General features: G+C 37.2%; 1 protein-coding gene across 2 annotated transcripts; it reads right to left on the minus strand.

Annotated features, from left to right (window-relative positions):
• Positions 1–43,458: 43,458 nt before the first annotated feature.
• Positions 43,459–112,190, minus strand: LOC118848515 (desmocollin-3-like). 2 transcript variants are annotated; one of them, XM_036757438.1, is made up of 17 exons: positions 111,313–112,190; positions 98,142–98,226; positions 96,675–96,874; positions 94,399–94,518; positions 93,836–93,991; positions 89,379–89,523; positions 84,556–84,722; positions 78,118–78,252; positions 77,461–77,646; positions 72,213–72,460; positions 68,468–68,610; positions 62,422–62,646; positions 59,809–60,033; positions 58,275–58,399; positions 45,553–45,834; positions 44,093–44,138; positions 43,924–44,014 (listed from the first exon to the last, which is right to left on the minus strand). In XM_036757438.1, exons 1-16 carry the CDS (start codon positions 111,379–111,381, stop codon positions 44,103–44,105), a joined length of 2,547 nt encoding a protein of 848 aa, XP_036613333.1. In that variant the 5' UTR covers positions 111,382–112,190; the 3' UTR covers positions 43,924–44,014; positions 44,093–44,102. The 2 variants fall into 2 exon arrangements, with proteins under 2 accessions (XP_036613325.1, XP_036613333.1); XM_036757430.1 differs by lacking the exon at positions 44,093–44,138 and having other exon boundaries at positions 43,459–44,014.
• Between the last annotated feature and the right edge of the window lie 30,310 nt (positions 112,191–142,500).

Below are 142,500 nucleotides of genomic sequence, written 5' to 3' on the forward strand. Positions count from 1 at the left end.
CAGCTTCATGACCTCTATCGATTGCCACAACTAAGTATATGTGGCGATTATTAATTACTATAATTGCTAAAATGAATGAACCTGAACTAAGTAATTTAAAAGTCAGTGTGAAGCAAAGAAATAAAAAATAAGAAATTTCTCAGTGTCTAATTTGGTATTATTTAAAATTCATGAACTCAAGTTTCTCATTTATTCCAAGGTTCAAAATCCATTTATTCTGGTTAAAGGGTAACATTTTTGCTTCCAATTCTATAAATAAAAGATTACATAAATGAGATTTTCATTTAAATAAGCTGATCATATATTTATCTGGTGCCTGAAGGCATCCTCTTACTTTTAGAGTAGATTCCTCCAGAAAATTCTTATGTCAGATTCAATATTCTCTGAGGATCTGGATTCCCTAATACCATAGCTCACAAGCTCCCATCTATGTGTTCATCTCTAGTGATCAATGGAAGGAGGCAATTAGTTCAAAGTAAATGTATTTCATGAATTGCTATAGTAGACGAGATAGCAACAAAACAACTTCCTCATAACTCTGAGGTATAGTCTCCTACAAACACATAAAACAAGTGAGAAAGGGGACATCTATAGGGAAATCAATGTGTACAGATGCACAAGAAAGGAGCACACATAGCCAAAAGGCAAGTGTCTTAATATGTATTAACACATGTAGCTAGAGCACAAGCATGGAGGGGTATATAAGTAAGGAATTCTGAATTAACATATTTTCTGTTTCAGTCCACTTCCTGCATAGCAATATTTGGTTCTTTGAAACAAAACAGACATCTTCCAACTGAATTTTTTTTTCTCATATAAAGCCACATTTTTCCATTTCTTTAAAAATCTTGATGAAGCAGCAGATAAATTCATCTGAAATCCTTCTTTCTAAAGTTTGTGAAAAGAACATCATATTTACCTCGAGAAATATACTAGAAAAAGTCAAATTTTTCAATGTCTACTGCCATCCAGGGACCAACTGCGAAAGTACAAATTGTGCTCTAAAATCATCAGCAATATGCGGTGTGTGAATGTAACCATATATTATGCTATAATTTTAAAAGGAAGTATAATTCTATAATAAATCATCATTGAACTCAATAAAATCATCATCATTATAACAGAGTAAATAATCGGCAAATATTATTCTTAGAGTATTTTAATTTTCATTCACCAAAATTTATGTTAAAAATACATACAATGAATTGCTTATTATTGTTATTATTATTATTGCAAAAGCATAAGCTGATGAGACATACATACATGTATTTACACATATAACACTTGCAATATAGTTAATGCCTTTTTCCATTCTTATCAAGTCAATGAAGTTTAAATTGCTTTTAAGAGAGATAATGGTTATAAAACACTGTCCCCATCAAATGCAGTTTTATAAAATCTATGTTCAGACTTTTGAACAATTACTTCTGGTTACTAGTCTGGCTTTCTTCATTGGTCTAAGCTACTTGACATCTGGCCCTAATCTGAACCCCTAAAAATTACTAACCACTTTTTAAAGTGGACACCAAAAGGGGGAAATGGAAGAAAAAATAACATGGGCTTAGTGGTAGCTGTTTATTTAATTAAGTATTCAAATGCAGTGTCACCAACTGCAGTCCTTCAAGTGATAAAGATTACAACCCATCCTTAATTGTCCATACTGTCCAATTCTTTTCCACATCTCAATGTGCTGACATGCTCTTTGCTTTCTTTGTTTTCTCGTGACAGTGTACTTAGACCAGTGGAGCATAAAAACTATCTATCGTTTAGACCTGACTCTCAATACATGACTAGCCTATCTTCTTCTCCAATCATACATTTCTTTGCTAACATTCTTTTTTTCAATTCTTCTTTGTAATTATTTATTTGTTGCAGACTGTTCACATCCATCATGCATTTTTCCATTCTCCAGGTGATACTCATTTTTACTTCAGATTTATACTATTCCATGACTTCTAGGCATATAAATATGGTATTTGATATGAGTATTTGTTTCAGGAAGAATATGTGATCATTAAAGGGATTTTGCAATCTAGTCTGGTTCCTTTCCTATTCAATTTGATTCCCAATTCAATCTTCGTTTGTAATATCTGTCAATGGAAAAGCTCTAGCGTTTGTCCATCTAATTGCATGTCACTTTAGAAAACAGGGATTCTTCAGATGGTTTTTCCATGGGTAGGCCAAATTCATTCAAATTGTTATATATTTTATCCAAAGTTTGTTCTATGTTCTGAGGCTTAATACAATCTACATAATGTTCTTCACAAACAGGAACATTTGAAGAACCTCACCATCTATGGGGGGTTCCTCTTCAACTTGAACTTGAGGCCATATCTCCTCCAAAAGAGTAGGAAATACTTTTAACAAGTATGTGCTTCCTTGTTTTATGCTACACCTGATATCAATAATCAAAGAATTGAAAATGTATTTCATCTATTAATTTTTTCAAGGAAACTTCAAAGAGTTTGATGCATTCATGGGATACTCCTTTTTGGAGGTGGTATGTTGTTTAACTAAATCAAACTCTTATAATCAGCAAAATCTCCATCAGGATCTTATTATTTATGTTTTTCAGTGAATTGTATGATAGAAAAAAAATTTAATCTATTGTGGAATATAATTTGCAAAAGTCTGACTAGTCCCTAAAAATAACCCTCATCAGGGATGATCTTGAGTTATATGTAGGTAATTTTCATAAAAATCTACATAGATGGAAACGTTATACATATACAATTTTATATAGATGTGAAAGTTGCAATATTAGTCTTTAAGTGTTGGTGCTCTCTGTTATCTCCTCTTTTCCCCCCAATTTATTAATTAATTAATTTTTAGTTTTCAACATTCACTTCCATAAGTTTTAAATTTTCTCCCCCTTCCTCCGCCCTCCCTTCCCAAGATGGCATGCAATCTAATATGGGCTCTACACATACATTTCTATTAAACACAGAGAAACCATGAGAAAGAAAAACAAAACAAAAGAGAAAATAGTCTGCTTCACTCTGCACTCTGACTCCTTAGTTCTTTCTCTGGATGTGGATGGATGGCATTTTCCATCATGACTCCTTTGGAATTGTTTTAGGTCTTTGCATTGCTGAGAAGGGTTAAGCCTATCAAAATCAGTCATCATACACTGTAGCTGTTACTGTGTGTAATATTCTCCTGGTTCTTTTCACTTCACTCAGTATCAGTTCATGTAAGTCTTTCCAGGTTTTTCTGAAGTCTACCTGTTTATCATTTCTTATATCACAGTAGTATTCCATTACATTCATATACCACAACTTGTTCAGCCATTACCCAATTGATAGGCATCCCCTCAATTTCCAGTCTTGGCCACCACAAAGAGAGCTGCTATAAATATTTTTGTAGATGTGGGTCCTTTTCCCATGTTTATGCTCTCTTTGGGATACGGCTCTAGAAGTGATATTGCTGGGTCAAAGGTATGTACATTTTTATAGCTCTTTGGGCATAATTCCAAATTGCTCTCCAGAATGGGTAGATCAGCTCACAGCTCCACCAACAACGAATTAGTGTTCCAACTTTCCCACATTTTCTCCAACACTTATCATTTTCCTGTTTTGCATTGTTAGCCACTCTGATAGGTGTGATATGGTACCTCACAGTTGTTTTGATTTGCATCTCTCTAATCAGTAGTGATTTAGAGATTTTTTTTCATATGACTATAGATAGCTTTAATTTCTTCCTCTAAAAACTTCCTTTTCATATCCTTTGACCATTTACCAATTGGGAAATGACTTGTATTCTTGTAAATTTGACTCAGTTTACATATTTTAGAAATGAGGCCTTTATCAGAGAGACTAGTTGTAAAAATTCTTTCCCAGTTTTCTGCTTCCCTCTTAATCTTGGTTGCACTGGCTTTGTTTGTACAAAACCTTTTCAATTTAATGTAATCAAAATCGTCCATTTTGCATTTCACAATGTTCTCTATCTCGTTTGGTCATAAATTCCTCCATTCTCCATACGTCTGACAGATAACTGTCAGATAAACTCCAAATTTGTTTATAGTATCAGCCTTTATACCTAGATTGTGCACCCATTTGGACTTTATTCAGGTATATAGTATCAAATGTTGGTCTATGCCCAGTTTCTGCCATACTGTTTTCCAGTTTTCCCAGAAGTTTTTGTTCTTATCCCAGAAGCTGAGGTCTTTGGGTTTATCAAACCTCAGGTTGCCATAATCATTAACTAGTGTGTCTTGTGTACCTACCATATTCCACTGATCTACCCCTTTATTTTTTAGCCAGTACCAAGTAGTTTTGATGATTGCTGTTTTGTAACACAATTTAAGATCTGGTGGGGCTAGGTCACCTTCCCTAGCATTTCTTTTCATTAATTCCCTTGATATTCTGGAAATTTTGTTCTTCCAGATGAATTTTGATATTATTTTTCTAGCTCTATAAAACAATTTTTTGGTATTTTGATTAGTATGTCACTGAATAAGTAAATTAGTTTAGGTAGAATTGTCATTTTTATTATATTAGCTCAGCCTACCCACAAGCAACTGATGTTTTTCCAATTATTTAGATCTACTTTATTTGCATGATGTTACCTCCTCTTGTTAGAAATAAGGTCCAATAATATTTTAACAGCTATCATTTTCCATGTAAGATTACAATAATCTGTCAATTAATGTATTTTTTACTCTTTAGAGCTATGCTATTTCCATTTTAATTTTAAAAAAATATAACTTTCCACACTAGTGTAGCAACAATCTAGCTAGCAGCTACTGTGGCTGTGTAAAACCAACAACAATCAGCACACAGAAGGCCGCTAACACAGGTTCTTTTGATCTGCTTTACTAAGGAAAGCAACATTAATGGATTAACAATCTTACTTTAATCCAACAAACAAATATCATTCACTTAGTTCAGGAGGAAAAGCCAGCACCCTGAACTTCAGAGCAAATACAAACCAATTACAAACATACACAATATAAACAGACCAAATCACAATTCATAGTTACCAGGAAAGCATCAACATCTGGGTTTACAAGCCAGGGGCTCTTAAAATGGCTGCCCAGAGTCCCATGCCACTCTTCCAGTGACTGAGAGCCCCCAAACAAAACATCTGGGTTTTTTCAAAGCTGGGGGGCTCTCAACAATGGTTGCCCAGAGTCTCCACATCAACACTCCTCCATGAGTGAGCCCCAGACAAAATGCTAACTTCTGAGTTTTTATACTCTGTTCAAGGCTCAAGGGTTTCACACCTAATCAGCAAAAAGGTGTGAGCCTGGGGCTTTACACCTAGTTAGCAAAAGGGTGTGTGCCTGGAGCTTTGCACTTTGTAAGACTTAATCAAAGGCACTTAATTAATTTAGCATTCTAAAACAGTAAAAAAAAAAAGTCCCACCTCAATTACCAATACAACTACTTTCTGTTATCTTAATTCTTGGTATTATGTTAATAATGCTTTGAGCATCTTCATATGTTGCTTTCTTGGGAAAAAAAAGAAGAAAAAGAGTAATGCAGGGAAATATCTGAAAGAGTCAATTGAGGAGAACATTTGAGACACATTCAGCAGAAAGATAAAGTATTCATGTTGTGCTTATGACCTTTTTAGCCTCCTGGATTTGTCTGCTGATCTTTTTCATAGATGCACGATGCCCCAATATATGAAACTAATATATAATATATAATGAGCCCTGGGCTATTGGCTCTGGATAGCAATTAACTTCTAATGCCTGAAAAGGGGTTGAAGCCTATATTCAAGACTGGAAGATTAAACTCTGAAGTAGAAAGTAAAATCTCCCAGTTTATCTGCTTTTATTTAATCTGTAAATTTTTAGATCTTCTTCCAAAATAATCACCTTTAAAATCCCCAACCTAAATGGCTTAGTCAACTGTAACTCTTTCCATTCTTAAAAGCAGCAGTGAAAGCTTATGTTGTGATTTTTTTTTCCTCTTTCATACTGAATTTTCATTAGCTTTCATCTAGGGGATGTTGTCAAGAATTGTTCTCCTCTCCATGATAATAATTTGAGGTACAGAGTGCTTAAACTCTATCCTCACAATAGATAACTGAATATCTTATTAATTGGAAATTTAGTTAGTCAGTACATTAGTCAATAAGCATTTATTAATTTCCTATTACGTGCCAGGAACTGTGCTGAGTGTTGAGGCTACAAAGAAGGCAGAAGATAGTCCCTGCTTTCAAGGAGTTTCTGGTTTAATGAGGGAGATAACATACAAACAACAATATACAAATAAGCTATACACAGGAGATATTGGAGATAATAAAGTGAAAGCACTAGAGGGGAATTGGGAAAGGGTTTTTTGGGAGAAGTTGGGCATTTAGCCTAGGAAACCAGGAGGTAGGAATGAAGAGAGAGAGAATTCCAGTCATAGGGGATAACCAATAAAAATTTCCATAATCAGAAGACAGGATGTTTTGTCTGAGGAACAGCAAGAAAGCCAGTGACACTATATAGCAGAGTACATGGTGGGGTGGAAATGAGGTGTAAGAAGACTAGAAAGATAGGAGGAAGCCAGATCATAAAAGGCTTTGAATGCAAAACAGGGTTTTATATTTTATTCTGGAGATGACAGCAAACTCCTGAAATTTATTGAATAAGGAGCTGTCATAGTCAGATCTGTGCTTTACGTTAACTTGACAGATGAATAGAGGATGCACTGGAGAAAGGAAAGATTTGAGACAGGGAGACCAAACAACAGGCTATTGTAATAATGCAGGCATGAGGTGATGAGAGCTACCAACAGCAAGCTGGCTTTCCTCCTCTCAGAGGAGAGAAAAGGATGTATGTGAGAGCCACACTCAAAAAAAGTAAAATCAACAAGCCATGAAAACAGATTGGATATTGAGATAGGAGAGATAGAGTAAGGAGTAGAAGGTAACTTAGATTCGGAACCTGTATGGGCAGGAAGATGGTGGTACACTTGGCAGTAAAAGGGAAGTGGAAAAGTAAGGATAATGAGTTCAGTTTCGGATATGCTGACTTTAAGATTTCTACAAGCCATCCAGTTTGTGATGTTTTAAAAGGCAGTAGGTGATGCAAGTCTGGAGATTAGGAGTGAGGTTAAGGTTGAATAAGTAGATCTGAGAATCATCAATATAGAGATGACAATTGATATCATTGGAGCTAATAAGAATACCAAGTGAAATGTAGAGGGAGAAGAGAAAAGGAATCAGGAGAGCTTTGGGGAAATCATCTTAGGCAGACTTGGGAAATAAGGAGTACTAAAGACCTCCCTTCTCTGAAAATGCAGATCACACTTTTTTCAGAAATCTCTTCTAAAATGTACCCTTTAAGGCAACAGAAACACACAACCTCAAAAGATGGAATCACGGTTGCATGGGCAATTGCTAAAATAGAGTGTGCTTTCTTTTTGACTTTTTCCTTTGGAGCCTTTCATCCTTTTCCCTATCCTCATAGACATGCTTTCCAATGGCTTTCAGCTCATTCATGCTCTTTTCTTGCTATCCTGAACAAGTCTTGTGAAAATAATTATTATTAATATCTTGTTGTGACTGATTAACAAAAGCAGAATTAACTATTCCAGCTTCCCTAGGGTTAAGTGATCTAACCCTGTATGTTTCTTTCCACTTTTACATAGTCTGTCATAAAAGCAGTAGGGAGTTTCATTTTCCTCTTGGACAGTTTCCTGAAACTTACTCCAGTTCTCTGGATGTGCTATGCAATTTTCTATTCCTCTAATCAAAGCATCCCTAGCTTGTGTCAACCTAGCAAAATCATGTGGGTCATTAGGATTCCAGAGATGATCTTCTAAGAGAAGCATAAGCTCTTTGGAGTCTATTGGCTGCTTCTATAACAACTGCCCTCTCTCCAGGTGAAAGCAAAGTGTCCATTAAATTCATAAAATCCCTCCCCCAAAAAGTGAGATTATAGCATCTAAAAATGGCCTGGAATTGGTTGATAACAGCTTCAGGTTCCTCATCAAATTTGGCGATGTCCTTTCTCCAGGTGGCAAAATCAGAGGTCTGAAAGCATGATGATTTCTAATAATAGTTTAATCTCCATTAGTGAAATCCTGAATAAGTATGTCTTAAAGGGGAAAAATTCAGTAGGCTGCTCCCTAAGAGAGTCATAAGAAACTGGATTGCCCATAGCAGTGTTATTATTTAGGTTTCCTTGAATAGGAGCTGAACCAGTAGGCCTTTCTCCATCACTGAGGGAGTGAGATTCTTTGAAATAGAAGAATAAGTCGAAGAGGCAGATGGAAAAATAGGAAAAGAATAGAAGAAAGCTGAATGAAAGGAGTATAAGATTAAACAGGAGAACTGCAGACAAGATTTATCACTTAGAGCTGCTCAATCTAACCAATAATTCATTTAATGTGGATGAGAGTTTTCAACAGACAATCTCAACTTTTCCAAAATACAATAATCCAAAGAGCCATACTTAGGCCAAAACACCTCATTGGCTGAGTCTCTAGAAATCTTAGACCAACTTTTAGTTAGGTTAACAGCATGTGCTTTTGTCATGCCCAGCTGAACCAGCAGGCTACCTTGACTCCAGGATTTCAGTAAGTTTTCCAGGGAGATCGCTGGAGGAATATGGATTTCTGCTCCTGCTATCACTCTTTAAAGGGATATTAAATGGGAAAACAACTGCAGACAATCACAAGTGGCCCTGGGGAGGATTAATTAGCGAAGACTGCCACCAGTTCCCCCACAGCAGTGCTCTCATAGAAGAGAACCATTGACTCATGGGGCCTCCTAGTCAGACTTGTGAGACTTGTTACCTTTAGCCATTGTTACCTTTAGGAATGCAGTCCTCAGGGTCAGCAAACAATCCCTCTAAGGTATGATTCCTCAGAAGTTACCTTCCAAGGGGCCACATGGTTCAACTGTATCCCTCAGGCTTGCTCTCTACAGTGATTCAGTTTATCTGGACACATAGGTGCAACTGCCTTAGAAGCCTGGTTACAGACCTGGTCCTCAGCTCATAAATCTAATTTTCAGTATGAAAATTTACATCTCAGATATCGTGAACGTCTCCAAATCAGGGTTTGATTGAATTATAGGTAAGGAAGTGACAGAAAAATGCTAATAGTGTACATTAAACATAAAATTCTGTCAAACTTTTTTTTAATCGGGTTGTTTAAAATTTAGCAGCATATTTCTCCAACAGCCATCTCCCTCACTAACTCATCTGGAGCCTATAATATGAATCTCCAGTAAAAACCCATTTTCAGGACCACCCCTTCATCCTTGAATGAAGAATCCAATAAAGAAGACCTCAGCTATTTAGAGGAATGATTCTCCTCCTGGTACACAGAGAAACCAACCCTACTTCCTGGTTAGCCCTCAACATGAATAATATCATTGATATGTTATCTGCTATAAAACCAGGAGATCTACACAGATATAGCTGTCAGCTTAGGGAACCTGACCTAAATGGCCTCCATTTTTTAAGGTCTGAAAGGACTGCTCAAGGAGTACAGGAAGAGGGAGGAATACCAGTGAAAACTCAAGTCAGCTCAAATAAAAGTCTAGAATTGGCTACACACTCTTTTCAGCATGAGACTCACCCAGAGCTCAGATCCCCACCCCAGTAGCTTCTGTTTCTCTGACCTTGACATCTTCTTATCTATTAAGCCTCAGTATGTCTAACTGCTTTAATCTTGATCCTTTGGTGAATATGCCTGTGATTCTGACTGAGGCAGTCATGAACCCCTTTCTATGAATAAGCCCTCAGCTGCAGCCTGACCAGTGATTTTGCCCAGTCTCAATCCTTGTCTGCCTTATCACTCATCATGCCCTACACATGAATATTTAATGTCTTGGCAATGATTTCCCGGGTCTGGAGTCTTTCCCATCTGATCATACCTATCTTTTAAGCTTGGCAGGCACCAATATTCCCTTCCCCCTCCCCCCCAAAGTCAGGCTCCCCCAAGCTAAATCTTCTTGAGTTCTCATTGACAGTTATTTGCTGTGGCAAAACTAGGTAGTGTACTCCAGCTTCTTCTGCCTCAGGAATTTCGATTCCCTCTATTTTCACTTCCCTGCCTCTGATATAAGGATTACTTCTTCACCCCATTCCACCCCCATCTCACTAATGAAGACCAGCAGAGAGTAAAAAAGATGCTGCTCAGCTAAGATGCCTTGCAGAAAGCAGCACGATCATATCACTAGAGGACATCCTAAGTCTACAATATAGATGATGTGAGTAGTCCTGGTTATAGGTGCTCCCTATATGTCTACCTCCCCTTGCATTTGTCCTAGGAATGTGCCCTCTTAACATACATTCCCTGGTCATATGTTTCCTGTACATGTGCTTTCCTCAAAATGTGAAATAACAATCTATAGGGGAAACTTCCTTTCTTGTGATTTATTTCAACTTTCTTGGCATTTATTTCACTATGGTGTTTAATTGCATTTATTTTGCCTTGACCTAATAATCTCTTTGCTTTCTTCAGTTTACCTTTCATTTCCCAGATTCCAACTTTTTCTTCTCCTTAACAAGAATCATCTAGCAATTTACATATCTAGCCCTCCTTGGTCCAATTGAGGATAAGTTCCTCCATCACTGTTCATAGCTTGAATATCATCTTTTATAACATTTATTTAAATATTTACAATACACATCTACAAATAAAAGGCAAATCCTGACTTATGTCTTGGGAGTCAATTCGGTCAGTCAATAAACATTTATTAAGTGCCTACTTTGTTCCAGATGCCACTAAGCACTGGGAATACAAAAAAAGGCAAATGGAAGGCCCTGACCTCAAGAAACTTACAGTTTAATGGAGAAGAGAGTGTGTAATTAGCTATGTACACAATATATACAGGATAAATTGAAAATAATCAAGAGAAGGAAGGTACTAGAATTAAAGGGGATCTGGAAAGGCTTTCTGTAGAAGGTAGGATTTCAGCTGGTAAACTTAAAGGAAGCCAGGGAATCCAGGAGGCAAAGATGAGGAGGAAGAGCATTTCATGCATGAGGGACCAGTAAAACTGCCTGAAGTTGGGAGATGGAGTGTTTTATTCAAGGAACAACAGGGATGGATTGAAGACTAAGTAGAGGGGTATAAGATGTAAGAACCCTGGAAAGGTAGTGGAGGGGAGGGCTAGGTTTTGAAGGGCTTTGAATACTCAATAGAAGATTTGGTATTTGATCTTAGAGGTGATAGGGAACCAATGGAGTTTACTGAGTAGGTGGAAAGAGGTAACATGGTCAGACCTATGCTTTAAGACAATCACATTGGTCATATAGAGGAGAGACTTAAGTGAGGAGAAACTTATGACGGGAAGTTCAACCAGCAAGTTATTGCAATAGTCCTGGTATGAAGAGAAAAGAGTCTGAACCATTGTGGTGGCGGTGTTAGAGGATAAAAGAGGGCATATGTGAAAGATGTTTAAAAAAGTTAAATTGAGAGGATGTGGTAACATAATGGATATGGGGGAAGGGTGATGAAATGTCTACAGGGGAAAAATACATAATCTGTAGTTACATTTCAATGAAGATGCTCCTGGAACCTCATCTTGGAGAATAGGGGAAAGGCAACTCTAAAATCACATTCACTTTGTGAGGAATGGATATTTTTGTCAAGGTCATAAAAGGATCAGTTCAGAGATGAAGAAGAGAGTCAAAGAACTGAAGTCAAAGAAGAAACTGGTACATGAAAGTGCCATATGAAATGAATTGGTCAAGGAAAATTGGGGAGGGGAGGGCAGGAAAGCATTGGATTTGGTGATTAGGAGGTTGCTATTGACCACGGAAAGATTTGGAAAATAGAAATATTTCACAAAGTAGAAGATAAATTTCAAAAGACTGAGGAATTAGTGGGCAGTGAAGAAATGGAACTCACTACCTTTTTAGAAGTTTGATAGTAGAAAGGAAGAAGGAAAAAAGAAAACAGTTGGACAGTTGCCAAAGTCAAGAAACAAGTGTTCTGGAATGAGGGGGACTGAGTATATTTGTAAACTGAAAGGATAGAGCTGGTAGAGAGGAAGGGTGAAGATACATATGAGAAAAGGGATTACTGACAAAGTCCTGGAAACATTTATTAATCAGCAAGCATTTACTAAGTGCCATTATTTGCCAGGCGCTGTACTATATGTGCTGGAGACACATATACAAAGAATGAAATAATACCTCCTTCCAAAGGAGTTTACATTCTAATGGGGAAGACAGTAACATCTATCTATCTATCTATCTATCTATCTATCTATCTATCTAACTACCTATCTATCTATCTATCTATCTATCCACCTATATATATCTACATCTATCTATCTGTATATATGTATGTATGTATAAAAAGTAAAGCGAATAAATACAAATAAATTCAAAGTAGTTAAATATAAGGCAGATTAACAATTTTGAGAAACTTAAGAATGCTGATAAATACAATGGCCTATCAAAATATCAGAGGACCCAAGATGAATATGCCACCCACCTCCTGACAGAAGCAAAATACTCAGGGTTCAGATTAATATAGATTTTGGACATTATATAATATAAGAATTAGTTTTGCTTGACTATGATTATTTGTTACAAAGGTTTTACTTTGTTTTTTTCCTCCTTGTTTTGGGGATGGAGAGTGGGAGAGAAGGTGAAAGATTTTTGTTAATTAAAAAAAATTAAATTAAGCTAATACATATAAGGTAGTTTGGATGAGATGGTTCCTTTAGTTGAAGGAGGCACCAGGGAAAGCTTTATGTAAAATGTGGTGCTTGAACTGTATTGGAGAAAGGATTCTGTGATTCAAAGGTGAGAAAGGAGTACATTTCAGGTATGGAAGATGGCCAGTGAGTGCAAAGGGGGAGGGTGGAGGGGAAGGAAAAGGAACAAATATTTATTAAGTGCCTACTTTGTGCCAGGAACTATGCTAAACACTTTACAAATATTATCACATTTGATCTTCACAATAACTTTGTTAAGTAGGCATTATTATGATCCCCATTTTATAGTTGAGGAAACTGATATAAATAGAGGTTAAGTGACTTGCCTAGGGTCACATAGTAAGTGTCTGAGACTGGATTTGAACTCAAGCCTATATGGCTCCAGGATTACCCCTCTAACCTTTGTGCTGCCTAGCTTCCTAAGGCACAGAGATAAGAAATGTGGGATACTGAGAGAAGTCCAGTTTGACCTGATCCCAGAATGTGGGAGGGAGTAACATACAATGAGGCTGGAAATATGGGTGGGGTCAAGGCTGTCAGGCTTTGGGAGCTAAATAGAGGAGTTTTTATTTTGTCCTAGAGACAATAGACACTGGAGATGATTGTGTAAGATGCTGTAGTTGACATAGTCCATCTGTACTCAAAGAAAATCACTTTGGCAACAGTATGTAGGAGGGATAGAATGAGGCAAGGAGACCAATAAAAAACTGTTGCAATAATATAGGTAAGAGATGATAAGGGACTCAACTAAAGTGAGGGCTATGTAAGTAGACAGGATGTGTTCAATACCAGAGATGTAAAGGTAGAAATGGCAAGATTCGGCTACTGATTGAAGTAAATAGACCAAGATAATACCAAGGTTACAAACAGGACAGTGGAAGTATGATGGTGCCTTCAATAGAAATAGGGAAGTATGGGAGAGGGGAAGATTTATGGGAAAAGATAATGAGGTCAGTTTGGGACAAGTTAAGTTTTATGTGTCCCAGGACACCTAATTTGAAATTTTCAATAAGTGAAGCTGCTATGGGAGTGAAGCTCAGAAGAGAGACTGAAACAAGATATATACATTTTGAGTTACTGCATAAAATTAATTAAAGCATGGCAATTGATGTGGTTACCAAGCCAGAGAGTCCAGAAAGAGAAGAAAAGAGGACCTAGGACAGAGCTGAGGAACACCCACAATGAGTAAGTGTTATATGTATGATAAACCAGCAAAGGAGACTGAAAAGTAACCATCCAGGTAGGAACAGAAACAGAAGAGATTAGTGCCTTGAAAACCCAGAAAATACAGTAACCAAGGAAAGAGTGAGGTCAACAGTATCGACTGTAGCTAATAGGTCACAAAAGAAAAGGAATCAAAAAGGAGCAAAGATTTGGCAATTAAGAGATCACTTTTAACTTTGGAGAGAGCATTTTCAGTTCAGTGACAAGGTCAAAAGTTAAATTGCATTGAGTTTAGGAGTGAGTAAAATAAAGGAAGTAAAGTCAGAAAGTATAGACAGATTTTTCAAGATGTTTTCCTGGGAAAGGGACAAAAGATATAGAACAACAGCTCAAGGGGACAGAAGAGTGTAGTAAAAATTGCATAAAGATGAGGAAGGTGGTACATAAAGATGAGGAAGGCCATAAGAAAAGAATGAGATGAGGAGAGAATGAAGATTTGAGAGAGGGAATGATGGTTGGGACAATTTGCTCAAAGTGGACAATTCGCTCAGTGATATAGAATTGGAAACTTGAGAAAAGAAGAGGAAATCTGGATGAATAGAATATGGTGGTGAAGAACCACGTAAAGTTAGATAGCATTTGCTTACAGTAGACCCTCTCTGCAAAGTAACATAATTTCCTTCAGTGGTGTTCAGCATGAACACAGAGTAACCATAATTAAATAACAAATGTAGGTTCCAGGCTTTCTAGATAAATTTTATAGTCTAGATTAATATCTGCTATAGGAAAAAACATACAATAATTGCTATGGGATTTCAACCAAACGCTGACTCATTAGACTCATATATCTTCATAAGATTCCCATGATCTAATAGTTCCCTGTTTTATTTTAAGGGCCTTGAGGACTAGGCTCATGCGTCTTTAATTATCTTTATATCTCTCCCAGCACCTTCAAATACTTTATTGCACTTAATAAGGCCTTAATGCATATTTGATGAATGAATATATGAATACATACTTAGAAACATCTGGATGTTTTTCGTTACATAGACAAAATAATCTGAATTTGTGACTGATTTTGCACAAAAAGATCTTCACCCTGATCTTTTGGCCAAAAGTAGGCAGAGCCAGATTGTTTCTAAATGAATTATGGATCCAGGCAAAAATCAGAATTGTTTACTAGCTCAGACCTAGCTCCACATGAATGTCAACGTAGAAAAAACAGAGGAAGTCTATCTGATGGTGGTACTATATTAGTTTTTTAATTCACCTAGAATCTTGATTCTATTTATGGAGGCAACATTGTCTCCTCAAAACCATGTAAAGAAGAAAAGTCTCCACCTGCTACCTCTGGTTATACATGTGAATGAGTGCATGGATTCTTCTTTGGTCACATTCACATTTAAAGGCGCCCTGGATTCTGCCATAGTCTCCAGCCCACAGGTTTTTTACTGTCTACATGACATGAAATCAAGCTGTGAGACAGCAAAAGAGAGGTGATTTTATTCATGCCATGGCAGCATAGAGACGATCAGTGTTGCAGAGCTTCTGAGAGAGGCTCCAGACTCATACACACACACACACACACACACACACACACACACACACACACACAAATCCATCTACCATCCATTCAGAAAACATCAAGTGGATGAAGACTGCTCATTGTTGAAACTATGATATGCAGTTAAAGGGAACTTAGAACTAGACTATTAATAAAATGTCTGGCTCATAATAGATGCTCAATGCATGTGTGTTGCTTGATATTTCTTGGTCAGAAAGTGCATATGGACAATGAACTGGACCCAGAACTGTATGAGCAAGAAGGGGTGATTGGTTGGCAAAATTGTGCAGCATTTTCAATGACCCCGAACTTCTCCCAGCAAAAAATAACCTATATTTACATTTCTGAGGAATCAACATTGTTAGACATACAAAGAAAGAGTAATGAAGAGAAATGTAATGGACATACACAGGTTGTCACATTTAACGATACTAATTATAAAGGAAAAATCTATATAAAATTTAGCAACAATAATATTCATGACCAAAAAGAAGGTGGACTGCTCATTTAATGAGTGAGGGATGGCAAATTGACTATCAGTGTACTTCAGTGGTATCCACTGAGATAATAGACCTAAAAAAGGCCCCTAAATATATTTTATGGACCCCTTACAGACAATTTGAAAGAAAATGTACAATGTGGCGAGCTTGGGTTCAAATCATAGGATAGATATATAGGATAGATAGCAAGGAGTATGACATAGTAGCAAAAAGAACTTTTATTGAATGCGGATAAACTCACATTTTCAGAAACAGAGGGAATGCAAAGTAAAACCCCTTCAAAATGGTTGCCCAGGGGAGAACTTTCCAGAATTACAGGCTTAATCCAGACGAAGTTTTTAAAGAATCTAATGAGGGTAAATGTAGTCCCTTTTACTCATACCACATCTAGGTATTGAGTCACATGGATCTCTAGGTAGTTACAGAATAGGGAGTTCACATTACTACCAGGCTGAGCAAGTATTGTATATAATTCTACTGCTGGAATCAAACATTAGTCACTGCATGAATAAAACAAAGAAAGACTCTTCATTTTCTATATAAAGTCTAAGGTAAATTCCCTGTCTCCTGCATAGAATATGGACAAGTCACAAGGGATGAAAAGGTTGTATATTGATAGGTTATGAGCTGTATCTTTGAAGGGAGTACCCACATCAATGAAACTATAGCTCTTTTGAAGTAAGGCATTATTTAATTTATCAATAAACGAGCATTTATTAAATGCCTACCATACCCCAGGCATTGTGCTAGACAAAGGCAACAGTCCCTGCTCTCAAGAAGCTTACATTCTAAGGGAAGGGACAAGAAGTACATGAACAACGTTTGCACCTCCACTTTGCATCTGCTGCCTTGCCTGGTTTCAACTCCACTGATCAAGATGCTTTTCCTAGGATAAGCTCATCATTTCTAAACCCACCACCGTGCTGCTAACTCAAGCCTTGACTGACACCCCTCCCTCAGCCCCCTCACTCCTTTAATTGGAGGTCTGGAGGGAAGAATACCAAACTCCTTTCAATGCCTCCCATTATAGAGTGCAGAAACTAGGCTCTGCTCACTCTGCTTTGCATCTGCTATTCTACCTGGTTTCAACTGCAAGGAAGGAGATCAGGTAACCTTTGGTGTCCCATCCCCTCCCTGCTTTCCTTCTACTTTTATATTGTAAGCTCCCTCTTTATATTGTAAGCTCTTTGAGGGTAGGGACTGTCTTTAGCCTGGCATATAGTAAGTGCTTAATAAATATTTATTGGATTGGACTAGATTGGATAAGTATATACTGAGAAAATATAAACATAATAAAGACAAAGTAGTTAAATGCAAGGTAGTTTGGCAGGAAGGGTTCTAGCTATTGGGGGGACCAGGAAATTGATCATATACAAGGATGTAATTGAACTGTATCCTGAAGAGAGGGATTCTGTAAGGGAGAAATGAGAAAGGAGTGCATTTTAGTCATGGAGAATGGCCAATACAAAGGCACAGAGATAGAGATAAAGTGTTACGAATGAGGGACAGAGTGCAGAAGAGGGAATGATGTACAATGAAACTGAAAACTCTGATTATTTTCCTAATTTCATGCCACTACTACCTTCCTCATACAAATCTTAATCAAAATGAAGGATGAGGGTAGAAGTATGTATTGCTTTATTTATATTTGCCTGTATTTTAATATTTTTATATTAAAATTCTTAAATGATAGTGTCCATTTTTTTTCTTTTTCTGTATTAGTCTTTTTATCTATTTTGGAAAACTGATTGTGCAGTATAGGGATTGTTTATTCTTTAAGTATTTGTATATCCTGCCTTCTTATATGGTGCCTCATTAATGTTTTTTTTTAATTTCTTCATTAAAAAAATATTTATTTTTGTTATTTCCTATTTTGCCATTCCTGTGAGGAAACAGAGGACAGAACTCAAAGACTGCTCCTTAATCCTTGCTCTTCAAGGCCTAAAAAGCTTGGCTAGCTGGCTGCAAACACCAATAGAAACTCCTCCCTCAAACTTCTTTGTGAATTACTATCCTGACCTTTCAAAATTCACAAGTTTGTAGTCTCCAATCTCCTTTACCAAAAATGAATGAACAAATACTGAGGCTAAGAACAAAGGCTCATAGTCACAGCTATATGTCATTCTCAGATCAGAGGGGCCATAAGGCTCTAGCCTTAGAGTTCTATCTCTCTTCTTCCACCAGAACACTGAAGAGAATGGGCAAGGCTCTGGTGCCTATTGAAAGCACCCTCAGTTCCAGTTTTACAGCCAGTTAGAGCTCCTCCTCCCCACCTGGTAAGCAGACCAGACTCACTTACAGACCATCTGCTCCAAATCTCTCCAAGGTACTTCTATTCCATGTCATCATGACTCCCCTGAAAGGCTGGCTCCCATGAGGAAAGACATCAGCCAAGCATGCTAACACCTGCTCATAAGGGCTGGGCTCATTGGCCAGTTTCCTGTTTATAAATATTTGCTGAATTACTGAATGAATTGAGACTTGCCTAATGTCATACAGAAATTTGGTAGCAGAATCAGTACTAAAATCTAGTTCTTCAAACACCCAACCCTACTGACTTTCCACTTTATCATCCATGATTCAGTCAAGTAAGTCAGGAAAAGAGGCATCATGCTATAAGAAAAAGAACACTGAACTTGCAACTGAGTTCTGAGTTCCAATTTTACCACTTTTAAGCTGCATGATATTACATGAGGTTCTTCATTTCTCTGAGCTTCAACGTCCTTGTCTGCAAAGTGAAAATTGCATTTGAACTAGAGCTCAAATGAGGTAATGCATATAAAATGCTTTGTATACATATATATATATATATATATATATATATATATATATATATATATATATATGGAGAGAGAGAGAGAGAGAGAGAGAGAGAGAGAGAGAGAGAGAGAGAGAGAGAGAGAGGATTCAGTTATGGGGTATCCAGCCCATTGAAGGAGATAAGGAGGCTTTTTCCTCTCTCTTTCTCTGCTCTCTCTTAGCCTCGCCCAGGAATTTTGGGAGAAAAGTTCTTAAATAAAGCTTATGTCTATTGTCATCCATAAAAGAAATTAATAAAGTCCCTTATAGAAAGGTACTTAATGTACCTTTGATATCAAGTTGATATCAAGTATAAGATAGCTATTTACTTCCTCCATCACTAAAGAAATACTTAAAATATTAATAAGATTAATAAGCACACATTAACAAATATTTAAATCATAAAACAATAACCCATCATGGCTACTGCACTCTCTTGTAAAGCCAACTTTATAGGACTGACAAACATATATTTTACATTCACTTTAGATGTGGGCTGTCCAAGCCACTTACAAGTACAGTTCTACTGACCAACCAGGCATACATTGTTAGGCCCTTTTGGATTTTGGAAAATTATGTCAATAGTAATCTTCTACTCCAAGAAGTAATGGAAATACCTCCCATTGGATAGACAGCATCAACTTAGGAATTCTCAACCTCTCAAATTCATGTGGCTACCTTGTGGAGTAGAAATATCATTTTCTCAGGATCACTGTTTGGTGACATGGCTCAGAGAAAGAAACACAGAAGATACGGCCAGGGACTTGAGGTCCAGTATTACATTCACCTAGGCAAGCATGTGTTCCTGCTGCCATATGATCTAATTGTAGATGCCATATTACAAGATGGGAAAGAGAATTTGCCCCCATCCTTGCTGGAAGTCCAAAGGAAAAGTAGCCTGAGACCCAAATGATTCACTTTTAGAGACTACTGAGAAAGCAGATCCTCCTGACTCAATTACAAGTCAACTTTTACACAATCCCAGTCACAGGGACGTATCAGAAATTGCTGAATCACCTCAACAGAATGAAGTACTTGTCATTCAGCTGGAGTCGAGAGGATGTCCTTCCTCAAGGAGTCAGACCTAATCCTCCATGGTACAACTCCTGCTATATCAGGAGACATAGTGAGAGAAATTATTATAAATTCATTTGCTGGGATATTGACATTTTGCCATACACCTAATGGTATTGTAGCCAACACTACACAGGTCTTCACTCCTTGATTGTCTTTGGTTATTAGGCAAAAAACATTTATTAAATGCTTCCTATTTGCCAGGTATTGTGCCAAGCAGTAAGTATACAAATGCAAACGAAAAAAATAGCCTGTCCCCTACAAGGCCTTACGTTCTAATGTTGAAAGACAACACACAAAAAGGAGCTGAAAAGCAGGGCATGAAAGGTATCCATTCGCAGAGGAGCATGGTGAAGAATGGCCAGCCTAGGACTTCCTCACAATGCAGGCCCTGAGAGGAACTCAACAATGGAAGAAGAGGGCTAAGGCGCGGTGGAGGAATGTTCCATTGCGAGAAAGCCACAGGGAAAGTTTAACGTTCCAGAGTGAGGCGGTTCCAGGTACTAAGGAAGGTTACAGGGTAAGACTGAAGGTGAGGCCTGAGGCTCTGTCATCCAGAAAGTATATGAAGGTTACAAAAGTGAAGGTGCTTTTGAAAGTGATAGCATTATACATTGACTGATACCCTCACAAAATTTTTATTTCTTCATTCAAAAGATATTATTTAACTAAACTATTTTCTATGAATCTTTTCTGAGTTGATTGATATGCAACCTTTGAAGCAAAAATCAACTTCAAAGCCTATTTGTAAGGATGGCTTGCAACACTTTATTATATGAAATCAGCATTATGATGAAATTTACCCTACAAAGATTGTTTCCATATATGAATATTATAGTCTCTCACTGCTGAAAAGCTCTTGCTTTGTAGAAAAAGAAATAATGTAAGAAATTGACTGAGACAGAAAACATTTAAACAGGCAAAAAAAAATGCAAGTAGATAGAAACTACTGGCAATTGCCCCGTAAGATATAGGACTATCTATTCCTTACTGCAAATTGAATGCAAACAATTTTATTCCTTGAAGGAAAATGTTAGTGATACCTGAAGGACATATTACAGTAACTGAAATCCAAATGTATATTAGTCTCTCTTTAAGGAGATGCAGATAATATTCATAATAACTTATATAGAAATGGGGGCAGGATTAGAAATAACTTTCTAAATAGTTTCCACTAAGCCAGGACTACCACTCACATTTTCTTTTGAGGGAACTTGAAATAGAAATATGCAATCTAGTTGCACATGAGGTATAGCTGAATTGGGAATGGATATTAAAGCTACACTTAATAAACAAAGCATCTTCATCTGTCCATAGCTGAAAAGACAAAAGAATGGGGAGTAAAGTAGGAATAGTCCACATTATTTGGATAATTACACCTGTGTAGTCTTAAGACTGAGTGGATCTGGTACTGGCTAGGAAATAGAAAGGTAGATCAATGGAATAGAGTAGACATACAATTTACAGGATCAAATAAACAATAATCTTGTATTTGACAAGTGAAAAGACTCAAGATTATTTGGGTGGGAAAACTGGAAAGCAGTATGACAGAAACTGAGCATAGAACAATATCTCACTCCGTTTACCAAGATAACATCAAAATGGCTGCATGACCTAGATATAAAGAGAAAATTTCCAAGAAGAGTAGAAGAACATGGAACATACTGCTTATCAGACTTGTGGATAGGTGAATAATTTATGAATAAACAAGAGACAGAGAATGAAGTTTGGCATAAAATGGATAATTTTGATTATATTAAATTAAAGAGTTTTTGTATAAATAAAACAAATATAGCCAAGATCAGAAGGAAAGCAGAAAATTGGGGAAATTTTTTTATAGGCAGTTTATCAGGTAAAGGTCTCATATTTAAAAGGAACTTTGCCAAATCTATAAAAATTTCAGTCATTTCCCAATTGATAAATAGTCAAAGGATATGAACAGGTAGTTTTCTGATCAAGAAATCAAAACAATTTATAGTCATATAAAATGCTCTAAATTGTTACTGATTAGAAAAAATCAAATGAAAACAACCGTGAAATATCATTTTATATCTATCAGATTAGGTAAAACGATAAAAGGAGAAAGTGACAAATGTTGGAAAGGACGTGAAAAATTGGGAGATTCATTCATTGTTGATAGGATTGTGAACTGATCCAACCATTTTGGAGAGCAATCTGGGATTATGCCCAAACAGTTATTAAACTACCCATAGTTTAGGTTGGTTGGTTGGTTGCTGTCCTTTGTTCTCAGAGAGGACCAAAACGACATCACTATGCTAGAGTCAAGTTTTAATGTGTCTGACTGTGGCTGATCAGACCAATAGGAGCTTGGAATGCTCTACCACAGGTCGGGCACAAATAGTCCTTGTGAACATTTGGGGTGGATTCTCTAAATTTGCACAACCTGCATTTCCTTTGAGCAGTTTCAATTCTGCTTTGCCCATAGAGCACAACATCTTCTCTGATGTGGGAATGCCATGCTGAAGAGTCCTGTGTCAGTGTCTCCCATGTCGCATAATCAATTCCAAAGTTCTTGAGAGAGACCTTGAGAGTGTCCTTGTATTGCTTCTTCTGTCCACCATGTGAATGCTTGCCCTGTGTGAGGCATAAAATAGTCTTTTTGGCAATCGTATGTTTTGCATTCGAACAACATGACCAGACCATGGGAGTTGTGCCCTCTGAAGCAGAGTTTGAATGCTTGGCAATTTAGTTCGGGTAAGGACCTCAGTATATGGTATCTTATCCTGCCAGGTGATCTTTAGAATCTTTCTAAGATAATTCAAATGGAAGCAATTCAGTTTCCTGGCATGGCGCTGGTAGACTGTACAGGTTTCTATAGTGGTAATCAAGGGAGGGTTTTTTCTTGTTCTCTTAAGTACCTTTAATGAGTCTGGCCTTTGTTTGAATGGGGCAGGTAAAATGGGATCTTTTTTGTCTTGGAATGTTTCTCAGCACTAAGATGATTGAGAATCATTGACTGGAAACCTTGTATGTGGTAGTACTAGGGATTAACTAACTTTCCCACACCCTAAATGGGACTTTTCACTCTTCTTTGTTTGAGTGCTTCTCAGCACAGAAGTAATCAAGTACCCCAGGGCCCTGTGACTGGTATATAAGATCTGAGGTTGGTATTTTGTTTTGGGGGTACACTCACTAAAAGAATGTGGGTGCCCAGACTCTGGGCAAGCCGCTGAAACAACCCCCCTTCCTAGCTTTGTAATCAAGACAGATAGCTGTTGGTGCTTCTCTGGTAACTATGTATTGCTATGGATAGCCTGGTTTATGTTAGTTGATCTGTTTATAATGTATGTTTGTAATTTCTGTTTGTATCTGTCCTGAAGTTCAGGGGGCTGATCTTTTCTCCCAGAACTAAGTGAATGATAGATGCATGTTTAATTAAACTGAAATTGTTAACCCCTAAAAGTTGCTTTCCTTAGAAAAGCAGATCAAGGAACCTGTGCTGGCAGCTCTTGTTGCTGGTCTTGTTGGATCTTACCCTCCGGGGGTAAGCAGCTACTAGCAACAGTGCTGTTACAATTCCACAGGCATACAACAATGAGGTCAGCACCACAGCTCTATAGACCTTCAGTCTGGTAATCAGACTAATACCTCTTCTCCCCCACACTTTCCTTCAGAGCCTCCCAAACACTGAGCTAGCTCTGGCAATGTGTGTGTCAACCTCATTATCAATGCGTACATCCCTGGAAAGTATACTACCAAGGTAAGGGAACTTATCCACAGCATTCAAAACTTTTCCATTTGCTGTAACTGATGGTTTCATGGATGGATGGTATGGTAGCGGCTGATGGAGCACCTGTGTTTTCTTGGTGTTAATTGTTAGGCCAAAATTAGCACCAGCAGCAGAGAAGTGATCCATACTGTGATGACTGTGGAGGACAGAGTGAGGCCACCGACTTCATGCAACGCTGCTTCTCTGGTTGTCTCTCTCTATTGGTTCCCTTCAAGTCCCTGGTAAAACTCCACCTTCAACAGGCAGTCTTTCCCAATACCTCTTAATTCTACTACTGCCTTGCCTCTGTTAATTATTTCATATTTATCTTGCATGTAGATTGTACATATTTATTTACACACTGTCTCCCCAATTAGATTGTAAGCTTCTAGGGGGCAGGGACCCTGTTTTGCCTGTCTTTGTTTCCCTAGCATTTAGTACATTACATGGCACATAGTAGGCACTTCATAACTGTTCATTGACTGAATCCCTGCAAAGAAGGGGGAACACAACAGCTACAATTCAATGGAGACTCAGCAGTGGAGAAAACCTCCCAACAAATGGTTTAAGCAACTCTGTTGAAAAGCAACGCATAGATGTTTTGAGGGCAGAGTTGTTTTAAAAGCACCATAGAGGGGCAGCTAGGAGGCACAGTGAGTAGAGCACCGGCCTGGAGTCAGGAGGACCTGAGTTCAAATCTGGCCTCAGACACCTGACACACTTACTAGTTATGTGACCTTGGGCAAGTCACTTAACCCCAATTGCCCTGCCTTCCCCCCTGCAAAAAATAACACAAAAAAGCACCACAGACCTAGAACTAGAAGATACTTCTAGTTCAATTTCCTCATTTTACAGGTGAAATAGATGGGGTAGAAACAGATCAGAGGCAGGATTTGAACCCAGGTTCCATAATTCTTAAATCAATGTCTTTTCTACCATGTTATCACGACTTTCCAGCTTAATTCGACAATATTTTAAAAATTAGTACTATATGCCAAGCATTGTGTTAGATGCTAAGGATATAAAGATGAAAATGGAAAGAAAAAAAGAGTCACTGTCCTCAAGAAGTTTGTAGTCTACCAGCAGAAAGCAAATGTGCAAAAGTCAATATTTTTCTTTGAGGGGAAGTAGGCAGAAGGCTTTCTAGACCTGTGATTTAATCATTGTGAGGAACTCATGGTGAGGAAATTCACTCTACTAATACAATTTGCCAACTACTCAGGATCCTATAGCCTTAGAGAGTCACATGGTGGCAAGTGAGAAATTAAGTGACTTAACCCAGGGTCACACAGTAGATCTGTGTCAGAGGTGAACCTTGTACTCAGTTGTACCTGGCTGAGGCCAGTTCTCTAACCACTATACCAAACAACTTCTCAAAGAAAATGCAAAGTATTTGGGAGGACAGGGATGGGAAGGCCTAACAACTGGAGGATCTGGAAAGGTCCTGGGTAGTAGGTGGCATGAGCTGAGTTTTGAGCTAGGGAATCCAATGGGCAGAGATGAGAAAGATGACATTGCAGCTATGGGAGATAACCTATGCAAAAGGATGAAGGTAAGAGATGGAATGTCCTGTGCACAGAGAGAGCAGCAAGTAGGTTTCTGACCGTAGTGAGAAATCAGTCTCCTAGAGAAATAATGTCACTAAAGTTCCTGGACCAGAGGACTGAAATGGTCTGACCTTACTTTAGAAATACCAATTCCAGCTGATGCAGCCCCAGTAACATGAGTTGTCTGGCATCTGTGCATTCCACTTATCAGAAGCACGGAAATTTATGAGAAAGTACTCTCCTTTACTTATGAGGGAGGGATGCATATTTCCTTTGTGACTATCTTGCTGTTGAATTTGGTCTGCAAATAAAAAAGCATGCTTAAGATATGGATTCCTGAGCTAGGGTTTTGAATAGATGTTGACCTAAAGGCATGAATTGAAGCTGGATGTAGCTTTCAGCAGCCCACATTATTAAGATGAGGTTGGGAACAGACTGAGCTACACGTCCACAATACATTTAGCTCTTGCTACATACAATGACTCCTATTTTTGATTAGTACAATTTTAAAATATAATTTTAAGCTTAATGCCCCATACCTTTTTAGTGCTGAATATTATACAGGGGACTTTTCCTTAGCACAGAAAATTCTGTCTTCCCTAGTATCATGTGAAAATGAGTTAATCTGGTTAATAAAATTATACTAAGCTTAGATCGCCAATTTAAAAAAAGTTTTAAAGAATGTCAGAAATTAATGGCTATTAGAAGTCATTTGCAAGGGAATGTAGCTAGGATGCTAACCTTGGAGTCAGGAAACCTGCTTTTGATGCATTCCCATAAGACTTAGCTGGGAAATCATGGGAAGATTATTTGACTTTTCTAAGATTCAGTTTCCTCATTTGTAAAATGGGTGTGTAACATTTGCAGTACCTCCCTCACAGAGTTTTTATGAAAATCAAATGAGATAATGCATGTACAGAGCTTTGAAATCCACTACAGAAATGACTGCCATTATGATTACTATCATCTAAGCTCAAACTCATTCTCAATGCACAAGACCTATCTATGATACCCTTACAAGTGATTCTCCAGTCTATGCTTAACACCTCCAATGGAATGGAAGGCATTCTCACAAGCCAACCTCTTCTTTTGCAGGTTTGTCCCAAAACTGCCTCCCTATCTCTTCTGCCCATTGGTCCTAAGTTCTCTCTTCTTGAAGAGAGGTGAATAAGAGTTGGATGTCAAAGGCAAGATTCAAATTCACATATTTCTGGCTCTACATTCAACACCATAACACATGCCATCTATCTCTGTGTAGAATACTAAAAAAAAAAGCCAATTAATTCAGTTTATTTCCAGAATCACAAAGGTCCATCTAGTCCAATTCATGCACAATCAGATATCACCAAGTAGTCATCCACAGCACTCCTCTTGAAGATCTCCAGTGAATTTGAATCACCCCTATCACCTAGCCAAGAGAGTTCATTTCAACTCTAGACGGTATCCATTTTTATGAAAATTTTCCTCAAATGTGCCTCTGAAACCTCTATACACTGCTCTTCCATTTGTCAGTGAAGGATGGAGAAGGGGAAGACAGGTAAGTTGTCTGACTTAATGAACGAGTTGTTTGAACTGACTAGCCAAAATAATTATCAAAGAGTCTTATGCAGAAAGAACCTAAAACTCAATGAACAAATGTATTTTTCTTTGTTCATTTTTGGTTATCTTGGTTTTACTCCATTAAATGCTAGAGTTTTTTCTTCTACATTTTATTTCCTATCTTTGTATTTATTCACCTGGAGAGGACAACAATTTTTTGACAAACATAAAAGTAGAACAAAAAGTCACAAGCTCCACTCTGCCCCAGGCCTGATAATTAATGAACTTCTTAGTTGATTTGCATATACCTGGGTAGCATCAGGGGCATAAGATGTAAATTTAAAGGAACTTTCACATCCTAACTTAGAGCAGGATAAATTTAAAGTGACAGAAGAAAAGAGATCAAAAGATAGAAGACTTCTGCTGACTTTTGCCTGCTGATTGGGTATGGGAACAGGTCTAAATCACAGAAGAGGTAAAATACCTTAGCCTGAGCTCTGAAAGATTTGAGAATCTGCCCTGTAGGGGAGAGGAAACAGAGCAGTCACAATTCAGCAGACAAGCTACATTTGGTCATTTGTCTTTGATGGTTGGAAAGTTTGTAATAATTTAGAAATTTAAGAAAGATTATTAATCTCTTTGTCAATAACTGCTAACCACATTCATTTAAACTGAATTTTGTAGGTTTAAAATAGCAAGGGAAAAGATACTAAATGCATCTCTCCTTCTTTTGACCCCTGGCAATGAAGAACGCATTTTCTTCTACCTTATCCCCAGACCTCACACATTTTTATACAACCCAAAATTTTTGAGTGGGAAGGAATTTTAAAAACAATTTCATTATTGTATTTGCATCTCAACCCCTATCCCAATGTCCTACACATAGCAAGCACTTAAAAATGTTTGTTGCTTTTTTGTTGAATGCTAGGTGCTGGAGGAGATATTGAGATAAATGAGGTAGTCTTAGAATAAGAAGGGACCCCCAAAGGCCATTTAGTCCAACCCGTACCTAAATAGGGGCAGCTAGGTGGTACAGTGAATAGAACATCGTTCCTGAAGTTGTACTCATCTTCCTGAGTTCAAATCCGGCCTCAGATACTTCCTAGATGTGTGATCCTGGGCAAGTCACTTAACCCTGTTTACCTCAGTTTCCTTATCTGTAAAATGAGCTTGAGAAGGAAACAGCAAGCTATATGTTATCTTTGACAAGAAAAGCCCAAACGGGATCATGAAAAGTCAGATGCAGCTGCAATAAAGATACCTTCAACATCTTTAACAAGTGGCTGCCCAGCATCTTCTTGAGTACCTCCCTGAGTGGGGAGCTCATTACATATAGAAGGACCTGATTCCAATCAGGGTGAACCTCCCTTATAAAAATGGGTCAATGAAAAAAAGTGGGAATCTCTGACTCTTGAGTACAGCCTGCTGATGTATTCCAGAGTTGTTGTCGTTTGTGTTTTTCATTTTTTTAAAAGGACTTAAGATTCTGGTAGGCCCCATTCTCATGCAGTTGGAGAAACTAGACATCATAGCTTTGCCAGTTTTGACTTTTAGCTCATCTTAATTGCCATGACCTTATCTTAACTGCCTAAAATGCCACTGACTCCTTCCTAAAAGCACTTTCTTTTACAATTCTGTATGACATGATAATGTGCTAGCAAAATTTTGCAATTCAGGTGTAGTTTTTAGATTTTACCATTGAGAAATTATTTTGGATGCCTGAGATGGACTGGTTAATGACTAACATAAAAAAAAGCAGTAAGCTATTGTTATCATGTTAAAATTGGCAATATATAATGACTAGATATAGTTAAATTGAAGATAGGTTCAATTAAAATTGTCTAAGTTTTACTTTTCATTGTTATTTAGTATTTACGGGAGTAACCTCAAAGGTCACCTAGTCCAACCTGTACTTCAGCCAGAATCCCTTCTCCAAAATGCCTGACAAGTAATGATCTAGAATTTGTTCAAAGAATTTCCAGTGACAGGGAAATGACCACCTTCCAAGGCTGTTCTGTTGAACTCAGATTTGCTTCTCTATCTAGAGCTCCTAGTTCTGCCCTCTTAGGTCGAGAAAAATAAATCTAATCCATGTTCCATATTCATCTTTCTGATACTTGAAGCCAGTTATCATGCTCTACTATTATACTTTTGACCTCATTCCATTCAGTGGCACTCTCTATTGCCTCTAGAATTAAAAAAAAAAATGAACTCTGCTCTTTGGCATCTAGGTAGCCTCACAATATAGCTCCCTTCTTTCTTCGAGAATGTTTAAATGCTTCTTCCTTTCATCAACCCTATGCTCCAACCTAATTGTCTTACTTGCTGACCCCTATATATAATATTCCATCTCCCACATGCCTTACATGAGTTTATAGGAGGCTTTACAACAAAACAAAAACAAAGCTGCCATTAAACTTCTTAATATCCCGAATTTCTGTTTTAACTCAACTCTGTTAAGAAACAGGTTAACAACATTCCCTTGGGACTTTCTGTACATTACTTTACCTATGTGGATTCTGGCTGTCTCCTCTGATTTATCAGATGTGCCTGAAGGCAATTACTGTGTGTGTGTGTGTGTGTGTTTGTATGTGTGTGTGTGTGCTTGTATGCGCGCACATGTGTGCTCGAGTGTTAACCTGGGCCTGTCTAAACATGCCTAATATAAAGGCACTATGAGGGGCTTTTGGAGTATATCCATTTTGCCTAACATGGAGGCTTCTGCATCCTCTACTGATGGAATCCCAATAAAGCTGCCCCCGGCCCCAATATTCTAACTTCCTTATGGGCCTCGCTGAACAGGCATATCCAGATTTAACCACACAATCTGGCTTTAAACACAGCACAGGCCCTGAGACTTAATCATAGGCTTTACTGAACAATATAGCCACTGCCCCTACCTAGCCACTGCCCCCAGGCCCCTTCCTCATATTTCCCACAGAAACAACAGGTATGTCCGTACACTCAACCACAACCATATCCATCTAATCTCAGAAAGGACCACAATAGTCAGCCAATCAGAAAGCACCACCAGGATGCCTGAGCAGGATGTGGATCCCAAAACAATAGAAGGGACTTTCCCTAAATTGGCACCTGCGCAGTAATAGTAAAAGCTGTCTTTAAGATGAACTTATGACATAGAGAGGCTTATTATAATATCATTATCATACATACGAGACCCCCAAATGGGTTTTTCAGTATGTATTAAGGGAAACTGCATGTGCAGTTTCACCAAAGCTGTGACCCCTCCCCTATTACCTAATGCCCTAACAAACCCCTCCTGTCTTTTTAATATTCATGATTTCTGCTGTGTAATCAGCATCATCACACTATAAAGTTGCCTGTCTTGTCTTACTAAGTTGCTGGTTCCTCTTAGAACTCAGCCTATTAGAGGCATCATTCCCAATAAATGCCTATACTTGGATTAGAGGTGGTCTGAGTCTGGATTCATTCGAGATGACCCCCACAACAAACCATGAAACCACAACACCTACCACATGGATCAATGTAACCTCCTTTGATTCACTGTAATTAAAATAGCCTACATCTGTAAAATTGGAAAGACTGAGATGGTTGCTCTGGCTTTCTGCCTCTCCTTCCTTCTCTATCCAGAGGGTAAAGATTACAGTTCACTTCATCGTATAGGCACTGTGAACTGAACCAACGAAAAGGGAAGAACTTTCTTCTTCCCCTATATACCCTCTGTTTTTACCCTAGCTATGAGAAATGGACCTGAGATCTCTGTACTGCTGTTTGTCCTTCTCAGTTTCTAGGTGTTGTTGGTGATCCCTACCAGATCTAAGAATTTGAATGCGACCTTGGTGTCAGGATTCCATCTAGGACGGAACAGGCAGCCAGCTTGGAAGGGAAGCCTCGCTCAGAGAAGCCAGGGTGCCTGAGACTCAAACTGAAAAGAGAGGTTTGTGCTTGGAACTAGAACTGTGCTTTATAGAAAGTGAGCTCCTTACCCTCCTAAGGCTGAAGTGTAAAGGGAAAGAGGGATTATGCCTGTCTCGTGTTGGGAGAATAAGTTTGTATGCTTGTGATTATATCTTTAAGAGTAAATATTCCTTTGTAAAAGCTAATCTGAATGTTAATGGTTAAATGGAACTGGAGTGCAGGGGACACACATTCTATGCTTGGGAGAATAGCACTGGTGAGGACTGGAGCCATTGACAAGGAGCTTAGACATGCTTCAAACATTCCTAAGGTTACAGGAGAATTCTGGGGTGGTGGGGGATGAAATCTAAGATACCTGGCCTTCAGACAGAGGGAGCCAGAGTCATCATTTATACATGAATTTGCTAGCAAGGAATGTCAGTTGGTTTAAATGGACAAAGAATACAACACTAATAAGCAAATGTATCCTTACAGACATTATCCTTGTATGCATACTCTGTAAGATAATACAGTTCATCAGTCCACCTGCACAGGGTCATGGCAGTCACATGATATCCACATGGGGCAACAAGGAAGTCACAAACTCTGTTCCTCTCCCTACCTAGAGGCTCACAGCAGTCTTTTCTCATTCAAACGCTAGAGGGAAGAAAAGGAACACAAAGAGGGCTAAAGGAGAGTTCTATCTATCCTTTTATATTTGAACACAATTATAACTCCACCATCAATCCTTCTGGATCCAAAGGCAACCAGAAAATTCCAGAAAAATCACCACACAGAGCAAGCCTCAAAGTCACTCATGACTGGATGAAACTCACCAAGCTTCCACGTGTCCGGCAGGCAGAAAATACTGCACGTACTCTAAGGCCAGGATCTTCACTAGCCAGTCCCCAGCTAGAACTGCTATTTTCAATCTGCTTTCATGTCCATTTTATTCAGTCACTTACTGCCTACTTGTAGTGCCAATGTGATATTCACAGCGCCAATAGCCGCACAGTTCTGAATCACAAAATATAACAGACTTTCCATATGAAAGACAACCAAAACATTTATTCAAACACCAGAAAGCCAAATCCATCCTAGCAACAAAGAAATCTATACACATTATCAATGCAGGGGGCACCGCCATCCCCAAGCCTTCCCTCTGTGAGGGTCTTCCCACAACACAAGCTCCCCTCTCTCACTCAGGTTAGCTGGGCCTATGCCCGCCTCTCTCTCTTTCTCTCTCTCTCTCTCTCTCTCTCTCTCTCTCTCTCTCTCTCTCTCTCTCTCTCTCTCTCTCTCTTTCTGTCCAAGCTGCAACTCCCACCATCTCTCTCAGCTCTCATTCTCTCTGCTTCACTTCCCCTCAGCTCTGTTCCACCCCTTCTAATCCTTCCTGCTCCACCCCTTCCTGCTCCACTCATTCAGCAACCTCCTCCCACCACAGACTCCTGTGACTCAGGCTTCCCTGCGACCCAGGCAGGTCACACGGACCTATTAATGTATGGGAAAGAAGTTATCTTGAATAACTCATTTGTCTACAAATTTAATATCTTGTCTTCATAAAATAATGGTTAGAACATTAATAAAAATACCATTTACATAGCCCTTTAAAGTTTGCAAAGCTCTTTACCTATATTACGTTATCTGATCTTCATAACAACCCTGAAAAGTAAGTACTATTTTTAATTCCCATTTTACCAATGAGGAGATTGAGGTGAAGAGAAATCAAATGACTCGTCCAGTGTTACTTGGCTGGTGCCTGAAGCAGAATTTGAACTAAGATCTTCGTGACCTAACATTTTCATGTTAGCTTCCACACTTGTAAAGAAGGAAGTTAATAACAACACCTATCTGAGGTTCAAGTGAAATTATACCTCAAGTGCTTTGCCAACCTGAAGTAAAAGAAAAATGCTGGCTACTATTGTTGTAAAGTGATAGTTGATAAAATTTTCTAGGCTAGCGTACCAGGGGAAAGCCATAGATAGAATAGGCTTTGATTTCAATGAGTCATTTAACAAAGCCTCTTATGGTCTTCTTGTGGACAAGACAGAAAAAATATCGGCTAAATGGTAGTTCAATTAGGTAAGTTCAGAACTGATTGAGTGTTGGGACCTAAGGCGCGACTACCGAATGAATGTCAGCCTAGACGGAGCTTTCTAGTACCATGCCACTGGGCTTAGCATTTGTCCTTTCTCTGCTCAAATTTTGTCAGCAATGAATCAATGGCAGAGATAACATTCTTATAAAACATGATGTAGATGACACAAATGTGTGAGGGTAGTTGACACACTGAGTGATAGAATCTGTTTAGAAAATGATCTCAACAGGATACACAGATGGTTTGGATCCAGTAACATGAAATGTAATAAATAGGGTTAATGAATGAATGAATGCATGAATGAATGGTTTATTAAGCGCTTACTATGTGCAAATCAGTGTACTAAGCATTGTGGATACAAATAGAAAAGTAAGAGAGTCTGTGCTGTCACAGTTCTAACGTTCTAATTCGCAGAGATAACACACATAATATAAAAGGTTTCATTTTAAAAAGGTCCCATGATCCTTAGGGTGCACAGCAAAGCAAATAGTAATATGTCTTTTTAAGTGAAATTTCCACTGACAAAAATTTTTCAGTTTCTGAGGTTAAATCATTTGACAATGCCAAGAAATGTTGTTTGATGGGGTTGCTTCCCAGGATGATGGCTGTGGGCCCCGAAATTATTGCTATTTCAAAGGTCCTTAGGTTGAGGGTCCTGGGCTGTCACCATTAGGGTCTGAAGAGAGACAGCAGTCAAAGTGGTTGTAGGGGTGTCATGACTGGGACATGCTGCCTTCTGTCTCTCCCTCAGTATGCTGTGCTTGCCCGCCCAATGAGTGGCAGTTGGTCAATAGTTGATGGGGATGGCTGGTCCCTTCTCCACATGAGTTTCTTCTCTTGTTCTAAGGGCTGGGCTTATAAGGTAAGCTGGATGAGTGGTCTGGAGGATGCTACCAGAGTTCTTGTTGTCTGACTGTTGTTGGCAGTTGTTTAACAGTTACTACTGGTGGTAGGGTGGCCCCTTTTCCATAATGAGTAAAATTTAACTGTATAAGCATAGGATTATGGAGTTGTCACATGTGACATACCACCGATTCTTTGAATCAACATCTGGACTGCATTAATAGAAGTATAATGTCCCTGAGTAACGGAGGTAGTAGACCTTTTGTAGTATGCACTGGTCAAATGTTAGGATCATGCATGACATATGTATGTATATGTATATATGTGTATGTGACTCCATTTTGAACAAGCCTCTGTCTATAACATTCCTTGGGTAAAGCTAATTACAAAGAAAGGATTTTTCTTTTTAATCTCTCAAATCCAGTTACAGATTAGTAGATTTCCATCCCACTGTCCCACTTTACAAATGTAGAACCCTTGTCCCATTACTTCTGCTCCCCACATGATGTATTTGTTACTGTTCGATAGTTTCAGTTGTGTCCAATTCTTTGTGACCCCATTTGATGTTTTCTTGGCAAAGATACTGAAGTGTTTTGCCATTCCTTCTCAAACTCATTTTGACAGATGAGGAAAATAAGCCAAACAGGGTTAAGTGACCTGTTCAGGGTCACACATGTAGTAAGTGCCTGAGACCAAATTCAAACTCAGGTCTTCCTGACTCCAGGCCCTGTGCTCTATCCGCTGCACACCTAGCTGACCCACATTATGCACATTGCTAGGAAATTGCATTCAGTGGTTCCTTTACTGATGGACTTAGTTCTGTGTATCAAAAAAAACCCCTTGCCATGGCTTTTAGTAATAATTTGAATAAAACCTTTTGTTTTTACTGACTTGTACTCAAACTTTGAGTAAGGTCCTTTTCACATGACAACATATGTTTGAAAGAAGTATTAATAGAAATTCAATGGGGGAGAAAAGACTTTCTGCTAGAGTAATCAGGGAAGACTTCATGGAGGAGGTGAGAACCGAGACATGAATTAGTTGTCTCTAAGATTTGAAATGTCCTTCCTCTTTGCTTTGGCCTCTGAGTTTTTCCGTGAAAAGGCCTTAGCCTAAAAGGTCCAAGGTCTCCCAATGCATTCTGGGCCATCTCCAGTAGTCCTCGTGAATATCAGGCCACTGGACCCAGATGGCTCCAGAGGAGAAAGTGAGGCTGATGACCTTGCACAACCCTCCCTCAATCAAATCAAAGTCAACTGCAAGTCATGTCATCATTTCTCTGATGCCATGGTCCTCTTTGAAAACAAAGGACAAACACAACCTGAGTTTTTTTTTTTTTTAACTTCCTTCAATACTCAACTCAAATTATGTGTATGGCAAGAGGTGGTTCCCACACAATCAATTTTAGACATGTTGGGTTCAAGATCTTGGCAGAACATATGGTGGATTGCCCAAAGGGCATTTGGAAATGAGAGAAAAGATCCTTATCTGAATATGTAGATTTAGAACTTATCTGAATAGAGGTGATGGGTTGAGGTGAATGAATCAGCAAAAGACTGGGTGTAGAGAGGGAAGGACAGAAGGCAGAGGATATCAAAATGGAGAGCAGGAGGAGGAAGTTGAAGTAGCAGAGGAGATGGAAAAGTGATGGGAGAGGTAAAAAAAATAGGAAAGAACATTGTAGAAGCACGTGGTGAAATATTATCAAAAATGGAGTAATCGAGTGTCAAAGACGGCACAGAAATCAAGGCGAGTGGTGAGAAGATTGATTGGACAACTAAGGGACAGTTTTAGACTAACTGCAGTAGAGTTACAGGGAAAAAAGTCACACCATACAAGCTTGAGTCTGCTTCAGATGTCCTCTTCAACCTCTTCCCACCAGAGCCTGAATTTTGATAGGTAAGCTTTCACCTTAGCTTAGCAAGGACCAGATCTCTACTTCGTTTATAAGCTATTTCCAAATGACATGGCCACATGTGTTATATTCCCTACCACACCCTTATATCTATTCTTCCCCCATGATTTGTATTTGTTTAGAATTGACTATCACACAATAAGAACTTAATAACTGTTTTATTATTATCATCACAAACAAGGATGTGGGAGTAGAATGAACTATGTGTGCTCAGTGATAGCAAACTCAAATAGAAATAAATCCCAGGGGCCATATTGATTTTAAAAAAACACAAATTAATGTTCCTATGCTGTATTGTAATTTTATTTTTTTTAACATTTCCCCAATTGCATTTAATCTGATTCAACCTAGGGAAGCAGTGGGGAGTTTTGTTGCTGCTTGGCAGGGTGGGGCAGTAGAAGTGTAGTTTTATATCTGGAATTAGTAATGTACATCTTGGAAAAAAAGTTGGAAGAGGACCAGATAGCTATCTTCAAGAATTTAAGTGGCTATCTGATAGAAGAGGGAGTAGGCTTGGTTTCCTTAGCTTCACAAGGCAGGTCTTCGGAAGGCAGAATGGGGAATAGGTGCAAAAAAGCAAATTTTGACTCAGTAGAATGGAAAATTTCATAACAATTAAATATTCAAGTTCCCTATCACTAGAAGACAACCATTTGCCTGAGAATTTTGGTTCAGGTACAGGTACTAGATGGTTTTTCCAGCTCAAGTGAAACTATTACATTTCTGCTCTAACTTGTGAATGATGATTCATTTTTAGGCAAGAAAAAAAAATGGCAATTGTAATTAATTAGGAATTTCTGTAAAAGAGTCTGCTGGTTCAAACTCATTTCTTCATGTCACAGCAGCCTGCCCAGTTCAAGAGACATGATTTCATTATTTCAACACAGTCTTTCTACGAGTCATGATGGTTTATAAGATCAAACAACTTCTGGTAAAAGATGTGAATAAAATGACTGATGGGTGAATCCCAAATCTGCTTTTCTGTTCGTTTGTTTTATAGGTCCACTTATTGGGTTCACTCATTTTAAGAAAGCAGGATACAAAAGACCAACGGAACTTGAGGTTTTTTTTTTTTTAATGGGTAGCAAATTGAATGTACATTTCTTAAAGGCTAAGTTAAAAAAATATTCTGGTCACCTCTTGGAGCTCTTTCTGTGTCATTCTAAGTATGTGCTCCATTATGTCATCTGGAGTACTTTGCTTCCCCCCAAACACAGCTGCACTTTGTAAAAAGATGGGATAAAGCCACAGCTGAAGGAAGCTTTAAGGTCAGGTCTCTCTGCCTGACCTGAGGCTAGCACAGTGCCTCACACAGTGGGCGTTAATAAGTGCTTGTTGAATAGATCATGTTAGGTCATTTTCCATCCTCCCTTTAAAGGACTTTCCTTTTCAGTCTTCCCTTGTATAACAAAAGGAAATATTTCACTTTATCAGCTCAGGGTCACTCATCTAATTATATTTCCAGATAATAACAATAATAATAATAATTTAAAATTTATATAGCACTATGTGCCAGGCACTGTGCTAAGCATTTTACAGATATCTTATTTGATCCTTACAACAATCATGAGAAGTAGGCGCTATTATCTCCATTTTACAGATGAGGAAACTGAAGCAAATAGAGGTTAAGTGACATAGCTAATGTCTAAGGGCAGATTTGAACTCAGGTCTTCCTGCCTCTAGTAGACCTTGCATCCCATCCATATGCCACCTGGCTACCCATCCTAAGTGTTTAAGAGATCCTAAGAGATAAACTGAAGAAAAAATGACCAAATAGGATCATAGGAACTTTGCTTTATGTAAGCAAAAATTACTCGAGCAGTGTTTTCAGGGTGGCCCTAGGTCAGGTAAGGAGATGGAGAGAGTTGTCCTCCTGGCAGTACAAGGGAAGGTGGTCCCCAACTCTGGGGCCTCATACATTCCACTTAAGAAAAAAAAAAACTGTGGTAACAGAGTTGTTATCCGAGAGTGAAATGGGCTACCCAGAGAAGTGGTTCCCCTTCACTAGATGTCTTAAGGCAAAGGGGCAAGGCTATATTCAAGAAGGAATACTTTTTCAGGAACTAGTTACATTATGTGGTCTCTGAGGTCCCTTTGAGTTTTGAAATTCTTTGATTCTGTGATTATTTAATGAGGGATTCTGAGTTATCTACTATTAATCAGGAAAAGGATCAAGGAATAATTTTGAATTTACAGGTTATTCCTTGGCATCATCTCTCTACCCAAAGTGCTGTGGTAGACAAAAAAAAAAGTGGCACAAAAGTGATAGACTTTGTCATGAATAGTAGGAAACAGCCTTTTTCCTTTGCAGTTTAGGACTGATAATCTGAGCCCACAATGAGGGATTTACAGTTTAAACAATTCATTACCATTCCTTTAGTACCTCTAAATCAAGGTTAATGCTACAATACTTGGGGCAGCTAGTGGCATAGTGAGTAGAGCACCGGCCCTGGAGTCAGGAGGACCTACGTTCAAATCCAGCCTCAGACACTTGACACACTTACTAGCTGTGCAACCTCTGGCAAGTCACTGAACCCCAGTTGGTGTCTCCCCCCTCCAAAAAAAGAAATGCTACAATAGTACATTGTTAAAATAACACCTTATCAACTCTTTGATTTTCTGGATGGTGTTGAGAAGTCCCTCGAAAACAAAATGAAATCTATTCTTTTTGACAGAAATATATTAATTTCTCTTTGTTGATAAAAATTCTATAAAATTCTAGATCAGTCAAAAGAGTATTAATTCAAAAGTACTAGCATTTTAACTATCGAAGCTGCATATGAAAAATAGGGTAGCTTTTTAAAAATCCATATTAGGTAATAGAAATACTTTTTTAAAAAGATACAAAGGTGTTATTTAAGCCATAGTTAATTAGGTGAGTCACACCCACATGTTTTGGGTTACACGTGGAATAAGGAAAAGCTGACTGCACAAAGTAAAGGTTCAGTCATCAATAGCAAGCGTCTATCTGGAAAGGAACCTGGAAAAGAGGGCAGAGATTGAACAAGAAACAAGAGCTCCTTGAGGGTAGAGACTGTGTCTTTGTTTCTCTTAGCACCAGGCAGGCTATCTTGAATATTCAATAAATCTCGGTTAATGAAATGATGATAACGGTGATGAAAACTTCAGAAGCTGGAAGGCTGTACAAGGCTCACAGGCATGGATAAGTTGGAAGTACTTGATTTGATTTGGCAAAATTCATCAATACTTATTAAGCTGTGCCAAACCCAGACCACTCCAACTCAATCCCCACCCTCTATGAGGTATCCATACCTGGAGGATGCTCACTGATGCACCTATCTGAGCAATGTAACAAAAACCTTCTGTTCTTAGGTTCTACTTTGTTTTATTTGGAGAAGGGAGGGAGAAATGCAATGTGAAAGAGGAAAAGACAGACAATTACAACAGCTGACTCAGACTGCCCAAAGGTAGTGAAAGCTAACAGTATATGTTACATGGGAAAGAGCACCAGCTTTGGAGTCAAGGACCTAGAGTTGACTCTAGCTCACCCTCTTATGATCCATGACCTTGAGGCCTAAGTCTCTTCAGCTAAAAAACAATGAGATTGGACTAGATAACTTTTAAGGTTTCTTCCATCTGTAAATACATGATCCTTTATATTGATACCAGTTTTCATTTTTTGTTTAAAGAAAATACCACTGAGAAAGTTATTCATGTTCAGTTTGAGAGAAAAGGAACACAATTCCCTGCATCTTCTTGGTATAGTAATATGGGAAATTGGCATGTAGAATCAATTGATTCTAGAAGTCTCTGCTATTAGTGGTTAATATCTGTCTTTGAAATAAATTCGAATTTGAAATCTTTCCTACAAAATTGAAAAACACTTACTGAAAAGATCTCAGAATTTCCCTTGTAAAGGGTCTGAATAGTTCTCTTTTAATTTGAAAAAAAGAATTCAATTCACCTTGAGTTATTAAGTCAAGTTGCAAAATACTGTTTATGCTAAATTTATTTGAATTTGAAAAACTATTTTTTAAACTTTGGTTATCATAAAAGATACAGAAATGGAAATGCTATAACTTCATGAGGGTATAAATATTGCTTTTTCTCCAAAAAAGAATAGCCACTGACAAACATATCCAAATCTGTGTAAGCTTTATAGAACAGGTCATGAGTCCATTTTAAAAATTCTAACATTAAATTTAAGTTTATTTAAATTTTTAGAGATCAATATCATTTCCAATTTAAACCAGTTGATTAAAATTTGAATTCAATTTATTATTTAACTATGAGATTCAAGACACTATAATCGGTTTTGATGCCTTGACAAAAATGAATGACCTTTAATAATCACTAAAATCTTTTTACAATCCAATGATATGTCCATTGCATAATATTAAAACCTGGTATGAAAAGATATGAAAACCATAACATGAAATCAGGAAAGCTAATCTCTTCTTATAGTCCCTCCAAACATCTCAACACCTTGTAGACCATGAAAAAAATCATTTTTCCCTCTTCAATTGTTTATACATTATGAATTTCCTAGAATCCTTAAGAGAACTCCTAGATCTTTTCTGACAATATAGTCTTTCCCTTTTGAAAAGCTGTTCTTTGCTAGCAAAGGATTAATTACTCAATTTATTTTTATAGTGGAAAACAGTAATTAGCACCAGAGTATATGGGTTCCAAGCCCAGGCTTTCCATTAACCAGCTGTTAGACCTCATGCATTACACTTGGACCTTAGTTTCTCATCCTTTTCTAGTTTCAAATGGAAAAAAAAATTGGTATTACTTACCTCATGGTTTCTGTGAGGAAAATATTTGCAAACTTAAAAAAAATAGAAATGCTAATTATTCTATTTTATCTGTAAAGGAGTTGGAATAGATGATGCTAAGGCTCCCTCCTCCTTTGAATGTTCAGTCTTTTGCAGGGTACTGAATAATGTGCCTAAGAGATAGGAAGGATGTATAAGAAATGCTTCCTGACTTGACATAGCTTATATATCTGGTGGGGAGCAGAAGACTTAGCCATGGGAAAATAAGTAGAAAATGATGAAAAATTAATGTGTAAATACCATCTGGTTCTAGGTGATTATAAGATGACATGACTTTTAACAGAACTGGAATAGTAAATCACATAGTGAGTGGCAACAAAACAAAGCAAAGTGATTAAGAAAAATCCATTGGGACAACTGGAAACATTATATTTGGTGGCTCTGAAGTCACCGTCAGCATGACAATGGCTCAATATCCTGTGCCACTCCTGTCAGACTTAACAAGAAGCTTCCAGTGAGGAAACCTTACAGAGGGCTTTTCCTTCCCCCAAGTTCCCACATTCTCACCCTCCTAAAGTCTGTACACTATATACCTTAACTTTTCTTTCCCTCCTGGCCATTATATCATATATTTCTCATCTAGAAAGTCCATTGAGATCAAATCAATCCATTTTCCAACCTTTTAGAACCACTTTGGCCATACTCTTTCATCCTCAATACACATTTGTCATCATAAATTAGCCTGTCTTGTTTGCCTATTTGATGGTAAGCTCCTTAAGGGAAAGACTATCTGCAGTGCAATTGTCTAAACATAAAGGCATGAAATTAGTTAAAGGTCTGTTTATTAGTAAATAATAAATGTTTTATTTTCCCATTCCGTTTACAATCCTCTAAAGTTGTAGCTAATATAACAATGAATAACTTTAATCTTAGTAATGAAAGGCTCTTCTCTAACACAGACTTCTCAAAAACAAAACCCAAGAGCACTAGATGTACAATTTACATTCTAAGTATATACATTTCAATAAAACCAAGAAAATTTTCCTGTACATTAGCATAAAAAGCAGAGTCATTCTTTTAAAAAAAGGTTTTTGAGGTTTTCCCGTTAAATATCCATACTCTGGTTAAAGTAGCACACAATTTGGGATTGTACAGTGTAAAGATAATGCCAAATGACAGAAAGGGTGTTAACTTTTTTAAAATATAAAAAGATATACTTTCAAAAGGTTGAATTTTAAATGGATATTTCAATAGCAAATTAATTCAAAGTATAAAATACATATCCAAGGCAAAATACTGTAACTACCTGTAACTACATATATATTTCCTACAAAAGCTCCCACTAAGCTATATATATATATATATATATATATATATGAAATACCCACACCTTTGGGATACATATAGCTAATTGCAGATTCATCTTAATTCACCAACCTTACTTAAGCTACCCCACCAAGCTTACATAAACCCTTTTCCCCTTGAATTTATATGTTCCAGAGCAAAGTAAGGGATATCGGGGGAAAAGGGAGAGACTGGGTAGTAAAAAAGAGACCTAATAAGAGTTTTGGTTGTTTAGTTGCTTTGTGTCCAATTCTTCAACCCATTTAAGGTTTTCTTGGCAAAGACACTGGAGAGGTGTGCCATTATCTTCTCCAGCTTATTTACAATGAGGAAACTGAGGGAAACAGGGTTGACTTGCCCAGGGTCACACAGCTAGTGTCTGAGGCCAGAATTGAACTCAGGAAGATGAATCTGCCTGATTTCCGGTCTGATATTCTATTCACTGTGCCACCAAGTTAAGCTATCCTTGGCAAGGAAGAGGAAGAGTGGAGGATAAGTCCTACATAATACATAGGGAGGCAGAAAGTCTTTGACATCCTATTCTCTCCTTTTCCTTTCCCCTACTTTTCTCTTACCTCTTGAAACCTATCCTGCTCCAAAAGCTCAGGTTCCCTATCGCAGTTTTCCCATGCTCAAAAATTCTGTCTGGATTCTTACACTATCTACTTCAAAATCCTTATTCCCTTACTTTGCAATCCACAAAGGAAATAATCTGGTCACATCAGGTGAGAACAAACTTAAGGTGTGACAATTTAATCTTCCAATGTCATTTCCTTGTTATTCTAATTAAATCTCAAATTGATGGTGTTTGGGTGGTCGTCCTAGGAAATAATGAAGTGTCAGGAAACAGTGACTTCTCTTAAATTATAATGATTCTTATTATTCTTGAAGCAGAAGATAAAGGAGCATTTAGAAGTCCAGCTTGTATAGAAAGGAGGTAGAATTGGAGAGGGCAAGCAGTGTAGAAAGGAAGAAATGATACATAGGCCAAGAAGGAAGGTGTCCTGAGGTCTATTTATGTACCTCATAATTCATAAACTCAGGGGAACACAGGGAGCTAGACCTTCACACTTCTTTGTTTAGAGAATGTTCATAGCCCAACTATTCTTCAAACTACCAAAAGCTTTGGTTGGCCACAAAAAAACAATCATTATCCTTTCTTTACTCATTATGACTAATTGTCATGAAAGTAATGATTATATCATGAAATATTGACTTATTTTGATCTGAGTATGATGCAAAATATTCCATATGTATTCAGCGTTTGCTATTTGTGGCTAAGTTCAGTTGTAGAATCACAACTCTTTTAAAAATGTATTAGCCACTCTGTGCAAGTTTTAAGGGAGTTGTGGAAAACTAAACTATTAAAATTTACTGCCCCCATCATTGTTCATAAGTAGTAAAAGGTTAGCGTGTTGTAATGCTGTATATTACTAGAAGTAAGTTTCATGTTGAAAAGAGAATGTCGAATCAGAAGCAAGTAATTCTTCTTGCCTCTTCAAAAAGAAAATCATGTTGTCCGTCCTGCAGTTTTAGTAGTGAAAAGTCATTCTGATTTCTGCCAATAAATGGAAGGGAACAACCAAGTCAGAGAAACTAGTAAGGGCTTCTAACTCAGAGAGAATAAAGAAAAATAAAGTAGTTCCATATATTTAATGTAAGATTATGGATAAGGTGCTCGGTTCCTGATCTTACAGATGAGGAAACTGAGGCAGAGGAAGGTTAAGAGACTTAACAAAGGTCACAAAAATAGCAAGCATCAAAGGCAGAATTTGAGTCCAGGTCCTCTGACTCAAGAGTTAGTATTATGTTCAGTTTGTTTAATACAGAGCTACTCTTTTTTTATTGCTGTTTTAAGGTAATGGGCATAAAAGTCTTTCCCCCTATACCTCCCTCCCTCTTCTTTCCCTCCTTCTTTCTCTTTTCTCTCTCTCCCTCTCCTCTCTCCCTTCCTTCCACTCCACTCTCTCTCATCCCTCTACATGATCAAGGCACATCATCTGGCAAAAGTTCCAAGTATTGTCTTATTATATTTAAATGGTTTGAAATTCTTAGAGTCTACAAGACTGTTGGCAAGGAAATCACTTGGTATGCTGTCAAAGAACCATCAAAAAAGTTTTAATGGAAAAATATTTTTGCTTTTTAGGATGAGGGAAGGAGGGAAGTAAAAGTATACAAATGAATACAGAACTTTTAATCTTTATAATGGAGCCTTAGAAATAGTCATTTGTCTACCCCCAAAATAAAAAAAAGAAAATTTCATTTTGCCATGTGTTGGCCCCTTGGAAGAGGTAAATAGACTTGCAGGAAAAAAATGTGAGGGTGAGTAAGTAAATCCTCCCTTTAAAATGAAGAAAAGATCACCCTCATCATAGGCATCAAATTTAATTTTTTTGTTCTTTTTGGAGCCCTCCAAACTGTCTGGAAAAAGGTGCAGAACTATCAGCAACACATTTATCTCTTCATGCATGTTTGTGCTAATGTAGCAAATTTGGGTTCCAGATGATCTAAAAATTCAAGCCCTTCTTCTTCATGGCGCTCGCTGCAACACCCTACAGAACCAGCCGCGGAGCCTCTTCCTTCATAGTTATATGTAAGAACATAGTCTTGAGCATTGGTGTTGTCTTCATTCTGGTTGCAGAGATTCAACTTCTACAAAGTAAGAAAACACATTTTATTATTTTTAAAGAGGCACCTAAATAGATGAATATAAAAATTATTTTTATTTACCTTTGATTGCTTAATTTTTAAGCAGAGTGTGTCCTCTAATGGATTCCTACACACAAAAAATGTACATGGTTGGCCTGTATCATAAGCATACTATAAAATCAACATTTAGCAGATCTATAGCAATCATGCAGTTAGAAGGCTGTGCACAAATGTGTTCTTCATAATCATGTTTCCATCAGGAAATTACAACTAAAAGCAGTTATTTGCTCATGAAATGGAGGTAGAACCAGGACTCAGATCTTTGCAGTTTTGGTTCAATACATTTGTAAACAATCTAGAGCTACATCTTAGGACATCAAAATCAAGTTCCCCCAAACAATAGCAACAATGGAAAGTTTCCACATAGTTCAAATAAAATTTCATGAGAAACACAAAATGAAGTTCATTTGAAGGTTAGACATTTCAAAAAGAAGTCTCCATCTAGATCCTCCTGTTCTTTGTCTTCCAAATTTCCTTGTCCCTAATTGGTACTGATCTGTACAACTTTTGTTGCAAAGTGCTGTTCTTCCCACCCAGCCCCCAGAAGCTTTCTCAAAGAGTAAGCTTCCATGTACATTGTATTGAACCAAAGAACCACAGAAAAATGGTTCCACTATCCTACCTTCCTTCCAATTTGAGTGTAGAGTTACCTTATGACATGAAAACCAGAATCACAAAAAAAAAAACAGGCCTAGACACAATGATAAGTCATAAGTCCTTCCTATCTGAGGTAAAGATCCAAAAAGATTAAAGACTTTGAAATATATATATGAATAAAGATGCTAAAAGCATTGGAAATCTTGGAGAGAGAAAAAAGTGGTTAGAATATCTGTTCTTTTTTCATTCTTTGTTCAACCTGCAAAGCCCTATACTGGTGTCATGAACTTATTGGGAGGGAATACAGACAGTAAGACATGCAGATTTAAGGAGTTTCTGAATTTTAAACATGTGGGTTTTTTCCTAAGTTCTACTAGATTAAGTAAATTTGTACAGTGAAACCCTTAAATGATAGAAAAGAGTTTTAATGGGTGGCATCAGACATGCTAATGGTACTGAAGGGTTACATATTAAGTAAAATGTAATGGATAAAATAAAATCTGTTTCTGAGTAAACATAAATTAAGAATACACTGAAAATATGGAATAACTGTTCCTAAAAAATATAAATTTAGTTTTGCCTATTATTATGAATCTCCTGTTCAGTACCTATATGTATATGTACATGCATATGCATGTGTGTATATGCATATATTATACATATATGTGTATATGTGTGTATAGAGTGTCTATATATAGTGTGTCACTATATATATATATATATACACACTATATATAGTGTGTCTATATATAGATCTAGAGATACATACATACACATAGATATATAGATATAGACATCTATATATCTATATATACACAGTCATATACATTCTCAAAAACTGTATATACAAACATTACAGCCTGGAGACTACTCAGAAAACTTACTTCACCAAGACGTGGTTGAGTATAATTATGCCACTCAGAGTATGTATATCTGCAGGTATCAACTTCAACTTGTCCTCCACATCTGCCTGAATCCAGGGTATTGGGTCCTCCTCGACAGGATTCCAGAGTCTGATGGCCTCCTCGACAGGATTCCAAGGTCTGATGTCCTTTCATCATTTCAAAGCATTCCTGGCCCCCATTTTTAATTCCTGATCCCAATGTGCCACAATACCCTTGGCCATTACCATTCAGCATCTGTGTAGCAAATCCATTTGTGGAACACTGAAAGAAAATAAAACCATTTATGTCATGTGATCAAGGAATGCAAAGTATGATGATAGATAAAAAGGAATTATATTCATTTGCAATAATATTTAGGTAATTAAACTTTGCTATTTGTATACTAGTATGTGTTATGGAATGAAATTTGTTGCACAGCAGGTCTGTCCTTAGCATCATTTCAATAAACATTAATCATATATTATAGTAAGAATTAGGGATACAGTGATAAAAAATGACAGTCTGTACTTCCAAGAAGTTTGCATTCTGCTGTAGGGAGTGGTGGGAGTATATATTATGCAACATGTATGCAGATAAATAGAATACAAGCTAGCACATGACAGGGTCAAAGGAACAGTCTAGTCAAAGTACTTCACAAAAATTGGAAAAGGAAGAGAACTTTTTCATATGGGAAGAATGGAAGGGTAGGAGTAAGAAGTGGCACCTAAACTGAGAAATAAGAAGAGCTAAGCATCCTAAAGGGGGGGGGCAGCTAGGTGGTACAGTGGATAGAGTGCTAAGCCTAGAGTCAGGAAGACCCCTCTTCATGAGTGCAGATCTGGCTTCAGACTCTTACTAGTTGTTGTGAGCCTGGGTAAGTCATTCAACCTTGTTTGCTTCAGTTTCCTCACCTGTAAAATGAGCTAGAGAAAATAGTAAACCACACCAATATCTTTGCCAAGAAAGCCCTGAACAGGGCCATAAAGAGTCAGATACAACTGAAACAACCAAAGAACAATCTCCTTAAATGATCTCACTCTGTCCTATCTCAGATTGTGCTCTCCATCATCCTCATTCTATCACTTATTTTCTATCTCTTCTTGTCAATGGGCTCATTCCCTATGGCCTATTAACAGGTCCATATATTCCCTATCCTGAAAAAGCCCTCACTTGATCTTTCTATCCCCACTATCATTCCAAATCACTTGTGCCCTTTGTGGCTAAACTAAAAGATCTTAGAAAGAAGAAAATTTAACGAGTTTAAAAATAGAGATGAACCAACAGGAAAAACAGGTGCAACAGAAGGAAACATGGCCCCCCAGATCTAGTAAATAAGTGCAGGCATCTATGAAGAAATACTTCAAAATAAAGGAAAATGATCCAACACTTGATGAGACAAACTTGTGGAATTTGAGAATATAGAACCACAACATGCTATTCCTGGGTCTCCCAGAAGAACAAGACAAAAAAAAAAAAAACCCAAAACTTAACGCTATGATGAAGGAAATAATAGAAGAGCACTTCCCAGAATTTCTAAACAGAAGAAAATGAAATTCCAATTGAAAGAATCCATAGGTCACCTGTAGAAAAAAATCCCAAGGCTGCAAAATCCATCAATATAATTGTTAAATTTGAAAATTCGATTCAGAATCAAGTTTTGTAAGGCATCAAGGTGTGGTAGCAATTTAGATTTGAAGATCCTTCCCACCCATTAATAGGCCATGTGACCTGCTTACATCACAGGAAGCCTAAGTCACGTGTGATGGGAGGAGCTTCCTGACAGGAAAAGGAAGTTCTGTCACAGGAAATGCAGAGAGACAGAGAGAGAGCAGTTGTGGCTGCTAATGGCCGTCATGACAGAGCTGAACAGGCTGACTTAGCTGTACTGTGTGGCTGCTAATGGCCGTCATGACAGAGCTGAACAGGCTGACTTAGCTGTACTGTGAATTTGATTATTTTGTGGGAAGGCCCCAGCAGGGGGTGGAAGAGGTTTTGGGATGGCAAAGCTCCATTTTGTGATATTGTGTAATGAATGTTTTACTGCTCTAATAGATTGGATAAATAGCTTGTGGGATATGGTCCTCTGGTGTCTGAATCAATGGTTTACTTCTTCTACCTTCAATGTGGAGAGTCTCATATACTTTGCAATACAAAACTACATAGGCATTTTGACAATTATCATTTACATTGTTATTAGTGCCTTACTGGTACACAAGGATAAAACTTTTAAATAAAAAGGAAAGGACATTTAAATAACACAAGACTACTCTGCACACACTAGAAAAAGGAGAAGGTAATGGAATAATGTGTTCCAAAGAGCAATGGAGCTCAGGATAAATACAATTATTTCAGTTGTATCTGACTCTCTGTGGCCCCATTTAGGAGTCAGTGCAAATCAGAGCTTAACCTTACAAGACAAAAGATGGTCATTCAATAAGAAGCATTTGAAACACTTTTAGAAAGAACGACAACTAAAGATATCATATGTTTCTCACATACCCCAAACAATAGAAATGTAAAAGTGAATAAATGTAACAAGCAAGGATAGCAACAGAGTGACAATGGAAAGACAAGTAAAAGATTTCTTTCCAAATGTACACAAAGAGACAGGGATATAGGTGGAAATCTGGTAGAGGAGGTAGAAAGTGAATATTATGGGTAGAACCTGAAGACACCCTGCCTACAGGAGAATGTTTCTTTTGAGGGACTATAACATGAGAGGTACATAAAAGGAAGGGAGAAAAGCTGGTGGGTAGAAGGAGTGAATGATGTGCCCATGTCAAATCACGTGCTAGCAATGAGGGGAAAGTGAACTCTGTGGTTTCAGAAAGAGAAGAGTCTACAGGGCAGTGGGTGAAGAGGAGGGAGGAAAGATTAAAAAGGGGTGAGAAATGAAGGAGGGCTTACGTTAAAGGTAGGAAGGCGTTCCACTGATGAATGCTTCCATGAATGAAAACAAATGATTGGTGAAGAAAAATGAAGACTTTACACAGGATAAGGCCTGGGGGATTTGATGTTTGAAATGTCAACTTATCCTAGAAGGGGGAGACAGAACCCCAAAGGCCAATTGGCACCTGGAGGAGTCAACACCAGGAGGATGTTTCCAGGCAAATGTAGAAAAAAAGAAGTTTAACAATAGAAGATACAGATCAGTGTTGTAATGCATAGTCAGAGATGTGGTAGGGAAGCGACTCTATCATGAGGCAGTGTCCTCTCTGACATCTACAATACAATTATTGCACCATGGGGCAAGCCCTACCAGGCAGTAGCAGACAGCACCTAGAAAGGAGCCTAGAATGGATACCTTAGAAGCTTCGATTGCATGAAGAATATAGACAAAATAGGAAGACCAGAGTGGTCATAAATCAGAGAATGAGGGTCTAGGGCAGGCCTGTACAACCTGCAGCCTCCTGACAAAGGATTTCCAGCAGCCTGCAAAAAATATGGAGGATGTTTTCCTCTACATTTTCTACTGGCCACCCAAAGTCCTTTGGTGGGCCACAGGTTGTGCAGAACTGCTCTAGAGTAAACAGAAAGAGAAAAGAAGGAGCAATCCTTTTTGGAAAGGGGATCAAAAAATGAAATTTCAAAACTAAGAAACAGGACCAGCTGAATGGTTGGAGAAAGGTAAATCTATTTGACTGAAAGGAAAAAAGAGGAAGAAGAAATATTTATCACAGAAAAGCAGGAGGTAACTAACAAACCATACCTTAAAGAGGAGTATCAAATAAGAAGAAAGGGAGGGAAAGAGAATCAATGGGAACAGGACCACCTTAAAAAAAATTGAAATAAAGTAACTGAAGGAAAATAATACTCTGTCTACAACAGAAGAGGAAATTGAAAATGAAAAGCTTGTGCACAGACAACATTAATGCATCTGGGATAAGAGGGAAGTGGTTGGAGGTGAGAAATATTTGTATCAAATGTTTCTGATAAAGATTTGGTATCCAAGATATAGGAACAATTAAGAAATATGTATAAGGCTGATAGCCATTCCCTGATAAATGGTCAAAAGATATGAACAATCAGTTATCGAAAAATGCAAAGTATTCATAACCATATGAAAGGATGCTCCAAGTCACTAATAATAAGAGAAATGCAAATCAAAACAACCCAGAGGTTTCATCTCATTCCTTGAAAATGAGCAAAAAAGACCAAAAGGAAATGGCAGGGGTTGTGTAAGAATAAGTATATTAATACATTGTTGGTGGAACTGTGAAATGGTACAAACATTCTGGAAAACAATTTGGAATTATGCAAAGTGAATAAAATGTCAATACCCTTTGAACCAGAGTCTCTCTTACTTAACTTATCCCCCAAGAAAGCCAACGAAAAGAAAAATTCTCATATACTAAAAAATATTTATGGCAGCACTTTTTGTGATACCTAAGAATTGGAAACAAAGTACATATTCATCAATTAGGAAATGACTAAACAAATTGTGGTTCATAAATTAATGAAATATTACTATGCTATAGGAATTGATGTGTGTGATGAATACCAAAAAGCAAGGAATGAGCTACACGAACTGATGCAGAGTGAAGTAAGGAGAGCCAAGAAAACAATATACATAGTAACTACAATAAATTGGAAAGAACAATGATATTCCCTCAGATCAAAAGTAAATGTAACAAAATTCTAAAGATCAAGCAGGACTCAAATGAAGAGATAAGAGACGATATTGCCTTGGTGGAGGTAGGAGGTCCAAAAGTATTACATGGTGCAAATGTTTTCAGACTTTTTCAATGTATTGACAAGTTATTTTGACTTTTCCCACCTCTCCAAAATTATCATCTGTCATACGGGATGAGGGGTGGAGATACACAGGCTATTGTGGTGATATGAGAAACAGAAAATATCAGTGAAAGCTTATTTGAAAAAAGTGAGATTTTGGTGGTACTACTTTCACATTTTTTTTTCTACAGTTATAAATCTCATTATGAAAATCTCCCTGGAGCTGCCAAGTTGATTTAGTGTAGTAAGATTTGAAAATAATGATCAACAATAGTGGTGTGCTGGGAAATGTCAAATAACCAGCTCTCCAGAAAAAAAATAATGCAAGATACTTTTGCATTATTACCATTTTCTCCATTAAAGATTTAGACAATTAACAAAACAATAAATTAAGCCCTATTATAGCATTGATTGATTTCTGAGTTATGACTTTTTTGAAAATTTAACAATTTGCAATTCACACTGAAAATTTAGCCATTGGTAGCCTGGTTCAAACTGATTCTAGCACACCCCTGAATCATATACACAACCTACCTTATTGTCAAATGAAATGGATGCTAAGCATAGATCTTGTCTATTACCTCCTATTTTTTTTCATTAGTCTCTCTTCTCCCAGAGGGTTCATATATTTGATAGTTACATGATTCACCTCATGCAGATGACAAATATTTCTATATTTTCCTCCCTAACCACTTACCCAAGGCCTAGTTTGTTATCTTCAAGTAGACATTTGTTGCTCTGTCACTTTAAATTCTGCACATCTAAAACTCAAGCTGCTACCTTTTTCTGCTGTGGGAAAAATTGTTGTATTTGTTTTAAAAAGAGCATTAATGTTTTACTTACTTTTTGCTTTAATTCGTTTCCTGGGATAAATTGTAATTGTAAATCTCCTTTTCTCTATCTACTTGCTTTTGTTTATGTTATCCTCTTCCATGGGTTCAATTGATCACTTCATGAGACACTGAGGGGTAGTGAATAAGCCACTGAAGACTTGGGTTCAAATCTCAACTCAGCCACTAGCTGTGTGATGTTGGGCAAGTCATTTTCTCATTTGTAAAATCAGAGGTTTGGACTTAATGGACTCTAAGGTCCCTCACAGCTCTAACTCTATACTGTTGTATTCAAATGACTCCAAAATCTATATATTAAGCCCATTCTCTTCAATTCCAGCTTCACATCTCCTTTTTCCTGGTGGCGATTTCTACATGGATATCACAACGAACACTAAATTCATTTCTCAATCTGAACATCACGTTTTTCAGCTAAATCTGACTCTCAATCCAAATTTCACTATTCTCTAGAGAGTACCACCATTTTTCCAGTTACCCATGCTCAAAATCTATGGTTATTCTTTGAGTTTTCCTTCTCCCATATCCTATAAATCCAATCAATTGCCCAGTCTCATTGATTGTAACTCCATACCATCTCATATTCTTCTCCTTTCTTTCCCCTTACAATGCTACCACTCTAATTTAGACCCTAATCTTCTCTTGTATTGAGATGAGGCTCCTGATTAGTCTCTACTCCCTCTTGTCTCACCCTTTTCTAATTTATCCATTCAAGTGCCAACCTAATTTTACCAAAAGTCAATACACTGCTGAAAAAACGTTAGTGACTCCCTATGGTCAATAAGACAAGAGCCAATCTGCATGGCCTGGCATTTTAGGCTGTTACAGCCAAGTGGAATATGAACACATATAAAATATCTATATAAATATACCTATTTATATATGATGTATAAATTATAAAATTATATCTTATATAACATATAAATCTGTACAAGTACACGCATATATACATATACATGTACATACACATATATATGTATACGTATATGTGCGCACACACATGCACGCATACTCATACATATCCCCCAAACCCAACATTCTTCCATAAGGACTGGCCCACATGCCTGGATTCATTCCCCGCTCACCAGGACCTTTCAGAATAGCCAACTTCCTCCAAAGTTCAGCTTAGATGCCACTTCTTCCCTGAAGTCTTTCCTGAACTCTTGAACAAAAGATCTTTTATTTCTCAAATGTTCCCATATCACTTTGTCAGGAGCTCTCATTTTCTTATACAATAGTTTAAAACAGTATTTGTGAGAAATGTATTGAACCATTCTGAGGTGTTTCATTTCCTTAAATATTTTTATTTCATATTCGACTTTGAAATATTTCTAAAGCTACTAGTTAATCTTGATTTGGAACTTTAAAACTATAAAAGAGCTATAACTTCGTCAGTGTGCATATGCCCTTCACACCTTAGTAGATAGTCTCTAAGAGTTACTATGCCTAAAAAAAAAAAAAACCTTGTGACTAATTCTGATAGTAAGTGTCTCAAAACTTAGGCTCCTACATGATGCATGTTTTTGTCACTAGTCCCAGATACTTTTCAGCTTTGTAGGCCTGTGCATTCTTGGAGTCTGCAAGTATAGCCTTCCAAAGCTTGACCTCCCCTCCATGTCATGATGAGCTACTAGGTCAGGATTTTAGGGGAGGAATTAAACAGGAATATTAGCTATTTTAAGAGGTTTTTAAAGTCTAATTGAATGGGAAAACAGCACGCTTTCTTAGGTGGACACACCTAGAACGGATCTAGCTTATAGTAACTAACACATAGAGAAGCTAAGATACTATTGTTTTATATGTTGGCTGCATATACCAGTTAAACACGAGCATAGAAGAAGAAAAAAAAACATCTTTCATTCTGGCCAAGCCTACTATATAAATGTAATGACAAAGATACTCCACAACTTAATTCTCCACTTTCTTTCAGTGATTAAAAAAAACATTCAATTAAGTACGAAATCTTGGGGAGCCTCTTTGAGCCCCTTCCTTCATTTAACTTTCAGACCTCCATCAATCACCAAGACATGTCAGTTCTTTGAAACTTCTCACATCTGTGTCCAACCTCTTGTAAAATCCCACTGACACCAGAAAGGGAAAGCAATTGGCTGAAGACAGATTAAAGGGCAGAAATACTCAACTCTGATTTTGTTTCTGTGTCCTCTACCAAGGAGAATGATTAGGACACTGAGTTGGGACTAAAAGAGGCACAGGGTTTTCAACTGAAGATTAGTTGTAGATACATAACACAGGCAGAGCCACAATGATGGAGAAAAGGCAGGGACTCACTTGAGTTCTCTCCTAAACTCCTCCAAATACCTTTAAATAATTCTTCAAAAGAAATCCTAGAGGAACAGAACACACAAAAGGATGGAATGAAACACTTTTCTAGCCCAAGACAACTTAAAAGGTCAGCAGAAAAGGTCTGTTGCACCAGGGTGAGAGTGGATTGCAGACCAACACAGACTGGGCCCCAGGAAACCAGGAGCAGGCCGTGGAGGTGACCAGCAGTGCTGGTTTCTGGACCTCTCAACCTGCAGATGGTAAGGGGTTAAGACAATTGGTTAAAAGGAGATTACAGGGGTCCCTCTGCCGGCAGGGAGCAAGACTCTGCTGAATTGTCCATACTTAGATCTAGGTCACAGTCCTAGGTATCAGCCCCAAGGCAAAGACGAGCACTTGGATACCACAGCTTGCTGCCACAGGGGAGCCTGGAACTGGTCACAGTTCCAGGGTGGAAAAGAGTGCTTGTGATTGCTCACAGACTAGTACACAGTGCAGGAGAGTAATAAACACACCTCTCCCTGGAGCATACCAGCTTGGGAGAACCAAAAACATATAGGTCCCCAGAATTACCTCTAAAAACAACTACACAACAAAATCCAAATCTTGGGACAATACCCCCTCCACTCTGGAAGCAGAGCCCCACTTTAGCATAGAATTAAAAGTAAAAAAAAAGGCTAGAAAATAAGCAAACAGCAGAAAAAGATCCTGATTATAGAAAATTACTATAGTGACAGGAAAGATCAAAAGAGAAACTCAGAAGAAGATAAAATCAAGACTCCTATATCCACACCCTCAAAGAAAAATATGAATTGGCCCTAAGCCATGGAAGAGCTCAAAAAAGGATTTTAAAAAGCAAGCAAGAGAGGTATAGGAAAAGTTGTTAAGAGTAATGAGAGTTATGCAAAAAAAATCATGAAAAAACAGTCAATAGCTTGGTCAACAAAGCACACAAAAAATACTGAAGAAAACAACACTTTAAGAAACAGAACAGGCCAAATCTAAAAGAGGCACAAAATCAAATGAAGAAAAGAATGCCTTGAAAAGCAGAATTGGCCAAATAGCAAAGGAGGTATAAAAGCTGACTGAAGAAAATAATGCCTCAAAAATTAGAATTGAGCAAGCAGAAACTAATGCCTTTATGAGACATCAAGAAACAATAAAACAAAATCAAAAGAATGAGAAAAATAGAAGAGAATGCGAAATATCTCATTGGAAAAACAACTGAGCTGGAAAATAGATCCAAACGAGACAATTTAAAAATTACCAGACTACCTGAAAGTCATGATCAGAAAAAAAAAAAAAGAGCCTAGACATTGTCTTTCAAGAAATTATCAAAGAAAGCTACCCTGATAAGGGTAAAATGGAAATTGAAAGAATATATTGATCACCTCCTCAAAGAAATCTCAAAATGAAAACTCCCAGGAATATTTCTGCCAAATTCCAGAGTTCCCAGGTCAAGGAGAAAATACTGCAAGCACCCAAAAAGAAACAATTCAAATATGGAGCCACAGTCAGGATAACACAAGATTTAGCAGCTTCCAAGTTAAAGGATAGGAGGACTTGGATTATGACATTCCAGAGGGGCAAAAGAGCTAGGATTACAACCAAGAATCAACAACCCAAAAAAACTGAGTATAATCCTTTAGGGGAAAAAATTGATATTCAGTGAAAAAAAGGACTTTCAAACATTCCTGATGAATAGACAAGAGCTGAATAGTAAATTTGACTTTCAAATGCAAGACTCAAAAGAAGCATAAAAAGGCAAACAGGAAAGAGAAAGCATAAGAGACCCGATCAGGTTAAATTGTTTACATTCCTACATGGGAAAATAATACCTGAAACTCATAAAACCTATTTTCATTATTAGGTCAGTTAGAAGGAGTATATATAGATGGAAAACACAACTGGGATTTGAATATGATGAGATGATTATCTAAAAAAATAAGATTAAATTAAGGGGTGAGAAAGAACAATGCACTGGGAGAAGGGGAAAGGGAGAGGTAGAATGGAGTAAATTATCTGGTACAAAAGAGATTTTACAGTGGAGGGGAAGATAGGAGAAAGGGGAGGGGAGCTCATGAACTATACTCTCATCTATACTCAACATACACACTCAGTTGGGTATAGAAATCTATCTTACCATACAGGAAAGTAGGAGGGGAAGGGGATAATAGAAAGGGGGGTTAACAGAAGGGAGGGAAGATTGGAGAAGGTAAAAGTCAGAAACAAAACACTTTTGAGAATAGACAGGTTGAAAGGAGAGAGTAGAATAAACAGGGGGGAAATAGGATGGAGGGAAATACATAGTTGGTAATCATTACTGTGGAAAAAAATTTACAGCAACTTTCTCTGATAAAGACTTAATTTCTTAAATATGTAGACAACTAAGTCAAATTTATAGAAATAAGATCTATTCCTCAATTGACAAATGGTCAAACAATATGAACAGACAGTTTTCAGACAAAGTAATCAAAGCTATCTATAGTCATATGAAAAAATTCTCTAAATCACTATTGATTAGAGAAATGCAAATTAAAACAACTCTGAGCTACCACCACATACCTATCATATTGACTAATATGAAAGAAAAGGAAAATGACAAATGTTGAAGGGGGTGTGGAAAAACTAATACATTAATGCACTGTTGGTAAAGTTGAATTCAACCATTCTGGAGAACAGTTTGGAAATATGCCCAAAAGGCTATAAAACCACGCACATTCTTTGACTTAGCAATACCACTACTAGGTGTGTATTCCAAAGAGATTTATAAAAAAAGAAAAAGAAAAGGACTTATATGTATAAAAATGTTTATAGCATCTCTTTTTGTGGTGGCAAAGAATTGGAAATTGAGAGGATGTCCATCAATTGGGGAATGGCTGAACAAGTTGTATATGATTGTAATTGAAAACTATTGTGCTATAAGAAATGACAATGAGGATGCTCTCAGAAAAACCTGGAAAGATTTACATGAACTGATGCAAAGTGAAATGAGCAGAACCAGGAGAACATTGTACAAAGTAACGCAATATTGTATAATGATCTACTGTGAATAACTTAGCTATTCTCAGCAATACAATGATCCAAGACAGTTCTGAAGGACTTAAAATGAAAGGTGTTGGCCCTCTCCAGAGAAAGAACTGGTGGTGCCTGAATGCTGATGAAAGATACTTTTTCTTTATTTTCTTTATTTTTCTTGGTTTTTTTTTGTCTGTGTTTTCTTTTACAGCATGGCTTACACGGAAATGGGTTTTGCATGACTACACATATAAAACTTACATAAAATTGCTTGGCAAATTTAATTGATAAACATTGTGTGTGTTCTAGCTAATCCACCTACCAGTCATTCCTCCCTCCCTCTCCAAGGCCTCCCTATTCCCTGAGACACAATAATATTGAAATTAGGCCAATTAATAACCCTACAATGGCCTCTAAGAGTTCAATTGAAAGGAAGAATCAATGGATGGGGCAAATTCCATTACTGTCTTATTTTAAGAAATTGCCACAGCCATCCCAACCTTCAGCACCACCACCTTTATCATTCAGCAGCTATCAACATCGAGGCAAGACCCTGTACCAGCAAAAAGATAATGGCTCACTAAATTCTCCAGTGATATATAGCATTTTTTATAAAAAAAGCATTTTTCATTTAGTATGTACATTGTTTTTAGATATAATACTATTGTAAACTTAATAGATTACAGTATTGTATAAACATAACTTTTATATGCCCAGGGAAAGCAAAAAATTCATGTGACTTGCGTTATTGTGATAATTGCTTTGTTGTGGGTGGTCTGGAACCAAACTCTCAATATCTGCAAGGTATGCCTATCCACAATTCCACCTTCCTTCATTGAACTCTCTGCACACTCATTCTCCCTATAGCAGCATTCATTGCTGCATATTGGCATTCATTAATTTCATGATGATACAACCTGTATCTCTCCAAGTAAGTTTTAAAATCCGTGAAAGCAGAAAGCATTTCTCATGTTTCTTTGTGCCCCCAAAAAACATGTAGTAGTGTCCTGATCATATAGTAGTTATTCAATAAATATATATATTAAATTATATAACAATTTATCAAGTAAAAATAAGAGGTGCTTTGAATCCTGTAAGGAAATAAGGCTAGATACTCACATGTACCCCATCTCCTATCATGTATTGTTAAGGAATTTGGGAAGGGTTCTCCTATGTTTAAAGAGAAGGGTGAAAAGACTTAAAAGACATTTGCAGGATAAATGAACGATAAAGAATTTAATTTTCCCGGCAAATCCTTTCTGTCAGTAGAATGAACAAAATAAATTGTGTTTTTTTTTAATAGAAACGTATTATTATCTGGTCAACAATCAGACAAAACATGTTCAGGTCTTTTATCTAAAATGCTATTTTTGCTTAGGAAGACACAATCTCAGGTAGTAGGTTTATAATCATAAGCATGGAAAATTTCCCTCAAAATTACCTTATAGCCTATTATGTATGTATGTTTTATATAGCTATATGTTGCTTTCCCTCCTACATGGTAAGCTCCTTGACAGCAAAGACTATTTTAACCCTAAACTTTGTTATCTTAGGGCCTAGCATATAGTATTTAATAAATACTTACTGATTAATTGATTACAGTAGAAAACTAATTAGTAATGTTCCTTAACTATGCCACTGCAACTATGTCCAAATTTAATGCTATCATCAACAAATGCCTTCTGAATATTCTTGTGTTATCTGACAAGGCACGTAATGCTATTAAAAAAAAATTTTGCTGACATGAAAATTGTTTTACGTGTAGAAGCAAAGCCTTACATAATAAAAATGACAATCCATTCATGATTAAATATTTGTTCCTAAAAGCACATTACTTACTACTCTGTCATCTCCAGGAGCTTCTGTGTTTGATATAATTAAATTTTGCTGAGCCATATCATCAGGAAAAGGTTTTTTCACTTTTGAGGGATTCCAAATTCCACAGACTAAGGTGAATAAGACACCTAGGTGAAGAATAGAATCATTTGAGTTTAATATGCAAAACAAGAAGTACTGGGTCATGTATAGTGATCATTTGCTCAGCTGATTATTTTAGATCCTTGGATCAATTCTTCCTTTACCTACTTATGGATTTATTTACAATTGAAGAATATCAGCAAGTATGCTTTAAGTGGTTTCTTTTGACCACTCCAAATTGACCAAACCCAAGTTAAATTAGGTTTCAAAATCAGTAGTCCAATCTGTTTTTACATAAATTTAACTATTCTCTAATAGAACCAGAGTCTAATATAACCCCCACAAGAAAAAGGATATAAACTTAAGGCAGCATATAAAATTTACACACTTCACAATATATCTATTTAGGGAAGAGATTTTTCCCCCCAAATATCCTACTGAATACAAAAAGTATAAATTATTCCTAAGAATACAAGGCAAAGAAATATCATTCTGAACTGAATAAATGTTCTCAATCAGTATCTTGATGAAAGACTGCATCATTTCTCCACTGTTAAAGATTTAAATTCTATGTTAAATTTTTATGTGGCTGCAAAATACAGAAGGGTCAAGTTATACATTTCAATTAATACATGGTATCCCTAAAGTTTTAATGCATTTTAAAGCTTTAATAGCATAAATACGCACTAAGATTTTAGAGATCCTGTATATATGTAATATATACTCACAAATTAAAAGGAACTTGTAATTGCTTTTTCATGTAGTCCTACTCTGATGCCTCCTTGTGGAGTTAGGTAAAACTAGGTTCTCAAAGAATAGGAAAATAGAGCTTAATCTCTGATAGATTCTACTATTCTGGAGAGTCTTCAAGTAGAGACCTGACAATGGTCTGAGTTCTGCACTCTGAAGAACAACCTAGCTAAGTAGGAAGCAGCTTATCACCAAATAAGCTGACTGCTTAGTGATAAATTTTTGGGCTATAGCAACCAGTGAAACAAAGAAAAACAAATTATATTTATGCATATGTGTATGCATCTCCAAATATAGAACTCAATATAAGTAAAGCTAAAGTGATAACATTTTTGAGAGCTTTAACTATGATGGTGATTTTCACACCGGTTCCTAAATATTAATATACAAGATATTTACTTTAAAATGGTACAGTAGAAAGAGGAGGAACCTTGCAGTTAGAAGCCCTGGACTGAGTCCTCAGCTCTACCACCTGCTAGGAGCCTGACCTTTAGAAAGTCACCATTTCTATAAGGCCCAGATTCATCATTGATAAAAATGCTGGTGATGACACTTAGAGTATGGTATCTCCCTCACAGGGTTGCTGTGAGGAAGATAATTTGTTAAAAAATAATTTGTAAAAGCCCTATATTATGATAGTATGTCATTGTCACAGAATCTCTGGGAACATAATCATTACTATGTTCAACTAAACAGAAAGACTTACAAAATAGTAATGCTACACCCAGTAATATGGCAAGGATGGCCCATGTGCCCAGTCTCGTGTCTCCATATGATCTCTCAGATTTACATTGTTCTGGATGTGCACAATCGCAGAGATTAACACGCATCATCTTTGTTGATGACATTCCGTGTCTATCACTCACAGTTATAGGTATGGAATATTTTCCAAATTGAGCATTATTCTGATATGAAAGACGTGCAGATGTATCTGAAAGAAAATAAAAAGCAAAGTATTATCAACTCTAAGTTACATTTGCTGTTGCTCATCCTCTTATCACTATATTTTTCATCACAATTGTCTATAATCACACTCCTGTTGAGCTATGTGTCATCATTCAATGACTTTTATGCAGTGCTTAACCTATATAAGTGATTTTCCTGGGCAATGAGGTATAGAGAGGAAAACAAGGCACAGTCTCTGCCTACAGGGAGTTTATACTCTAAGAAGAGAAATGAAACAAAGGCAAAAATAACAATAATACAAGATAAAGTATACAAAATACATAGAAAAGGCACAAATTAGCTTTAGGAGAAATTCAAAGAACTTCTGGCCAGTAGTAGGTCACAAAAAAATTCCATGGAGGAAATGGTAATTGAGCTGGGCCATTCAAGACATATAGTTTTTCCAATATGTAAACATTAGGGATGGGGAAGGGAAGTGAGAGAAGTGTACTGGAGGCATAAAGGATTTGATGAACCTAGAATGGAGGTAGAAAATGAGAGGAGAAGTGATTCATACATTTGCCCAGAAAGACTATGTGAAAGGGTTGTCTGAGATAAGTCTAAAAAGGTAGACTGGAACTAGATTACAAAAATGCCTATGATAAAACACTGAGGAGTTTAGTCATTATTGGTTAGGTAATTGAGAACCATTGAATGTTTCTAAGCAAAAGAATGACATGATAAAAACTATTTTAGTTAGAGTTCCACAATTGCTTAAATTGTCAAAATATAACTATCTTTACCTCTAGCTGCAGATAACTGCAAATGAAACCATCTTATTTGTACTGACCAGCATATTTTTCTATAGATTATCTCTGTGAAAATCTACTAAGCCCAAAATACCAACATTTCACCAGTATTTGTCTCCTAGAACAATCAGTAGTTTTCAGCAGGTTTAGAGAAATTAACTAAAATACTGAGTACCTTTCATCTTTTGAAAGTAAGCCACTAAAAATTGCATAAGTTGCTATTATACTCACATATTATGGCAACATACTTTACTTTTCTAAATAACTTAATACTAGAAGAAATGACTATACTTCTGAGCTTCATCATTCAAGACTTCATTCTCACATGAATACATGCAGACGTGCACATATGTCAGTTTGTGTGTTTTTCAATATGTAGAATAGTTGATATTAGCAGGGCTAGTTGTGATGTTGAAAACTCTGGTTTTATGCATTTAGAGAAATATAGCATCATAACTTTTGTTATCATCAATTACTATCAAGAGTTTCACTCTAGGTTATTTACTCATTCATTGCCTATAACTAAAAGATTTACAGCTTTCCATGAAATAGCTTTGCGATATTTTGTATAACTTAAAAACAAATCATCAGAACATAATTTAAATATAATTCCTGGTTTTGTACTACTGATAATGGTTTTGGAGATAGGCTGACATAGAATGACAACATTAAACAAGCAAAATAAAGTGGTTTACTACATTGGAAAAGTGATTAACACCTAATACTTGCAACTGGTTAAGTTCTAAAAGAACTGGAGGTTCAGACAGAAACTATTGCAAAGATTTTAGCTGTGGTTGATATCCTGAGAGAAATCAAAGGATTTTAGCATTAGCATGGACTTAGGAGGTTATCAAGTCCCGATATCTGGATAGGAAAATCTTCCACAGAATCCTTGACAAGCACTAAGTCAAGCCTTCAAATCACTAGTGCCAGGAAATTTCCCAAGGCAGCCCATTCTACTTTAAGACAGCTCATATTTTTAGGAAGTTTTCCCTGGCATTTAACAAAAATTAGCCATGGAAACTTCTACCCATTGCTTCTCATTTTGTTCTCTGAGGCCAAGGGTGGGGTGGAGAACAAGTCTAATTTCTCTTTCATATAACAGCACTTCAAACACCAAAACCAGAACTCATCTGTCCCCCTCCAGCCTATCCTTTTCATACCCTTTCTATTACTGCTGAGACAACCAACTTTATCTCAGCACACACCTTGATGTCAGCCTTGATTCCCCATTCAAAGTCATACTCAACCCATTATTAAATCTTGTGATTTCTACCTTCATAACATCTCTCCTATACATCCTGTTACTTTTACTCATACAGCCAAAACCCTGGTACAGAACTTCATCATCTCTTACGATAACCATTGCAATGTCCCTCTGGTTGATTTTGCTGCCTCAAGTCTTTCCCTACCTCAACCTATTCTTCTGCTCAGAAGCCCAAGTTTAGTTCTGAACATCTATCCATCCATCTCTGTCTCTGTCTGTCTGTCCCTCTGTCTGTCTCTCCCCCTCCCATATGTTTCCTGAGAGCAGAGTCTGTGTTGTATCTATCTTTGTACCCCATGTTCTTAGAATAAATACATCAGGCTTCTAGTATGCATGAAATTGAATTGAGATCATGTACCATTCAATCTGGTGATTGTCCATATTTTCTGGATTTCAGGAGAACTGGGTCCTATTTTGAAATCAAATGGAGGCCCATTCATGGGATCATCAGGATCAACAGCAACAACTGTTGTGTGCCCCATCTTTGGTTTGCAAAGTACTATATTCTCTTGATGGATGACTGGAGCATTGTCATTCACATCTTCAAGGATAATTCCAAGGGTACCAGTACATGTTTTACCATCTAGGAAAATTGGAGGAAATTTCAATGTAAGTTTTTACTTTTTTATTCATTCCTGGTAGTAATCAGATGCAATTTTAAATCTTGATCACCTAGAATCTTAAACCTTTTATTCCATCTGGGAGCTTATATCCCTCCCCCCTCCTACTCTCAATTTTATATTATGCAGCTTTTTGTGTCTCTACAATCGGAGTAACAAGACTTTATGAAAAGAAACAAAGACTTAGATGATAATGCAGTAAATACATTAGTTATATAAACTTAAAATATACCAATTTAGTTGACCACTATCCTAAGCCACTTTAACTTTTACCTCTGGAGTAGTTACTTTCTGGTTAAAAGTGGCGAGGAAACTAGCAAAGAGATTATAGCAATATATCCCAAGGATCATATACTATAACCAGGTAGAATTTATACCAGGAATGAAGGACTGGTTCAATATTAGGAAAACCATCAGCATAATTGACCATATTAATAACAAAACCAACAGAAATCGTATGATTGTCTCAACAGATGCAGAAAAAGTATTTGACAAAATACAATACCCATTCCTATTAAAAACACAAGATAACCTAGGAATAAATTGAGCTCACCTTACAATGATAAGTAATATTTATCTAAAAGCATCAGCAAGCATTACCTGCAATGGGGATAAACTAGAAGCCTTCTTAGTAAAATCAGGGGTGAAGCAAGGATGCCCATTATTATTCACTAATGTACTAGAAATACTAGCTATAGCAATAGGGGAAGAAAAAGAAATAGAAGGAATTAGAAGAGGCAATGAGGAAACAAAACTATCATTCTTTGCAAAATGATATGATGGCATACTTAGAGACTCCTAAGGAATCAACTAAAGAACTACTTGAAATAATTAACAACTTCAGCAGATTTTCAGGACACAAAACAAACCCACTCAAATCATCAGCATTTCTATATATTACCTACAGAGTCCGGAAGCAAGAAATAGAAAGAGAAATTCCATCTAAAATAACTATAGACAATATAAAATACCTGGGAGGCTACCTGCCAAGACAAACCCAAAAACCATATGAACATAATTACAAAACATTTATTATACAAATCAAGTCAGATCTAAGCATTTGGGGAAAAAAATAATTGTTCGGGGGTAGACCAAGACAATATAATAAAAATAACAATTCTGTCTAAATTAATCTACTTATTCAGTGCCATACCAATCAAACTACCTAAAAAGATATTTTATAGAGCTAGAAAAAAAAAACAAAATTCATCTGGAAGAACAAAAAGTCCAGAGTATCAAGGGAATCGATTTTAAAAAATGTTAAGGAAGGTGGCTTAGCAATAACAGATCTCAAACTGTATTATAAAGTGGTAATTATTGAAACAAGCTGGTACTGGCTAAGAAAGAGTGGTGAATGAGTGGAATAGATTAGGTACACAATACCTAATAGTAAATGACCATAGTAATCTAGTGTTTGATAAATCCAAAGATTCAAACTATTGGGACAAAAACTCATTATTTGACAAAAACTTCTGGAAAAACTGGAAAAGAATATGGCAGAAACCAGGTATAGACCAACATCTCACACCATATACCAAGTTAAAGTTAAAATGTGTACATGATTTAGACATAAAGGATGATACCATAAGCAAATTAGGAGAGCATGGAATTGTTACCTATCAGATCTATAGATAAAGGAAGGATTCAAGACCAATCAAAATAGAGAGAGCATTACAAAATATAAAATGGATCATTTTGATTATACAAAATTTAAAAGTTTTTGCACAAACAAAACCAATGCAACCAAAATTAGAAGTAAAGCAGAAAACTGGGAGGAAACTTTTTACAGCAAGTATCTCTGATGAAAGGACTTCTCAAATAAGTAGAGAACTGAGTCAGATTTAAGAGAATATAAGCCACTGCCCAGTTCATAAATATTCAAAGTTTTTAGACAAAGAAAACAAAGCTCTCTATAGTCATATTTAGAAATACTCTAAACCAGTATCAGAGAAATGTAAATTAAAACGACTCTGAGGTACCACCTCACACATCTTTCAGATTGCCTCATATGACAGAAAATGAAAATGATAGATGTTGATGGGGATATGGAAAACTGAGACACATGCACTATTAGTGAAGTTGTAAACTGATCTAATCATTATAGAGGACTATGCCCAAAGGACTTTTTGATCCACCAATACCACTCCTAGGTCTATATTGCAAAGACATCAAAAAAGGGAAAAGGATTTATTTGTACAAAAATATTTATAGCAGTTCTTTTCTTGGTAGCTAAGAATTAGAAATTGAGGGGATGCCCATCAATTTTGGGAATGGCTGAACAAGTTGTGGTATATGATTGTAATGGAATATTATTGTGCTATAAGAAATGACAAGCAGGATGATTTCAAAAACACCTGGAAAGACATGTACATGAACTGATACAAAGTGAAGTGATCAGAACCAGGAAAAAAAATGTATATAGTAGCAGCATTATTGTACAATGAAGAACTATGAATGGCTTGGCTATTTTCAGCAAGACAAGGATCCAAGACCATCCCAAGGGATTCATGATGAAAAATGCAGTTCACCTCCAGAGAAATAACTGATGTTGTCTGAATACATTCTGAAGCATACTACTTCTCTCTCTTTCTTCTTTTTTTTTTTCCTTCTTTCTTTCTTTTTGAGTCTTCTTGCACAAAATGACTAATATGTAAATGTTTTACATGATTGTGCACGTATAACCTGTATCAGATTGTTCACCCTATCAGGAAGGGGGGGTATAGAATTTGGAACTCAAAACTTTTTTTAAAAAATGAATGTAAAAATTGTTTTTATATGGAATTGGGAGAAAATATTTTTAAAAGAGTTTTGAAGAAATACAAGCAAATTTGGGGAATTAGAGGCAATGCCTCAATATTTCAAAATTCTCGTTTGAGCCTACCCATATCCTCCCCCCAAAAACCTCCTTTTGTCAGAACTTATTAATTAAAGATAATACTGATGATTCTTATTTTGAGCATTTTCTTCTGTTTTGTCCATTTCTACAAACATTGTTAATAGGCACTTAAATGATCAACAGGAAGCCCCATGGCCAGAAGTTGCCCTGGATAAGTGATTTTGAAGAATAGTCTATAGCTGACCATCACCCTGAATATGTGAAACCTCGGGATAATAACAACCTGAAACAGTCTGCAAAGTAGTTAACAAACTACTATGAATACTATATTCTCTCTTCATCTTGCTAGTCTACTGAGATACAAACTGCTTCCAGATATTGTATGAAAGATACATTCATATATTAATTCCTTTCATGGGAAGGGAGAAGTACAGTATAAAAACCAAGGATAAGTTTTCAATAATGTCAGGGATGGGAGTAGGAGAGGAAAAAAGGAGAAGATGGCATAGCTTCTATGGTGAAGTCATAGCTTTGGAAATAATAAATGGCTTAGAGTTATGTCTCCTTATTTCCTTTTATCTATTTTAATATAATACATGTAAAATCATTTATAAAATGTGATGGTTGACTATAAAACATGTCAGGATATGCATTATTATCAACACTTTTAAATGTGGGAGAATGTACATTTAAACTGTAACATTCTTTTATTTTCAGTAGATAGCAAGTTGGTAGAGGGTGTTTCCCCACTCTGAAGTTCATGATACCAATGAAGTCACCTAGTTGCTATCTCTATTCAACAAGTTAGTGGAACATCTGCTAAGAAACATGAGCAAATATTCTCATTTTGTATCTTTAGTTTAACTAAATCTTTTATCCATAATCATGAGACGGAACATTCTAAAGTAGTGTTTCTTAACATAGGTCTACAGAACCATAGGTAGATTTCAAGGTGGTGGGGGGAGGAGGGCGGGGGAACTTGGACTTGGATCAGAAAAAAACTATATCTTTATTTTCACTGGCCATCGGTTTTCTTTGTAACCCTTTGCCTTTTATTTTGTGCATTTAAAAACATTATTCTAAGAAGGGGTCCACCAGCTTCACCATATTAGCAATGGAAGTCTATGACACACAAAAAGGTTAAGGATCTCCATTGTGCTGAAACCACCCAGTAAACAATTACGTGCAAAGCATTACATAGGAAAGTAGATAGCAATCTTCTTACTATCTTATCTGAAAAGTGTATGTTATACCAGAAAGAAGATGTCCTTGCAAACTTAGTTCACCGGTCAAAGTACAGGGAGAAAAAATACTATAAGCTTTTAAAATAAAGCTAATTAGAAAGGAGAAAACTTTTTTAAGCTAAAAAATTCCTGTTTTTATTTTAAAAAGAAGTGACTTTTTAAATCAATAAATCAATTAACATTTATCTAGCACCTACTATGTGCAAAGGCACCGTGCTAAGCACTGAGGATACAGAAAGCAGCAAAAGACAGTGCCTACCATGAGAGAGCGTACAATCTAATAAGGGAGACAACATGTAAACAAATATATACAAAGCAAGAACACTAAAATCTAAAATTTTAGTAAAATTCATATTTTTTCATCTTTTATCCAATATAATTGTTTATATAGTGTTTATTTTTAAATAACCTCACTATAAACATATAAAATGTTTCATTTGGGGGGAGGATGATAATTTTTAGAAGGGTCAGAAAAAAAACAAATGGATTACATATTCATTTTAGAAAATAAAAGCTAGAAAAAGGAATCAAGCCCTGGTTTGCTTTCCCTAATCACGTAATGCTTTTACTGTGTTAATGAAAATAAAATCAATACCACTGATATTTGATGTTTAACTACTTCATCACTTTCAGGATCCCAGCTTTCATCCAAATGATTCCTTACTCCAAACAAATACCAATTTCCCTCCCTCACATGTAAGTACCACAGTAGATTTTCACATATTACAGTTTCCAAAAGCATGAATCATTGAATGCCCAGGCCTCTGGGCTCAGTTTCATCATCTATAAAATATAGGATGACAAAGGATTTCCTATTCTAAAAAGTCTGTCTTAATGATGACAACATATGCATTTGCTCAACACTTGCCAGTTGAAGAGAAAGTAGGCTCAAGATACACTAGATAGTTCCCTAGGAATATTACACATATGTGTGGATGTGTGCACACATATGTGTATATACACACATATACATATATACACACTGTGATATAATGCATTACATATTATATGTGTGTATGCACATATGTATGTATGAATATATCTTGTGTCTGTTATGTATATGCTACATATACATAATATGTATGTTGAAATTCAATACATATTTGGAATAATACATATTTCCCTGAGCTAATACAAAAGAGGGACAGGTAGGTGGCCCAGTGGATGGAGTGCTAGGCCTGGACTCAGGAAGACTCATCTCCCTGAGTTCAAATCAGACCTTAGACACTTACCATGAGACTTTGGGCAACTCACTTAACCCTGTTGACCTCAATTTTCTCATCTGTAAAATAAGTTTGACAAGGAAATGGCAAACTACTCCAATATCCTTGTCAAGAAAATTCCATATGGGGTCATGAAGAGTGAGACATGACTGAAAATGACTGAACAACAATTTAAAAGATGAAAAATCTACACACACATTATAAATAGTCAATTGTATTTTATCATATAATCTTAGATAGGATATTTAATAGGGATAAAACTCAGCATATAAATTGGAAATAAGGAGAAAAAGATAATTGTACATTATAAATAAATAAGGCTGACACAGAGCAGACATTGTTTCATTAGTCATAGATAGTAAAGTATATAAACCCCAATTGGAAATTAGTAATAAAGAGCAGTACAATAAGACTCAAACACACTTTGAATACCTGAGTTATGGCATCACTCTGGTGATTCCTTTTCAATATTACACCTCACCTTTGTCTGTTGCAAGCACCGTAATGCTGTATACACCATTTTTAATGACCTCTGCCTCTCTGTCCAGTTTTTTGGAAGTTATTATGGACCCTGAAGTTTCATCAATGGTGACCCATCCTTTGGGATCATTTAATTTCTTATACCTGTTAATAAGGAATCAAAAAAATTTATAAAACTCAAAAACAAAAAACACTCCAAAATATAATATTGTTATTAAATTGCTTTCCTATTACATTTTAGAAATACACAGAAAGTATAATCGCATTACTGGTGAAACTGTTAAGAGAAGGCATGATGAACATGGGCCTGGGAAGCACCCCAATGTACTAGCAAGGGCAAGGACAGTGAATAAAAGGGGCCATCATAAAAGACAGATGCTTTGGGGAGACAAGTTGTGGCAAACTAAGTGATCAGTTCTCCTAAGCTATGTGTCATCTCATCCAAAACTGACTTTGAAGTTTGACTCCCTCTGTCTCTTCAATTAATTGTTTCACACTCACAACCCAGCCATCTGAGATTTGGGTTCTTTGAATAAACCTTGGTTAGGGACCAAACTTGGCCGTTTGCTTTACACTTGCCTGGCTCTCCATTTAGAAACCACCTTTCTCCACTGGAGAGGTATTGTCCTTCTGCCCAAGTTTTTTTTACTAATCCCTGGTACATGATAGGCAGCCTTCCCCAGGTTGGGATGCCACACTTTGTCTTACTCAGTACCTGAAGTTGTCAATAGCAGAGCTGCTTGCTAGACCCCTATATCTTGGAGACCCTAGAGCGATGACAAAATTTGGCCCAAACATCAGAACAATTCACTGTTTTGTGAGGTGCATTTACTATTGGTCCAGGAAAAAAGAAGTAAAATTTTAGTTTAGGCAGAGGATGGAATCAGTGGGTGTTAGATAGACACAGCACCTGGAACTCCCTTCCATTCTTCCATTGAGCAGACAGTGGAGCTCCTAAGGCTTCTAGGCCAATGAAAAATTCTCAAGGACCCCTACTCCTAAGAAGTCCATAGAGAATGATCTAAGGTGACCTCTGTGGGTATCCTGACTAGTAGAATAGGTTTTCTTCTGAGTCACTCCCTACCTGACTGAATTACCACCCTCTCCAGATAGATGCCTTTAGAAGTTCAGAGGGAGTGGTACATCCTTCACCATCTTAGACTTAAAACTACCAACCAGCAGATTTACCGGGCATTAAGTGTCTGCTGGCCAGAAGACAACTTGTATTGATGCAAGGGGATATATCCAGCCTGCTGACTGCTACTCCTCCTCCTAACAATAATAGCTAACACCTATACATGACTATGCGCCAGGCAGTGTACTAAGCACTTTATAAAGTTATTATCTCATTTGACCCTAACAACAGCCCTGGAAGGTAGATACTACTATTGTCACCATTCTGCAGTTGAGGAAACTAAGCCTAATAAGAAGTCAAATGATTTGTTTAGTATCACACAGGATGTATCTGAAGCAGGATTTGAACTCAAGTTTCCCTCACTCTTAAGTCTAGCACCCTAACTCCATTGTGCCATGACAACCTAGAGCAATTTCAGAGCTCCTGACAGCTCCAGTAATGTCAGAGCAATTGGGCATTACTATTAAGTAGATTCACCTTCATTCTGACTTATGTTCCTGGACCATGAAATTTGAAGGTGGAAGTGCTATCATGAAAAGCTGAATCCCAACTAGAGACTTGTACGGGTTATAGCCATTAAGCCTTAACAAATCGATTAGAGTTCATCTGCCAGGAGAAATGAAGGATGCTTGTGATTGGACTTATTAATCCGGCTTCCGATTGTGCATGGACAGGGCATACTCTAAGGATGGCTATTTTTCAATATTCAAAAGGGTCCTATACCTCCACTGGTGCCTAGATACATCCTGGCTAGTGAGGCTTTATGTGTTTCATATTTTCCACAATGGCTCAGTATCAGGCCACAGGGATCATTCAAATCATTCTACCTGGTTGTCTATACTTTAGATGATTGAAACTGTGACACAACTAGGTCACTACAACTGTGACATGTTAGAATGGCAAATCATTATGTGCCCAGGCCAAGGAGCTGGGGGCAAAGGGATAGGGGAGCAATGTTGTTATAATTCCTACTACTTCCCCCCAATTCTAGGTGGTAGCAGCATTAAAATCTCATCACAGATTTGCCCTTGGTCCCAGATATAAGATGTCATTTTGACTTTAACTAAAATGCCTCACTTTCTCCCCTATACTAGACCCCAGTCAGAGGCAAAGCCACCTGCCTTTTCCTGAAGAATACTTTTTTTTGTTCCATGTTGTTCCCTTTTCACATCACTTCAGACCAGCCAATATAGTTGCTCTCACATTTACTGACTACATAGCTTTCATGACCCATTTGGAAAGGATTCACTTCTCTACTGTACTTTCCCCATTTTAATTGTAATAAGGGGAATATGAGCTGAATCCTGGAAATAGCTACAGTACCACCTTTACTACCTATAAGGATGATTGCTCCACCCTGAATATATTTTTTGTTTGCACACCCTGAAAGTTTGTTTTTTATACCATCTATTCATCTACTTGGAACAAAGACTTCCATAAAAACTATGACTTCCACCATTACTGTACACCCTATCTATCCCATGCATTGCAGTTCCTAGAGAAGTTGGAGGCCAGACTAACTTATAGCAAGAAAAGTGGTATATAAATGAGAAGTTGACTACTTTCATGCCCCTAGAAAGCCCATGACCAAGTTTGTCTATCTTCCCATAATCTCCACACCATAAGATCTTCCCAAAAACTGATTTAAAGGGCTGCCTCCTCATCAATCAGGTTCTAACTCCAGGCTTACGTTGGCTGTGGCTGTCCTCTACTTTCCATCACCTTTGTCCCTTTGGTCTGGAACAATTTCTCTAGCAAAATTACCTCATTAATGAAATAAAGTTCTTTGAGGATAGAATATTTTTTAATCCCCTCATGGCCACATGTGCACCCTTAGTGTCCAGCACAGTGGCTTAAATATAGTAGGTGTTTAATAAATATTTGTTCATTTGAATTGAATTCCTATCCTTGACTGCTAGTTAGCTGGGTAAAGGTCAGAAAAACATATTGTTCAGATGATCATTACCTCACATAGACTGTGGGACAACTTGAGGATTTTGTGGACTGGCAATAGAACAGAACTGAAGAAAAGACATGGAAACTTGCCCACAAAATGTACAAGCCACAGAAAAGGTAGAGACATTTCCCCCCAAGGCTATCCCAAACCACAGCACGAATTTGAAAATTTGAAAGTCGTGCTGACTGATGCAATGGTGTCTGAGCTCATAACATTCTTTCAGAGGATGAGTGAAGAGAAAACAAAGCTGACCCTGTGCCTATGACCCTGTTTTCTTATCAGTAAAGGGTTGGGGTAGAGAATGCAAACAGCTGACATGAAAGACAAATTCAGGGAGGTGACTGTCTATCAAATGGTCGGTTCCTCTGACGTGCCCTGTATGTTGCTTCCTGAGCCAGTGTTAAACTCCAAACCTCAAGCTCCATTCCCAAAACCAGTTTTTCAACTTATCACAGTACTTGGAATTTCAGAGCTCTGAAGAAACCTTAATAAGGACATGGCTTGACTTTCTATTTTACGTTTTCTTGACTCCAGACTCAGACCCTGCCTCTCTCCCCAACGGGGGACTGCCCTTCCCCAGCCTCCGTGTTTGCCTAAGCCCTGGCCTTCACCCAGGCAGGACAGGACACTGTTTATTTAGATAAACATCTATACCTTATATCATTGCTGCTTCTGGTTTCTGTGTCCTCTGCTTTATATCCATTGGCTCTCGTCCCCACGGGTGCATTTTCCTTTATGCGAATACTCTGTGCCGCTGGACTGCAATCTGGGCCTTCATTCTCATCTATTACATTTACAGTTACCATAGCTGTGCTCGTGCTCCGTATATCTCTAGAGAATGGGGCTTCATTGGTTGCACCAATTTCCAGTATCACCTTGTGATTTTCCTCATAGTTCAGTGGCTATAAAAGAGCATTTACATCATTTTAAATGTCTATGTGTCACGTTGGCCAAGTTAATGGTAACTAGTCAATTTGGACAACAAATTTAATCTCATCAAAATAAGAAGAAATATGAACATCCTGTATCACAATTACACATATATATTAAATCAGAAGACTATTGGATGATTTTTAAGATCCCTTCAGTTCTACCTCCTATAAAAGCCTATGAAACCTATAATCCTCCAATATCTCTGTGGCCAAAAAAGAAAGTACAGTTGATCCAAAAGGAGTGACCAGAAATAGGTGACTGTCATTTGTTTTGGTAAGTCTTGGGAGGTTCTCTGTTACATCATAGATACATTCCACAGAAAGACAGTAGCTCTATTGTTGTTATCAAGTTGACAAATAGCTGCCTTGGTTAGCCCTGAATGAGGAATCACCAGCGACTACTGCGTCTAGTCTTCTCTAGCTAAAGGAGGCTCTAGGTACCATTGCATGCATGCCTTAGACTATAACTCTTGGAATATTGCTCTCACTTTCTCCAATATGCCCCAAGTGAGAATCACTTGGGAGAACAGCATGTAAACACTGAAAAGTCCAACTTTTAGGGAGAGACAGTGTAACATTATCGGAGGCTGCTACTCAAATAATAGGGGTTAACTATGGCTAAGCAATATTAAGGATGTGTTGTTGCTGTTGTTCGTTTTAGAAAATTAAATTTAGAAAATTAGAAAATTTTAGAAAATTAAAACTCACAAGCAATCATATTTTCAAAGTACTCGCTATATAATTTACACCATTGGACCCTGTGTTCATGCTAGGAATGCTCTTCCTCCCCACCTTCACCATCTGGCTTATTTCAAAATTCAATACTAATCCACCTTCTTTAAAAGGCTTTTCCCAGACCTCTCTCCTAACCCCTCCTCCCACTCATCCCTTGCCTCTAAGATTACCTCCCATTTATACTAGCTGTATTTTGTACACATATAACCATTTGCATGTTTTCTCCTCCATTAGAATATAAGCTCTTTGAAGCAAGGACTGTTTGGGTTTTTGTTGTTATTTTGTGCGTGTGTGTGTGTGTGTGTGTGTATTTCTGCCTTTCTTTGTATCTCCAGCACTATGCAGAGTGCCAGGCACCTAGTAAATGCTTAATAAATGTGTGTTGATTGATTGTATCCAGACTCCCTTTTCTTCCATCTCCTCAACTCTTTCCCAAGATAGTTAAGCATTCAAGGAGCAGTAGGAATTGGTGATTTACTGATGTACTAGAGCCAAAGGGTCAAAGGAAGAAGAGAATAGGAGTAGTTGGTGGTGATTTCTTGCTAAGAGATAATTGAGGCATTTATTTGTCAACCTGACAACAATAGAGAAATCTATTTTCTTCCTGAGGTATGCGTCCCTGATATAAGAAAGAATACTTCACAACTTATCAAAAACAAACGACAGATACCTACAGTTGGATATTCACATGGGCATAAAAGATACTTCAAAAAGGAACAAAAAAATATTATCAGTAATTGTGAAGTCTTGGGTAAGAAAGTGGAAACCATAGAAACACAGGTTGCATTTTTCTTACTGCTGTCCATTGAAGGAAAGGGAGGCAGGAGAAAAAAAAAAACTAATTTGGAAAGAGGAACAGTCAGTTAAGAAGGCTATACATGAGAATGGGAATTTTATTTCTGAACCATGATTTATAATCAATACAGAGGTGACAATTTATTTACCAGTCATAGACTACAGCTAACAGAGTCTAATAATATTTAACAGGTATCTTCCCAAACAAAAGGGCTTTAAAATAAAAGGGATGGAGGATGAAGATTATCTGTGTATATCTTCCAAGTCAGATGGTTCAGAGAAAATCCACAAAAGAAAAAGAACGGTAACTGAGACACCTAGAAATTCACAAGAGAAAAATTCCAAGAAAAAGCACTAGAAATGAAACCTCAAGTGTCTATTTGTAAATGCCCAAAGCTTAAGAAACAAAGAGAACAAAAGGTCTTAACACTGGAAATCAAATTTAACTTCACAGATACCATTGGGACTTGGAGGGATGAAATCCATGAAGGGATCATAGCTGTTTGTTGTATAATAATTTGATGAGAAAAATCTCAGAACCAAAGGAGGGGGACATGATGGGAGGCATTTGGCAAAGGAGGGAGATCAGGAGAAGTGCACAAAAGCTGGGAGCAAGGCCAGATAACAGAGGATTAACGTAAAAGCATGGCAAAAGTCCCACAAAATGTGTCAGCAGTGCTAAAGTTCAGAATGAGCTAATATTGGCAAGGGTAGTTAAAGAACAGATTATTCAATAGATGGTTGGTGAGTATCTAGAAAGGAAGTGGTGATGACAAACAGTCAACATGGCTTCATCAAAAATAGGTCATGCCAGGCTACCCTTATCTCCTTTTTTGACAGAATTGTTAAACTAGTACAATGCCTTGGTTATAGTTTGCCAATATTTGTTTGGCAAATCTTTAAATAAAGGGGCACGTTGTTCTTGTCGAGAAGATGAAAAGTTGTACATTAGACACAATATAATTTGATGTATTCAGAATTGGTTGAATGACTGGATTCAAAGAATAGTTGCTATTGATTCAATGTCCACATGTTAAGTCTTCAGTGGAGTTCCCCAGGGATCTGTGCTTGGTCCTACGCTATTCAGCATTTCTATCAATGACTTGAATAAAAGTATAGATGATATTTATCAACTGCATAGATGACAGAAGGATGGAAAGAATAGTTGATACATCCAATGACAGGATCCAAAAGGTTCATGACAGACTTAGAGCATTTTGGCTAAATCTTACAAAATAAAAGTCAATAGAAATAGATGGAAAGTCTTATAACTGGGTACTAAAAATCAATTTCATAAATACAAGATGGGAGAGGTATACCTAGATAGCAGTTCTAAAAAAAAAAAAAAAACTAGGGATTCTGAGTCATCAAAATGATGTTACAACCAAAAAAAAAAAAAAGAAAGAAAAGCTAATACAATCTTGGGCTACTTTGAGAGAAGTACAATTTCTAGGAACAGGAAGTGGAAGCTCTGTTGCATTCTTCTGTAATCAAATCCCATCTAGAGTACTGCATTTTCTGAGCATCACAGTTTAAAAAGAACATTGAGGAACTTTACAATGTCCAGGGAGCAACTAGTATGATGTAAAGCTCTAAGTCTATGTCACATAAGGATCAGTTGAAGAAAATAGGAATGTTTAATCTGGAAAAATAAAGAATCAGAGAAAAAGGGAGGGGGATGATCAGTTTTTAAATATTTACAGAGTAGTCATGTGGTTGAGGGATTAGGACTGTTCTGTTTGTTCTGTGAGAACAGAAGGAAGAGGAAAGAACAGAAGTTATACAGAGGCAAATTTATACTTGATGTCAGGGGAAAACTTCTTTACAATTAGAGCTGTCCACAAGTGGGAAGGGCTGCCTCAACAGATGGTGAGTACCCCTTCCTCAGAGATCTTCAAGCAGAGGTTGGATATGTTATAGTGGTAATTCCTTTCAGGTTTGAATTAGACTAGATAGCTACTCAATTCCTATGATTCCAGGATTTACTTAAGTAGGACAAAATGTAAAGGGTTAAATAAATGTCTGGTTCCAAACTTTGCCCACAGAGTATGTTCATAAAATGATCATCATTTCCTAATAGCATGGCCATTTCAAGTAGCCAGAAACTCCCCTAAATATTGAATTCCATCAGACATGAAAAGGTAGAAACAGTTTATTTCTGGAATGCTATTGAAAATACAAAGACTAATTCAGAAATCCACATATTGGTGGGGGTTTTGCTTATGTTTTAAGAATCACTGGTTTAGAGAAGGAGTTAAGAAGATGTACATGAACTTGCTTGATGTTACATATTTATCATTTTCACTAACATCTAAATGAAATGTATCATTTTATGAAATTATTTAAAAATATTATTCTGAAAAGTCTGTAGGAATCACTAGACTGCTGGGGGTCCGTCCATCCATACACATACACACACACGACCTGCATTAGAGGAAGAGGAGCCTTAGGGATCATCTAACCCAAATGTCTCATTCTACAGATGAGGAAATTTTGGCTCTTAGAAGCCAAATAACTTGCTGAAGTTCACATAGCTAGTCAGAGACCAGACTAGAATCTGAAACCACGTCCCATGACTCTAAATTCAACGGTTTTTCCACTGCTGTCATGTTGTCTCTCAGATAATTATGTGAGAAAAGGCCATGACACTCCTCCGCAACAGAGGCTTCCAGCAACTCGGGGAATACTAACAGCATTTTGGTTGAACCCTATTTCAGGTTGGGATGCCATAGCTACTCTTCCTAGAGTCCTTTGGTCAATACTATGAGAGTGCTCTGCGAAATTTTCTGAAGCCTAAACAGAATGATTTGAGAAAATCTTGCCCTGGTTGTACGGCTTTTGAATTCTAGTAGTGTGGAATTCCATCAAGCTTCCCAGAAGGGCCAGAAAAAATAGCTTCCCTTTTACTTTGAAAAAACTTTTCTACCTACTTTAACACTTGCTAAGCCTCAAAAGAGTCAAGGCTTCCCAATTATATATCCAAATGCTAAGGAAGCCTACTTAAAACTAGAGGTTGACCTAGAAGAGCCTCTGAATGTTCTCAATATTGAACTGGAATAGTAAAATCACATTTCTTGAAACAGGTAAATATAACCTTAGTAGATATTCATGGATCCTACTTTTCTGGTCTATGCTAGACTGGATCAGTTGCTAGAACTGAGAAAATGCATGATTTAACTATATCAGCTAATATCATATTGGCATAGTGACTCTGGCTACGAAGGAATGGAAGCCATTCACTAATTAAGATAATATGATTTTCTAAAAGTTCATGAACACATAGGTTGGAAGAGTGCTTGCATAAGACAGAGAAGCACAGATTTTTACACTTTATCTAAACATTTGTTCTATTCCTATAAATGCCAAAGTTCATTTAAGTTAAGTCAATATGACAAGTTTTAGACTTTCCAAGCTATGATCTTTTTTTTCTTTTTTCTCACCTTTATCACAGATAAAACACCTTCATTGGTTTGGGGGTCTGTCACAATCTGAAAATTTTTATTTCCATTGCCCTTTAAAATGGTATAATTAGCTCTCCAATTGGCAGTGTTGGGCAAATCCTTATCTTGTACAGCTATTCGTAAAATATTCATCTTGATTGTATTTTCCTCCACTGATGTTTCATACTGAAATAAATAAAAGTCTCATTAGGAATTTCCTTTACAAAGAGAGAAAGCTATGTTAACGGTAGTGAAAGTTCTCCTCCCTCCACCAACTCCAAGAGCATTTGATATCACAGTTTTCACAAATGTGATTTAAAACAAGGAATTCGAATGGTCCTATCATTCAAGGTCATTTTTAAAGAATGCATTTAGAGTAAAAATTAGATTAGTCTGTGTGACAAAGGAATACAACCATTATGCTAATCAAAGTGATAAAGCAGTTTTCTTCTTATGTGTAGCAACCATCTAACCTTTCTTTAATTTTACTTGGGGGAATTTGAATAAAGATACTATGTATTTTGTAGTTTTATGGGTTTTTTTTTCCAGGAAGTAAAACATTAAATTAACTCAGATGACATGATTCATGGTTAAAAAAAAATTAGATGTTTTGATTAGATGTAATGTATCTTATATTAAATAAGTGTAAGCACTTACCGTAGACTTAGTGAAAGTGGGAGCATGGTCATTTGCATCTTTTATTGAAATGATACAAGTTGATGTATTCATCAAACCAAAAAATTGTCCATCCATATCTTGTACTTTCATTGTTAATTTGTATTTGTCTACTACCTGAAACCAAAAATAAAAATTCAATTGTAGTTGGAAAAGCTAATGTTTGCTCATATTCTTAGACCAGAGCTGTCCAATCTTAGGTTTTCATTGAAACAATAGACAATAGATTTGATTTGCCATTTTAGTGAAGAGTTCTGTAGTAGCTCCGGTAGGCTTACTAAAGCATTTATGTAAATTTCTACATTTCTATGCCTGTAGGTGGGCCGCATAAATCACACTGCAGGGGGCCGGCCTATGGGCCACATTTTGGACAGCCCTTAGATAATTTATCAAATGGGAAATGGGTCTTCCTTCTTATAAATATGAATCCATTTCTTATAAAGGTTGGAAATGACTTTTATCAGAGAAACTTGCTATAAAAATTTTTTCCTAGTAAATTAATCTTAGCTTTATTAGATTTGTTTGTATTAAAACTTTTTTTTATTTTATGTATCAAAATCATACATTTCACCTTTGTTATACTCTCTATACCTTCTTTGGTCATGGATTTTCTCTTTATCCCTAGATCTCTAATAGGCAACTTTTCCCACGATATAACCTTTTATATCTAGGTCACATGTCGATTGGGAGGATATCTCTGTATATGGTGTGAGGTATTGGTCTAAATCTAATTTCTTCCATATTATTTTCCAATTTTCTCAGAAATTTTTTGTCAAATATTGAGTCCTTATATCAGTAGCTGGGGCCTGTGTATATCAAATAGTAAGGTATTAGACACATCTGCTTCTATATGTTAGGTACCTAATCTGTTCCACTGATGAATCCCTTTCTTAACCATGATGAAATAGTTTTTAAAAATAACTGCTTTGTAGTATAGTTTGAGATATGGCACTGATAGGCTCTCTTTCTTTCCATTTCTTTTCATTATTTCTTTGGAGTTCTTGACTTTTTTCTCCATATGAATTTCATTATTATTTTTCACTCTAAGTTATACATACATACATATATATATATATATATATATATATATATATATATACATACATATATATATATATATATATATATATATACTATTTATCATTTTAAGGAAAAGATCATTTATTCCTGTTTTTAAAATTTATTTTTAAAGAAATTCACAAAATTGAAACCAAAAAAATGAATTGATATATATAACTAGTTTTTTTAAAAGATAAACTATTAACTAACTTGATTAAAAAGAAACAGAAAATTAAATTACCAATATCAAAAATAAAAGAATTCAAAAGAAATGAAAAAGGAATAAAAAAAATCTGCATTGTTCAACTACATTTCAAGTGAAATAAGTGAATATTTACAAAAATGTGAAACATCCAAATTAATGAAAGAAGAAATAGAGAATTTAAGCAACTCAATTTCAGATGAAAGAATTGAAAAAACCAAACTTTGGCTTTGAAGCTTGGGCCTTCCATGCTTTCCTCTTCACCCCAACTCCTCTTCACATTTAATTTTGATGCATATCATTTTTTAATGAAATATCCACCATCTCCCAGTACCCAAAAGGTAAAAAAGGTCTTTCTTTTCCTTCATCCAATTATTAGGTTATAAAATCCCACTGTCTTTCCATGATTAGCTAGAAAGAATCAAAACAACTATTGGACTTTGCTTTCATGTGACTAAAAATGTAATTCTAATGTCTTCTTCAATTTACCACCTCCTTACATTGCACTTTGGCCTCTATTTTTACATAACATGGATCATTTATTTAAACCTACATGGCCAAAGTTTGTTTATGCCTTTATGCCATTTGATTCAGTCTATGGTTTCTGACATGACAAAGGAGAAAAAGTATTCACTCTGGAGTTAGAGGACCATGGTTCAAAACCTACCTATGAAGCTTCCTATCTATTTGAGCTTGGGCAAATTATTTCACTTCCCCGAAATTCAGTTTCCACATCTGTACAATGAGGAGTTTGGACTAGATGACATAGTGCTACTTTGTTTTACGTGATAATTTCCTAGTGGTCTATTAACATGATTTGTATAGTATGTAACACAGCACCATATATTCCGGGGAAAAGGAGAGGAGAGACCTTTCTGGCCTATTGGGTACTGGGAGATGGTGGACATTTCAGAAAAAAAGGTATGCATCAAAATTAGATGAAAAGAGTTGGGGTGAAAAAGGAAGCATGGAAGGCTCAAGTTTCAAAGCCAAAGTTAAAGATCTTGCTTCTGTTCATACTGTGTTAGGAAGTTTTATAGTAGGATACTATAACAGCAGATTTTTTTTCCGGTACAATATGTAAAAGATACTTCCAAATTTTTAACCAGCAAAAATAATTATCAAATACTTTTGAATGATGAGATTATGTGTTCTAAATATTAAAATAGTAAACTACATACTAAGTTAAGTTATTCATTTGCAGCACAGAGCTATCATATAAACAATAGAATTTCCCTGTTTTTCAGTTTCCTCCTCATAATCTTCACTCTCCTTGATAGCCTGCTACATTGGAAAGCGTTGACCACTCTCTTGACCACCATTCATACACTATCCTATTCCTCCTCTTTGAAAAATCTATCTCTGCCTCTTTGATGGGCTACTTTTTCCTCCACTGTCCTTAATGTGAATGCTCCTTACAATGAATTACCTACAGAAATTTTTTACTGAGGCTCCCAATCTTTAACATAACATATCTAAAACTGAACTGGTTCTGGGAAAACTGCCACCTTCTTCAAAACACCGAAACCTCAAAACCACCAAAACCTCCTCCTTCATTGTCCGCTTAAGTAATCAGTTGCCAAATGCTGTTAATTTATCCTTCATCATGTTTTATGTCTAATTCTTATTTCCACTGCCATTCTGATTGTCCAGAACCCGATGAACATAAACTTATTTCTACTCTGCCAGATTTTCAAATACTCTGAATCTAGACTACTCTAAGTCTCCTAAATGTTCCTATCTCTACAATCTTCCCTCTGCAATTAATCCTACATAATAAATTCGTCTTCTTAAAACACTCAACACATACTGGTAAGCAGGAATGTTTCCATGATACCTCAAAGTCAATAAGATACAATTCAAACTTCTTAGAGTGAGGTTTAAAACTTCCCGTAATCTGAGCCCAACCTGCCTTCCACCTCATTTCTGATATACATTCTGCCCTGGCTAGACTCCTATCTGACTACTATGCTCTAAATATAGGGGATTCATTACTGCTTTCCACTATGGTTTCTGTTGTATGCCCCCACACACTTCCTGCCATATAAGCCCTATGTAGACCCTATGTCAGGGCCTACCCTTCCATGAAGGTTGCCTGACTCCTATCTTAAAATGGCTTTTCCAGCTAGAACTTACAGATTTTGCAGGTGAGGAAACTGAAGCAAACAGGATTAAGTGACCAGCCTAAGGTTACACAGCTAGTAAGGCTAGTGAGGCCAGATGTGAACTCAGGAAAATGAGTCTTCTGGACTCCAGGGCTGATATTCTATCTACTGCACCACCTAGTTTCTCAGAACTTACTAATCATACATTTATTCAATATATGATCAAATACTACAGTAAAATGAGACAGTATATGTAAAGCACTTTACCAACCTTAATATGCTATATAAATGCTAACATAGTAATTATTGAAAAAAGTATTATTTTATAATAATCTGCTGCCTCATTGTGAACTCACTATTATCCCCTTGCAATCAAGCTTCTATGCCTTCTTTTCAATTTTTTTCACTAAAAGTCACCAAAGACAACACAAAACCAAAAACATGGTAGATACCCATGGATTAGGGAATGGTTACACAAATTATGACATATCCACATGATGGAATATTATTATAAGAAATGATGGGGCAGCTAGATGGCACAGTGGATAAAAGATTCATCTTCTTAAGTTCAAATCCAGCTTTAGACAAGTACTAGTTCTATGATCCTGGGCAAGTCACTTAACCCTGTTTGCCCCAGTCCCTTATCTGTAAAATGAGCTGGAGAAGAAAATGGAAAACCACTCCAATATCTTTGCCAAGAAAATCCCAAATGGGGTCACAAAGAATCTGACTGAAAAACAACTGAACACAGCAATAAAAAAAATGATGGGTGTGATGACTACAGAGAAGCATGGAAAAGACTGCACAAACTGATACAGTGAAGTAAGCAGAACCAAGAAAACAATATACATGACTACAACTTAAATGGAAAGAAACACCACAAAACAACTGTAAGGGCAAGCAAAGTGGGGCTTTTTGTTGTCTTTTGTTTTGGAGTGCTTCTCAGCACTAAGGCAATCAATGCCTTTGATTGAATCTTGCTTTTATTTGTAGACAGGCTCATACCCTTTTGCTAATTAGGTCATGAGAGGTGTGAAACCCTCTAGAGGGGTGAAGAACTCTGACCCTGAAGAAGTGTATATATACTCTGAGGTTAGCATTTTGTTTGGGGGCTCGCTCATTGGAAGAGCGTTGGAGTGGAGACGCTGGGTAGCCTATAAGGAGCCCCCAAGCTTTGAAAAACCCAGATATTAGTGCTTCTCTCTGGTAACTATGTGTGGATTGTGATTTGTGTCTGTAGATCTGTTTGTAATTTCTGTTTGTATTTGCTCTGAAGTTCAGGGTGCTGGCTTTTCCCCCTGAACTAAATGAATTGTATATGTATGTTAATTAAAGTAAGATTGCTAATGCCTTAAAGTTGCCTTAGAAAAACAGATCAAAGGACCTGTGCTAGCAGCCCTCCGGTGTGCTGGTGTTGTTGGTCTTACCCCTCCACAGCATTGTTGTTATAACAATAAAAAGCAAAATTATAAAAAACAAGCATGGCTTCAAAGAAATGAGAAGACATCTCATCCTACTCCTTTCCAGAGTAGAGAAAGGTCCACAGATATACTACATGTATTTTCAGATTTTTTTTATATGTTGATTGGTTTACTTGTTCTTTTCTTCTTCTTTTTCTTTTAAAAATATTATTTAATACAAAAGATAGCTCTCTGGAAGAGGGGAGGAATAATACAGAGAAAAATTTAGATGCATACAAACAAAAAATCAGTAAAATATTATTTAAAATATAATTAAAAGTCACAAAAAGGTTTTTTTTAACTAGAATTCACACATCTTATCTTTACAGTTGTTCCTATAAACTATCTCCCTAGCCTCCTTCTCATTCTGTAAAATATTCCTCTCAAGATATTTGGTTACCATATTGTACCATTATCAAGACTACAACCCACCAAAACCCTCAGATCTTTTTCAGACACCTGTCTAGCCATCATTCCCCCATATTATGAAGTTTAGATCAAAATGTAGAATTTTTATATCTATCTTGATTAAAATACATCTTCCTATACTTATCCCAATTCAAGGCTATCCATCAGGCTATTTTTTTTCTTTCAGATCATGATTTATTCAATGTGTTAGCTAGCCCTCCCAATGGTGTGTTATTCACAAATATGGTGGGTACTATTCTCTCATATGAGAAAACCTAATTGGAAGAGATGGGGGAAGAGAGAGAGAATGCTATTTGTTCCTTATCATCATCATCATAGCCCTCATCCTCATTTTTTCTTTCTCTAAAGAAATCCTAACTCTCTGAAGAGATGATATCATTTTTTCTATCCACCACAAGGCCAGGACACTACAACACAAAGAGTTAGGGTTCAATATAATGTTGACTGAATTATTACTTATGACTTTTGATCACTTTTAGTTTGGAAAAATGTCTATTGTGATTTAAGGGCTGAGTGGTAATAATAATAACAATACCCTTATATTAAAAGATGCTACATGTATTCTGAATCCTACTTTCAAGATGAACAATCACCGTGTGCTGGTCCATCATTCATATTCACTCTTTCAGTCCCTTTCATGACCAAGAGCACATTTTCCAAGCCAGCTCATGGAGGTTAATGGTTTGGGCTGGTTCAGGCTATAGCCATGCATAAAGCAAAGGAAACTGTCGTGCACTAAGATTTGACCCATAACCATAGCTTCAATTTCAACCAAAACCCCAGTTTCAACTGAATCCACAGGAAAAATCAAAATAATTTCAAGAATGCTTTTAATGAGCCAGTCTCACTCTTCTTGGTCTTTATCACTTTGCACTGTTCTTCCATCCTTTGGTAATTAACCCCCAAAATATCATATTCCATTCTCCTAATGGTGCATCCCATACAATTAGAATAAAGTAATAAAAGAACCAGTTCAAATAAAATATGAAAATCATAAAATACATCCTCTCACTGCAATCTTTTTTACATGATCTGACTCTTTGCACTTCTGCACCCCCCCCCACACACATTTCAGCTAAAAGGTGTTTCTTTAAATTGGAATCATTTTTAATAATACTTTTCAGTGAAATTTGACACAGCAATTAGATGTTATGCTTAAAGTTACCTCTCTGTCCAGCTGATGTGATATTGTGGTGATCACGCCTGAAACTGGATGCACTGCAAATAATTTAGGAGATGGTGGCTGCTGCTCCATAATGGAGTACTTCAGACGAGTATGCATCGTATCAGGTTCATCTCTATCTGTGGCAGATACTTTCCCCACTGTAGTGCCTGTGCATTTGGAGGGAAAAAAAAACCCTCTTCAGTCTCCACAAAAAAAAAAATACAACCTTGTGCCTCCCATCTATATGATTTTATCCCAAATAAGGCAGCCTCAACAAATACTATTTTACCTTAACACTGTTTAAGTGTTATAACCAAACCACACCATAAATTCTCAAAATCTTGCTAGAACACCATGGATTGATGATTACTTTTATGGAATCCACTGTTCTTATCATAGCACTTGACATAACACTACATTTTCATGGAACTAATTCATGCTATCTGGGAGGATAGATCTCCACTCAGAAAATTCAGGAGAATGTTAGCAAAAAAAACTGATAAATAATTTTGAAGGGAAATAACTTTAAATATTTTGATAGTATTTTCCTAAATATGGATAGGGAGTAGATCTGTAATTTAATTTAATTTAATTGGTCTAGGCAACTCCTAGATCAGGAAATTCATTCCACCTATGTACGTTGATACTTTATCTTCAATTTATAGTATTACAGAGTAGCCTAAATAACTTAGAGCTTAAGTGACTTACCCAAAATCACATAGCCAGCATGTGTCTGAGACAAAATTTAAGCTTAGGTGTTACAGGCCACAAGGTCATTTATCTATGCCATGATCCCAATCACAAATTTTCACAAATAATTTAAGATTTTTTTTAAAAAGTCACCAATTATCAGATAGTAACTATGCATTAAGCAACCACAATGCATTCTATTATATTCACAATTTAAACTATTACACAATTAATTACCATAACTGTATATTTCATCCACAATGTTATATTGTCAGGTAATGACTTGATTTAAATTATGTAATGATCTTCATAAAGTCAAAATAATAGAAAGACTGTATGAATGTAAGAGAAAAAATATTTTCTCTTATTAACAAATTTGACAGCTCTTTTTATGGTGGCAAAGAACTGGAAATTGAGGAGATGCCTATCAATTGGGGGAAATGTGAACAAATTGTGATATATAATTGTAACCTAATATTATTATGCCATAAGAAATAACAAATAAAATGGCTTCAGAAAAACCTGGGAAATCTTATATGAACTGATGCAAAGTAAAGTGAACAGAACTAAGAGAACATTGTACGCAGTAACAATATTGTAATGATGATCAACTGTGAAAGACTTAGCTACTCCAATCAATACAACGATCCAGGACAATTCCAAAGGACTCGTGATGAAAGATGCTATCCACCTCCAGATAGCAGATTGAAGCATATTTCTTCTTTATTTTTCTTGCTTTTTTTTTTTTTTTGCAATATGACTATTGTAAAAATATATTTTTCGGAGAGGATTCTGGGAAGATGGCAGAGTAAGTCAGAAAATTCCAAGCTCTCAAGGTTTTCCCCCACAAAAGAGTTAAAATAGCATCTTAGGGCAAACAAAGTGTGGGTGGAGACCAAGAAAAATGGGGGCACAATCCAGGTTTTCCTCGGACAGTTTAAGAAGATCTGAAGAGAAACTAGGTTGGCCTCCCCCTCCCACATCCAAGGAGTAAGCACCTCCAGGCTAGCTCAGTTTTAACAACAAGCTGGGAAGCCAGTTAAACAAGTAGCAGCAAGCCCCGGGGTTAGTTGGTCTGAGAGGCTGCCTCTGCCCCAGCCACTGGAACTTTTCACCCCGGGATAATGACAAGATTCTTGTGTTTGAGCCCAGGAAGACTTCGGGAACCTCTCCTGACGAGGATCACCAGACTCAGCTGTGCTCCAAAGAGCAATGGGGGTGAGAAGGAACCAGCACACGCCCGGTGAGAGCAGAAGCAGTGGGGCAGGAAGCCCCTGGCTGTGGACCCTTTACAGAAGGCTGGAATTTTGGCTTTGTTTCCAGGCTGGAGGAGAGAACTAAAGATCTGGGGCAAGACGCACCAGTTCCCATACCTCAGGGCTAGAGGAGATTATAAAAAGCAAGTTATTACTACAAAAAAAAATGCACAGGCAAAGGAGAGAGAATCCAACTATAGAAAGCTATTGTTGGAATAGAGATGACCAGGGTTCATCCTCAGAGGAGGATATTGAGGTAAAGAAACCCCCAAAGAGCAAAGTCAAATGGTCACTTGTCTAAAAAGAATTTATAGAAGATCTTAAAAAAAGACTTTAAAAATCAAAGGACAGAGATGGAGGAAAAACTAAAACTAAAAATAATCCAAGAAAAACAAGAAGGTTATGAAAGGAAAATCAACCAATTGGAAAAGGAGATCCAGAATCTCAAGGAGGAAAATGACACCTTGAGAATTAGAGTTGGGCAAAGTGAAGCCAGGGAAATTATAAGAGATCAAGAAATAATTAAACAAAACATGAATAATGAAAAAAATAGAAGAGAAAGTGAAACATCTTATAATAAAAACAACAGAGTTGGAGAATAGATCAAGAAGAGAAAATATGAAAATAATTGGAGTAACTGAAAGTCATGATCAAAAAAAGAATCTTGATACAATAATACAAGAAATAACTAAAGAGAATTGTCCTGAAGCATTGGAACAAGACAGGGAAGTAGAAACAGAAAAAATTCATCGCACAGCACTTAAAAGAGATCCTGTGAGGAAAACTCATAGGAATATCATAGTCAAATTCTGGAACCCCCAGCTCAAGGATAAAATATTAAAACCATCAAGATTAAAACAAATCAAATATGATGGGGCCACAATAAGAATTACACAAGACCTAGCAGCAGAGACATTAAAGAACCGCAGGTCTTGGAACACAATATATAGAAGAGCAAAAGACCTGGGGCTCAGGCTTAAAATATCACACCCTTCAAATTTCAGTATTATGTTGAATGGAAAAAAATGGACATTTGACAAACCCTCTGACTTTCAAGACTTTGTTAAAAAAAAAAAGTGCTCAACTTAATGGAAGATTTGACATACAAGAACCAAGAGAAACATAAGGTACACACCAAAGACTAACTATAAGGGATTCATAAGAACAGATTGCTTACCGTTTATATGACATAAAATGTAAAATGTATGTCTAACATTCTTATTAATAATTGTCAAACTCATAAGAAAGAGGGAGATAAACCTGACTATGATATGAATTTAAAAAGTAAAGCCATTTAGAAACAACTAAAAACAGGAACTATTTTATACAAAAGAGGTGCAAAAAGAAGAAAGGATACAGAGGATTTCGATAGGGAGGAGAGCTGATGGTTCTGGTGGCCTACTTTCATCGGGAATGGGTTTGGGAGGGAACAATACATGTGTATTTAGAAGAGTGTAGAAGTCTTCTAAATTTAGAAGAAATAAAATGGTAGGTGTATGGTGAGGGGGAAAGGACAAGGGAGGGATTAGGACAGGGGAGGGATTTTTAGAGGGGAGAATGAGGGAATAGGTAAAGGGAGTTTAGATCAATGGGAATGGGGGGATAGGGGAGGGATCCTTAGAGGAGGGAAGGCAAGTAATAGAAGGGCAGGGTGGTTGGTAGGCAAGTAATAGGAGGGCAAGGTAGTGGGTAGAAGTAAAGTAAATGAGGCAGGAAGGATAGGAAATGAAAGATATGTACAAACACAAAAAACAAAGATCAGGAGTAGATTATGTTTGGGAAAGTATATGTCTATATACACATGTATATATGTATAAGTTCATGTATATATCTGTATGTCTATCTATATATCAAGAAATGTCTAAATTATATTGTAGCCTCCTGGGGTGCTGGTGGGAGGGGGAAAAAGAACAAAGTTAAAAAGTACACAGCAGAGAACAAAAGAAAAGACAAGGAAGCAAAGAAAAGATGGACAATTCTCAATGTAAGGTGTATTATTTATCATTTCTTGAAATGAAGATTTGTTACATATTTTGAATCCTCTCCTATGTTCTGCTATGCACATGACATGCTTTTTTTTCTTTCTTACTTTACATTTAAGTTTCAATATTTAAGTTTACAATATGTTTTTGTTTCTTTTTTCTATTTTCTATCTTGTATTTGTGTTCTGGTAAAATAAACTGTTTAAAAAATAAAATAAACAAAAATATATTTTTCATGACTTCAGGTGTATAATGAGCACATCACTTGCCTTCTTAGTGGGTGGAGGAGGGAATAGAAGATGGAAAGAATTTGGAACTCAAAATTTAAAAAATAATAGAAAATTTAAAAAAAAACAAAAAAGCAATGAGTTTGGACACTTACAATGGGAATTTTGATAAAATCCACATCATGTTTTTCTTTCTTTAGGTGGTGAAAAGGGATGGGGGTGTGGAGATGGGCTAAGCAAGAATGGTAAATTTTTGTTAAAGAAACCTCTTGCTAAATTGTCAGGGATAGTTAAGTAAGCAGACAGAAAACACAACATAAATAATGGCTAAAGTAGATATTTGGGGTTTTGGTTTAATCACTGATTTATATCAACCTGACTTCACCTGATCCTCTTAGTCTTTATTGCAGGGGCTAACAAACACTAGCAACAACACAGAGAAATGAGAGAAGCAAGGGATCTGTTTAAAGCTGAAGTTGTATGATCAAGATTAAATAATGGATAGCTTCCTACAGAAGGAATTCCTTTAGAGAAGGCTTCTACTGAATGCCAAGTAGAAAAAAAATATGATTTAATGCTGCACCAAATCAATATGAAACTCGATTGCATAACATTTAAACAATACCCAGAGCAAACTTAATGTTAATTATTATTAATGATGTGCTTACCAACTCTACAGCCTTCAAGAACCTCAAAATTATAAACTGTCTCTGTGAACATTGGGTAGTTATCATTTTCATCTTCAATTCTGATAGTAAGTGGTAAAGGAGAGTCCGAATAATACCCATCCGGAGTAGATGCATAGGCTACCAACTATAAAAAAAGAGAACAACATAAGCACTTTATTAAAATAAGATAACAATGAACCAAATTTGGAGATGTTGTCTCCACCTTCCTTATTAAATCTTTTTCATCACCACAACAAAGCACAACTAAAAGAACACAAAATTGAAAGTGACATTATATCAACCGCAATAAGAGATATCGGGCTATTTTTAGAAAGTGTTGTGCTCCAAATGTAAACCAGAAATGCAGAGGGGTAAGCCAGGGGCCAAATAGGTCTAGTCTAGTAGGATGAGGAATGACATCTGAGTTCAGGAACTCTATTGCTATTCTAAGCTCTGCCCATACTCAGCCATGTTATGCTGGGTAGGTCAATTGAACACTTCAGTTCTCCAGCTCTATTTCCTCTTAGTTCATTTATATAATGTACCCAGAAATCTTTGTGATAGAAACAAATTTGCAAATAAAATATATCTTTTGAAATTGGGAAGAAAGTAGAAATAACATAAAGAGAATGAACACATAACTAAGAAAAAGAAAATACAGTGTTCTGTATTTTGGCGAGTTATTTACTAACATGGACATTGACCCTGTTTTATCTCATGACAGTCTTAGCAAAACCAAAGTGAAAGAGAGATGGATATTTATAACCCAAACTAAGAGCCGTGTTCAGATAGTGGAGCAGAAAATATTTAACTGCAATACTGTTAAGGAAACTTCTCAATCGAGCAGAAATTCCTATTCTCAAAGCAGTGGGAGCAACTAAGCTTATTAGTTGGGGATTATAGGGAGGAAGACAACATACAAAGGTATAAGTCGGCTAGTTTCTAAGTTAAGAACAAGAAACATAAAACTTTGTTTTAACATATTGCAACAAATTATACCTACATCTAGAATGAGGCCAAGAAGGAAAAAGAATACAAGAGAAAGAAGGAAAAGAAAAAGGAAAAACAATACCACATAGGGATTCCCATTAAAGATTCTTATATTCCCTATAGAGATTCCCAGTCTCTGCAGTCCTACCCCATGGAAATTCCTGAGTATTTCTTTTTGTTCTAGCAAACTGTCCTTGGTAGGTCAATTCTTCTGATTTGATCTAAATACCCTTCCCCAAATGACTGGCAAAACGGTCCCCACAAACTTACTCAAAACCTTCATTATTTGGCCACCTGTTTTGTTAAAACAACCCCAAAACTTCTTCCCTCCAATAGACCACATCATCTGCACATCACCTTCCTGATGCCATTGGTCCTCTTCGAGAATGAAGAACAAACAACAATCTGTGAGTAGTGGTAGCTACCCCACTAGGGACTCAACTGGCCTGTTCCAGTTGGGTAATATTGCTTGCTTCCTTCCTTCCCTCTCTTTCTTTTCTTCCTCCCTTCTTCTCTCTCTTCTTTCTTTTCTTCCTTCCTTCCCTCCCTCCCTCTCTTTTCTTCTTTGCTTCTTTCTTTTCTTCCTTTCTTCCTCCTTCCCTCTCTCTCTTCTTCCTTCCTTCCTCTTCCTCCTCTCCCTCTGTCCACATAGGAAAACCCTTACCTGCAGGTGCTCTGCCCAAAGTAATATAAATGTTGACTGTCGAAACCTTGCAAGATTTCTTAGGGTTTATAGGCTAGATTTCCTTTTTAAGGACTATGCCTTAAACCCAAATCACTGTGACTGTCATTGATTGGCCAACAATAGATCCCAGACCAAGCCTCATTTGGTCATTGTTTGAGTTTTGGCCAGAAACCCTGAAGGTCTTCCCCTCCCAGAATAATTACTTTTTCTTTTTTGACTAGGTAAATTCTAATAGGCCATTCTTTGCCTCATTTCTTACCTAGCCTTAATGACTGAATAGGCATTGCTTCAGACAAACTGAGACCTGGAAAAGACCTTAGCTTAAAAAGGCCAAGGTCTCCTACTTCACTGGGGCCATCTCCAGTCATTCTGAACCAAATTTTGCCACTGGACCCAGATGGCTCTGGAGGAGAAACTGAGGTTGGTGACTTTGCACAGCCCTGCCTCACTTAAATCCAATTCACTTGCAAGTCAGAACATCACTTTCCTGATGTTATTGGTCCTCTTCGAGAATGAAGGACAAACAACGTCATATCTAACTCTGAGACTACCCTTTGCAAAGAAATTAAGAGGTTAACCTTGCTGATTCTCCAGATAAATTTCTCCTTTTAATGTGTTCAAAGAAATTCATGTTTTTTTTAAAGGAGAGAGAAAGTCTTTGCAATTGATCCTTGATTCTAGTATGCACCTGATATGACACACACTTTGTAGACTTCGTTTTAGATATAATATCACCTAAAAAAATCTTCAAAGGGCCAACAAAAAGGTCAAAATCCTTAGCCTGGCATTTAAGGGCCTACACAACGTGGGCTCCAAGCTCCCTTCCCAAGTTCATATTTTTATAGGTTTTCTGGATGACAAACTAGCAAATTTGCTATTTGCCAAACTTCGACCCGTCTCCAATCTCTATACTTTTGCTCACACCATCACTCATGATTAGAATACAGTTTTCCATATCCACCTGTTGAAATTCTTTCCTTGGTTAAAGGCTAAACTCAAGACACCTCCTCCATGAAGCCTTCCTAAGCCTTCCTTCTCTTACCCCAAAACTCACTTGCTTTCTATTCTGCATTTTATTCTGTATTATATTTATTTATATCCCTTCCCTATCTCTCCAATTAGATTTTGTTTCTCTGTTACAAGGACAATATCGAATTTTATTCTTCTGTCTACAATTCAGTTTGATTTATTAAATTTCTGTTTTTGCAAATGTAATAACTTCTTGGACTTCCAATTAGCCAAGGACTTTTATTTTAGTTGGAAAATATGGCCTTTTTCATTCTCAGAATATGTTAAAAGCTATCAAAGTGTATTTCATTATTATCATTTGCCCTATTTTCCAATAAGTATGTTTAATAATCTCCATTTTAAATTCTTAACTTTTCTCCTAATACATACTATTAAATAATTGAGTAGTAAATATCTTAAGCTTTACCTTTCCTATGAAGATGATTGATTTTTTGATGATTTTGATGAGTTTTTTTTGTGTTTTTATTTTTGCTATAACATAACTGATGGCTTCAAAATCAAAAGATTTTCTTTGCAAGAGTACCACCACCATGAATTTTTTGTAAAGGACAAGTAGTACTGATATTGCTGCTAGAGTTCAAGTTGTGTTGCAGTTTTACAACTAGAGAAATTGTTCTTGATATTTGAGAAAACTTCCTAACAAGTATCAAATATATCAAATTGAACAGGCTGCCTCATGAGTTGCTCAGTTCCCTTTTACTGAAAGGTCTTCAAGCAAAGGCAAAGGGTGAATGTCCATTTGAAGAATATGTTACTGAGGAGTTACTTGAGTTGAACTAGATTCCTTCCAATTCTGAAACTTTGAAATAAATTGATTTTGTAATAGGAAGGTAAGAATGTTAAACAAATAATTAATTGCATTTTTAAAAGCCATCAAAGGCTAGGTTAAATGAATTCTTAGTCTTCATATCGACACTAGAAGATGGCATAGTTAGTTGAATTTTAACATTTTTTTGGTCATAGTTTAGTCTGTTCATAAAGAAGATCTCATAGCAATTCATGATAAACATTCAATAGCCTAACAAAACTGTGAAATTTAAATATCTCTGAATCTAGTTTTATAAACATATTTATTGGGTAAACCTTAAAGTTCTATCACCTCAAAAGATGAATAGTAAGGCAAGTAAAGTGGTATCTCACAGGCCTTACTTTCTAGTTACCATAAGTACAATTTTCTTCAGCCTCCATTTTCATTCTGTCTTTAAAGTTCTACATAGATTATTTTTTCTGACTCTTTAATCACTGTTGCTGCCCTTCTCAGGGCTTTTTTCAAGAATTACTCAAATTGTTAATACCAGATCTCCACTTGTTCTACAGAAAAGAAGAGAAAATGTAGTCCTAGACATAATTCTTTTTAGCCACGTACAAATTACCTTCTCAATTTAAACATGGTGGGATTACATCTTCAAAAGCCCCTTTTACAGCTGAAGAAATTAAGGTTTAAGACAGTGACATGTTTTGTTCTAGGTTACATAAAAATTAAGTTATAGAATTAGGAATTAAACCCAGGTCCTTTGACTCTAAATACACTTAGTTCTTTTGACGATACAATATGGCCTCACTAGATTTGAGGCAATTGGCAGCAGATACAAATTTTCAAGAGAAATACTTTACTTGGACATTAAGACCCATTGAGAATATATCGAAAGGATAGTCACACTGAGAACGACAACAAAAAAAAATATTGAGTATGAACACTGAGCAACAAACAGAATGATCCAGAAATAACCTCATTAATAATTCAAACTCATACCTCAAAAGCCTCATATGTCTCACGATCTACAGGAGCAGTACAAAATAAATTCCCAGTATCTTTCTCTATATAAAATAAATTGAGGGGTTTTTGGTCAACTCCAGGTCCGCTGATGGAGTAGTAAACAGTGTATTTCTGGGCTGAATCAGATTGGATCTATATAGAAAGTAAATAATATATTTAGAAAAAAGTCAGAATTTAATGATAAATTATTTTTTTCAATAAATTTTGAATGCACATGTTTAGATGCTTATGGCATGGGAAAGAGAATTTCAAAAATACAATATATACACATAAGTATCTTCAATGTATAAAGCATAGTAACAGAACCAAGGAGAAATTTAAGGAATTAGCCCTGGATAAAAAAAAAAACAGAAACAGAATACATGAAATATAACTCCTGAAGCGATGAAGCCTTGTTAAAAATGACAAATATATCGCTGTTGAGAATGAAAGCTTTGTAAGCCAAAGGGTGTATGCATGTGCGTGTGTGTGTGCATGTGCACATGCATGTGTGTTTCCATCCATGTGAGTGTATCTGTGTATATAAATTTAAACTCTACCTGTTGAAGAAACAAGGGGAAAGGGCCTAGGGAGTTCTCTTGCATCGAACATGGAATAGGAGCCCATCTTCTCTTGGAACGTCTGAGAATGGTTTCTTCAAGTTTTCTTTTGTTCAACTTCTAGATTTAAAAGAAAAGGGAAAAAATGGCATTTGGTTTCCTAAGTATTCAAACATCCATAAACCCAAATCCTCGAATAATTAGGATTGAAATGGAAATGAAATAGTGGGATGTAAAAGGAGTTAAAGTCAGTCTCTTTAAAAATTTGACTAACGTCATCACCAAAAAAAGACTTACAAAAAAATCATCTTAATCTTCATCATAGCAATCATCTCCCTCTAACAACCTGCATGGAAACATGGAAGGGCTAGGTGTAGAATTAGAGTTGGAAAGCACCTGTTAGCTGAGACTGTCATTTTTACAATTTCTTAGGTTTCAGAAATTCCTAATTAGAATTTCCCAAGTGGGATAGTTTTTAAAGACTATGTGAGGTTAAGGGGAAATAAGTTGTGCTTTCCGGGGACCTCCCACGATTAATTACCTTTAGCCCTACAGAATATGCAAACCAGAATGTTGACATCTTACACCTGAAGTATTTTTAATCCTTTTGTTGTTGTTGAATTGGAATCTCACTGGATTAAAAGAAAAATACCTTTTACCCACACAGCTCAAAGAGAGTCAGTTTCTTTTTTTTTTTCAAGGAAACAGGCTTTCCCTGAATAATAGGTTAAAGAATTTACAAACTCTGGGTGGAGATAAGATTTGGACTCTGATGTTTTTCTCTTATTATAAAATAGGAATATAATCATTTTAAATTCTGTTAGTTTATCTTGTGTAGATAAAGAAGTAGTTATTCTCTGTATTTATCATATTATGCAGTTTAATAAAGCTATTTGTATAGATGACTACTCTATCTGACTTACTTCCTTGAGAACAAGTTTAGCAGGACAATGGGTCTAAGGTGAAACGTAAGATGTCTTTAGTTGCAGAGTTAATGACTGCTTGTCATTAGAAGAACAAGAGTGAGTAAGTCCTAGAAGACAATGAAATGGCAAATTGAAGAGTAGGCAGAGGAGAGTAAGGTATAAAAAGACTGTAAAAGTAAAAGGGGGCAGGTTATGAAGGGCTTTAAAAGCCAAAGGATTTTTTTGATCATGGAGGCAATAGGGAGCCACTGGAAATTACTAGAGGGGAGGGGTAGTGTGAGGAGAGACATGACCAGACCTGCACCTTAGGAAGATCACTTTGATAGATAAGTAGATAAATGTGCTGCAGCTTGAAGAGACCTGAGGCAGGGAAAACAAGAGGCTATTTCAATAAATAATGAAGGCTTGTACCAGGCTGGTACTAGTGTCAGCAGAAAGAAGGAGGTATGTACTAGAGAAATTGTGAAGGTAAAATCAATAGAACTTTACAACAGAATGGATATGGTGGGAAGGGGAGGGAAGGAAAGGGAGAAAGAATGGAATTAAAGATGAAACCTAGATTGTGAGTCTGAGATCTGGGAGGAGGATAGTACCCTTCAAAGTAATAGAGAATAGTTAGGTAAGGAAGGATTTTGTGGAAAAGACAATGAGTTCAGTTTTGGAACCACTGCGTTTAAGGCGATTACAAGATATCCAACTCAAGATATCTAAGAGGCAGTTGGAGATGTAAGACTAAAGGTCAGCAGAAACTAGATAAATAGATCTAAGAATCATCTGCACAGAGATGACAATTGAATCCATGGGAGCTAATGAGATCATTAATTGAAATAGTAAAGAGTGAGAAGAGATAAGGGCTCAGGACACAGCTATAACAGTGGACCTTCCTACTGCATCACATAATATGGTATATGGTAATATATGGTAATCAAACCAAGGACAAATCAGCAAAAAGACCAGCCAGGTAGAATCACAACCAAATTTTAATATCCTCAATCAGAAATCATCTTTTATGATGCAATGTCCCTCTGGTTTTGTTGGTCCTATCTGGAACAAATTATATAAGTGAGGGCTCGAAAACTCAGTTCCCCCATTATATTTCCTCCAACTTATGTATCATGCAAGATTTCACTCTGTTTTAACTGCAGCACTTTATCAATTCTCAACCAATTTATGTCCAAGAGGATGCTTAGATCTTATTACCATGTTAAATGTGAGATTTTATAATGAAGTCAAAGTAAAAAATGAAGCAATAACAGGACTTCTTAATCATCCTTCAGTTTGGGGGAGAGGTATTTTTAAAAGACACTAATATTTTTTCTTTAATAAAATGCTATCATGCTTTTTGAGTACCTTCCTTTGATGTTCCAATGTAACATTTATATCCTTCTGTTTCCGTTCCTGAGTATTCACAAGGGATATGATAAAAGTCCTCTTCCTTGGAGACAATAAAATTGTATTCCTTGGATATATTGAACCATCTTCTAAAATTCCAAAGTCAGCATCACTTGAATGAAGAAGGTTTGCAGACTTCAAGCAATCTTCCAGATTAACTGTATGAAAAAAATAATTGTGCTAATATGAAAATAGAAACAAATTTCTACAGAAATCCAAGTGACTTTTCAAAGAATGATTAACAGGGAGAGAAGAACCCAGTTACGTTGCAATCATCAAATATTCCTACTAATTTTTTAAAAAATTATTTGCAAACGATTTTTAAATGAGATGCACTTTTAAAAAGGAATCCATGTTTTGATTCAGCTATATTTCAGCTGAAAATATACTGCTTTGAATAGTTATTAGCCTTTTAAATATTTTTATAAACAAGAATTTTCATCTTTCTAAGGACAAAATACTGAAATTATGAGTTGGTATGTGACTTGGAATTATGATTCACTTGAGGAAATCACATTTCTTAAAAATAGTACATAACCTATAAGAGATATATGTCCATTACCAGGACCTAAAGTAGCACCATGGGGCAGCTAGGTTGCACAGTAGATAAGATTGCTGGCCCTAGGATGACCTGAGTTCAAAGCCAGCCTCAGAAACTTAGAAGCTGTATGAGCCTGAGCAAGTCACTTAACACTGTTTACTTCAGTTTCTGCATCTGTAAAATGAACTGAAGAAGGAAAGGCAAACCATTCCAATATCTTTGCCAAGAAAACCCCAAATGCAGGCACAAAGAGTCACCCACTGCTAACTGACTAAACAACAAAAAGCAGTCCCATACACAAACAAAATCAACAAAACTGCCTGAACTAAGCAAAATTGTCATTTAAGAGAGGGAGCACCAGGTAGAGCATTAGATCATCAAAAAAAAAAAAATTCTGATGAGTGCATGGGCTTCTCCAGACTAACAAGAGGGACCAAAAAAATTATGAACCCTCAGACTAGATGGTCTCCACAGTGCCTTCTACCTCTAGATCTATGAGCTATCCCTACTCCTTGCCCTCTTCAGTCTTGAGTTACTTGTAGTCCTCTTGCTACAACAGTAACTATCATTGGAATTCACATTTTAACTGGAAGCAGTAACAAGCAGATGTAGAAATACAAAGATAATAATAACTGAAAAGGAAAAAATTGCAAAGCAAAAACCACAACCAGCTGCAAAACCACAGACCAAGATTTAAAAATACAAAACTCAACAAAATCATGAAGACCAGAAGCATTGTCAAGATTATTTTGATTTTTGTCTCTTTCCAAATAGCTCTCTGAACAGTCAAGGCAAGTAATTTTATGGTTATTTCCATTTTCCAAGAGGGAGCTTAAAGAATGAAGTCTAAACTACATTTTATAAAATATTTTGCCATATTTTACCTTTGCCAACAATTTCATTAGCTTCTAGTTTAGTAGGCACGTAGAAAGTCACATCATTGCAAGCTTCACAGAGAAAACTCAGGACCTAGAAAGAAAACCAAAACTATTTGAGATAATTATTCTTGACATAAAATTGTTAATTTAAATTGTGCACAAGAGAATCTTTCAAATTAATATATAAAATTAAATGCTTTCAGTAAAAAAAGTGAAAAAATAATATACTTGAATAACAAGCCTGAAAATTTTTTTGTCTAGTTTGAATCTTACAGTGCGCTCCAAAAATTGTAGTGTCATTTGAAGCTGCACTAAGACTTTTGATGCAACATACTACACATATATACACACACAAAGGCAAACATATTTGTGTGGAGAGAGGAAGAAAGATGGGGGAAGGATATACCAGAGTGGTCACCACATGAAAAGTAGATGGATATGAGAAACAGAGGTACAATTAATCAGAGTTGACAACTGATTGGAAATATAGAGAAAGCGTGGGGAGTAAAAGAATGACTACAACATTCCAAACCTGGTTGACTGAAAGGATGGTGGTACCCTTTACAGAAATTGGGAAATTCAAAAGAGGGATAGGTTTTGCTGGAAAGATGACAAGCTCTGCTTTCACTATGTTGAGTTTAAATGTCTACAGGGCTTCCAGTTGGAAAGGTCCAACAGACAATTTGTGGAGCAGGACTGATACTCAGAAGAAAGACTAGACCTCATTTGTCATCTACTAGATTTGTTAAACTTGACTTCAAATGGCTTTGTTTTAAAAGACTCAGATTTATCAATGAGGCCACTAGAAAAAACATACTGCCATCAACTTGCTGCATAATATCAAACAAGTCATTTAACCACTCTCGTCCTCTTTCTTCACATGTAGAATGATCCCTTCCATCTCTAAAATTCTATGAGCTAAGAATGTAATACAGTTTCTGAAAGCAATTTAAAAGATTGGTTCCCAAAAAAAAAAAAGACTATTAAAGTAAAGGTGCAACCCAAAAGTATAACCCCAGAGCATCTGGCTTAAAGTCAGGAAGATTCATCTTCCTAAGTTCACATCTAACCTCAGACACTTACTAGTTGTGTGACCCTGGGGCAAGTCATTTAACCCTATTTGCCTCAGTTTCCTCATCTGTAAAATGAGCTGGAGAAGGAAACAGCAAACCATTCCAGTATCTTTCCTAAGAAAACAACAACAAACCCAGAGTAATGACTTTGGGAAGGACACTACATATTTGGCCAACTAAATTATATGTTGTGTGTTCTTTTCTTCCAAAAGTCATAGTTCCTTGTGGCTCTGTCATCTTTCTCTCCCCCCTTCCCCAAGAATACACATCCACAAAATTTTACAAGAATTTACTGATGATCTTTAAATGTTCTCAAAAAGAAAATGCCAACAATGTGAAAAGAGATTATTTTAACAAAATTTCAAATTTATAAAACTAGTCAAGGAGAGTGATTACATTACAAAAAGGTTGTGTTAAACAGTTATCATTTTTAGTACATTTAAAATCATTTGATTTATAAATAATTTTTTAAAACCACATCAAAAGAAATGGATAAGATCTGTTATACATACATATATGTGTATACATATATATACATACACATTTATATGTACATACATACACATACCCCCAGAACAAACTACATTTTTCCCTGTGAATGGTACTTGGCTAGATTTCATTCTACTACACTTTTACTCTATTTTCTTGTATTAATTCAACTCTCCCATAATAATTTTGTGATGTATTATGTGAATAGTCTGTTGAACTGTTTTATCAATTTTGAAAACTTATACAATTCAAAGACAAAGTTAGACTCTTTATATGTATTAAAATGTGATGTTACAGAGAATAAGTGTGGGTTTTCTAAAATAAACACTGTTTTCAATGGAAGGCTTGGAGTATAAAATGGAGGTTATATTGAGTCATCAGACCAAAGTTCTCTCTTGAATTGGGTCACACATGGAGACATGAAAACCTAGGTTTTCATTGCTCCAATACCAATGGCCTATCCCTATAATGGGAGGTGGAAAATAAAACACTCCCAATTGTGAACCAGATTAATATGTAATTGGGAAATATTTAACAAAATAAAAATACAATAAAACACAAATAACATTGACAGGTGGTTTTCTAAGTCAACATGCAGCCCACATGGTATGCTCTCTTTTTTGATTTTGACATCACTGCCCTATACCGCAAAATTAACAGCCGATGATCATAATTAAGGGGATCAGAAACAAGGTCAGGATACTTAAAGCCTCATAGACTGGTGGCTTATGAAAATGCTAAGGACAACATAAAGGGCTTTTTAGCTTTGTTAGGAATAAGATGAAGATCAAAAAGGATTAGGCCTCATACTTCCCTTGAATTAGAAGATAATCACAGATGAAAAAAAATTTAGTCAACTCTCATTTTGTTCCTGGTTTCTCTACTAAAGAGAAAAATCTTCTGATAGAAAAAATGGAATAAAATCAAGCTCAAGAATAAATAGGATACATAAGGAAATAATTAAAAAGGGGAGAAGGGGAAGGGAACAGGCATTTATTAAGCCCCTACTCTGTGCCTGGCACTGTGCTCAGTATTTTATTATCTTATTTCATCCTCACAACCACCCTGGGAGGTAAGAATTATTAACCCCGTTTTATAATTGAGAAAACTGAGGCAGACAGTGGTTTGCCCAGGGTCACACAGTAAGTGTACGAAGCAGATTTTGAATCAAGGTCTTCCCGATTCCAGGCTCAGTGCCCTTTGCCATCTAAGGTCTTAACTGCTCTTAATGAATTCAAGTCACCTGGCCTAGACAAACTAGGATTTGTCTAGGGTACTGAGAGAATTTGTAAAAATGATCGTCAAACCACTATCAATGACCTATATCCAGGGAGAAGAGGAGAAGGGTCTTTTGAATGGAAAGACAAAAGAGTTCCAGATTTCAAAAGGAGGAAGAAAGTGTTCGCTTCAAATTGTAAGGTGGGGTGTTTAATGCTGATTTCTGAGGAAATTCTGGAAGAGATTGCTAAAAGTACAGATTATACTTAGAAAGAATGAGTTTCAGCACTATGAACTGGGATGAGTTTATTAGTGGCAAGTAAACACAGGAAATGGTGTATATGCTATCAGATATGGTGAACATATTGAAGAGTTTTCCTGAGCATTTTTCTTTTTATTTCATCTTTGTTAGAAGTGAAAGTCTTATGTAGAGGAAGTAGGTTATTTCAACATTAAAATAATACAGTAGCAAAAGGCATCAATTAAACAAAAATTAAATGGAAGCAGAAAAAGAGAGCAAATTAGGCCAGACTATCCTCATTTCCTTTTCTAATAGCATTACTAGACTAGAAATCAAGATAATGCCACAGATATGCTAAATATGGATTTGAGCAAAGCAGTATAGAAAGTGTTGCTCTAAATGCTCTTCTTGACCTTTCTCTGCAGCATCTGACACTGTTAATCAACTTTATCTCTTGAATATTCGTTTTCTCTCAGTTCTTGTGACACTTTGCTCTTTTGGTTCTTTTCTACCTATCTGATCATTCATTCTCAGCCTCCCTTGCTAGACTGTCATCCATGCCATACCCATTAACTAAAGGTGTGTTCCAATGTTCTGTCTTGTGCTCTCTTCTATTTTATATACTGTAACTTGCTATTCTGATTGGCTCCCTTGAGTTTAGTTATTATCTCTATGTAGATAACTCCCAGATCTACATAGTCAGTACTAAGTGTCTCCTGAACTCCAGGCCCTTTCACATCACAAATTACCTACTGGACATTTCACACCAAACGTCCGACGTGCTTATCAACTTAACTCATCTGAGAAAACTTTCCCCTCTTCTGAACTTTGTTATTACTTCTGAAAGCACCACCTTCATTCCAGGTAACCAGACTTACAACCTCAATGACATCCTCAATTTCTCACTCATCCCACATATCCAGTCCATTGCCAAATTTGGTATTTCCATCTCCATGTTCCTTTCTCTACACTCACAGAGCCAATGCCCTAGTTCAGGCCATTATGATCTACCACCTGGACTATTACAATAGCCTTCTATTTTGCCTTTCTTTTGAAAGTTTCTACCCACTCTCGTCTATTCATTACACAACTACCAAAGTGATTTTCCTAGACAGGTTTTTAGTGCATTTCCCCTCCCTACCCCCACACACTCAAATGCCAGTGGCTCTATGTTGTCTCTAGGATCAAAAATAAACTGTTATTTAAAATTTTTCACAACCCGGTTCCTTCGTATTCTTATAACTTACTTTTTGCTGTGCACTTAGTGGTCCATCCATCCTGGCATATTTGCCCTACTTCACACAGAACACTATCTCCTCTTTCTGTACCTTTGCACAGACTGTCTGCCACGCCTGGGAAACTTTCCTTTTAGACTTTTGCTTCTAAGAATCCCTGATTTCCTTTCAAATCTGAGCTCAAGCCACTGCTACTACTTCCTCCAAGAGTCTTTTCTTATGTTCTTAAGTACCAGTGCCTTCCCCTCTAAGGTCATCATATCTATTTTCTACATATCTTATGGAAGAGTTAGTCTTTAATTCCTTTCCCCTAATTAATATTTTCACAAGAAAAAAGAAAAATATAGCAGAGATAATTATGTATTGATATGTTAATGAAATATAAATTCCTGTTTGTGCCCTGATATCTATTTTGGTTAAGAAAACTGTGAAGAAATTTTCCTTGATTGAATTGGAAAGGACAATGCCACTGACTGGAGAGAGACTGATCGTACTCCTAACAGCTGATAAAAAACTAAGCTCCTCAGCTTTATTCAATCGACAAGCATTTTTTTTAAAGTCCTTACTATAGGCCAGGGCTGTGCAACCTTAGGTTTTTATTGAAACAATAGACAGCATATTTTGATTTGTCATTTTATTGAGAGCTCTGCAGTAGCTTGGCTTCCTTTACTAAAGCATTTATTTAAATTTCTATGCTCATAGGCAGGTACGTGGGCCCTGGGCCAGCATTTTGGACAGCCCTGCTACAGGCCATGAACTCTGCTGTGGCTGGAAATATAAAGAGCAAAAACAGTCACTCCCCTCAAGAAGCTTATGTTCTGTGGGGAAGACAAAATGTAAATAAAGATTTAAATACAAGATACATACAAATTCAATGGGAAATAGCCTTAAAAGGAATAGCTCTAGCAGTTGGGAGTGGGGGGGAAAGAATGGGAAATGCCTCCATAGAAAGGTGGCTCTGATTTGAATCTTAAAGAAAGCCAGGGATTCTAAGAGTGAGGAGCAATGTGGGAAAGCATGGTGGCCAACAAGTAAAAAGACATAAATATGAGATATAGGAATAACATATAGATATAAGGAATAACAAATAAGCCAACATAACTGCATTATAGTCTGTAGGGAAGCGAGTAAAATTTAAAAACAACGCGAAGGTGAGAAGGGGCCAGTCTGTGAAGGGCTTTAAATGTCAAACACAGGAGTTTATATTTCATCCTGAAGGTAATAGGAATAAATTAAGTATATTGTGTTAAGGTATGGGTAATAATATAGACCTACACTTTTAGAAAATCATCTCTGTGTGAAACTTGAGTTAGAATGGGGAGAGATTGAAGTAGGAATATAAACTGGCAACAGTAGTCCTGGTGGTATGTGAGGAGGGCCTAAACTAAGGTGGTAGTCATGTGAATGGAGAGGTGTATATACCCTGGATGCTGTAAAAGCAGGAACAAGATCTGGCAGTTGATTGTATGTGTGTGGTAAGAGTAATCAGTCAAGGTCCATTAGATATGGTAATTAAGAGACTACTGGTGACTTTGGAGGAACAGCATCAGTTGAATGATGAAGTCAAAAGCCTAATTGCAGACAATTTAGAATAAAGTAAGAAGAGAGGAAGTGAAGGTACTATGGGTAGGAGTGGCCCTTGAGAAGGAACTGAGTGGTCTAGAGAATTTCTCCATCCTCTTCTTCTCCCATCAATGGCTGATCAGACCAATACAAGCTCAGAAGCTCTACCTACCACAGGTCAGGCACAAATAGTCCATACCAACATTTCAGGTGGATTCTCTAAATTTGCACATCTCATGCTTCTTTTGAGCTGCTTCAATTCTTCTTTGCTCACAGAGCATAGCGCCTTCTCTGATGAGGGCACAGCATGCTGAGCAGTTCTGTGCCAGTGTCTCCCACATCATACAATCAATTCCAAAGTTAAGAGAAACCTTGAGAGTATCCTTGTATTGCTTCTTCTGACCACCACATAAACATTTGCCCTGTGTGAGTTCTCCATAAAATAGTCTTTTTGGCAAGCATACATTTTCCATCAAACAACATGGCCAGCCCACTGGAGTTGTGCTCTCAGAAATGGCGTTTGAATGCCTGGCAGTTTAGTTTGAGAAAGGACCTCAGTGTCTGGTATCTTATCCTGCCAGGTGATCTTCAGAATCTTCCTAAGACAATTCAAATGGAAGCAATTCAGTTTCCTAGCATGGTGCTAGTAGATTGTCCAGGTTTCACAGGCATACAGCAATGAGGTCAGCACAATGGCTCTGTAGACCTTCAATTTGGTAGTCAGTCTAATACCTCTTCTCTCCCACACTTTCCTTCAGAGCCTCCCAAACACTGAGCTGGCTCTGGAAATGTGTGTATCAACCTCATTATTAATGTGTACATCCCTGGAAAGTACACTACCAAGGTAAGGGAACTTATCTACATCATTCAAAACTTCTCTATTTGCTGTAACCAATGGTTCCACATATGGATGGTGTGGTGGTGGCTGATGGAGCACCTGTGTTTTCTAGGTGTTAATTTTTAAGCCAAAATTAGCACAAGCAGCAGAGAATCAATCCATACTTTGTTGTATCTCAGCAAAGGTGAATGTGCCTTAGATTTATGGAAAGGAGACTGCTTTACAGCTACTGTTCTCACAATGCCGCCTTAGAAAGTACTTTTGCTTTGTGTCTACTGGCTGACACAATTAAGCTATTAAAAGGGAGCTCATTGATTGTGACTCATGAGTTAAGGTAGTGGTAAAACAGACTCACAAACTTCATCCTTGAATCTAAGAGTAGGAAAAGTAACTTCAAAAGGTGCTATGTTTTTATATACCTGTACATGTGCAAATTGTTTTTCCCATTCAAATGTAAGCCCAGGGAAAGCAGAGGCCATTTTCTGCCTTTTTAAAATCCTTAGCACTTGTGCCTAACAGACAGTAAGTTCTTAATAAATAATGATAAATGATCGCTGATTGCCTGATTGACATCCCTGCACATGAGACAGAGAAATGTGGACTGAATGATCTTAGGTAGATTTGGAATTGTTGACTCCATCAATATTGCCTTGTGGACATTCTTTGGTGGAGTGCTCAGCACTCAGCTTAGCTTTGTTTTATTCAACAGGTTTTATTTGGGAGATTTGAAGAAAGTCACAGATGCTACATTGGAATTGTGTAAAAACAATTCTTTGATCTGAACCATTCACATGCCCTCATTGCAAACTAAGCACTGAACGTCTTCAGTTTTTGTCACACGTTAAATTCTCATCAATTTGTAGTGGCTCATCAAACACATACATGACACAAAGCTGGTAGAAATCACTAATATATTAGATAAAAAAGCCAATGAAACCTCAACTAGTGGAAGGAGCAAGCTAAAGCTAGCAAGATGAAATTTAATAAGGATAAATGTAAAGACATGCTTAGGATAGAAAAAATCAATTGCATAAGTACAAAATGTAGAAAATATGACCAGAAAGTAGTTTTTTTGGAGAAAAAAAAAACAACTAGGAGTTCTAATAGAATCCAAGCTCAATTGGAGCAAACAGTGTGATACTACAGCCAAAAGAATTCATTGCACCTTGGGCTGTAATAATAAAAATGCAATGCTCAGAACAAAGGAGGTTAATAGTATTCTTATATTCCACCCTTATAAATCCACATCTTAAGTACTATGTCTCATCTTGGGTATGACGTTTTAGAAGAGACACTGGCAGAGTGGATTCCTAGTTGGAATTCCTAGTTGGTGTTTGATTCTCATGTGGAAGAAGGAATAGACAAATTATATGGTACTGAAGGGAAAAACTAGGAATGATGGCCAGAAGTTATAGGGTGAAAGATCTTAGCTCAGCATACGGAAGAAACTATATACAGTGGAAGGAGCAACAACTCTAGAATCAGGAACTGGGTTCAAATCACTCAGATGACATTACCTTTATGAATTTAGATAAGTCACTTAACCTCAGATCTCATTTTCCTCCTCTGCAAAATGAGGGTGTTGGACTAGATGGCTTCTGAGGCTCCATCCAGCTCTGTCTCCATGATCTTATAAGGGAAAGAACCTTCTAACAATTTGTGTAGTCTGAAAATGAAACGGGTGCCTTTTGGGAAGGGTATGGAAGCGCTAGGCTCTGACACAGTCAACATCTTCAAGAAAATTCTATGTAACCACCTGCTGGGGATGTTGCAACTGGGATTCATGATTTGGGTAGAGGGTTGGATTAGATGACCTCTAAGATTCTACAATTATGAATCAGAATGAGTCAGAAGGCACTTCAAAACTTCGCATGTTCTCAGAGTTGTCATTATGAACAATCATTATCTTTGTGTTACAGGGGATAAAAGTTAAATGAAATCTGTATCGAAGCTTTGACATACTTTGAAAGCTGTGTTTAAAATAATGAATCATATTATTTCTCTTTTATTGCATTTATCTCTTTTACAAATGTGTCATTTATAAGTTCAAATTAATGAAATTCCAGATAGATGTCATTCTACTTCTTTTCATTTAAAATCCATTGGACACATCTTTATTAAGCACCTAATCTTTGCAAGCAACTGTGCTTTAAAAGTATAATTTACATGTTCCCCCCTTAAATCCTAAAATGTCAAAGTTGGAACGGGCCTGGGAAATTATTTAATCCAACCCATATCTGAATAAGAATCCCTTCTATACAATCCCCAATAAATGATTACTCATTCTCCAGTGGAACACTTCCCTAGAGTGAGAACTTGTTACCTCCTGAGGCAACTCATTCTACTTTTAGACAGCTACTTAAAAAATAAATAAAAAAACAAGAACTCTGAATCAGGAGTTGGAAAAATTAAGTTCAAATCTTTACGCTGATACTTAATAGCTTTGTAACCTTTAGCAAAACACAATCTCTCAGGCCTTCACTCCTCTGAAAAATGAGAAGGATAGACCAGATCATCTATAAGCTCTTATCCAGCTCCGACACCCTGTGATTTGTTACCAGAAATTTGGCCACCAAATTTAGTTTGGCAGTAGCAAATCACAAAACAGGGCATGGAAGGTTTGCAAATTTCTTTGGTTGGAGCAAGTAATAAATGAAATCTTTTGAAGCAAAAAATGTTATAAAATATCACCAATCATATACAGTATTTCCCTTTATGAGTAAGAGAGTCACATTGTTTTAAAACATTAAGGTGGAGATTATGAAAATGATTGGATTATAATACTATGTCACAATTTATTTTGCTTAGTAACCTTCTTCACTAATTCAGATCAGCAATAGGAACATGGTTATAGAGAGTTACCTGGGATGCTAAATGGTTAAATGATTTTGCCACAGTCATACAGTTTACTGTGACAAATGAAAGGCATGAAGGCAGTCCTTTCTAATGCCAAAAACACCTAACAGAGTGTTTTTCTTGCAATTTTTTGAGGGGGTAATGAATTCTGGTGAGAAAATTCTTCAATTTAAAAAGCCAAAAATAAAGTCAAATTAAAGAGTCAAAAGATTGGCTTGGGCCACTGAGAGGTAGAGTGACTTGCTAGGGGTCACATGACCAGCATGTGACAGAAGCAGGCCTTGAACACGTTTTCCTTACTCTGAGGCTGATTGCATCCACTATGCCTCACATTTTCATAAATAGCAAGGAGTAAATATGCATATAAAGAAAAAAAGCAGCCTTCAGCACATACTTTGAGAGTTACTGCAAATTTTATGATATATAAACAGAAATATATTAACAGATTTTTCAGCCCTTTTTAGGAAGTAACTGGTAGATAACTCTATTTTCAAATACAAACCATTTCCCACATGTTATCACACCTGTTTTAAGTTTGAATTGCTTTAAAATGGAAGCCAAATGTTTGCTTTTGTACAATTTTACTAACAGTTGGCTATTCTAGCAATATTTTTTTCTTCTCTTTTTGGAAAAATCTTCAAGAGTGAGGAGAGGGAGGGTGTAAAATAACATCAAATATAGTTTGAGGGGAGGAGAATCCGAGAATCAAAAAGCTGCTTAGCAATTTCCTCTTCTTAGAAAAGGAGATATAGTACAAATTGAAGATGATAGGGGATAACAGATTTAGAGCTGGAAAGAACATTAGCGTCTTTACCCCCAACCCATGAAGAAACTGAGGCCCACAGATATTAAAGGACTTCTCCAAGACCAGACAAGTAGCAAGTAGAACACCTGGGATTCAAACCTGATTTCAAAAAGATATATATTCTTTCCATTCCATTTGCTAATAATGCAGAAGATTCATCATAGCGTTAAAAGTCTGACTACTATTTTAAAAAGACTTCCTTTGAAAGATTTCTTCAAGAAAAAAAAAATTAAGTTTTCCAGAGACCTAATGGTTTTTAGATAAAATAGGAACATGTATTTTTGTTCAAAGGTTGCTAGACTATGCACCTACATTAAACTGAAAAAGAAAATGAACTTTCTAGTTGGGAACAATGCGTCATTTGGATCTATATAACTAATAGAAAGAGCAAAGTCAGTAAAGGTGCAAATGTATTAATCTACATGAGTGCAAGGTGTTTGTAAAGAGATTATGTGAATGGGTGAGAGAAAATTAAAGAAAAAAATTAACTTAGTAAAGAACATCCTCAAGTTAAGACCTTTTACCTAAATTTTTCCCTTTTTAAAAAAATAAAGAAAATATGAAATAGGGAGGTTACTAACCGAGGTGTATAAAACACCTATATATTATTCTACTATCCCCTAGGCCAGTCCTCCTAAGACTTAACTCCCAGCTCAGCTGTTTCCCTATTCTCCCTACCCCCAGGCACCTACAAAAACCAAAATCTTTTCACCTCCAAATAGTCCAGACTTCCTATTTGTCTTACACATCAGGTTTAGAAAAGAAATAACTACATAAGCACCATTTTTTAAAAAATTAAAGTTTTAATACCTTTCAAAAGATTTACAAAAGCAAGGAAACCTTTAAAAAAATATTTATCCACATGCAGAGGTTTTCTCCATACTTGGGCAAGGTTTACATGTTTTTAAATGACCATTGTCCCCCATAGCTATAGATAATAACCGATCCATCAACTTCAAAATTTCCAATTATCTATAATTTTAATCCTTGTTACTTTATCCTTCGTACTTTAATTTTGTGATTAGAGTGGTCAAAATAATTATCACTTAATGACCAACAGCTGATGAGCCTCTCAACATAGGCCAGTCTACAACAGACATTTCAAAGCCTTTCTAGTTTGGTAAGACCTGCCAGAGCTTGCACACCACTAGGATAGACTTCAAGAAAACAGGGTCACCTCCACACCGAGAAGAGGCATTCAAGAAGGGTTTTATGGAGGAGCCAATAAGTTACCAAATATTTATTTATCCACTTCGTACAAAGCACTATGCGAGGCACCATGAAGAATACTAATAGGTCGCAATAGATCCTCGCCCTGAAGTCTTAGTTGGAAAGACAAGGCATTTGTATACCATATATGTGTACCAAAAGGCAGACAAATTTGGCACGGCTGAGGTATTCATTTCACTGGCCTCTACTGCCCTGCAAAGTAAACCCAAGCTCATCTCAAGTAATCAGGAAGGTAAAGGACCCCTTTCCTTGCTCCCTATGCATGCCTCTCCCCCAATTTCTAGGCACCACCAGAAAACCCGCTGCCTGAAAGCCATCTCCTTGGCTTTTGGGTTCATCCAGGATTTCCCTACTTATCTTTGTTTATTCTCGAGACAAGTACTTAGGGTAGGCACAAAGTCCAAAAGAAGAACTACTTTTAATCTTTTTATATATGCCTATTTTATAACAACCTGCCCTCCAATGTAAGTTTCCCTACACACCTCCTCAGTTCATGTTACATTAAAGGCGTTCTCAGACGAACAGCATTCCGCACCGGACTAATTTTCAAACTTTGGGAACAATGATATAATGTATGCAAAAGGTGTTAAACCCTGAGGTGCTATATAAATATGAATTATTAATTTCATTAGGAATGAGCAAACTTGTCCAAACTCCTGCCGTCCCAGCTGCCTTTCCCTGCCTCCCTCCCCTTCCTGCCGCCCACCAGCTGAGGCTGAGGAGCTTCCCATCCAAAATAAGGTCTCTTTCCCTCTGACTTTTTTTCCTTTCCTTGGGCACCTCGAATTCAGGGCAAAGCCTAGAGACTGAAAAAAATTATCCCCGAAGGTTAAAGCAAAAGCCGAGATCAACCCGAAACGCTACAAAGTTTGGCCCCACCCGGCTTCACACCCATCTCTCCCCACCCAAGGATAAGTCTAAGTTCCTCCCAGGGAAAAAAGGAAGCTTCTCTCTTTTCCTCTTCTACTCCCAACCGCTTTCTTTCTCCCTCTCTCGGCTCCAGGTCTCCTTGCATTTCCCGAGACCTTTCAAGTTTCAGGAAACTCAATCCTTTTGTCTTTTTTCTTTCACCTCGGGAGTGGATGCGCCCTTTTGTTGGGCGCTAGGGCTAGGAGCTCAGCAAGTCGCACCCACGAAAATGAGCCACCGCCGCCCCAGTGGTCAGGATGGTACCCCTAGCGGGGGTGGGGGTAGGGGGGCTGAGGAATGAGGCGGTTTCCAAGTGGCTGCGCAGACTTCAGAATCTTAGGTACATGCAGGCACGCACACACCTCAAATATCCAGAGGCCACAGTTTAGGAATGAAAGCTGCGAGAAACGCCCGTCTACTTCCCTGGCTGAAACCCTACTCCGCTCCGCTCCCAGCTTGTTGCTCTTCTTGTTCCCTTCCCCCAGTCGCCTTTTCCCCCAACAAGCTCCTCTAGATCGCCTGGGCGATCCATCCCTACCATTCCCAAATCCCCCCCGCCCCCCCCGGCCCACTCAGGCTGACCCCCACCCCTGCCCCAGGCTGATCCCCCGCCCCAGGGCTACCGACCCCACCCCCCTGGGAGGGATGCCCGGCTGGCTTGCTGGAGACAATGGGCTCCAGTCCCTCCCCTGGAGTGCACTGACCCGCGGCCATACTCACCAAGAGGGTCAGCAGGAATTTCAGGCAGCGGGCTACAGCCCGGGAGCGTCCTGGCCAGTCTGTGGCCATCGGAAGCAGGATCCAAGGGCAGAGGAGGGAGAAGCTGCTGCCTCCGGGGGAGCCACGGAATACAAAAGCAAAGTGGAAGAGCAAGGGAGACAACCCGGAGTGGAATCTCCAACCGCGAGCACAACAGCCGCTTCCCACCTGGGAGGGTGGCGTGGGAGTGAGAAGTGGCTGCAGCTGCGGGAGGAGGAGGAGGAGGAGAAGGAGGAGGAACAGAAGAATTGCTTCTCTTCTCCGTTTCTCTCACCTTTCCCAATACTTCTGCCCCAGGAGCTTCTCTCCTCTGACGTAAGGCGGGGGCCACCAGAACTCCCAGGAGACACTGAGGTGCCCCTCCTAGCAATTTCTCAAGTCTTATCACGGAGAAAGTAGTGGTAGGAAAGAAGTGTCTCAGCTTGCCATCTCCCTGGCGCTTTTTTTTTTTTAATTAAGCTGAGCAGGGCAGTAGTTTCTCAGAAGCAGAATACAATTCTCACCACCCAGTTTATCTTTAGGGCACTATTACCAACCCGCCCTTAACCGAGCAGAGGTATACAAAAGACTCTCTTAGATCCTCGTTCCTGGCACTCTGCTACACTGACAAAAAATAAGTTTGCCTGAAGGGATCGTTGTTGCAACATATATTTGGATGTCGAGAACATATCTACTAAAGGAACAGCAGTCCCTCCCATTGAGCTCCTGACCAGTTTTCTGGAATACTGTCTCCAGGTGAGAAAGATTTTCCAGATACTCATCCCTTTTTCAGTGAGATGTGCAGCTCGAGTAGGGAGCTGACCATAATTGGTCATCCCCGTGCTTTAGAGGTGTGCTATTAAAATACAAAACGGAAAAAAAAAAAAAGATCGTAGTTCTTTTTTGTTTCATTTTTTTAACAAATTGTAATTGATTTTCTATAGAAGCAAACATTCAGTCCACAAACTCTGGATTTCTCCCTCTCTAGATTCCAGAACAGGACTAAGAGCAGAGAGAAAGGATATGTGAACCTCCAGAATAAGAATTAGAAACAGACGTTCAAAACTAATCAAGGGGGGGCGGGGAGGGAATTCCCATGTTTAACCTTCGGACGGCAGAGGTGTGCATACATTTCAGGTTTTGCTGTCTTTCAAACCCACATCATGCTCTTCCAAAAAGTTCCCTAAAAATACATTGTTTGGTTTTAGAATATATTTTTATGTTTGATTCATCTTACTAGATGGTGGGTTTATCATCTACCTCATCTAGAAAGTACTGTCTTAGCAATAATTGAAAATGACATAAAATAACTTGTATTCGAGGAGATTAAAGAGCCTTCTGCCCTCAACTGTTAAGTTTTCTCCTTGGAGTTGAACTAATTCACACCCCCCCCCCCCATTTAATTTATGCTAATTTAGAAGAAATCACTTTGCTGTGGGAATTTAAGTGCTTTATTTAAACACTTTTTATTCAACTAGAGAAAAAAGTTAATTGAAACTTTCTTTACTTTTAGCTAACTAGTCTTACCTTTCCTCTATGACTTCAGCATTGTCTCCTATTATTTGCAGTCTGACAATGATGAATAGCTCCTAAATATTTCAAGCAATAATATAACAGCAATATTGGGTGACTATATAACATTAAAATAGACAGTTGTACTGACTCATTGTATAAGTTTATCTGAGCTCCAATTTTCTCATCCAGATCATTTAAATTCATGTGTATTTATGTTCATGCGTGTCTGTATGTATTGACTGTCATGCTTCAGAGGAGATATTATGTTTCATGTATATGCGTGTTTTTAATTTTTACTTTACTTTATTTTCAGTATCCTGAGATTCCTGGGAAGAGTTAGCCAGTTACAGCTGTCTAAAAAAAGATAAGTAATCATTCAGAAAATTATTATTGTGAAATATATACAATGTGAGTGCTTACTAATAATGGGAGGTACCTCTACTAACTCGGTTTCCTGTAAGTATTTCTTATATTATCACTTACTGCTTCTGAGCCTGTTTCCTCATCTATAAAATGGAGATTCGGAGTTAGGAAGGACGTTAGAGGTTGTGTACTCTAACCTTCCCATTTTACACATGAGGAAACTGAGGCCCATAGAAGTTAAGTGACTTGACCAAGATCATAAAGGTGATAAAAGGTACAGTGAGGATTTAAACACTGATCCTCAGACCCCAAATACAGAATTTTTTCTATTGTACCACACAGCCCATAACATATTATATATGTGCTACATATCTGGTTTTTATGATGATCAAATAATACAATATATGTGAAACAGCTTTACAAAGGATTAAGTAAAAGTAAAGTATCATTTTCATCACCTTAGAAATAGTTCTCTCTGACCTAGGTCTATGAAAATTTTTGAGAGAAAACAATGTTGCTAACCCAATTGATCTCTGTTGTCATTGTATAGTTTTTTTTCTTCTTTTTTCTATTTTTTTTCTGCCCTGTCTGTGAGGAATGCAAGGTAGTGATTTACATCCTTTTAGTTAAATAACTGCAGGAAAATACTTTACTTTTTGTCTAACAGGTATTAATGGCCCAACTTTAATATTTTCCTCATAAGTGTTCCAGTGAGTAGTTGGGGCAACTTGGATAACTGAATTATTCTGAGAATTGTCACATCTTCAGAAAAATGTCTACAGTATAGAGTTGGCCCAAGAATAGTTGAGTAAGAATCAGTGTTCACATGAGCTGGACTATGTAAAGTTTTCTCTTTAAGCAATAGTGGCCTCTGATCCCCAAGAAATCAAAGCCTTTCCCAAATAGAACCTTTTGACAGTTGCTTTTTTCATCTTACCTAATCATATTGACTATTTAAACTGGTATGCTTATCATGTTAACAAAACTTGGTAGGATAGCTATTGCATAAGAAGACAGAAGCAATATGCAGAAAGATTTTAACACTAGAACACTAGGTTCAAACTAATTAGAAGAAATTTAATAATGATAAAAATTATGCCCTACCAACAAATTTAAAAAATATCAACTTCACAAGTACAAAATAGGAGCTGTATGGCTCAATATAAGTTCATCTAAAAAAGATTTGGGGGTGTTGATAGACTGCAAGCTCAGCATAGTTCACCAGTATGGCATGCCAGCTGAGGAAGATAATGTCTTAATCTGCATTAATAGTGGTATAGTATCCAGAACCAGGGAAGTATAAGTCCTATTCTACTGTCTGGTCAGAACACATCTGAAGTAATAGGTTCAGTTGCGGTGTCACATTTTAGGAAGGATATAGAAAAGCTGTAAAATATCCAGAGAAAGATAGCAAGGTAGCAAAGGGCCTCCAATCCATGCCCTGCTCAAAGTGATTGAGGGAAACACTAATGTTCCCTTTAGAAAAGAAAAGATTTAGGGAGAATGTGATAATTGTCTTCAAGTATTTAAAAGATTGTTATGTGAGAGAGATCAATTTGTTCTCCTTGGCTCCAGAGACTAGAATGAGGAATAATGGACAAGAGGTCCTTTTCTAGATACAATCTTCTCCAATATGTTGATGATTTATTATTGTGTTCCCCTTCATTTGATGTGTGTGTTAAAGATTTGCTGTACCTTTTAACCTTACTTGGCAAAAAGGGACCTAAAGCTTCCAGGGAGAAGCTCCAGTATTCTTTTTCTGTTAAATTCCTTGGCCATATTGTTACTTCTGATAGACTTCATATAGACTCTGGCCATCTTAAAGGCATTCTTCAATTTCCTCAACCGACCACTAAGCAGCAGCTTAGAGCCTTTTGGGAACTTGCCAGAAGATTTTGCCTATGGATCCCTGGGTTTTCCTTTATTTTGTACCCCTTCTATGATCTACTCAAAAATGACCAGCCAGAGCCTTTTAAATTGACTGGATCCTCCTGCAAAGCTTTCCAGACTTTAAAGGCTTCTTCTGTATACCCTCCTTCATCTTCCTCCCTTTCCTCAGTCTCCCAAATTAAAAACTCTCCTTTTCCTTGTTTGCGTCTGAAAAAGGAGGAAATGTACGCAGGGTATCAACCACAAAACGAGGGAGACTTAGCTCATGACTTCGGAATGCTTTAGAAACACCAGGGATTTTTGACTTAAGGGGACAACCCACAAAGAATGGGTAAACAGACTTTTAGACTGTCTACTTCTGCCCATAGCAGTAGCCATAGTAAAGCTCCAAAGGTACAGTAAAGGGAAGGAAGTGTGAACAAGCCAAAGGAAGTGTCTTGGCTGATGAAGCTGCGCGTTCTGTGGCTCTTGAGGAACCCACCACAGTTTTTGTTACAGCTGAACTCAAAGAGGAAATCAAACCCCTTAGTCTCTAAAACATCAGGGAAGCCCAGCTGACCATAATTAAACCAGCACCATACAAGTTACTATCTGAAGGAGGGACTTTGGACCTTAAAACTTGATTGTGAAAGGGACCTAACAGACTTTAGACTCTAAAATTTGATTGTGGAAGGAACTTAATGGACTGATAGTCCTCCCTGATGTTCTTACTTTTCCAATGATGAGGTTTTTGTACCAAGAAACTGAAGGATCTGGCTTGAAAATATTGTTGCAGGAGATTTAGAAAGGCTGCCCAGCAAGTGGTGGATCCATGTTTGCTCTGCCAACACCATAATCCATCCAAACCCATTCATCCACCTCTAGGGAAGTACCCTCCCCCTAAAAGATCTGTTGAGAACAGGCTGATTGATTTTATTCAACTCTCTGCCTGCAATGGTTATAGGTTTGCTCTGGTTATGGTTTGTATGTTCTCTCAATGGGTAGAAGATTTTCCTATTCAAGGTTACTGCCACTGTGGTGGCTAAGATCTTGTGAGAAAAAAAAAATATTCCTCATTGGGGAATTCCTAAGGAAATAGATACTGATCAATGTACTCATTTCACCAATTAGCCTTTCACAGGCCTGCTTACCTCTTCCCCGATATTATGGCATCTCCACAGCACCTACCACCCACAGTCCTCAGGACTAGTGGAGTAAACCAATGGGAGAATTAAAATCTAATTGGGGAAACTGACAGAGCAGTTTTCTTTGCTTTGGTTAAGGGTTCTCCCCCTAGGTCTAATGAACCTTAGAGCTAGACCTTTTGGATTCCATAAACTCTCACCTTATGAAACAACAACAGGAAGGCCTATGCCACTATGTCCACGGACTCAAAGGATTAGTGCTCAGACTACCTTCTCCTCTTACTGTAGGGGGCTGACCCAAACTTTACCTGCATTAAATAAAACTAGTCTTTCTCCACAGATTTATCCCTGAAAGCAAAACCTAACCTTCACGTGACAACTGAGTATACTGGAAATGTCACTTAAGAAAGACCTCCTTAGGGAGCCAAGATAGCAAAGTAAGCAGTAAATTGGTGTAGCTCTCCCATATTTACCTCCAAACAATCATAAAATAGCATCCCAGAATAAATCCTGGAACATTGGAGCCAGTAGAAAGGCAGGGTGGAGTGGTCTTTTAGCCTCAGAGACTCAGAGGATCACAAGAAAGGTCTGTCTCACTCACCTAAAAGGGGAGCATGTTCCAGAACAGGGAGCAACCCAGCAAGCCCTATCTCAGCAAACCAGCAAGAGATCCTGAGCTCCGATGTGGTGGAGCAGGCAAACATCAAAACTAGGACCCCTCCCCTTTGTCTTAGAATAGCCATGGGAACCAGTAGACTCCAACTCAGAGAATCACCACATACTTCAGTGTAACCCCAGGATGTAGGTGTCCTCAAGCAGCTGGACCTCCATATGTTTCAGTGCAGCCCAAGGAAAACAGGTATCCTCCAGGAACCAGACTTCCATCTGCTTCAGTAGAGGCCCCAAGGGAAACGCAGAAAATCCCCACCTGGCCTCAGCACACATCAGACTTGACCTCTAGGATCCCAGCTCAGAACCAGCTAAGCTACCAGACCCCTACAGCTTCCAGCAGTGCCAACCACCCCCCACTCACCCCCTCAACATAGCAACAGACTAGGGTCCCCTGTGGGCCTCAGAGCAACATCAGTGCAGCACCAGGTAAACAACCAGTGGCCTGCAGCCACTGGCACAAGAAGCCTGAGACAGAGCCCCTTCTACCCTAGGAGCAAAAAGCAAATTTAAAAGAAAGAAAAAAGGCCAAAAAAAAAAAAGAATCTGACCATAGAAAATTATTATGGCGACAGGGAAGACCAAGACACAAACTCAAGAAAGGACAACAATTCAAAGCATCTGTGGGCAAAACCAAAAGAAAAATGAGAAGTGGTCTCAAGCACAGAAAGAACTTACAGAAGAGCTCAAAAAGGAGTTTTAAAAATCATATGAAAGAGGTAGAAGAAAAATTGGGAAAAGAAATGAATGATGCAAGAGAATTATGAAAGAAGACTCAACAGCTTAGAAAACTGCTTGAAAAGTAGAATTGAACAAATGGAAAAGGAGACACAAAAATCTGAAGAAAACAGCTCCTTAGAGAGTACTATTGGCCAAATGAAAAAGAAAGTACAAAAGCTACTTGAGGAAAACAAAACCTTAAAAGTTAGAATTGGGCGAGTGGAAGCTAATGATGCTATGAGGCATTACGAATCAATCAAATAAATTCAAAAGCATGAAAAAAATGGAAGAAAATGTAACATTCCTCATGGGAAAAAACAACTGACCTAGAAACTAGATCAAAGAGAGAGAATATCAGAATCATCGGACTACCTAAAAGCCATAGTCAAATGGAGGACCTAAACAGCATCTTTCAAGAAATTAAGGAAAACTGCCCTGGTGTCCTGGAACCAGAGAGCAAAATAGGCATTGAAAGAATCTACTGGTCACCTTAGGAAAGAGATCCCAAAATAAAAACCTCAAGGGACTTTATAGCCAAATCTCAGAACTATCAGGTCAAGAAAAAAATACTAGAAAGAAACAATTCAAATATCGGGGAGTCACAATAAGGATCACACAGCATTTGGCAGCTGCAACATTAAAGAATCAGAAGTCATGGAACGTGATATTCTAGAGGGCAAAGAAGCTAGGACTATGACTAAGAATCACTTACCAGGTAAAATTAAGCATATGACATCAAGGGAAAAAATGGTCATTCAATGAAATAGAAGGCTTTCAAGCCTTCATAAGGAGCAGAACTAAACCAAAAATTTGACCTCCAATGTCAAGACCCAATAGGAGCATAAAAAACAGGTAGCTCCCCTACATGGGAAGATGATGCTTGTAATGCTTTAAAAAAGTATATCACTAACAGTACAGATTGAAGGAATATACATAGACAGATGATGTGGGCATAAGGTGAATTTGAGGGAATGACATAAAAAAATTGTGAAATGAGAAAGAGGAGTACGATGGGTACAAAAGGAAGGAAGAGATAGAATGGGGTAAGTTATCTCATATGAAGAGGCAAAAAAAGAAACCTATTACAGTGGAAGGGAAGATGGGGGGGGTCAATCAACTCAAAATCATGTAAAAATGAATGCTAAAAATTTTCTTGATATGTAATTGTGGGGAAAAATAAAATACTATTTAAAGCAAAAAAGAAAAAAAGAAAGAACTCCTTGGAACCCCGGTGGAAAGGCCTATTCCTCCTCCTGACTACCCCTACAGTGGCCAAGCTCCTGGATTTATCTGTCCCATCTGATTTATCTGTCCCACACCACGATGAGAATCTGAACCAACTGGAAACTTGACCTTGAAGATTCACAAGGTCCAGAAGCAGCAGACATCTGGTGCACACAACTATCCAAGATCTCCAGATGAAGGCTGAGTATGAATTCAATTACTGTGAGACTGTTAATTTTGTTTTCGTTTGCCTTCTCGTACACTCTTTGCTGAATTTTTGGAGCACCTGCCCAACTTTGGTCAAGACTCTTAAAGGTTATTTCCTTTCGATGATGCTATCTTTAGTTACTTCGTTTTTCTCTTTTATATTTGGGTTTTCCATGTATAACCAAATCTAGGAAGCCTAGTTTGTCTCTCGCCAAGCTTACACATTTATTCACAGGACCTGCACATTATCATTACCAGTACACACCAGAGACTACTTTGTAGGTTCCCTCTTGATCACCATGGGTGTCCCTCTTCTTATGTTAATTTTTGGTACCCTTTTTCCTATTCTACCTTATTGTACTCTTCAGACCCGCCCCTTCAACATTTTGTTAATATTGGAAATTTATCAGACAGTTGGTTATATGTAAAGAATAATAATGCTCCTTCCTTAGAATCTGTCGCTTTTCCTGAACCTCCTCTTATCTGAGCTATTAATAACTCCCAGTTGTTGTTTTCCAGCTCTGTCAATATAACAGATCCTTTGTTATTGCGTTCCTTGATCTGATGTTTGGGTGTCACATTTTGGTAATACTTTTTTGGTAAATTCTACTACCAACCTCACCTTTTGCAGGGAACCCCTAGCCTCTTTAGCACATAACCCTAAGACCTCTGACTTGAGTGGAAACAGCTTTCTCCAGTTTTTACAGTCATTTATCAGTTGGCACGGCTCTTGATACCTCTACAAGTGGTTTGTTATTGCCTTGTGGTCCTAATGTATATATTTCACTTCCTCTGAATTGGCATGAGACCTGTGCTTTCATATCTCTTTTATCAAATATTTATGTTTTGCCTTCCCTGATGTTACCACAGCCCATTTTCCACTGAGCAAGACAGGATTCTGTTTTTCTTAATTCCTTTGAATTAAATAGCCATTGGTGGACTCTTTTTAGGGCCACCGTCCCTTGAGCTGGAATAGTTTCTCTTGGAGGTGTTCTGCATCTAATATCAGTGTAAGTTACCATCTCTTTTAATGGGAGAACTAAATCTCTCTTTATTCTGTATGATGCATTTGATTCCCAGGCTGGGATGGTTCTCCAAAACCATCGAGTTTGGGATGCTCTCATGGCTGCCCATGTGGTACTTGTGCTGATATTGGAGGGAAGTGCTGTTTTTATGTTAATCCATCTGGGATTATTATTTTGAATGTTCACACTGTAAAAGAGAAAGTTGCCCCCTTCTCAGCTCTGGGAAAATGGAAGCTTGACCTCTTTAGCTGGCACCCTGACAGGATTGGAACACTTTTTAGCTCCTTGTTTCAGGGTCTCCTTTTACTATTGTTGGGAATACTTACCATCTATCTCTGTGTAACATGTTTTGTTTGCCTTGTCTTCTCATTGATCTACCAAAGTTAACTAAATTATGTTTCAACAAATTGTACCTCCACAGTCTTTGGGGGTTATGGGATCCCCTTGACCAAAAGGAGGTAATGTGAAAATGAATATGCTAACTACTTTGATTTGCTTGAGCTCCTCAATTAATCAGGTAACTGTGGAGAATAGTATGGGACTAAATTGATCAATCAGGATATAGAATGGTTTGACACACCAACAGTCTTTTGTGGTGACCAAGAGTAAACCCAACTGGAAGTGTAGAATCAGTGATCCTGAAACTTGCTTAAATCAAACCAGCCTTGGGCAGTCCCTGAGCTGTTAGCTAGCCTTGGACTCTTGGAGAATCCCACTTATCTTGTAGTCTGTATTCAAGTCTTGGACTCTCTCTGTCATGGTGCTTATCTTGTTTACTTTTCAACATATTAAGAAGTCAGTTCCCCCTGTTCCTGAAATTCTCCACACCTTGTACCTGCAACACTCCATGCATAACATACCCTGTTTCTCCTCAGATTAGCCCATTTCCTACTTCCCTTTGTAAGAAAAATAAATAAACTACATCTCAAGATGAGCTATTCCAGCATTAGGCTGTCCGCTCCACATGCATATGTATGTACCTGCTTTTTTGTACAGTTTCCCTCCAGTCTTCTTCCCTTGGGGAAAGAGAGATCCAAGTCCCGTAGGGCTCTTGCCTCAGTTTACAGTACAGATCTCTCACATATTACAGGATAGTCCCACCTAAATGCCCCTACTTGAAGGTAACAACCAATATCTAGTTAGGTGAGTGAACTCTGAGTGTTCTAAAAGAAGTGAAATGAATTATTTCATTAAGAAAAGTGAGGCTATCTGGCTGGACCTCTCTCAAGCATATTTATTTTCTTCAAACTTCTTGTTATTATGCCTTTATTTTCTAACCTCCCTCACACTCCTCAGCCTGGAGCAATTTGGCTTTCATCTCCTCTACTACATTGAAACTGCTTTCTCCAAGGTCACCAATGACTGTACCCCAGTACTGTGGTGAGCATCAAATGGTATAATCCATGTAAAATGCTTTACACATCTTAAAGCACAATATAAATGCTATACAACCAGTAAGCCATTCTGAGAAATTTGTATTATCCTCATTTTATAGATTAGTTTTGAATCTCTATCCAATCCATCTGTCCCTCACTCCAAATACCTACATGGGCTATATGATGATCTTGAGGACACTTCTAGGATGGCTTTGGGAAGACTGGAAGTCATCCAGATCTCAGAATTTCCTGAGATCCTCCTCTGATTGAGAGGTATGAGGAGGAGACTGAAACCAAGAACTGGTTGTCAGAGGTCTTCCCTTGCTGCAAAGATTCCTTTTCAGGGGCAGCTCTTTCTCCAATTATTACCAGATACTCAGCACTGAATCTCTGGGGTCTTTGGACTGATTTCAGTTCCAAAATGGCTTGATATTTAATTGATGACCTTTAGAGCTTATCCAAGTTTCCTTAGCCAATATGAATCTAATTTCTATGAAGTTTATCAGTGGATTTGTCCAGACTTAGTCTAAAGCCTGTTATTTGTTTGCAACTAAGGCCTATGATTGCAATTGATTGTTCTCACCTGATTAAGATGATAGGTCATGAATTTTATTGCTTAGTTTAAATAGAGTAGGGCAATTTGATTGATTTAATCCACTGGAATAAGGAAGAAAAGAAGGCAGGGAGATGAATCATAAGGCTGTAGCAATAATCTGGTTAAGGAAAGATAAGGACCTGAATTAATATTGCTTAATACAGTGTAAGTAGAGAGAAGGAGTTTTATGCAAGAGATACTGTTAAGGAAGAAATGGCAAGATTTGGCAATTGGTTAGTAGTCCAGGATTATGTGAAAATAAAAAAAAAATGTGGTGGTGCCTTCAATAGAAATGGGATAGTTAAAGCAGAAACATTTTAGGGTGAAAAGATGAGTTCAAAATTGGACATATTGAACTTAAGATGTCTTTGTGAAATCATAAGCATCAGCATCTTCCCACATGTTCCCTGAGTGCTGGGTATATCCACATACTTAAATTGCTTCCTTTTTCGTAGAACTTTCTATAAATAATCTCAGAAAACTTCACATATAATTCATGATACCTGTAGCCAATGGAATCCTGAGAGAGTGCCTGCACCTTCATGACCACCCAGTATAGACCTAGATCAAATGACATAATCCATGTAAAGTGCTTTACAAATCTTAAAGCACTATATAAAATCTAAATAACCAGCAAGCCATTTTGAGAAATTTTTATTTTATGGTTGAAGTAATGGGTAACTGCTCAAGGCAGCAGGGGAATCATACGGTCAGTTTAATGCCTTAGGTAAATAATTATAGCAACTATGTTGAAAATAGATTTAGCATTTAAAACTCTTTACAATCTGACTCCAGCCAAGGTTTCTAGGATTTTTTACATTATTACAAAATTCCTTGTTACATATTGTACATACCAGCCAAACAGGCCTATTTACTGTATCCTCTATATGTCTTTCCATCTCATACTACCATTCCTTTGGGTAGGCTGTCTCCTAAACCTGGAATCACTTCCACTTCTTGAAATCCTCATCGCACTTCAACATTCAGCTCATATGCGACCTCCCATAAAAGTTCTTTTCCAACTCACCCATTTGTTAGTGTTCTCTCCTTCCCTCCTAAAATTAATACTTTTACTTACTTTGATTTTGCCCCACTATTTGCCAATAAAAAATGCCCAGATTGACTAAGCAAGAAATAGATAACTAACCAACTCAAAACATTTAAGAAGCAATAAGTGAACTTCCAGAGGGGAAAAAAAACAACCTCTCAAATTAAGGATCTGCATGTGAATTCTATGATGTTTTTAAGAACAATTAATCTCAATGTTGATTTTTAAAGCTTTAGACTTTCCTTTCGTCACTGAACACATTCACAACTGAGCTTCCTTTCAGTGTTGGCACAGTTGCTTCATTAATGCAGGAGCTACTTGAAGTTATCCTCCACTCTTCCCAAGGAGCATATTGGATGCCTTCCAACCTGAGCAGCTCATCTTCTGATGTCATCTCTTTTGCCGTTTTGATACTGTTTATAGGGTTTTCTTGGCAAAGATACTGGAGTGGTGTGCCATTTCCACCTCCACAGGGAGAGGAATGGGTGATTTTAATTCAGATGATCACTACATATATTGCTGTGGGCGAGAATCCCTTAGAAGAACTGAAGTAGCACTCATATCAATAAAAGGGTAAGAAAAGTGGTACTGGAGTTTAATCTCAAAAATAACCAAATGATTTCTATTCAAATCGAAGGCAAACTATTCAACAATAGAATAATATAAGCCTGTGCTCCAACCACTAATGCCAAAGGGGCCAAAGTTGATCTATTCTATAAAAACCACAACAACTACTAGAAATAACACACACACACACACACACACACACACACACACACACACACAAGCATATACAAAAGATGTCACATTCATCATAGAAGATTGAAATGTTAAGGTAAGAAATCAAAAGATAATTGGAATAACAGGCAGGTTTGGCCTTGGAGTAAAAAATTAAGCAGGGTAGAGACTAAAAGAGTTTTGTGAAATTAACTTACTGGTTATAGAAAACACTCTTTTTCAACAACCCCCAAAATGACTATGCATGGACATCATCAGGTGGTCAATATAGAAATCAGATTGATTATATACTTTTCAGCCAACATTTGAGAAGTTTTATGCAACCAGTTAAAACAAGACCTGGAGCTGACTGTGGTTCAGATCATGAGCTTCTTACTGCAAAATTGAGACTTAAAGAAAGTAGAGAAAGTCATCAGACTATATAGATATGACCTAAATAACACCCCATATGAATATGAAATGGAAGCGATTAATAGATTCAAGGGGATTAGATTTGGTGGATAGAGTGCTGAAGAACTATGGACAAAGGTTCACAATATTGTACAGGAGATAGCAACAAAAGGAAAAAGAAGAGCAAGAAAGGAAAATGGCCATCTGCTGCGGCTTTGCAAATAGGTGATGAAAGAAGGAAAGGGAAAGAGATACCCACCTGAATGCAAAATTCCAGAAAATAGCAAGGAGAGATAAGGTTTTCTTAAATGAGCAACACAAAAAAATAGAAAAAAAAAAACAATAGAATGGGAAGGGCAAGAGATCTCTTCAAGAAAATTAGTGATATCAAGGGAAAGTTTCATATAAAATGGATGCAATAAAAGACAAAAATAGTAAGGATTTAACAGAAGCAGAAGAGATTAAGCAGAGGCAGCAACAATCTACAAAAGAACTTTGTAAGAAAGATCTTACCATCACTGATAACAATCATGGTGTGTTAACTGATCTAGAACCAGATATTCTGGAGAGTAAAGTCAAGTGGGGCCTAGGAAGCATCACTAACAATAAGACTAGTGGAGGTAATGGAATTCTAGCTGAGCTATTTAAAACTGTAAAAGATGATGCCATTAAAATGTTGTACTCAACATGCCAGCAAATTTGGAAAAACATGACAGTGCCCACTGGATTGGACAAGATCTCTTTATATTCCAATTCTAAAGAAGGGCAATGCCAAGGAATGTTCAAAGTACTGAGCAATTGCACTCATCACACATGCTGGTAAAGTTATGCTTAAGATTACCAGTAAAGATATGCTTAAGCTAGGCTTCAGCAATATGTGAACTGAGAATTACCAGAAGAGCAGACTGAGAAACTAGAGACCAAATTGCCAACATTTGCTGGATTATGGAGAAAGCAAGGGAGTTTCAGGAAGAAAAAAAACCTACTTCTGCTTCATTGACTACACTAAAACCTTTGACTGTGTGGATCACAACAAACTGTGGTGAATCATCAAAGAGAAGGGAGTACCAGATCATCTTACCATGTGAAATGCCAGGCTGGATAAATAAAAAGCTGGAATTAAGGTTTCTGGGAGGAATATCAACAATCTCAGATATGCAGATAATACCACTCTAATGTTAGAAAGTAAAGAGGAATTCAGAAGCCTCTTGATGAGGTTGAAATGAATTGTAAAAGCTGACTTGAAGTTTAATATAAAAAAAATAAGATCTTGACAGCTGGTCCCATCACTTCTTGGTAAATAGATTTATATGAAGAATGCATGGTTGGTTCAATATTAGGAAAGCTACAAAGTTAATAGCCTGCATTTGTAGCTTTCCTGATAATGAACTAACCATGCATTCATCATATAAATCTGACCTTATCATAGTGTATAATTTTTTGGTATGTTGATGAAGCCTGGTTAGTAACATTTTATTTAACTTTTTTGTGTTTATATCCGTTAGGATTATTGGTCTATAGTTTTTTTTTAATTTTATATCTCCATGGTTTAAACAACATGATTAAATTTGTATCAAATAAAGAATTTGTTAGGAATTCATTTCTTTTCCTATTTTTTCAGTTTATTTAATATTGAAATTATGTTGTTCAGTTGTTCAGTCATGTCTGACTCTTCATAACGACATGGACCATAGCATGCAGACCCTTCTTTCACCATCTCTTGAAATCTCCAAAAAGCTATAGCACATGCAGTGGCCACACCTTGGTAAAAACCATCTTGGCAGATGGGCTAAACCAACCATCTTGGCAGATAGGCCAGATAGGCTAACCAACAGACATCAAAACTGTCTGTGAATTAAGTGGATATCTGCCCCAAGCATGTGAAGACTTCTCCCAGTGTAATGGTAGATGAGAACAGTTTGTTCCAATTGCCACAAAGGCAGCTGAAGCAGTTACCTGTGGATCACTTAGAGCTTGGTTAGAAATCTAAGACACGTGTCATCCACTGAATCCCCAGCTGTCATGAGTTGTCTTTACTTTTGTTTTGCCACTGGACTTCAGTGTATCTGGAAGAGAGTGAGGCTGGTGACTTTGTGCAACTCTGCCACACTTAAATCCAATTCATGAACACATCAGGACATCACTCCATGATGTCATTGGTCCTCTTTGAAAACAAAGGAAGAACAATATCTACAACTAAGAGGTAGCATTATTTAATGAAAATAAAATAGAGGTCTTTCAAATAAGATCATGGGCGAATAAGGATGTATATTATTGCCACTATTATTTTATTTTTTCTGTAGACAGTATTTTGTCTTCTCAGTTATTTTTATTTAATCCAAAGCAACTCTATCCCAATCTACTCTCTCCCCCTCAGCCTCAAGCTTTACTCCTTTATGTTTGTCATCCCTTTTCCTAGTTTTGGAGTTTTGTTTAATTTATTTGTTCTTTTTTGTTCTTTTAGCTAGTTATCTTATTCTTCTCCTCCTTTTCCTTTCAGTTAAATAATTTTCAACTCTTAAATTTGTTTTGTTTCTTAAGTTTTTTTTTCCATTTTTCCTATGCCTATTTGGGGGAAAAAAAGGATATCTTTGCCTCGTGCTCTTCTAGGCTTTTATTCTTTGATCCGTGGAATCTATACACATTTATTCCATTCTTTAGTCTTTGTATCCTTCACAGAATAAAAGCTTCTAGGATATTTATTTTGAATTCTCTCCTCTAAACAGTCTCTATTTTATTGCTTTATATACCTTGCCTCATTCCTCCCCCCATTTTTTCTGTTGGGCCTCACTCTTAGAAGGATCAATTCCTAGAGCAGATAGAAATAACAGAAGTATTACCCCATTGTAGAAATTTCCCCACATACCAAGCTGTGTAGTTTCTTATAACCTCTGCCTTCTCCATGATCATTTTTGTCTCCACTGGCCATGAAATCTCTGCTTTGGGTCCATGACATTCCACCCTTTTGGATGTCAGTTCGCGCCGCACCCCCCACCCCCAGAAGCTATAATTCCTCTTTTCTTAAGTCAAAATGCTGTCCATTGAGACACAAGTCTCTCAAATCCCTAAGAGTTATGCCTATTGTAAGGTCCCCATTTCCCATTACAGAACATCTGTTTGCCCCTAATAGGAGTACTGTTCAGTGATTTTCCTCCCGCCTTTGAATTGAGATTTTCTTTTTGTTTCATCTGTTTCAGTCCCTCCTTTTGCCTCTTTATCCATCCTCCTATAGCTCTCTTCTTGAGAGACTGTGGGAGTTATTTTCCCTTTGATGTTTACTGTTGATATAAATAGTACACATCACATATTTCCCAAACATTCCCACATTCCTATCTTCTTCCTTCCCTCTCCCTTTTTATGTGCCTTCCCATTCTGTAATTTAGTGCCACAAAAAACAATGATTCATTTGCAAGCAGGGAATTCTGTAATCAGGCATGTTCTTCTATCATCACTTCTATTTGCATTCTATTTTTATCCTTGGTATTTTTAGAAAGAAATCTCTTGGTCTCTTTTGTAATATCATTGTTTTCATTGATGTTTTTAGCTATGCAGGTGTCTTTCTTTTTCTATTTTTTTGGCCCCTCTTTATTTTTTCTGTAGTAATTTATTTTATTAATTGTACCTTCCTTAGTTGCTGTATTTGTTCATATATCTAACATTTTATCAAGTGGTAGAAATGCTAATTATATCAGTAACACAAGGAAAAGGTGAAGGAATAAGCAGACAAGATTATTGCTTTTTTGCAGATAATGTGATGGTTTACTTGGAGAACCTTAGAGGATGAACTAGATAAACTAAAAATTTAATTTAAACAACTTGCAGGATATAGAATAAATTCAAACTTGAAAGATATATAGTAATTCCACTGGGCAACATTTCCTTACTGGAATTTCATAGGTTCTTTTGCAAGACTTGAATCAGTAGATGATAATTATAAAGCCAATCAGTAAGTGAAAGATGTTTCCCCCCAATGAATAGGCCTCAGGTGGGGCCAACAAAGGGAGGCCCACACCCTTTCACTAACTAGGCATGAGGCCCCAGGCTTACACCCTTTTGCTGCCCTAAGGGGAGTTGCTAAGACCAGAGCCAATGGTATGTGTGCTGGGTTCTAGTCAATCAGATGGTGGCTAGGACTGTACAAAAAGAAGAGCCCAGAACTGGGAGCGGCAGAACTGGAAACAGCAGAGAGCAGCAGGATTCAGAAGCAGACATCAAGGAGACATTGAGGCAGCAGGGAGAGCCAGCTTTGAAAGAGAGACTGCAGAGCAGAGAGTGCTGAACAAGAGAGTTGTGGAGATCAAGGAACTTGGAGTCAGCAGAGCTGCAGGAGAGAGTGCTGAGCTGAGAGCTAGGATTTGTGAGTGATCATTTATAGGTGGGGGGGGGGGGAAGGCTACAGTATGGCTTGGTTCCTTGCTATATATAATATTTTGTTATAATTTCCTTGTTACTGCAGTGAGGTGGGCTTACCGGTTTGGGAATATTATTGCTACTATATCAAATCGGAGACATTGGTCCTTGGATTTGATCCCCTGGAGTCAAAATAAATGTTATACTTTCTCTGCCTTCTACCTAGAGAATTCCTTCTACTCTGTGATTCTGAACCACTCAGGTATGTCCATGGCCCTCTCCCAGGTTATGAATTTTGCCATACTGCTATAATAACTTAGAAAGAAAACAGGAAGCCACCTGAAAAAGACATGGAAATAAAGACAAGGCAAGCCACATGGAAAGGATACCCCATTAAGTTCTTGAGCTTCCATAAGCTGACAGATTAACTGAAATACACTGATGTGGAACAAGACCTGAGAAGATACCAGCATGGCAGCCCATGTTTGGTGCTTTCAGGTTTATCAGATAGTCAAGCATGGGAACAGAGGAGATAAACTCCACTAACAAAGGAAATGGAATCCCAGAGCCAGAGGCAAGGCAAATCCATCCCTGAGGACCTCAGCAAATCTTTGGAAAGTCCAGTGAAAGCAGGTTGAGAAAAAATAGGGGGGAAGGACTGGTGGGAGAGAGAACATCTAACAGTTAACTCACTCCATTTGCATGTATATTATGGGATAGTTTCCCACACCTTCTTAAGTTTACCCTGAGAGGTTTCTTCTCCATCTGTCACCTCAGGAGATACAGGAATTTGCTCCTATTTGTGTTCGGAGGCAGATAATGCATCAACTACTTAATTTCTCCTTCTTTAAAAAAACTAATTTTATGCCATCGTCATCATCATCATCATCATTATTATTATTATCATGAGATGTGTATCTGGTAATAAAGGGTCATCTGCTAATAGAATGTTGCACTTATGGAGCCTTGGACTGTGATTTGCAAAATTGATCACCTAAAATAGTTCATTCTAAACCTAGGAAATATAGCAAAGAACTACAAAACCAGAGTATGAAGAGAATTAGTGTTATAATAAGTATAATAACTCAAGTTCATATAGAAACTGACAGATCACATTACAAAAAATGCTGCAAGGTATTATCATCCTCATCTTGAAAATGAGAAACTAAGGCTCAGAAAGGCTGAGACTTACATGAGGTCATACAACAGTAAGTGCCAGAACTATAATTTAATGAAAGGTCTTCTGACTTCCCAAGTATATACCATCTATCTTATCCTGTAGCCATTTTCCCAGTGCTTCCTAGAGGGAGTTTATCTTCTTCATGGGGACCTCCATCTTGATTGCATTCCCTCAAGTATGGAAGTATGTGTTCATTCACTCACTAATTCATTCATTCATTCAATAAGCACCTAACTTTGATAAGGGTGATTAGCATTTTAGAGAACAATTGAATAAAAGCCCTGTTGGCTTCTACTTACCACTCTGGACCCTCTACAGCTTTACTTGCTGACACATAGGTCAGACAATAACTCAGGCCTTTAGTCAATGTCACTTTTAAAATTTGGTTTACGTATTCCCACCCTTCCCGGCAGCTCCTCTTAATAGACCAATACTTGGATAAGCAGCCTCTGGTAAAACCATCTGATGATTAGCTGCTGGCACGTTCAACATTGGTATTATCCCAACCATGTGTACTACTACCACCTAGAGACCAAAACATGTACTGTAACATGGTTAGATGGCATAAGGGCCCCAGGACCAATCGAAGGTCTATAATAAGATGATATTAATATTTAACAATAAAATGTATATACTTATCAATCAATGGCTCAAGATTTATTGCCCTTGTCCTTTTCTCAATACCAGCATATCTTATTAAAATCCTATCTTGTACAAGAAGCCTTTCCCAGAATCTCTTAATTCTAGTGCCCTCCCTCTCTTACTTATTTCCTATATATATGTATATAGCTTGTTTGTACATATTTGTTTGCATATTGTCACTTCCATTAGATTGAAAGCTCCTTGATGGGAGGGATTATCTTTTTTTCTTTTTTTTTCCTATCCCCAGTCCTTAACACAGTGCCTGGCACATTATAGATACTCAAAAAATGATTGAATTTGAGTTTCCAGGAGTATGGTTTTACATTGATGAATCTTCTAATATACCTAATTATCTCCCAGTGAGCATGTAAAGGACTACAGGATTTAGGGTTGGAAAGAATCTTAGGAAATATCTAGTTCATATTCTCAGCAATACAGTGATCCAAGAGAATCCCAAAAGACTCCTGATGAAGCATGCTATCTGCCTCTACTGATATTGTCTGAATAAAGACAGAAGCATGCTGCTTTTCCCTCCCTTCCTCCCTCCCTCCCTTCCTTTCTTCCTTCCTTCTTTCCTTCTTTCCTTCCCACCCTCCTCCCTCCTTTCTTGCCTTCGAGTGTTCTTGTACAAAGCGACTAACATGGAAATATTTTACATGACTGCACATGTATAACCTATATCAGACTGTTTACCATGTCAGGGATGGTGTAGGGTAGGGAAGAATAAAATGTAGAATTCAAAACTTTAAAAAATATTAAAATTGTTTTAACATGTAATTGGGAGGAGATCAAATACTATAATTGTTTTTAAAAAGAGAATATCTAGTTCAGCCCTTTTATTTTATAGAAGGTAACACTGAAGCCCAAATAGATTCACTGATTTGCTGAAGTCACTCTGGTATTATACAGAAAAGCTGAGATTTCAACCTGGTTCTTCTGACTCCAAATCCAGTGCTTTTCCTGTTACATTTTGTTTTTTCAACTTATCCAGAAAATTCTCTTTGTACACTAGCATATGAGAATATTTAATGTTGGGGAGACTATAAAGACATTTTTGGTCAAGTTATGAATTGGCACAACCATTCAGAAAAAGTTTGGAGTTATTCTAAGAAAGTGACTAAAATTCCTATACCTTTTGAGTCTCTGGTTCCATTGGTAGGCTGATTCAGGATGGCCCTGAGTAGATTAGATCTAAAATTGAAAGAAAATGCGGTAGCTGTAATGTATCTAATAGCTATCAAAAATAAGTTCACTTAGCCATGGCAGAGAAAGGATTCTCAGAATAGAGAAGGGAAGTTCGTCTGAGATAAAATACTGACTCAGTTGAACACAGCTTCTGGTCATATTCTGGTTGTTAATCTATGGTCTGAAGCCTTAGCTATCCAGAATGTTTTGTACCCAGGTAACCAGGAAGCTAGGTTCGATGGGCCCAAGCTTTAGCCTCCTGAGTCAATCATATCTCAAGTACTATTTCAATACCTATTAAGAGAAGACTAGCCTGATTTTATGGGTGGGTTCAGGGTGAAGTGGATTTAGGGTATTGCTTCTAACACATAGGTGTATTACCCAAGAAGGTTAAAAATAAAGATTCCCCACATACAAATAAATATAACAACACTTTTTGTAACAGCAGAGAACTAGAAACAAAGTAGATGCCTATCAATTGGGCAATGGCTAAAAAAAATGTAGTACATAGATATGATAGAAAATTACTATGCTGTTAAGAAACAATAAATAAAAGAGTACATAAAGGCACAGGAAAATGAATGAGATGACGCAAAGCAATTTAAGCTAGCCAGGAAAGCAATACAATCACTACAACAATGTAAGCAAAAATAAAAAATTCTAAATTGAAATTCATAAAATTATGATGACCAAGCTAGGGCCCCCCAAAAGAGATATGCAACTCCTTCCATTATTTGTACTATGGCTACTGAGCAGTGCATATATACCATTGCAATCAGTTAATGTATTGCTAGCTTCGATTAACAAGTTTTTTCCTCTATTTAGGGCTGATTTTCTAATCTGGGGAAAGAAGTGGATATATTGGAGAAAGAACATGATATAAAAGCAAATGATAGCAATAAAAATGTAAGAAAGCAAAAGAAAAGAGAAGAGAAATGAAAAAAAAATGTATTCAGGTTTGAATCCTAGCTCTGGCCCTTGCTAGCTACGGGCAAGTGACTTCCCTTGCTTGAGCCTTCATTTCCTTATCCATAAAATGAGGATGACTTTTGCTAGTTATCTCTAATGTCCCTTTCAGTTCTAAATCCTAGTATCCTATGTCTAGGTAAAATTATTTTTATTTTGGCAATACTTTTCATCAATAATTAAAATTCAATAGCTATTCTAATAACTAATTAGTCTTCCCAACCAGGTAAACTCAATTCCTTCTATATTCAACAAGCATTTATTAGTAAGTGCTTTTGTATATGCAAAGAACAATGCTGGGTATTTGGGATATAAAGAAAAATGGAAACAATCTCTGCCCTCAATTAGCTTGCATTCTATATGAGGAACATATGTTTATTAGACACTTTGAACTCCCCCAACTCACACTCCTACTCTGGCTTCTCTGGGGAATTACTACCCCAGATCAAATGTTCTTCACTTTGGGTCTGCACTCTTAAAACCATAACTCACAAGCCGCCACCATCTGTTTTTACACATAGGAGTAAGCCAGTGACAGAGTTCACTGAAAGGAAAGGAGTCAACTGAAGTGTCATAGAAAGAATATTAATAATTAATATCTTCTCCATAAATCTGTAGTATACTCTCCTACAAATATACATAGCATCAGTAGAAATAATGGACACAAATAATTAGGGGTCACACACATAGCTGACCAGGTCTACTCACACACTTCAGAGTTGCAGGGCTCATCTATGTCTTCTTCTGATGTTCTCATCCCACTTCTCATGGGGTATGGCATCTCCGCTATGTGATTTGCTTCCCTGGGCCCTTTGAGTTTGGATGTCCTCTCCAGCTTCAGCCTCATTAACATATTAGACCACAATATTGCTACACATTTTCCTTAGAATCTGTACTCTAATCTCCCTATTTCTGTTTCCCTAAAAATCTTAATTTTGAGGCCTGCCATCTCCTATACATCAGGATCCTGGCCTCCACTTCCAGAATCTCTCTTCTCTTACCTACTGCTCAACTTAATTCTGTAGCTAGACTTCTATTCTACTGGACAAAGCCATGTATTTCTGCTGCAAAATGCCAATGGCAGTGGGGGAAAGAAAAGAGAGAAATTCTTTGCCTTTTTTGCTATCTCCCAACAGATGAAAGGTAAAGAGTGAACTTTTCTCTCAGGCTTGCCTCACATTTTAAATGATACCAGGGACATGACAGATCCTCACCCAGTCACTTTCATCCCCTGGCTGAAGCTTTGATATATTATCAGATTGTTTATGCTCAGTTGTTAGGTTTTTAACGTAACACTTTATACTGCATTATTAAGTTATTTAGGAAAACTCCCAAATACTTTCTTTAAATCTTTCCCTCAGTTAAATATTTGCTCTCAATTGGGGTGTTTTTGGCCCATTTGTCCATATACCCAATTATGAATAGCTCTTTGGTGAATAGAAGAGGGTTAAGAATTATCATTTTGATTGTCACCCCAAAAATCTCATTCTTAAAAGTCTCAGCAAATTCTATGTCAGCAGGAAATTCCTAAGTGCTTATTCTGTTCTAGGTACTATGCTGAATATTGAGGATACAAAAGCGAGCAAAAAAGAGATTCCCTGACCTCAAGTAGTTTACATTCTAATGAGGGAAGGCAACACACAAAAACAGAGCTAAAAACTGTAAGGGAGAAGGACTGGGGAAGTACTCTCACAGAGAATGGAGGATGACTGGTCTGGGTCCTTCCTTAAAATAGAGATTCTAGGGAAGAACTCATCAATGGGATAAAAGGCTGCAGGAGCAGAGGGAGAACAATCCATTAATAAACAGATTTTGGTTTTGCTCAAGAACTAATGTAGCTGGTGGGACTGGAGAAGGTACTTATCCCAAAATTCATGGTTATAGATATTCAGCATAAACACCATGTTTGAAAATTCTCACATACCAGCTACTTCGATCCAAGTAAAGGCCAGCCCCAGTTAAAAGACAATGTAGAAAATAAAAACGAGGGGAAGAAAAGAACCAAGCTTCCCATCCCAGGAGTTCTCATCTAATATGAACTCACAGAACATGTATTGGTTCTTCCGACAAGGATTAGGGACCTGATATCAATTGAGAAATTCTATTTTCCTAAGTGAAAATTGCTCTGGGGTTTCTTACAGTGCATAGACAACCCATATATTTCTCCAAGAGATGCCCTATGTCCCAACAAAAAATTTCCAGTCCCTAAAAATCATAGGGCCTTCCAAATAGAAATCAGAACTCATACTTTGCTAGAACAAGCAAACCGATTTTTTGAAAAGTCATGCAAACTCGGAAAATCCCCAAAGGTATGCAGGGTTCACAAAAGAGGACTTAAGCATGTGGGAATACCTCAGCTTCCTAGATCATCAGGTAAATAGTATTCTATGTACCTGCAGGTATTGTGATGTAAGCCATTTAGGCTTACGTCACAATAGGCAAGCTATCCAGAACTACTCAAAACTAAATTTAAAAAAAAACTTGGTATATATTGGTATATATTGATAGGTACCAGCAACACCTGTGATACTCATATCAGGTTCCATGCTTATAATGAAAATAGTAACACAAGAGACATTAGTTTTCTATCACGCATAAGTTATCTAGCCTGATTTGTAAAGGAAACGGTAGGAAAGTGACTATCCAACTACAGCATGAAAAGCAACAATAGGAAAATACAAGGTTTTGTTTTGTTTTTTCCTGGGAGATCCCTACAACATCAGTCTACTCAAAAGGAGACTTGTGGAAAAGAATCCCTCCAGATTCTCTCTAAAATGCATAATGTCCCCAAATAAATCCCAGATAAATCCCCGTAGTGTATATGTATTTTTCTTGCTGACTGCTTTCTAATTCTGCTGGATGTTACCATGTATTTCTATTACCAGATGCTATTGCAAATGTGGGAAGGGAAAAAAGACAAATCTATCTCTCCCATGCTAAATTTTTCAAGAAGAGAAATGGAGGAAAGGTGAAGAATGAACTCTTTACTTAGAACCCTCTCTACTGCTTTTAAAGGACACCAGGTATGTGACTAATGCTTAGTCACGTTCATCTAATGGCCAAAGCCTTTTAAAGTTATCAGGTGACTTATGTTATCTTGCCAGATTATTTAAGTAATTCCCTTACACTCTACTATTGAGTTGTTTAGGAAAACTTCCAAATGCCTCACTTACAAAATAAATACCAAAAATATGAAGTAAAGAGAAATAAAATTTTGAAGTGGGGTGACTTACTCCCTCTGACCGTTTAGGAAATGGGTCTCCTGCTATAGTTTGGAACACTTGCATGGTGGACCAAGGATGCCAAACTGCCTCCAAAGTCAAGAGTATGTTGGTTGGGCAAATACTCCAGTCTATCAGTGACAAGCAGCATGAAGATTACCCAACAGGGAGAGGGAGAGGGAGAGAGAGAGGGTGCCTACCGAAGGAGGGATCAGGGAAAGTCTCCCTAATACTGACAAAATGAACCTGGTAGATAAAGAAGAAAATTTACTTTGAATATATTAGGTTTTCAATTCTTTTTTAATAGCAATTTCCTCCCCCATTATTTATCCAAGCTCCCAAATTTTCTAGAAAGTAGCAATCCTATGCTATCTACTATCTTTCTGGTTTTTAGCAGTACCTCTTCTAGGAGAAAAAAAAAGGTACTTTGCAATTGGATCTGTTTAACATTTCTCCTGGATAATGAGGTGAAGAGGAAAAAAGATCTAGAAAAAAAATACTTACTACATTTAGCTATTTCTTCCAAACAGTACAGAATTGTGAGGATGAGCACAGGATGATTTCAAGTAAGCTCTGCTATGAAGAACTAAAAATGAGTATGATGGACATGAACAGGTTTTAATGCATTATCAGGATTTATAAAGGAAAAGCAGAATAAAAGATGTCAGCAATGAAATGCATGAGGGGAAAAGAAAATAGGCTACCTCTACAGCAAGGGTGAAAGACTCTGGTGGGTAGCCCATGTGTTCCATTCATATCTTGGTGAAATCAAGAGAGAAAGGATTCTCCATCACATTAGATGGTAAATATATGGGAGGACATGGATAAAAGCCCTAGAGGGTGGACAGGATGGTGCTGTTTGTAATCTTCAGTATTGGAAGGAATATCCATGCCAACAAGGTAACTGATCCATTTTACCATTCTATTTTAATATTATACGAATACTTGAGATATTTAGATTTTCCAGAAAAGGCATAATTCATTCCAAAGTGTGCATGAGGAAATAAAATGCATCTGGCCTTTCCCAGTGTATGACAACCCTGGATGATGCAAGAATTTCTAAACTCACATCGGTTGAATTTAAAGATATTTTACTGAGGATCTAAACTTAGATGTTAGGATAGAATACATTTTCATCAAAGTTAAAAGTATAAAGCATTTGTTAATTCTCTAAAGAGTCCTTTGGATCAAGTAAATGTCATCCGTCCATATATTAAAAGTACACCTAAACAAATAAAAAGAGGTGGTGTTTGTTTATACAGCATTTCAGGGCCTCTGAAATGGCATTTGAAATGGCATAGTGTCAAATATCAGCCACTTGACATACAATCAGTTGAGTAATCTTCATGCTGCTTGTCACTGAGAGACTGGAGTATTTGCCCAACTAACACACTCTTGGTCTTGGAGGCAGTTTGGCATCCTTAGTCCACCATGCTGGTGTTCCAAACTATAGCAAGACACCATTTCCTAAATGGTCAGAGGTAGTAAGTCAACTTTGAACCAAAACCAACTCTAAATATCTGGAGGTAAATCATTTAATTCCCTAGCCTTCCTAAATTCTCTTTGAAGTGCTTTTATTTATACTATTCCTCCTCATCCATCCTCTGCGCGCACACGCACGCGCGCGCGCACACACACACACACATACCCCAAGCTATTCTGTCTCTACCTTGTCTCCCTTGATGATCTTATTAACTCCTATTGGTTCAATTACAATCTTTCTGAATATGATATCTAGAAAATCTATTGATCCAACCCTATGGATTCTCCTTAACTTCAGTGCTGTTATCAGTTCTCAACCATTTCCACCCAACTGTCATATTTGTATCTCATACTCAATATATGCAAAATACAACTCATCTTTTTTCCTTGTTTGCCCTCCAAACTTCCCTATTTCTGCCAAAGATTATACCATCTTCCTAGATACCCAGATTCCATGAATGTGAAGTCATCTTTGACTTCTCCCCCATTGGAATGTGTACTCTATGAAGGCAGAGACTATTTTCCTCTCCTTTTTTCACCTTTCTTTCTATCCTCAGTGCTTAACATGGTGCCTAGCACATAGTAAGCACTTAATAAATGCTTGTTGACCGATTGACTCTTCCTTCTCCCTAACCCTTCCTTCATTTCTGATCAGTTGACACATTTATCAATTCAACTTCTAAGTCTTTGGTCTCTGGAAATATGCTGGAGCCAGTTCACACTGGCTCAGAACACATTATTGAATTTTCAGTACAAGCTTCTGTCACTCTGAAATAAGTAAATGGATACAAATCATGTTTTAATGTATTGTTTTGTTGATTGTGTAAGCTTAAGAAAGTGATAGAGAAAATGTGAATAATTCAGATTAAACTTAAAAGTGTGTCAGGAGTTTATTTTGTTTGTTTTTGGAGAGTTGGTTGTTAAACATTTATCATCATGTCCCTGTTTATATCCATCCTTTCTCTTCATTCACAAGGTCAACATCTTAATTTGGGTCCTTTTCACCTCTTCCTTCTAATTAGATCTTTCTAATTGGGCTAATTTTCCAATCCATCTTCCATTTTAACACACAGTTCTAACCAAGTTGTTGGGGTTGTGTGGTTTGTTCTTCATTCTCAAAGAGGTCCATGACATCAGGGAATTGATGACATGACTTGCGGTTGGCTTTGATTTGACTGAGGGAGGGCTGTGCAAGGCTATCAGTCTTACTTTCTCCTACAGAGCCATTTGGGTCCAGTGGCCAGATATTGATCAGGATGACTGGAGATGGCCCAGGATGCAGAGGGAGACCTTGGCCCTTTTAAGCTAAGGTCTTTTCAAGTGCTTGCTTTGGGTGAAGCAATGCCCATTCAGTGAATAGGTCTCTTTAAGAAGTGAATCAAGGGATGGCCCCCTTAATGAAAAAAAAAATCAAACTGGGAGGGGAAGACTCTCAGGGTTGCTGGCCAAAAAAGAAACATTTACTATTTACATTCACTCTGAGCCAGGAGGGCCCAAAAAATAATCATTAAGTGGTGCTTCCAGAGGGACCTATTGTTATCCAGTCCCTGAGATCCAGAGTGTATTGGATTTAAGTCACCAAGTCACTCTCCTGCTAAAAAGCCTTTAGTATCTCCTTACTGACTCTGGAACAAGTATGAACTCCTCAGTCTGTCATTTAAGACCCCTTACTCTCTAAGTCCAATACACCTTATCTCAAATGACTCATTTTCACAAACTCTACATTCTAACCAAACAGCTCTTCCCTAAACTTAAGGGCTTTTGTTCTATCTGTATTCACAAAGGCCTCTCACTCACTATTTCTTCTCGGAATCCTTATTCTTCTTCAGGTATTGTAAGACACCTTTCTTTGTATCCCTAGCACTTAGAACAATGCCTGACACATAGAACTTGCTTAATAAATGCTTGTTGACTTGAGATAACTTGACTGAAAGTAACCTTGCTTTAATTCTACATGATCGATGGATTATTCAGCACCAATCAGTTGATGTCTTGCTCTCTTGGGAAGAAGAAGAGTGGGTTATATTTTAGTTTAGCCCTGCAAGGTTCTAATCTTCTGAGTCACTAGTCTGAACCAAAGTAGTGGATTGTTTGACGATTAGACAAATAGGACTTTTAGGATATTTACCTTCTTTCTCTAGGCCAGAACCAATCCCATGATTTTTTGCACATTCCTCTCTCCTCACACTGCCAAAACAAAGACTAAAAATACTCCCAAAGGGTAGGAAAATTTTACCTTAAGAGTCAAAAATATGTAGGTTGTGGGTCAAGAGTTTTGTGTTGTTAGTCTAAGGATAAATAGTATTGGAAAAATGCTGTCATCTCCCATAAGATCCCATAAGCATTCTTCCACTTGGTAGTGATTTCTTTATGTCTTCTGATTTCATTTATGATAATTATTTCCCTCTCTATCCAAGGTCCAGTACTTGCTACCAGTGTGAGTCAGCGGGGGAGGAGTGTGACACTAATGGATAAAATGTTGGACTCGGGAGTCAGCAAAACCTGAGTCTGAATCTTACCTCAGACACTACCTTGTGTGACCCTGACCTTTATCAGCTTGTTTATTAAACTGTAAAATGAGAATAGCAACTATCTCACAGTGTTGTCTGAGAATCAAATAAGATAACACATGTAAAATCTGCGAACTTTAAAGCACTACATAAATACTAGCTGTTACTTTAGTTTCCTTTTTTGTAAGTTTAGAGGGTTGGATACAACGACCTTTCTAGCTCTAAATTCATGAGCCTATGATCCTATAATGTGACTATGATTCATTCATTAACTATCATTAACATACATTCGTTCTAGGGGTATGTCAACTTGTTGGTCTTTGAACAAAGAGGATACATTAAGGGTACCAAATTAATCCTGATGGCCCACTGGGCAGCTAGGTGGTACAGCGGATAGAACACTGGGCAGGAAGATACATCTTCCTGAGTTCAAATCTGGCCTCAAATACTTACTAGGTGTGTGAGCCTGGGCAAGTCATTTAACCATGTTTGCATTAGTTTCCTCATCTGTAAAATGAGATGGAGAAAGAAATGGCAAACCACTTCAGTATCTTTGCCACGAAAACCCCAAACAGATTCACAAAGTCAGACATTACTGAAAAACACCTGGACGACTAATGGCCCTTTAGTTCCGTGAATTAACTACTCTCCCACCATTCTAAGTGCAGGTAAATAGAATTCAATAAACATTTATTACTTAATTTTTAAAAATTGTATTTGTATATATTAAAACTTTACATAGCCAAGTGAATCAAGTGAGTTTAGAATCGGCTAAGTGGCACAGTGGATAGAGCAATGCACCTGGAATCAGAGACCTGTGTTCAAATCGATTCTCAGGAACTGTGTGATCCTGGACAAGTCATTCAACCTCTGTCTGCTTCAGTTTCCTCTTCAAGAAACTAGGGTTAATAACAGCACCTATTTCCCAAAGATGTTGTAAACATGAAATAATGTTTGTAAAGCATTTTGCAAAGCTTTAAGTACTATGTGAATCCTGGTTATTGTTAGTTATCATATCATCATCATTTATATAGTGATTTGGCTAGCAAATATTCATTTTGTTATGGATGATGACAAACATTCCTTTTCATGAATATCAGCCAATATATTCTCCTGGGTTTTTAGTCTTCTACTGGTAAGAAATATTAAAGAAACATCAGCCTAAAGGATAATACTTGCCTTCCTGCTTCTTAAGTACATACATCTAACTAATCTAATAGTAACGCCAAATGTTATAAACAAGGGAGGCCAGGACACAGTTCTGTTTTACATTGTTTAGGATTAGAATTTAATCTGTAGCAAGACTGTTTCTGTCTGCTCCTATCGTAGCGGAAATATTCTGATAGAGAATTTGGCGAAGTATTCGATTAATGCCAAGATTATATAATGTCATAGGATTTAAAGCTGGAGGGTCTTAGATAATCATCTAGTCCAACTCTGTATATAGGGTTGATTGGAGATCATCTCAGAGGGAAGGCATTGGGTTAAAATTCAGGTAGTTAACCTTTTATTACAGAAATAAACAGTAGGAACCACTTTTAAATTACTGATATGATTAGCAGATATACAACTATATAATTCGACAATAATTAATAAAGACTAATTGTGATTTTATGCATCTACTGAAAAATCAACATTTTCAAAATTGAACACCCCCTTTCCCTAAAATGTCTTTCATACTTGACTTTTCCACTCACCGCACCACCTCTCGCCTTACTGGCAATGACTTACAAGGTCTTCTTAATTCCACCTCAACATCTCTCGCTTTTGCTGTCTGTACATTCATACCAGGCACTTTAATTCAGACCTTCATCATGTCTTGCCCAATATAAAAATCCTCCTAATTAGAATCTTGCTTTACAGTCTATACTATTTTCAACCTATCCTTCACACAGTTGCTAAAATAACCTATTCCATTTCCATCCAGAAAGCTGATTACATGACACCTCTGTTAAAAACCTGCAGTGACTACCCATTGCCTCTACATTAGAATACAATCTCCTTTGCTTTCTATTTAAAACCACCCACACTGGCTGCAATCTGTCTTTCCAGCACTGTATCACATTTCTTCTCCATACCCACCATGCTCACACCAAACTTGGTCTACTATCCCCGTCTTTCATGCATTTGCGTAGGTTGTCTCCATCCCTAGAATTACTCCACGTACATTTCCATCTGTTTAAATTCTTCAAGGTTCAGCTCAGGTGAACGTTTACCACTATTCCTTCTTTGATAAACCTAACTGAAAGTGCTCTTTCCAGGCTCAAATGTTCCTAGAAGGTTTTATTTTCATCTCTCTTCTGTTGCTGTCGCACTCTACCTTAATATTCTAGGAATTCGGATACATGTAATTACTCTTGTGGTGAACCGTCATTTTTCATCTTGAATTTTAACTCTGTATATCCACATATTGGTTTTTATCTCCCCCTTAAAAAAAATAAAGTTGGCTCTACTGAAAGCATGGAGAAAATTTTATTTCTATAGTTTTAACGGCAAAATTAAGAGCTCTAAAATTCATAGCAAGACGGTCACCGGAGGCATTTGATACAATTATAATAACATATTTCCATAAAATTGAGAAGACATAGCTTTACATAAAACAAAGACAGTTCATAGGGCAAAGGGAATTGGTGTTGGGGAAAGTTTTTTTAGAAGTTTTTGGTTCCTCTAGTCCATATTATAGCTATTTTTAGGTTAAACATTTTAAATAAAGAATATAACATTTAGGACATGAAGATTACATCAAAGAA

Source organism: Trichosurus vulpecula, chromosome 1 (assembly GCF_011100635.1).
Source record: "Trichosurus vulpecula isolate mTriVul1 chromosome 1, mTriVul1.pri, whole genome shotgun sequence".
NCBI classification, from domain to species: domain Eukaryota; kingdom Metazoa; phylum Chordata; class Mammalia; order Diprotodontia; family Phalangeridae; genus Trichosurus; species Trichosurus vulpecula.

Excerpts from the sequence above, each read along its gene's own strand:
- LOC118848515 (XM_036757430.1), bottom strand. The coding sequence starts at position 111,381 with ATGGCCACAGACTGGCCAGGACGCTCCCGGGCTGTAGCCCGCTGCCTG. Across the intron at positions 62,647-68,467 it reads GGTGCTTGCAACAGACAAAG|ATGGTAAAACATGTACTGGT; the intron begins GTGAGGTGTAAT and ends CAATTTTCCTAG. Across the intron at positions 58,400-59,808 it reads GGGTGTAGCATTACTATTTT|GTGTCTTATTCACCTTAGTC; the intron begins GTAAGTCTTTCT and ends TTCTTCACCTAG.